The following is a 144,179-nucleotide window of genomic DNA, read 5'->3' as shown; positions in this document are numbered from 1 at the left end:
CTCTATACATCTATAGGAACATAAAGGATAATAATACAGGTGCGCTGATCTATAGGGTCACCATACGTACACCACGATACACGCTGGTAAACTATAGGGAACTTACACAACTAAAGCGGGTTGGTACGTGTCACATGACCCTATAGGGGGCAGCAGCCTCCACACACACACATAAAGGGGCTCACACAGAACTACAAGGTCCCTATACTTTACTGAGGTGACAGAGGTGGATACAGGGGGCTGCCATCCTATATAGGGCACCTCACTCTTGTATAGGGATCCTATAGCTCTGTATGTGGAGGCCGCTGTCCCCTATAGAGTAATGTGCACAGACTACTATAGAGGTGGCTACAGGGGCTGCCATCCTATATAGGAGTCTGCACACTATTGCTCTATAGGGGGCAGTGGCTTCCATATACAGAGCTACAGGATCCCTATACATGACTGAGGTGCCCTATATACGATGACCGCCCACTATAGGAGTCCGCACACACCACTTCTCTATAGGGGACAGTGGCCCCCACATGCACAGAGCTAAAGGGTCCCTATACATGACTGAGGTGACCTTTATAGGATGACAGCCCCCTATAGGAGTCTGCGCACACTACTACTCTATAGGGGACAGTAGCCTCCACACACACAAAGCTTCAGGGTCCTTATACATGACTGAAGTGACCTATATAGGATGGCAACCCTCTGTATCCATCTCTATTGGACTCTGCACACATCACTGCTCTATAGGGGGCAGCGGCCTCCACACAGAGCTACAGGGTCCCTAAACATGACTGAGGTGACCTATATAGGATGGCAGCCCCCTGTATCCACTTCTATAGAAGTTTGCATACACCACGACTATGGGGGACAGTGGCCGCCATATGCACAGAGCTACAGGGTCCCTATACATGACTGAGGCGACTTATAGCGGTGGATACAGGGGGCTGCTATCCTATATAGGAGTCTGCACACACCACTACACTATAGGGGACAGTGGCTCCCACACATGCACAGAGCTACAGGGTCCCTTTACATGACTGAGGTGACCTATATAGGATGACAGCGCCCTATAGGAGTCTGCACACACCACTACTTTATAGGGTCAGCGGCCTCCACACAGAGCTACAGGGCCCCTATACATGACTGAGGTGACCTATATAGGATGGCAACCCCCTGTATCCACTTCCATAGGAGTCAGCACACACCACTACTCTATAGGGGACAGTGGCCCCCATATACACAGAGCTACACGGTCCCTATACATGACTGAGGTGATCTATATAGGATAGCAACCCTCTATAGGAGTCTGCACACACCACTGCTCTATAAGGGGAAGTGGCCTACACAGAGCTACAGGGTCCCTATACATGACTGAGGTGACCTATATAGGATGGCAGCCCCCTGTACCTACTTCTATAGGAGTCCACACACACACACTACTACTCTATAGGGGACAGCAGCCACCATATGCACAGAGCTACAGGGTCCCTATACATGACTGGTGACCTATATACCATGGCAGCCCCCTATAGGAGTCTATATACACCACTACTCTATAGGGGGCAGCAGCCTCCACAGACCTACAGGGTCCCTATACATGACTGAGGTGACCTATATAGAATGGCAGCCCCTTATAGGAGTCTACACACACCCCTACTCTATAGGGGGCAGCAGCCCCCACACAGAGCTACAGGGTCCCTATATAGGATGGCAGCCCCTGTATACACCTCTATAGGGGTCTGCACACACCTCTACTCTAAAGGGGACAGCGGCCTCCACGCACACAGCTACAGGGTCCCTATACATGACCTATATAGAATGGCAGCCCCTTATAGGAATCTACACACACCACTACTCTATAGGGGGCAGCAGCCCCCACACAGCTACAGGGTCCCTATACATGACTGAGGTGACCTATATAGGATGGCAACCCCCTGTATACACCTCTATAGGGGTCTGCACACACCACTACTCTATAGGGGACAGCAGCCCCCGCACAGCTACAGGGTCCCTATACATGACTGAGGTGACCTATATACGATGGCAGCCCCCTGTAGGAGTCTACACACCACTACTCTATAGGGGGCAGCAGCCTCCACAGACCTACAGGGTCACTATACATGACCGAGGTGACCTATATAGGATGGCAGCCCCCCGTATACACCTCTATAGGGGTCTGCACACACCACTACTCTATAGGGGGCAGCAGCCTCCACAGACCTACAGGGTCACTATACATGACCGAGGTGACCTATATAGGATGGCAGCCCCCCGTATACACCTCTATAGGGGTCTGCACACACCACTACTCTATAGGGGACAGCGGCCTCCACACACAGGACTCTATAGGCGTCTGTCCCGACCGCACAGTCCTACAGGGGCCTCTATAGGGCACCATCCTATACATGAACTCCCCTCCCCCTCACATACAGGATGAGCCGGGTCACACAGCGGTTGCCGGAGGCCGGCGGGCGGTTGGCGGAGCACGAGGAGGGCCGTGGGCTCGGGGCCGGGACGTTACCTGTGTCCGGTGTAGCTCGGGCGGTGACGGCGCTCCCTCCTTCCCTCCTCCGGTGTCTCCCGCTTCCTCCTCCACACACCGAGAGCGAAGCCCCGCGACAGGATGACGTCACCCCGCGTCACGAGCTCCGCCCCCTCCAGCCCTGCCTGGCAACCGGCCGTGATGCGCCTGAGGCGGGAAACTCAGCCTTGTGGAAGGCCCAAGCTTTATTGACAAGCTGGTGAACAAACAACACAGAGGCCTGCGTAGGGCGCCGAAGCAGACCGCGGGGACAGGCCATGCTGCGACTTGTAGTGACTACTATTCAGCACCACTGCGAGGGGACACGGGCCTCAGTCCCCATCCTGGACCTCAGCGTCTCCTATGGCGGCGGAGGTCACATTCCAGGCGACCTACATGGTGCCATAGTGTGTGAGGCTGCAGCCTATACCACTGAGCCATAAACCGCCATACAGCGCGCTGTCGCCACGTAAAAAACGGGAGGCGTAAAGAGTAAATTTACTAGACATGAAATCGCAACGAAACGAAGATATGCGGGCGGACAGGCGGGAGGGATGCGGACAGGCGGGGCGCGGGCGGGAGGGATGCGGACAGGTCGGGGCGCGGCGGACAGGCGAGGGATGCGGACAGGTCTCGGCGCGGGCGGACAGGCGGGAGGGATGCGGACAGGTCGGGGCGCGGCGGACAGGCGAGGGATGCGGACAGGTCTCGGCGCGGGCGGACAGACGGGAGGGATGCGGACAGGTCGGGGCGCGGGCGGACAGGCGGGAGGGATGCGGACAGGTCGGGGCGTGGGCGGACAGGCGGGAGGGATGCGGACAGGTCGGGGCGCGGGCGGACAGGCGGGAGGGATGTGGACAGGCAGGAGGGATGCGGACAGGCGGGAGAGATGCGGACAGGCGGGAGGGATGCGGACAGGCGGGAGGGATGCGGACAGGCGGGAGGGATGCGGACAGGCGGGAGGGATGCGGACAGGCGGGAGGGATGCGGACAGGCGGGAGGGATGCGGACAGGCGGGAGGGATGCGGACAGGCGGGAGAGATGCGGACAGGCGGGAGGGATGCGGACAGGTCGGGGCGCGGGCGGACAGGCGGGAGGGATGCGGACAGGTCGGGGCGCGGGCGGACAGGCGGGAGAGATGCGGACAGGTCTCGGCGCAGGCGGACAGGCGGGAGGGATGCGGACGGGGCGCATGCGGACAGGTCGGGGCGCGGGCGGACAGGCAGGAGAGATGCGGATAGGTCGGGGCGCGGGCAGACAGGCGGGAGGGATGCGGACAGGCGGGAGGGATGCAGACAGGTCGGGGCGCGGGCGGACAGGCTGGAGGGATGCGGACAGGTCGCGGCGCGAGCGGACAGGCGGGAGGGATGCGAACAGGGCGCGGGAGGGATGCGGACAGGTCGGGGCACGGGCGGACAGGCGGGAGGGATGAGGACAGGTCTAGGCGCGGGCGGACAGGCGGGAGGGATGCGGACAGGTCTCGGCTGCGCGCGGACAGGCGGGAGGGATGCGGACAGGTCTCGGCACGGGCGGACAGGCGGGAGGGATGCGGACAGGCGGGAGGGATGCGGACAGGTCTCGGCGCGGGCGGACAGGCGGGAGGGATGCGGACAGGTCTCGGCACGGGCGGACAGGCGGGAGGGATGCGGACGGGTCAGGGCGCTCACCGCAGCGGTTTGAAATAGACTGGATGGCGAAAAAGAATGTGAACGCAGACAGATCCGTTAATTAACGGTTTCTATTACGCCGGGCTCACACCGGCGGATCTGTATTGCTGATTCTGTGACTGCCGTCCGCGCAGGCGATCTGCCGTAAAACGCGGGCATTGAAAGGCATGCGTTTGTTTTCCATTCACACTCACGGATATGAATTGCGTATTCCGCGAGTGGAAGAAAAATCGCAGTATGCTCCTTTTTGCCATGGAATCCGCGCGGACGGCCTCCATTGATGTCAACAGAGGCCGTCCGACCGCAGCCAATACACAATTAACATGTATGTGCGGCAGGTACCCCAACATCGCTAAGCGACGGTGCGAGGAATACAAATAAACAAAACGTACTGCGCATGACCGACGGCGAGCCTCTGCACTGCAGTCCTAGGAGGTCCGCAGGGTCAGCGGCCGGGCTCACAGCCGGAATCCACTGCGGGCGTCCCGCATGCAGAAGCCGCCCCGTTCGTGTGCGCCCGGCCTTAGTTAACTTCCGTTATTTTCTTGGTCTTTCTTACCTTCGCGGTCATTTAAAAATATGTTAAACAGACATAGAAAAACGGAACCAACAGAAACCCATCCTCCAGAAAAAAATGGATCCGTTCGATTTCGTTTTTTTTTTTAAACATAAATGGCGCTATTGTTTCTGTGGGAAAAAAAATGAAGCTCCGAAAATCCCACAGAAATCAGCGAGACTTAAAACGGAAACGTCTTTTTTCCGTTAATGGAAACGCAAATATAAATGGCGATGTGAACGAGCGCTTCAGCCAGAGCTGCTCGCCAAGTTTGGCTGTGAGGAATCAAGTCTCAGAAAAGTTGCGCAACCCAAAATCTCGCACGTCTTACGGTCGCGGCTGTTTTAGAGCTGCAATCTGGTTGCAAAAACCAGCAGAATTGCAGATAAGTTTTATACTAAACTACAGCGTGGCGTCTGATCCGCGGGCGCGCTGGCACAGGAAGCTATAACAATCAGAGCCCCTAAGGACAATACTGAGGATCCCTTTAAACCTGCTGCAGTTGAACCATCATGCCTTTGCAGCAGGCACCTTCCTAAGTAGTTTCATTGACCACCCACCAGGTGGCGCTGTTCACAACACAAGTTGCATCTACAGTATGTTGATACAATGTGTAGCAGCAGTTGCCATCCATTCCGGCTGTGAGCCTGACCCGTGAGCCCGGCCGGTGACCCTGCGCACCTGATTAAACAGTTTTGCGAATGACCATGGCAGCTCGCAGGCGGGCTTGTACATAAAATTATTTTCTTTCTTCGTATTTTCCACGCCATCACTTAGCGATGATGCGGGTACCCGCAGCTCATACGGAATGTTAATTGCATATGGGCCGCGGGTAAGCCGTCTCCATTGACATCAGTGGAGGCCGTCTGCGGCAAAATAGAGCGCACAGCGATTTTTTTTTCTTTTGTAGAATATGCAATTTATATCTGCGAGTGTAAAGGGGGGGGGGGGGGGGGGGGAGAGATTGAAGAATCGAAACTACAGGCCTTTCAATACCCGTGTCGTCGCGGAAAGTCCGCACCGAGCACGATAGCGAATTCCACAATGAGAATATGTTTGTAGTTGCAGGAACCCACCGTGAAGACCCCCATACTCACATTAATGTTGGACAAACCTGACAGCAGGAGCGGCCCGCCATCCAATGTGTGTGGTGGACTCCCCACTCTCCCCCAACAAGAGGGTCGGGCAGCGCCTCATCTGGTCGATGTGGCAGGAGGTAAGTGACCACCAGAGGGCGCATTATACTGGCAGAGAATCGGATGGGTATAACGGGCGCCGATCAGCACTGGACATTGCTATTCACAGCAGGCTGGTATGGGGAGGGGTGATCGCTCATCCCCATATTCACCAGCATATCTTCCTGTGTACCGGTGCTGACGGCCGTGTATTTACTCATTTATCGGCTGACCGCAGGCATATTTAGACAGGCTTACGGTGAGATGTTCGTGTCCCATCATTGGCCGGCGTGAAACGCCCTTGACTCTCCTCATTCAGCAGATGAAGGTGTACAGGCGCCTAGTGCCACACAGCAAACTTGGCATGGCACAGCCAAAGATGGCAGCATTGCTGAGCGACGTAGCCTAATGTAAGAAGTGCACGTGCTTCGCAAGTTGCTGCAACGTGACGATCACACCCAGCAAGTGTGGAGTGCTTACCATTGTTGGGGCGCAGCCACCTACATTAGTACGCAGGGTCACACAGCAGCGCTGCCATCTTTGTCGTGTAAACTGGCGTACAATTTTATTTTTCTTACATGGACCAGTGTAAGTGTTTTGTTTTTTAAGTTCATGCCCTATTTTTTTTTCTAGGAGTAAGGCCCAAAATCACCCATCACAGACAATTAGTTTGTATTTAAAAAAACACAAATTAGCATCCGTATTCACTGCAGGGTTTTCTGGACAGCCCGCTTTCTGGGAGACCAAAAAACAAAAAAAGAAAAAAAAAAATCACTTGGGCCTTTTTGTAGAATTTTTTTCATGAAAAACACACTGACCGCAGATGGAAGACGGATGTTAAAATTAAAAAAAAAAAAAATTGACAAAGTTGCACACAAATTGAGAATGGTGAATTTTTCACAGTCCAAAATTGCATCAGCCCCTGTGAAGGAGCTCTTAAGGGGAGGGGGTTGGCCAAGGTTTTTTCTAATATGACTCCCCTCTCCCGGTCTTCCCAGTGATGTCATGTTTACAGGCTGCCGCAGCCAGTGAGCGCTTACCGAGCTCTGTGATTGGCTGCAACAGCCTGTAACCCGGCCCGACTGCAGCCTGTAAACAAACAGGAGATCAGAGCGAGCAGCAGCGTGGGGTACAGCGGGGAGAGGACGACCGTCTGTTATGGCAGTGGACAGACGATGAAAGTGGACAAGTTGAATAATGCCATTGTGTCTGTAAGCAGCTGGTAGTCGACTATTTTACGGCACGCGGCCGATACATGATGTCATCAAGCTTGTTCTTTTAGACCTCGTGTCACCGGTATGTCGGCCATCACTCACCGGGTGGAACCGGACAGCTAACGACCAATGTGGAGAGCTGTGAAGGCGAATGATTGCCAACCGCTGTCCACTCTGTAAGATCACTTCTATGCCCCCAATCACAGCCAATGGGGGTCCAAACCAGATATCCCCCCACCCCCACCCCCCCGACAGATGTCACATGATAGAAGCATTGGGCTGGTGGAATGTCAATGTCTGATCTTTTGTAGTATCTGGAGTTAAAGGGTTGTACCAAGTTATTTCCTATCCATGTGAGGAAATAACTAGGATTGGTGGGGTCTGACCAGAGAGTGGGGATCCTGTCTATCCGTGCATGGATGGAGCGGAGGTTGTATAGGCGCGCCACCGCTCCGTTCACTTCAAGCTTTTCAGCAATCTTCGGCAGGGCTGTCATTGCAGTAAATGGGGCGGCAAGCCTGCGTGACCTCCGGCTCCATTCACTTGGGGATCCCCATTCTGGTGATCTGTGGGGAGGGGGGGAGAAATCAGCTTCCTCACTGCAGTAGGTGCAGTAATCCTGTAGTTTGGGGACACAGGACCCCCATTCTTAGAATCGGTGGCGTCAGCAGGGACACCCCCACTGATAAGTTGTGATTCTGGTACAACCCCTTGAAAATAGGGATCACAAGACATAAGGTAGCAGTTGCTTTGTGGGCAGCCCAAGGACTCCGTGGTTGGCACTCTTGCCTTGCAAGCCTGGAGTACAACCCCCCGGCCACCCCTCCACCCCCCAGGGTGACCCCACCCTGCAGTTTGCAGAAGCGTGTAAAATCGAGAAGTTAGATTGTGAGCTTATGTGGCAAGGATGACGGGCGTGCCGCTTCCCTCCATAACCCAACAGGACCCCGTCCTCACCCCCGGACCCCCTAAGAAGGCCAGGCGGACAGTGCGGGTGGTTCATCTACCTTGTTTATTGAGGCTTCACCAGAAGTGACAAATGACACGTGACTCAGAGCTGAGAACATAGACACCAGCACACACACTAAAGCCAGTCCGCTGCACTCACCATTCACACTACACCTCCACACAACCGCCAGCAGAGCGGCGACACTCCACCGCTCAACTCTTACTCCAGCAAGGGGGAAGGTTAACCGTGCAACACTCTGCGGGCAGGAACAGCAGGTCATGGCTTATCTCACTGCAGAGGTGGGGGGCTCACACTACAATATACAGAAGCGGCCTCCAGTGACACCGACACAGAACGGGGGACAGGACATTTAGTAGGCGTGGTTGGAAACGAAGAGGGACTCTCCGGCTGCGGCTCCCGCTTGTCCGCTCGACACGTACTTGCCTTGGCAAGCCAGGCTGTTGGCCTAAGGAGAAGAAAAATTAGCATCCATAAAGGAGTCCATTCAGTAAAAAGCAGAATTACTGCAGCTTTGGAGGTGACTGGAGCAGAAGGCGGGATGTCTAAGCCTGACCCCTAGTGGTCGTGTGCAGTACTGCAGGTTACATACCAGTGCACGCTTGGTGTACTCCTCTTGGGCGTTCTTGACGTTTTCCTTCTTGCCACCCCAGGCTTTGAGGGCGGAGGCCTGCAGGGCACGGCCGTAGGAGAAGGTCAGGGGCCATGGCTTGTGCAGGGGGCACTTGTTGATGGCGTTCAGGTGAACTGTGGCTTCCTCCTCACTCTGACCCCCAGACAGGAAAGTGATACCTGCACAGGGGCGACACCATAAGCAACCTCATCGTTTTATACCACCCCCTCGGCTAACTTCCCCCCTCTTACCGGAGACGGCAGGAGGCACGGTGCGTCTCAGGGCGGTAACGGTTGCCATGGCGACCTCTTCGGGGCTGTACTTCTTGGTGCAGGCATGGCCAGGTGTCACCATGTTGGGTTTCAGCAGAGTTCCCTCCAGATAGACATGGTGGTCACTGAGGGCTTTGTACACGGCAGCCAAGACCTAAAACAACACAGACCATGTAAGACCGCTGCCGGTAAACGCATCACTTGTGAGTCCGCCAACCGCTCCGATCAGACGCCTACCTTCTCAGTGACGTACTGGCACCTCTTCAAATCGTGCTCACCATCAGGGAGGACCTCAGGCTCCACAATGGGCACAATACCGTTCTAGAAAAGCAGGAGGAACGGAGTTATACGTGGTCTGGTAAAAGGGGCGGAGCTGTGACTACCACAGGGAATTCTGGGTGGAGTTACCCTTTAAATTTACAGTAAAAATCTGCGTGGCATTACCTGCTGGCAAATGCTGGCATAGCGGGCCAGTACGTTGGCATTCTCAATGATGGCGAGCCGAGAAGGTGTGTGGTCAGAGATCTTCAACACACTACGCCACTTGGCGAAGTCGGCACCATCCTTCTTGTACTGAGCGCAGCGCTCAGAGAGCCCGTCGAGACCTGCAGATAAGAGAGCGCACATGGTGTCACACACAAGGCAGCAGAGCGCAACACACTGGTGCAATCTCCATAGACACAGTCCTAGGAACAGTCTTTAAAAGGCCGGCGCACTAGATTAGGAGTTAACCCATTATTTTCAGCGGGTGCGTTTACACGTGCGATTTTTCTATCGCACGGCAGCCAATAGAAACGGCTTTCTGCTTGTCAGGAAGGAGTGGCCTCTGCAGTAAATGGCGGCAGAGCCGAGAAGACTCCTTCCAAGGAATGACTTGTAAGCAAGAAAGTACTATGCATCTTCACTGCTCCAGACTTTATGATAGAATCATCTATCTACTGGGAATTATTAATGGCTGCCAGAGGGGGAAGGAGATAAGCTAGGAATTCGATTTACAGCTGCTAGAGAGGGAAGACGTCTGACTGGGAATTTTCTGGGGACTTTATCCCAGCACAAAGCAGACTAACAGCTGGCGATTATATTTACAGCTGCCAAAGGGGGAAGGAGATAGACTAGGAATTTACTGTATTTATGGCTGCCTGAGGGAGGATCCTAAATGGGAACTATATTTACAGCTGCAAGAGAGGAAAGTAGTTTGACAGTCTGGCAACTTACTGAGGACTATTTTGAGCTATCAGAGCTTGTTGGGGATTATATTAACAGCTGCCAGAGGTGGAAGGAGATCAAGTAGAAATTTACTGAATTTATAGCCATCAGAGCAGGAAGGAGACCAACTGCTGATGGTATATAGCAGAGGAGTGAAGGACATATACAAGGGAGTGGTAGGCAAAAAAAAAAACTAAGAATTGGGTCATGTGACAGCCCACCCATAACAATACACAATGACAACGGTGCTGAGGGAGATGGGAAAGGGTGGGGAAAAAAAAGAAAAAGATGGAGAATGCATATTTTGAACGGGCACAAGCTGGTTTTCGGTCATCGGTAAATGGAAAAGACAAGCAGAGAACTTAAAACTCAGCGAGAAGCAAAAAAAAGCCCTGACTAATCATGTGCCTTTATATAGTGCACCATTAGTCGCCGTGGTAGTGAAGCTGAGCACACCCGTATAGATCACCGAGCATACAGCCAGCAGCGTGGGATGCCAGTGCATATACACCCCCTATACAGACCGCACTCCTCACCCTGGGTTGTGGTCTCTCCGTTGGTTCCGGCAAGAGGGACGACACCTTTGTCCACCTGAAGACAGGAAGCAAGGGATAATCATGAATGATCCGGAGGAAGACAGATCAACCACTAGACGCCAATGTCACATGGGCACCGCTTACCTTAATGCCTACGATGCCACCTTTGTCCTTGATGACCTTGATGAATGGATCAGCATTATCAGCCTTGTGGTAAAGAGTCTCGTGGAACAGGATGACTCCACCGATGCAGGGGTTGACTCTATCGTCAGCGGTGAAGAGCAGCTGGCGGTAGAAGCGGCGGTTCTCCTCGCTGTTCTCCACTCCGATGGAGCTCAGGCGTTTGGCAATGCTACCTGCGAGGGGCAGAGAGAGCGGCATTAGACGGCACAGTTCTACATGAGTGCCAACCGACCTCCAGAGTGCTCAGGCAGTCAAGTAGTACTTAAGGGGTCCGGCATGATTTTGGGGTATAGTTCCCCTTTAAGGAGGTTGGTCAATGATGTGAATAGGCTGAACTGCAATATTAAACACACCCTGGGGAAAACTGGAATTCCAATATGGCCGACTTTTGTTGGTGGTTGCCATGACAATCAAATTAGCATAAACCTTCCATTAAAGGGGTTGCATTAGAAAGACATTGTGAAATAGCGCCACTATCGCCCGTGTGTTATCTCCGGTATTGCAACTCCGCTACAGTCATTTGTGGCGCCATTTCTGGAAGCAGCCATGTTTTTTTTTATATATCTCATACACCCCCGAAGACAGCGAATGATGGAGCAGCACCATAGACACGCAAGTGGAGCCACACGCGTGACACGCTTACCTGTGGACTCATCCGCAGCCAGGATGCCCTTCCCGGTAGCCACAATGCGCTGTGCGATGCCATGGAGCTCCTTCTTCTGCTCCGCAGTTAAGGCTGGGTATTCGGTAGGCATGGTGCTGCGTTCTGTGGCGACACATTACAGGGGGGGGGGGGGTTATCAGGTGATCATCTTAAAGGGACAGTGCGCCAAATTGTTTATTCACAAACAGCAAGCCCATTATGCGAGCACTGGCGCGTTTCTAGTCCTTTCATAAAGCAAGGGCAGGGCAGAATACACAGCGGGACACACCTACATAGCAGTACCAAGGCAAAACACCCAAGGTTAACCCTACCAGTGCCAGCTTACTGCACTGCGACCCCTGCGCTCACCCAGACCACTTCCATAGGAGTCACGTGAATGGCGTTATCTATACGTCCCTCCAGCGCACCAATACGGACGTCTAAAGATAACGCAAAACTAAAAGTGCGTCAGCAGGAGATGCCCTGACAGTGATGAAGGAGACTTAGAGGGCACCAGCGCCTCTGCAGCCCACGAGGGGTTACTCGGCGGCCGCACTGCGATGTGTCATCCTCCGCTTCCTTCTTCATCCCACGGAAATGATGACACAAAATGAAAAAGGTTGCAGAATCCTCCTTGAGGCCTGCAGCGGAAGCCCTGCTCGACCCTACTCCGCAAGACTGGTACTGCAGTGCATGCTTAACCCCTGCACTGCCAGGCCCTGCCTGCACCACATCCCTTACAGCTACATCATTACACGCCCTACAGCAGCACTGATAGTGTGAAATACCCACCGGGCACCACATATGGACCACTGTGCCCACTGCATCCCAAAGCTGCCAAAACCCCTGATTAAATTAACTCCTTGTCTCCTGCACAGGATACAATGTATCATTATTACATAACCTGATGTCCTGCTGTGACCACCTCCAGGACCTCCATCATGCCCTTGCCTTTACCCATCCTACTCATTGCCCTCCTCCCCGATGCCCCCTGCCTCACATCTATCTCCATCTGCTCAGCCACCTCCACGCCCCCCTGCCCAGCTCCTGCTGCCCCTCTCACCTCCTGCCTGTCCTCCAGTAGACTGACACTCAGGCTTCTAGCTCAGAACGTCATGTAGCGAGCGGAGGGGCGGGGCTAACATTTAAAGGGCAACACACCCCACAGAGTCCCATCTATCCAGAGCCTGAAGGTCAGCATCTGCTGACGTGAGGGGTGGGGTCATTCACTAATTCATCAGGGCTGGCTTAGACTTGTAGTCCCACACACGAGGGCAGACACATCATTTCTGTAGATCACACATGTAGCGGGGAAGACATGGATGACACATACATGTAGATGATGACATCAGGGAGACGTGACACCAGTCATGGCCGAAGCTCTGATGCAACCAGCAGTCATCTCTGCCCATCCTGTCGGGAACAGTCATCACTCTGCAGAGCATCTCGTGGAAACTCTTATTGCCCAGCATGTCACCAGCAGTGTCACACAGAGACTGTATTACTGCAGAGCATCTCACAGAGGCTGTATTACTGCAGAGCATCTAATAGAGACTGTATTACTGCAGAGCATCTCACAGAGACTGTATTACTGCAGAGCATCTCACAGAGGCTGTATTACTGCAGAGCATCTAATAGAGACTGTATTACTGCAGAGCATCTCACAGAGACTGTATTACTGCAGAGCATCCCATACAGACTGCATTACTGCAGAGCATCTCACATAGACTGTATTACTGCAGAGCATCCCATACAGACTGCATTACTGCAGAGCATCTCACAGAGGCTGTATTACTGCAGAGCATCTAATAGAGACTGTATTACTGCAGAGCATCTAATAGAGACTATTACTGCAGAGCATCTCACAGAGGCTGTATTACTGCAGAGCATCTAATAGAGACTGTATTACTGCAGAGCATCTAATAGAGACTGTATTACTGCAGAGCGTCTAATAGAGACTATTACTGCAGAGCATCTAATAGAGACTGTATTACTGCAGAGCATCTAATAGAGACTATTACTGCAGAGCATCTCACAGAGACTGTATTACTGCAGAGCATCTAATAGAGACTGTATTACTGCAGAGCATCTAATAGAGACTATTACTGCAGAGCATCTCACAGAGACTGTATTACTGCAGTTTCTCACAGAGACTATATTACTGCAGAGCATCTCATAGAGACTGTATTACTGCAGAGCATCCCATACAGACTGCATTACTGCAGAGCATCTCATAGAGACTGTATTACTGCAGAGCATCTCACGGAGACTATTACTGCAAAGCGTCGAATAGAGACTGTATTACTGCAGAGCATCTCATAGAGACTATTACTGCAGAGCATCTCATAGAGACTTTATTACTGCAGAGCATCTCACAGAGACTGTATTACTGCAGAGCATCTAATAAAGACTGTATAACTGCAGAGCATCTCACAGAGACTGTATTACTGCAGAGCGTCTAATAGAGACTATTATTGCAGAGCATCTAATAGAAACTGTATAACTGCAGAGCATCTCACAGAGACTGTATTACTGCAGAGCGTCTAATAGAGACTGTATGACTGCAGAGCATCTCACAGAGACTGTATTACTGCAGAGCATCTAATAGAGACTGTATTATTGCAGAGCATCTTACAGAGACTTTATTACTGCAGAGCATCTCACAGAGACTATATTACTGAAGAGCATCTAATAGAGACTGTATTACTGCAGAGCATCTGATAGAGACTGTATTACTGCAGAGCATCTCATACAGACTATTACTGCAGAGCATCTCATAGAGACTGTATTACTGCAGAGCATCACATAGAGACTGTATTAGTGCAGAGCATCTAGTAAAGACTGTATTACTGCAGAGCATCTAATAAAGACTGTATTACTGCAGAGCATCACACAGAGACTGTATTATTGCAGTGAATCTCATAGTGACTGTATTACTGCAGAGCATCTCACAGAGACTGTATTACTGCAGAGCATCTCACAGAGACTATTTCTGTGAAGCATCTAATAGAGACTGTATTACTGCAGAGCATCTCACAGAGACTGTATTGCTGCAGAGCATCTAATAGAGACTGTATTTCTGCAGAGCATCTCACAGAGACTGTATTACTGCAGAGCATCTCACAGAGACTGTATTACTGCAGAGTATCTAATAGAGACTATTACTGCAGAGCATCTAATAGAGACTGTATAACTGCAGAGCATCTCACAGAGGCTGTATTACTGCAGAGCATCTAAAATAGACTTTATTACTGCAGAGCATCTAATTGAGACTGTATTACTGCAGAGCATCTCACAGAGACTATATGACTGAAGAGCATCTAATAGAGTGTATTACTGCAGAGCATCTCATAGAGACTGTATTACTGCAGAGCATCTAATAAAGACTGTATTACTGCAGAGCATCACACATAGACTGTATTATTGCAGAGAATCCCATAGAGGCTGTATTACTGCAGAACATCTTAAAGAGGCTGTATTACTGCAGAGCATCTCATGCACATTGTATTATTGCAGACCGTCACATGGAAACTCTTATTGCCCAGCATGTCACCAGGAATGTCGCATCAAGACTGTATTACTGCAGAGCATCTCATAGAGGCTGTATCAATGCAGAATATCTCATAGAGGCTGTATTACTGCAGAGTATCTCATAGAGGCTGTATCACTGCAGAACATGTCATAGAGGTTGTATTACTGCAGAGCATCTCATCGAAACTGTTTTACTGTAGAGTATCTCATAGAGGCTATTGCTGCAGAGCATTTCATTGAGGCTGTATTACTGCAGAACATCTCACAGAGACTATTTCAGCAGAGCATCTCAGAGACTTTAGTGCAAAGCACCTTAGAGATTGTATTGCATCAGAGCATCTCAGATAGACTGTATTACTGCAGAACATCTCATGGAAACTGTATTACTGCAGAGCATCTCAGAAGGGATGTATTCCTGTAGAACATCTTATATTTCTGCAGAGCATCGCGTGTTGTCTATTAGCTCATCATGTTGTATATCAGGACGGCCGCTCTGATCTGTCGCTCACGGCTTCGGCATATAAAATATGTCATTTCCAAAATGTAAAAAGCATCTGCGTTGGCCGGGAATCGAACCCGGGTCAACTGCTTGGAAGGCAGCTATGCTCACCACTATACCACCAACTCTTGTGTGACTGCCTCAATTTTGTATGTTTCCTGTTTTTCCACCTTTCCTGGGAACTGTGTGCATTCTAAGGATCAGGACAGAAGACACTGCTGAAGAAAGCCGAGGACCCCCACCTCACAGACCACCAGCTGTCCGGAAACCCCACAACCACAGCCCTGAGCAAAATGTGTCATCATCAGGCTGGTTGTCACCTTCCCTTCCCCCACACAGCGGTCACATAAATGAGGGTACGTTCATATGGGGTAGAAAGGCTGCGCAATTCCTGCAGTAAAAACAGAGTCAAAATCAGCACCGTTGGTATAGATTGTAACTCACAATCAGCTGCGTATGTGGCGCTCACCTCCCAATTTATCACGCCATCAGTGCAGCCTTTCAATTAGCACCCAGCGGCAAGTGGGGAGCACAGCTCCATATTGGAACGTGGGCACCTCATCTGCCCCATGTGGACTTACCCTAAAGGGGTATTCTGGGCTTTTGCTATTGATGACCTATCCTCAGTGGAGTGCAGCTGTCTATTATACTTCCAACACTGACCACTGTTGACAACATCCAGCCCCGCCGACCACTGATGGGGACGTCCAGCCCCGCCGACCACTGATGGGGACGTCCAGCTCCACCGACCACTGATGACGACGTCCAGCCCCACCGGCCACTGATGACGACGTCTAGCTCCACCGACCACTGATGAAGATGTCCAGCCCCGCCGACCACTGATGAAGATGTCCAGCCCCGCCGACCACTGATGGGGACGTCCAGCCCCACCGGCCACTGATGACGACGTCTAGCTCCACCGACCACTGATGAAGATGTCCAGCCCCGCCGACCACTGATGGGGACGTCCAGCCCCACTGACCACTGATGACGACGTCTAGCTCTGCCGACCACTGATGAAGATGTCCAGCCCGCTGACCACTGATGATGACGTCTAGCGCCGCCGACCACTGATGATGATGTCCAGCCCTGCCGACCCCTGATGATGAGGGCTAGCCCCACTGCCCCCTGATGACAACTCCAGCCCCGCTGACCCCTGATGACGACGTCCAGCCCCGTTGACCACTGATGATGACATCCAGCCTCACCGACCACTGATGACGACGTCCAGCCCTGCCGACCCCTGATGATGGCGTCCAGCCCTGACGATCACTGATGATGGTGTCCAGCCCTGACGATCGCTGATTGCCATAGTCCAGCCCCACTAACCCCTGATGACGACGTTCAGCCCCGCTGACCACTGATCAGCTACTGATGATCTATTCCGAGGAGAGATCATCAATGATAAAAGCCCAGAATACCCCTTTAATGAGTAAATATAAAGGCAAACTCAATCTTGTTCCCAGAGATTCCCTTTAACCCCGTCCTGGAGGCGTCACGTCTGAGCATTCGTAGTGACAGCGTTAAGTAAGGGAGCGACATACCTCCCCCCATGTCCCAGGTATACGATGATAACCGGGGGTCAGTATTTGAGCAGCTGTTGGGTGATAGAAACTGAGCTTCTATCTCCAGGGCCCAGAAATAACCGTGACCTTTCCAAAGCGCGGCAGCTGACAGCCGGGGTCATCTGCTATACGAATGTGACACGACCCTGCCAGGTTATGTCTGGCGACTGAGTGGGCAAGACATGGCGGCCAGAGAAGACTGGGGGGCAAATATATCAAGGCACTGAAGTGAAACACACTTAATAAATTAGGCAGACAAATTTACGCCAGCTGGTATAAATGATCATAAGGTGGGCTGCAGGATGCCCCGCCTCCTTCCACTAAGCCCCACCTATATTTAAAAAATAGCCGAGGTGTTGGAGAAGTTTAAAGAATTCCGGTTTTGGCATGAAAAGCCACTTGCGCCAAAATTGTGACTTTCTCACCACAACTCTGGCGCAAGTGGGATAATAAATACCCCCCTTAGTCTGCCTTAAAGGGGCACTAACATTAATGTCCCTGTATATTACATCAGTAGGGGTATATGAGCCCAGACTCTTATAGAAGTTGTGTCCGTAATCATTCCGAACCTCCTCTTATGCCGACTGGTCATCACCGTCACAGCATCGGGATTTAAGGGGTTCACAGAGCACCCCCGACCCCTTGTAAGGGCTGTACCAGAATCTTAAGGTTAAGATTAGGATTAAGATCTTGAAGATCGGTGGGGGTCTCACCACTGAGACCTCTGTCTATCCTGAGATCTGGGCTGCCGTGTCCCCTGTTACTTCCCCCCCGCCGTGACGTCAGTGTTCAGGAAGGGCGCGCTGAGCATATGCGCGCCGCGCTCCGCTCATCTCAATGGGGCTGATGAATTTTCTTTTAGACAGCTTACATAAGAGTTTGGTGTCGAGTTTTCCGTGACCCCCCGTATGACACCCACCCTGTAATTGGTCATTTACATGAATGGCCATCTATATAATACCAGGTTGTCTCAAATCCTCTAAAAACAGAAGCATTCCCGTAGTGGAGGGTCCCGAGTGAGGAACCCCCCTCCATGACATAGTTATGCCCTAATAGGTCATATGGACAGGGGTGGTCTTCATGAGACGTTCCCCGCCATCTGACATGTCAGATGGTAGAACCCCCCTTTAAGCTCCAGTCCAGCCCCCCCATCTCCATCTCTCATGCACGACTGGGTGGAGACGAGCCCAAGGCCCTCGGGGGATTTGGAAGGAGACAATTGGAGAGGTCTGGACACGTCCCGCAGTTTAGTGCTGTGGGATTAAAAGCAGAATCAGGAATTTGCCAGTCAGCGGGATCATGGGGGGAAGTGGGAGGCGATGCATAGAAGTGGGGGGACCCTAAAGACCCCCAATTGTCCTACACTCAGTGGATGATTTCCTTGCTGCATATCACACATCCTCCTGCTGCACTTGGGGGTCTGCGGGGGAATTACGGTAGAGCTGAGTAATTACGGTAACCAGGCGTCTATGTGACAACTCTCACGTACCACACTCACGCGGGCCGGCAGCTCAGGAACTGGCACATGGGGGGCAGACAACACCCACAAGCATTCATCCAGCATCACGCACTGGGTAAACCAGGGTGCAGCCACCCCAAACTGGCAGCAGGACCTCTTATCTAACCCGGGCACTCATTCAACCAGATATAATCTGGCAGAGTAAACACATGGCATTGAAATGGGCAATTCTGCTAGCATATTGCCAGGCAGCATCTGACGCAGCACTTTCAGTGGTATCATTAACCCTTTAGCACCGGCTCTTTCTACAAACACTGAGCGCCGAAGGAATTATTAGGGGTTAGATGATTACACGGCTCATGTAACACAAAGCAGCCGCCACCTGTGCCAGCCAGTCACCCGCGGGCACTCTGTAGGCTGCTGGGTGTAATACCAACGGGCTGGACATAATGGATCAGAGCACTAACAAGACTAAGGCTGCTTGCACATCTGCGCTCAGGTTTACGTTTTTCTGCTGCAGAACGAAACCGAACAGCGCCAAACGGACCACATTGACTATAATGGAGTCCGTTCGGTTTCTGCGCTGCTGCCCGGTGGACGAAAAAGCGCTGCAGGCACTCCAGTATTCTTTCAGAACTTGGAAAGATAGGAGTTGCGATGGCGACTATATTAGTAGTAACCCAGCTTTCCCATGGACAGCTAAGGCTTCTTTCACATCTGCGACAAAGGCTCCTGCGCACATCTCGCCCAAAAAGCAGACAGCATGATCGACACCTGGTAGACCCCATTATAGTCAATGGGCTCAGCCTGGTGCCATGCCAATAGGTGGTAGTGGGGGGACACTGGGACAAGATATACACCAAGGGGCATAGCGCATTGTTTCATATGCCAGTTATGCCCTGGCATTCCTGCAACAAATGTCCTACCAGGCGCCAGCTCTGAGTTGGCGTAGGTTTCTGATATAGTGTATGCTACTTTCTGGCTCACATCTTAGTAAATATGATGGGCCCCTAACACTAGGCGCCTTCCAGTTTCTGCAGAAATGGTGGCCCTCGGCATGGACTTCATACACCGGTGTACAAAAACTGATCCGGTATGTCCCCAAGTGTATACAGACGGGAGGTGCTGTATACAGTCAATGCTCAGCATCCAGCCCCACGGGAAGAATGGCTTCCCATCGGCCGGGACCAGACGTCTCACCATCCACCAACACTTTGTAAGGCCCCTTTCACACGTGGAGCTACACGCACAGAAATCACGCATGTAAAAAACACGCAGGTATTAGAGATAATGGTTTTCTATGCAAACGTTCAGATGAAGGAATCAGGACGCCCCACAGGAAACCAGTAGTTCTAAAAGCCGCTGGTTTTTAAGGCCGTGATTTTTGCTCGTGTAGCTCCCCGTGTAAATGAGCCCTAAGGGTGATTGTGGCACCCAAGGGCACAGGTCTGCCTGGTAGTGAATTGGCATCTACACTGACAATAATGCCATTCAGCAGAGCTGCAGGGATTATATATTATTATAGGAAACTGCTAACTGCTGTGACAATGCAGAAATACTGGGAATTATGTAATGAGGAAGGAGGCATGGAGAAACATGAAGAAATGCCAGCAGAGAGATACGGGGGAGAGAGATAGACAGATAGGAGATATGATATAGATAGATAGATATGAGATAGATAGATAGAATATAGATAGATAGATGATAGAGAGATAGATAGATAGATAGATATGAGATAGATAGATATGAGATAGATAGATAGATAGATATGAGATAGATAGAATATAGATAGATATGAGATAGATAGATAGATAAGATAGAGATATGATATAGATAGATAGATAGATATGAGATAGATAGATAGATAGGAGATAGATAGATATGAGATAGATAGATGATTGATAGATAGGAGATAGATAGATAGATAGATAGATAGATAGATAGATAGATAGATAGATAGATAGATAGATAGATAGGAGATAGATAGATATGAGATAGATGATAGATAGATAGGAGATAGATAGATATGAGATAGATAGATGATTGATAGATAGATAGAAGATAGATATGATAAATAGATAGATAGATAAATAGATATGAGATAGATAGGAGAGAAAGAGAGAGAGATAGGAGATGGATAGATAGTAGATAGATAGATGTAAGATAGATAGATAGATAGATAGATAGATATGAGTTAGATAGATAGATATGATATAGATAGAGATATGATATAGATAGATAGATAAATAGATAGGAGATATGGAGATAGATAGATAGGAGATAGATAGATGTGAGATAGATAGATAGATAGATAGATAGATAGATAGATAGATAGATAGATAGATAGATAGATATGAGATAGATATGATAAATAGATAGATAGATAAATAGATGTGAGATAAATAGATAGATAGATAGATAGATAGATAGATAGATAGGGGATAGATAGATAGATATGAGTTAGATAGATAGATAGATAGATAGATAGATAGATAGATAGATATGATATAGATAGATATGATAGATAGAGATATGATATAGATAGGAGATAGATAGATATGGAGATAGATAGGAGATAGATAGATAGATAGATAGATAGATAGATAGATAGATAGATAGGTAGATGTGAGATAGATAGATATTAGATAGATAGATAGATATGAGATAGATAGATATGAGATAGATAGATGATTGATAGATAGATATGAGATGGATAGATAGATAGATAGATAGATAGATAGATAGATAGATAGATAGATAGATAGATAGATAGATAGATAGATAGATAGATAGATAGGAGAGAAAGAGATATGAGATAGATAGATGGATAGATAGGAGAGAAAGAGATAGGAGATATAAAGATAGAATATAGATAGATAGATGTAAGATAGATAGAGAGATGTGAAATAGATGGATATCAGATAGATAGATAGATATGACATAGATGGATAGATAGATATAATATAGATAGATAGATATGATAGGAGATAGGTGGATAGATATCAGATAGATAGATAGATAGATAGATAGATAGATAGATAGATAGATAGATAGATAGATAGATAGATATGAGAGATAGATAGATAGGACATAGGTGGATAGATATGAGATAGATAGATGGGAGATAGATAGATAGAGGATAGATAGATAGATGGGAGATAGATAGATAGATATAAGACTCGATTTGCAATTTATGAGCTGAAAATCTGATTGCACTGACTGCAGATCTTTTCATATTGTAGTGACCGAATCCCCTAATCCCTCGTGGCCCCGGGACCCTCACTTCTTACCTGGTGCTCTGGAGAAGCAGGTGGGTTAGTCAGTGACTCAGCTCTGAGTGCCCGGCCTCCGGGCAGTGGGTGGTTTATAAAGCCTGCTGCCTTGGCACGAAGAGCTTGTCGCTGACCTTCAGGGAGAACCCCTGACCTTTTCCCACCCGTGTAAATATAGCCTGCGTGTCCTCGGCATGTGTAACCGGAGAGACAGTGACATTCACAGGACGTGGTGACAAACTCCTCAAGGTGAAGAAGCTCTTCAGGGGACCATCTTATGTCTGCCCGGGCACCAGAGCATTGCGTCTATAACCTTTTTGTTGCTAAATGATATGTGACCTATCACCAGTGCTACGAGGGGCTGCAGATAAGCCTTTGGCTTTGTGTTCTTTTTTTGTTTCTATGGTAACGAATGTTACATCACATGAAAGCCTTATGTGTCTAATATATGCTTGTAGCTTATGGCAGCAGTGATCTCGGCACGCGGGAAAGCAAAATGGCGGAGTCTAAGGCGATATTCACCGCAAATGAGAGCAGAGGAGTGATAAAAGTCCGTGAAGGATATTCATGGTGATATGTGGCAGACATTAGGGGATCAATGCCCTTCATAGTCTACAGTTAAGAACTGGGTGGCCAAATTTATAATGGGCCACTTCAGCACCAATGATGAGGAACGTCCTGGACGACCGAGAGAGGTTGTTGCTCCGGAGATCGTTGATGCTGCGCAGAACCTCATACTGGAGAATCGGCCAATTTCAGCTGCAGGACTAGCAGACATCATGGAGATTTCTGGGGAACATGTTTGTGTCATTATCCATGAAGAAGCCATCTGCACAGTGGGTCCCCAAATGTCTGACAACAGATCAGAGAAGCTGCGAGTAAAAACTTCCCGGTCCATTTGTCAGCGTTTCCGGACTAATAAGAACTTCCTGGATGGACCGGTCACCATGGATGAGACCTGGATTTATTTGTATGACCCTGAAACCAAGGAGCAATCAGAGTGGAGGCACAGGGGTTCTCAGCCACTAAGGTGATGGCGTCTGTGTTCTGAGATAAGGAGGGCATGCTGCTAGTGGACGACCTTCACACCACCACCATCAATGCAAGGTATTACATTGAACTTTTGGACCAACTGAAGGCAGCTCTGAAGGCCAAAAGGTGCAGCAAGCTGTCCAAAGGAATCTTGTTCCTGCAAGACAACGCCTCCGCTCACACTGCACAAGCGACCACGGCAAAACTGGTGGGGCTAGGCTTCCAGCTGGTTGACCACCCACCTTACTCACCAGATCTAGCTCCCTCCGACTATCATCTGTTTCCAAACATTTCACACCATTTCTGATGCCATGGCTGCTACGGATGGCTGGTTTGAGGCACAACCGAAATCCTTCTTTTTGCCAGGCTTACAGAACTTGGAATACCGATGTAAGAAGTGTGTTGGCATCAGTGGAGAGGATGGGGAATAAATGTAAAGTTTCATCTTCCTATCTCGTTTCTTTCTGGGTAAAGCCAAAGACTTATCAGCACCCCCTCGTATAACCAGCAGATGTGAAGGAGACCTGCAGAGAATTGCTGCATTCTTCTACATCTGTGGAGCACTCAGAACAGTCTGGGCCCCTCACTAATAGAGTTATTGGGGCCCTTACCGGCCATGAGGATTGTACCAAGATCCACAACCCGCTTGAGAATCTGAGCGCCCCTAGTCGCGGTCTGTACTGTGTTGCATCTACTTTAAGGGTAACTCTAGCTTGGATACAAAGTGTGACAGAGGCGAGCATGGAAGCTCTAGTACCCTGTTGTATCGCCTCTAGCTTGGATACAAGATGTGACAGAGATGGGCAGGCAGACTGTAGTACCCTGTTGTACCACATCTAGCTTGGATACAAGATGTGATACGGGTGGGCATGGAGGCTCTAGGACCCTGTTGTACTGCCTCCAGCTTGGATATAAAATGTCATATGGATGAGCATGGAGGCTCTAGGACCCTGTTGTACTGCCTCCAGCTTGGATACAAAATGTCATATGGATGAGCATGGAGGCTCTAGTAACTTGTTGTACCGCCTAAACCTGGATTCATCGCTGCCAGTTCCCCTCTGAAGCGTCCAGTTTCATTGTTCAAGACACCACTGGAAATGGGGGCAATGGTGGGGGTCAGAAGCCAGACATGTAATGGGGGCAACGGTGGGGGTCAGAAGCCGGACATGTAATGGGGTCGACGGTGGGGGTCAGAGGCCGGACATGTAATGGGGGCGGCGGTGGGGGTCAGAGGCCGGACATGTAATGGGGGCAACGGGGGGGGGGGGGGGGGGGGGGGCAGAGGCCGGAGACTTAATGGGGGTGACGGTGAGGGTCAGAGGCTGGACATGTAATGGGGTGACGGTGTTGCTCAGAGGCCGGAGATGTAATGGGGGCGACGGTGGGGGTCAGAGGCGGGACATGTAATGGGGACAACGGTGGGGGTCACAGGCCATACATGAAATGCGGGTGTCGGTGAGGGTCAGAGGCCAGACATGTAATGGGGGCAACGGTGGGGGTCACAGGCCATACATGTAATGCGGGCGACGGTGGGGGTCAGAGGCCAGACATGTAATGGGGGCAACGGTGGGGGTAACAGGCCATACATGTAATGCGGGCGACGGTGGGGGTCAGAGGCCATACATGTAATGCGGGCGACGGTGGGGGTCAGAGGCCGGACATGTAATGGGGGTGACGGTGAGGCTCAGAGGCCGGACATGTAATGGGGGTGACGGTGGGGGTCAGAGGCTGGACATTTAATGGGGGCGACAGTGAGGGTCAGAGGCCGGACATGTAATGGGGGCGACGGTGGGGGTCAGAGGCCGGAGATGTAATGGGGGTGACGGTGGAGGTCAGAGGCGGGACATGTAATGGGGGCAACAGTGGGGGTCACAGGCCATACATGAAATGCGGGCGACGGTGGGGTCAGAGGCCGGAGATGTAATGGGGGTGACGGTGAGGGTCAGAAGCCAGACATGTAATGGGGGCAACGGTGGGGGTCACAGGCCATACATGTAATGCAGGCGACGGTGGGCGTTAGAGGCTGGACATGTAATGGGGGTAACAGTAAGGCTCAGAGGCCGTACATGTAATGGGGGCAACGGTGGGGGTCACAGGCCATACATGAAATGCGGGCGACGGTGGGGGTCAGAGGCCGGAGATGTAATGGGGGTGACGGTGAGGGTCAGAGGCCAGACATGTAATGGGGGCAACGGTGGGGGTCACAGGCCATACATGTAATGCAGGCGACGGTGGGCGTTAGAGGCTGGACATGTAATGGGGGTAACAGTAAGGCTCAGAGGCCGGACATGTAATGGGGGCAACGGTGGGGGTCAGAGGCTGGAGATGTAATAGGGGTGACGGTGGGGGTCAGAGGCTGGACATGTAATGGGGGCGACAGTGAGGGTCAGAGGCCAGACATGTAATGGGGGCAACAGTGGGGGTCACAGGCCATACATGAAATGCGGGCGACGGTGAGGGTCAGAGGCCAGACATGTAATGGGGGCAACGGTGGGGGTCACAGGCCATACATGTAATGCAGGCGACGGTGGGGGTCAGAGGCCGGACATGTAATGGGGTAGACGGTGAGGCTCAGAGGCCGGACATGTAATGGGGGTTACTGTGGGGGTCAGAGGCCATACAAGTAATGGAGTGACGGCGGTTGTCAGAGGCCGGACATGTAATGGGGCGACGGTGGGGGTCAGACGCCGGACATGTAATGGGGGTGACGGTGGGGGTCAGAGGCCGAACATGTAATGGGGGCGATGGTGTGGATCAGAGGCCGGACATGTAATGGGGGTGACGGTGGGGATCAGAGGCCGGACATGTAATGGGGGCGACGGTGGGGGTCAGAGGCCGGACATGTAATGGGGGCGACGGTGGGGGTCAGAGGCCGGACATGTAATGGGGGTTACTGTGGGGGTCAGAGGCCATACATGTAATGGAGTGACAGCGGTTATCAGAGGCCCGACATGTAATGGGGCGACGGTGGGGGTCAGACGCCGGACATGTAATGGGGGTGACGGTGGGGGTCAGAGGCCGAACATGTAATGGGGGTGACGGTGGGGATCAGAGGTCGGACATGTAATGGGGGTGACGGTGGGGATCAGAGGTCGGACATGTAATGGGGCGACGGTGGGGGTCAGAGGCCGGACATGTAATAGGGGCGATAGTGGGAGTCACTGGCTGGACGTGTATAAAACCTTCCTCTTATCGGTGATGTGTGGATTGTGGACCTCTCTTTTGTAGTTTGTATTTAAATCCCCCAATCTGCCCCTTCTTTTAGACTACCTGTATATATGGGAGGCAGTATGGCGGTTGGTTTAGATACAGCGGCTCAGGGTTCCCTCTAAGAACGCAGTCACCATATAATAGTCCGAACGCCGTCTACACGGCGATAGTCGCCCCCGCAGTAATGGCTTCTCACCCCACAGTGAATGGGGATGGAGCGTGGGGATCATTCTGCCGCCATTCACAGTAAACAGGCGGACTCACTACATTATCACGCAGGAAGGCCGGTGAAATCCATTGGTCCTTCTTGCGTTTTTTTTGCTCGCGAGAAAAATGCTGTTAATATGTGCGCAAAAGGAGAAAAAACACAGTAAATGTGAGCAGCTTCAGCCCATGAATATGCTGCATATCTCTGCATACGCCCGTGCGAGAGAAGGTTTACACACGATGGACCAATTCACATGGTGACAACAGTTGTAGTGCAGCCGAATACAAACTACTGTTCTCTGGTATCTGCAAAGTCCGGCTTGGACAAACAGGGCATTACAGGAAAGTTCCCAAATAGTCATCATCGTCTTCCTGCGTCTCACACTGATGTAACGACTTTGCACACAATGGTGATCCTTAGGGCTCATGCCCACGGCCATCGCGGGATATGCCCGCGGTAAACAAACCGCGACCGCTGCTGATCGCGGAATATCACGCGTTTTTCCGCAGTCTCTCTATATTGATGGAGACCTCCTGCGGCATTAATCCGCGGGAAATAGAACATGCCGCGTTTTTGTACCGCTCACGTAAATCCGCAGTACAATAACGCATGTTGGCATTGGCTGGCAGAAAAGCTATGAGGTTCAATAGAACCTATTAGCTACGTTATTCCGCTGCGGATTTACGCCGCAGGAACCTTGGTACAAATCCGTTTGAGGGCTGACTAATCACATTATTAGAGCCCCACACCCTCATGGCTCTCTTCCAACGAGGCCGGGTTATCGGTGGTAGACTAGCCGGGACAGGATGTCACCGCCAACCGTGGGGGTTGTCTTGTGTAACAGTGTGGTGAATGTACGAGAATGGCGCGATCAAGGAAATATATCCCATGAAAAGAGATGCTCTGGACGGAAACAACTCATCACTGAAAGGGGTCAGAGGAGGATGTCAGGAATCGTTCTGACCAACAGGCTGCACGGTCAGGAGCGGCCGAATACAACGCTGGAGCTCCAACTAACATGTCTGAGCGCACAGCTCGCCGTATGTATCACACGCTATGCCATATCTCCTTCTTGTGCTGTGTGACGCGTTTCAGGAATCGGACAAGATCAAATCAGTTTAAAAAATCAGCGTTATGGGATCAGTCAGGCTGTTTTAGGGGTGGTGGGTTAAACCAAAACCAGGGGTAGAGCCAAGAAGATGGACAAGTAGGACGGATGGATCCTTCTTCTCTCCACGTGGTGTGATTCCAGCCGCAGCTGTCATGGCGGCTGAGAGCGGCAGCTCTGGGGATACATTAACCACAGCCGTTTCCTGCTAACTACATTAATGCACTGATTGCTGGTCCCGCGGGCTCTCCTCCTCTCCTGGCACACGGGCATTACCCGGGCACCAGGGAGCCGCTTCCTGCACATCACTAATTGATTATCTATTTATAACTGCAAGACTGCGCGGCCCGATCAATACATTCATGTGAGGCAGCGGACACCGAATATGTCAACCGTGTCCCCGCTGTCCTCCAGACTACTTAGGGCCGCGCTCTTAACCTAGCGTTGTCCTACATGACTGTAGACATCAGGGCGATGACGATGGCAGAGATGTGGGGTGATACAATGTATACATCTTGGGGTGATACATTGTATCTCACGCTTTAGGGCAGTGTCCCTTTAAAAACTGGAAAGGGCAAATATGGGGTCTGATATGCAGACTGTGAGGTCAGATTAAGAGTCATCGTAGGGTCACATATATATGAGCTGCAAGAATCAAGGCCGCCTCCAATAATCGCGACCGCTGTGCAATACAGGAGCCGCAGTCGTGCGCTATAAAAATCTACGGAACGTGGTATATCTGGGGCGAAGGTCCTCGGTGCCAGAGGGGGCGCCAACAAGTCATTCTGCCTTGGCCAGGATATCTACAAAGAGACGCCTTAGTCCGGGCGGAGATGTGGCGACCGCTACAAAGCGTGAAGGGTGCAAAGATGGGGACCATGGAAGCCCCCAGTGATGTGATGTACGGGGGGGCCGCCGTCATCATCCTATAACCTTCTATCAGATCTACAGTATAATATAGTGTTACTTTGGGATGCCGGATCGGTACTCCCCCGCCCAGCTGCCGCCGCAGGCACATGGCGGGGAGCACATTCCTGCAGACACAGAGCATCAAGGTGAGATCGCCACCTGCAGGCCTTCTGCACTCATCACATTAATGTGCATAGTGAATATAGACTCATCTCTTCAGCGCCCCCTGCAGCCAGCTGCGCTCATCACATCCTCTCACAGGCGCCATCATCTCTTAGCAGACGCAGACGTTAGCAGCAGATCGTAACGCGTCCGCCGGGCCGAGAGACGCAGAAGGGGTAAAACGTCACAAAGACGAGAATCTGCGCCATTCAAGGGAAGAAAAAAAAAAAAACTGTGGAGCCGCCCGAACAGGGACTTGAACCCTGGACCCTCAGATTAAAAGTCTGATGCTCTACCGACTGAGCTATCCGGGCTCCATAGGAATCACTCACCATGAGTCCCTTGCAAACATGAAGCGGCGGAGGTCTGGGGTGAGGAGCTACAGATCTTGGTGCACGCCAGGGGGGCATTAATGAGACCGGCCTTAAGGTCCTTCACACGGGCGGACTTACACACGGAAGATCCACACATGCAATACGGTTTCAATGGGTTCCCTCACATTTACGGATTTTGCGCACGCATTTCGGTTACACGTAAACAAAGCGTCCTGCTCTACTTTTCTGCGCCCCAAGGCTCCGGATAGAAGTCAATGGGGCGCACAAATACGTGTGCCACACGCAAGATGATGCACGGAAAATACCGCCTGGAGCTAGTTAGCGATCTCAGGCGGTGCGCCTTGTTTGGCGCGCTCAAATTAACATACGCTGCGGGCAGAAAATGTACAGTAGAATACGCCGATACGCACGGGAAAATGCATAGTGCGTTCCGCAAAAACGCAGTGCTGAGAAACATGCAAGAGCGCGTCCGCTTGTGTGAAGGGCCTTTAGTCGGATCCCCCCTGGCGCAGGAAGCACCCGATACGTGAACAGGCGCGCCCGTCTTCGTGCCCCCGTGGCCGACTCTATAACGGACGCCAGGTCTGACCACATATACAGCCCTGGTGGGATTTAAACCACTTACTGGCGTTTTATATATATGTGGCAGTCCGAGGAAGCCACGCCCCTCCCAACAAGTCCCACCCACTTTCTACAAAAAAAGCCAAAAAGTTGCACATTTTTGCACAGATCTTCACGTTACGCAGAAACTGACATAAAGCCTTTAGAAACGTCCCACCGTATTCACATAACGTTTGTGCTTTTGTGTCATTTCCGCAGTTGGGGGCGACCAGAAGGGGCTGCACCCACCCGTGGCCCGACCAGTTTTCCATCAGTTACACCAGCAGCAGGCGCAAATTATAGCACAGATCTGTTGTTACAGTGGATGGACGGGCGAGAGGCCGGCGCCCCTTAATGACTTTGGCGCATCTTCAGCACGCTGCTGGTAAAATGCACGGACACGTCATAAGGGATAATCTGCAGGTCTGCGGTCAGGATGGGCTGTCATTAGTCCATGGATGACGTCACTACATGGATGACGTCATAATGGATGTCATTAGTCCATGGATGACGTCATCACTGTCACGTCAGAGCCCCGCCCACTACGTGTTCCCACATACACTGAATGGCCTCTTTATTAGAGACCCCCATATAGCAGCGTTGGACCTCATTTCACTCAGACTCACAGCCGTTCTCCGTGACGTTGATTCCACTTGGTGATGAAATCGTTCTGCAGGATATCGGCCCCTGCGGACAGGAAGCTTCTTGTAGCTGTCACCCATTAGATGGCGGTGCTGACACGTTCTGACCAGCTGCTTGTGCCAAATTCTGACCTCCCATCAGCAATAGAAATCTGGATTCATCTGCCCAGGAGATGTTTTTTTTTGCACTCTTTTGCCCCTCGGAGTTTCGCCTTTCTCCCGGAGACAATGGCGCCGTAAATGGTCATCCGCTGTTATGCCCATCCGTGCACAGGAGCGGCGAGTTGTGCCCTTGGACACGGTGGTGTGAGCACAAGTATTGCCTTCGGCTGCTCTTGGCCGTGTTGGTCAGAGTGATTCCTGACATCCTCCTCCGACCCCTTTCAGTGATGAGTTGTTTCCGTCCACAGGATCCCCTTTTGCTGAATGTTTTCCTCGCTCGCGCCATTCTCGGTATACTCTCCACCCCAATAAACGAGAAAAGCCCCGCGGTCGGCAGCATAGAACCCTAAACTGTGAGGGTAAGGGGGCCTTTAGACGGCGCGATTATCGGTCAAACGAGCGAAAGTGAAGCATAGTCATTCGCTCTAAACGCGAGCCCGCGACTGAACACCAACTACAATTGCTCGCTTTTTGCTCGCCGTTCCCTTTCTGCGGGCATAAAAACCATCGTGGGCTCGATCACTTATCGTTCGGGGTAAACCGCGCTCGTTCGGTCACTCATCAGCGAACAGGAACGATTCTCAGCGATCTCTCCTTTGAACGAGCCAATGGCGTATCTGGCTGCACGAGCGAATGAGAGAACGCTGATATCATTCGCTCGCTCGTCTAGAAGGACCCATTCACAGCAGGCCGCGTCACATGACATGTAGGGATCACTACCCCCCATATACACGGGCGCCCCACCTCTACCGGCGCTCATGAAGAGATTCCCGTAGCCGCGGCACACAGGTGATCGCATGTAGAACAATGGAGGGCGACCGAACATAATCTGCAATCAAGAGTCCGACCCACAAACAGTTAAAATTAACTCTTTAGTGTACAAAACGTATAAAATATACACAAAATGTATAAAACTGTCTGGATTGGCGGCCCGGGCCGAAGAGCTGAGCTCTATACTGCCCTCTACAGGGAGCTGGGTGCACAGCAACAGGAGCCATGACGGGAGATGAGGGAAGGCACAGGGGGGCGATGCTGCTCCCGCGACACTTTGGGGGGACCGCAGTCCCGTCATCACCGCATCTTGATCTCGCAGCAGATGCAGTTTATGATGCTGCAGTCGGGAGGCTGGTAGACGCAGGCGAAGCCGCACGGACAACCGGAGACGTCGCGGCATCCATTACAGCTCTGCAAAAGACACCGATTATAAAGGGTTAATAAAGGAGGTTCACTTACTTTACTGAGAGCTGTGCAGTGATAAACACGCCCCTAAAAGCTGAGATCCCATAATGCAATGCAACCACGTCTCCGACAAGAGCGCAAGGCGTAATGTGCGTATATGGTAGATTGCAGATGCAGCTCTGGATGTGACTGGAGTACAAAGTGTGATGTGATGGGTGTGCTCACATGTAGAGGATTTGGAAATTCCACAATGGACTTCCCTTCTTCAATTAAAAGGGTGAAATCTGTGGACCGGTGTCAAAATCCGCCATGTGTGAAAACACCTAAAAGGAGAATTGTGGATGCAGATTTGAGTGTGACTGGAGCATAATCTATGATGTAGCAGAAGGATTGTGGATGCAGCTCAGGACATAATTGGAGCATAAGACAGGATGTTCAAGTAGAATTGTGGATGCAGCTCTGTATGCAACAGGAGCATAAAATAGGGTATAAAAAAATGTTGCTGCAGCTCTAGATGCAACTGGAGTGCAAGATATGGATACTGTGAATGCAGCTGTGGGTGTGACAGAAACATGAGCTATGATCTAAAATGTTATATTATTTTAGGTTTTTCCACTATTGCGCAATAAAAAAAAACATTTTTTCACTGGAACTGCTCCCCACGCAGGGCGTATATTTACACCCCTGAGTGGGAAGGAGATAAAGAAAAATTGTCGATGCAGCTCTGGCTGTGGCTGGAGCATAATGCACTAATGGAATTGTGGATGCAGCTCTGGAAGTGGCTGGAGCATAATGCACTAATGGAATTGTGGATGCAGCTCTGGAAGTGGCTGGAGCATAATGCAGTAATAGAATTGTGGATGCCGCTCTGGATGTGGCTGGAGCTTAATGCAGTAATAGAATTGTGGATGCCGCTCTGGATGTGGCTGGAGCTTAATGCAATAATAGAATTGTGGATGCAGCTCTGGCTGTGGCTGGAGCATAATGCAATAATAGAATCGTAGATGCAGCTCTGGATGTGGCTGGAGCATAATGCAGTAATAGAATTGTGGATGCAGCTCTGGCTGTGGCTGGAGCATAATGCACTAGTAGAATCATGGATGTAGCTCTGGATGTGGCTGGAGAATAATGCAGTAATAGAATTGTGGATGCAGCTCTGGATGTGGCTGGAGCATAATGCAAAAATAGAATCGTGGATGCAACTCTGGATGTGGATGCAGCATAATGCAATAATAGAATTGTGGATGCAGCTCTGGATGTGGCTGCAGCATAACATGATGTAGTAGCAGAATTGTGGATGCAGCTCTGGATGTGGCTGCAGCATAACATGATGTAGTAGCAGAATTGTGGATGCAGCTCTGGAGGATGACTAAAACAGACATGACTGAGGACGCAGCTCTGGATGTGAGTGGAGCAGAAGACATGGTGAAAGAGGACAGCTATTTCCCTAGATCTGGTGTTGGTGTAATGTGACTGCTGTCTCCTCACTGACTGTGGTAAATCAGCGTCACACAATCACGGAGGCACAGGCAGCCGGTGACGGGGATGTTTCGGGAAGCGGACACTTACCGGCTTAGAAGGACAGCAGCCATCCATGCAGTTGGTGACAGTGGGAACCTTGCAGTCACATGACTGCGCACAACTTGCACACATATCGCAGAAGCCGAAGTCGCCCACCTTTTGCCAACCCGTACAGGACGGGCAGCAGTCTCGGCCCTGAAAAACAAGGAGGCGTTACAGCAGAACAGTTGGACGGAGAACGTCACAGCGGGCGAACAACATGTCCCAGAATGCCATGAAGTCAGAGAACAACAATCCCCAGTAGTCCGTGTGCGGTGCGTTCACGAGGGCGCCAATTGTGCATTATGAGACGCTGAAAACATCAACGAAGATAGAGCCCATTATTAGCAGTCAGTCTGTGACACGGGCGATGCTGAGAGGCGGAAGATCGCAGGGGCTCGAGTTTTTGGGCAATATCTCGTCGGGAAGCGGAGGGACTATGGGTCATCGCGGGAAGCGGAAGGGCGGCCGGTCACCGGGGGAACGGACGGTCGCAAGGGGAAGGGGAGGGACGGCCGGTCGCGGGGGGAAGCGGAGGGATGGACGGTCGCAAGGGGAAGGGGAGGGACGGACGGTCGTAAGGGGAAGCGGAGGGACGGCCGGTCGTAAGGGGAAGCAGAGGGACGGCCGGTCGCGGAGGGGAAGCATAGGGACGGCCGGTCGCTGCGGGAGGCGGAGGGACAACTGATCGCTGCCGACGGGAACGGCGCAGTCACACACGTGGGTCACCCACCTGCAGACACTGGTGAACGAGCAGCAGAAGCAGCAGCACAACGAGGTACAGCGAGACGGCCAGGAAGATAATGGCGGGCAGAGGGAGGCGGAGCTCCGAGGCGGCCGCTGTAGAAGATGAGACTGCAGGGAACGTCAGAGCCTAGAAGAGACAGCAGCGGGTAATAGTGAGAGCCAGCACAGCATGGAGAGAGTGACACCATCATAGTATATAGCGCCGTCGTGGTATATAACGTGTAGATAGCGCCGTCATGGTATATAATGTGTAGATAGCGCCGTCACGGTACATAGCATGTAGAAAGCGCCGTCACGGTACATAGCATGTAGATAGCGCCGTCACGGTACATAGCGTGTAGATAGTGCCGTCACAGTACATAGCGTGTAGATAGCGCCGTCACAGTATGTGGCGCGTAGATAGCGCCGTCACAGTACATGGCGTGTAGATAGCGCCGTCACAGTACATAGCGTGTAGATAGCGCCGTCACGGTATATGGCGTGAAGATAGCGCCGTCACGGTATATGGCGTGTAGATAGTGCCGTCACAGTACATAGCGTGTAGATAGCGCCGTCACAGTATGTGGCGCGTAGATAGCGCCGTCACAGTACATGGCGTGTAGATAGCGCCGTCACAGTACATAGCGTGTAGATAGCGCCGTCACGGTATATGGCGTGAAGATAGCGCCGTCACGGTATATGGCGTGTAGATAGCGCCGTCACAGTATATAAGGTGTAGATAGCGCCGTCACAGTATATGGCGTGTAGATAGCGCCGTCACGGTATATAGCGTGTAGATAGCGCCATCACGGTATATAACGTGTAGATAGCGCCGTCACGGTATATGGCGTGTAGATAGCGCCATCACGGTATATGGCGTGAAGATAGCGCCGTCACTGTATATAACGTGAAGATAGCGCCGTCACGGTATATAACGTGTAGATAGCGCCGTCACAGTATATGGCGTGTAGATAGCGCCGTCACAGTATATAACGTGTAGATAGCGCCGTCACAGTATATAACGTGAAGATAGCGCCGTCACGGTATATGGCGTGTAGATAGCGCCGTCACGGTATATGGCGTGTAGATAGCGCCGTCACAGTATATAACGTGTAGATAGCGCCGTCACGGTATATAACGTGAAGATAGCGCCGTCACGGTATATGGCGTGTAGATAGCACCGTCACGGTATATGGCGTGTAGATAGCGCCATCACGGTATATAACGTGTAGATAGCGCCGTCACGGTATATGGCGTGTAGATAGCACCGTCACGGTATATGGCATGTAGATAGCGCCGTCACGGTATATAACGTGTAGATAGCGCCGTCACGGTATATAGCGTGTAGATAGCGCCGTCACGGTATATAACGTGTGGATAGCGCCGTTATGGTATATAGCGTGTAGATAGCGCCGTCACGGTACATAGCGTGTAGATAGCGCCGTCACGGTACATGGCGTGTAGATAGCGCCGTCACAGTACATAGCGTGTAGATAGCGCCGTCACGGTATATGGCGTGTAGATAGCACCGTCACGATATATAACGTGAAGATAGCGCCGTCACGGTATATAACGTGTAGATAGCGCCGTCACGGTATATGGCGTGTAGATAGCGCCGTCACGGTATATGGCGTGTAGATAGCGCCGTCACAGTATATAACGTGTAGATAGCGCCGTCACGGTATATAACGTGAAGATAGCGCCGTCACGGTATATAACGTGTAGATAGCGCCGTCATGGTATATAATGTGTAGATAGCGACGTCACGGTACATAGCATGTAGATAGCGCCGTCACGGTACATAGCGTGTAGATAGCGCTGTCACAGTATATGGCGCGTAGATAGCGCCGTCACAGTACATGGCGTGTAGATAGCGCCGTCACAGTACATAGCGTGTAGATAGCGCCGTCACGGTATATGGCGTGTAGATAGCGCCGTCACGATATATAACGTAAATATAGCGCCGTCACGGTATATAACGTGAAGATAGCGCCGTCACGGTATATAACGTGTAGATAGCGCCGTCACGGTATATGGCGTGTAGATAGCGCCGTCACGGTATATGGCGTGTAGATAGCGCCGTCACAGTATATAACGTGTAGATAGCGCCGTCACGGTATATAACGTGAAGATAGCGCCGTCACGGTATATAACGTGTAGATAGCGCCGTCACGGTATATAGCGTGTAGATAGCGCCGTCACGGTATATAGCGTGTAGATAGCGCCGTCACGGTATATAACGTGTAGATAGCGCCGTCACGGTATATAACGTGTAGATAGCGCCGTCACAGTATATGGCGCGTAGATAGCGCTGTCACAGTACATGGCGTGTAGATAGCGCCGTCACAGTACATAGCGTGTAGATAGCGCCGTCACGGTATACGGCGTGTAGATAGCGCCGTCACGGTATACGGCGTGTAGATAGCGCCGTCACGGTATACGGCGTGTAGATAGCGCCGTCACGGTATACGGCGTGTAGATAGCGCCGTCACGGTATATAACGTGAAGATAGCGCCGTCACTGTATATAACGTGAAGATAGCGCCATCACTGTATATAACGTGTAGATAGCGCCGTCACGGTATATGGCGTGTAGATAGCGCCGTCACAGTATATAACGTGTAGATAGCGCCATCACGGTATATGGCGTGTAGATAGCGCCTTCACGGTATATAACGTGTAGATTGCGCCGTCACGGTATATGGCGTGTAGATAGCACCGTCACGGTATATAACGTGTAGATTGCGCCGTCACGGTATATGGCGTGTAGATTGCGCCGTCACGGTATATGGCGTGTAGATAGCGCCGTCACGGTATATAACGTGTAGATAGCGCCGTCATGGTATATAGCGTGTAGATAGCGCCGTCACGGTATATAACGTGTAGATAGCGCCGTCACGGTATATAACGTGTAGATAGCGCCGTCACGGTATATAGCGTGTATATAGCGCCGTCACGGTATATAACGTGTAGATAGCGCCGTCACGATATATAACGTGTAGATAGCGCCGTCACGGTATATTGCGTGTAGATAGCGACGTCACGGTATATAACGTGTAGATAGCGCCGTCACGGTATATAACATGTAGATAGCGCCGTCATGGTATATAGCGTGTAGATAGCGCCGTCACAGTATATGGCGTGTAGATAGCGCCGTCATGGTATATAGCGTGTAGATAGCGCCGTCACGGTATATAGCGTGTAGATAGCGCCGTCACAGTATATAGCGTGTAGATAGCGCCGTCACGGTATATAGCGTGTAGAGGGGGTCGTCACGGTATATGTCGTGTAGATAGCGCCGTCGTGGTATATAACGTGTAGAGGGGGTCGTCACGGTATATAGCGTGTAGATAGCGCCATCACAGTATATAGCGTGTAGATAGCGCCGTCACGGTATATAACGTGTAGATAGCGCCGTCACGGTATATAGCGTGTAGATAGCGCCGTCATGGTATATAACGTGTAGAGGGGGTCGTCACGGTATATGGCGTGTAGATAGCGCCGTCGTGGTATATAACGTGTAGAGGGGGTCGTCACGGTATATAGCGTGTAGATAGCGCCGTCACAGTATATAGCGTGTAGATAGCGCCGTCCTGGTATATAGTGTATATATAACGCCGTCCTGGTATATAGTGTATATATAACGCCGTCGTGGTGTATAGCGTGACAGCGGTGGAGCAGAAGCACACGAGATACTCACCGCCATCAGCTCCGGCCACCAAACCCTGGGAGAAAACAGAAACAACCGTCAGCACTGCACAGGAGATGCCAACGGGGCGGATGGCACAGGGGGCACCAACACTACCGCCAGGAAAAATGGCGCCACCTCAGGTACAAACATTAACTGCACGCTGTTTCCTGCATTCACAGAAGCTGCTCTCGGTCCTACGCCAGATGTTACAATACATAAGCGGTCATTATAATGGGGTGCAATATTACTACATATCACACCACGTGGCCACGCCCCTTTGTTTACAAATCGCGGAGTACTGGTCCACAAGCACTGGGCTGTACAACGGATTCCCGACCCCTGGAATCACTGCAATGTCCCCCTAGTACCATAACAGCGCCCCCCGACGCCTCTCACCCTCCTCCCGGGCTGCAGCCACTGGACACCCTCACATATCGCGAGACTTCACTGCGCGTCCCTGTTTCCATGGAGACGAAGCTGCGGCCTGGAGAGCTGCAGAGCTCGACGGCGGCCCCGAGCGGACAAACTTCCTCAGGCGAAGTCAGTGCGCTTCAGTGCAGGTACAAGCAGTCATACAAGTCAGGTCATTCATCACTAGGGGGATTAGGGGCATTTAGGGGCAAAGTCCTGCCAGGGTCAGAAGGGGGCACTGCCGGTATATTATTGATACTGGCGCTCTGATTACGCCGGACGGATGCGACGCAGATTTGTGGATTAAAAATCTGCAGCGTACAAAACTGGAATAACGCTGCCTAAAATACGGGGAAATCCGCCGTAAAATCCACACGCCATCGTATTGCGCAAATATCTGCAAAATGTATGAAATCCGCTGCGTCTCCATAACCGATGGCGCACACTGGCGATTGGAAAATCTGCAGCAGGACTTCAGCGGATTTTTTCCACCGCGAGGGAACGGCGTTCGTTAGAGTCCCGCTCGCTAACATTGTACGGTAATTAGTCGCAGGATGTCGCGGCACATCCCACAACGTGTGAACGCGGCCGTAGCGGTATGTGCAGGCGGCTCGCGATCCGCTGTGGATTTACGCCGGCGCAAAATCTACACTAGGAAAATATTCCTAGTGCAGCGAGTGAAATCCGCAGTGGATTCTGCAGCAATAAACAGATTTTGATGCAGATTTTGCACTGCGGATATTCCAAACCCAATTCCGCCCCTCAGGGCGCCCGCACACTCGCATTTTTGTATCGCTGCGTTTTTTTAACGTGAATGTCCGCACGGAAATCCTGCCTGTAATCCTAAACCCGAGACGAGCCAGCAAAGTGGACGAGATCTCGTCCGCACGCTGCGGGCTGTCCGTTGCGGCCAAACCGCGCTGAAACTGACACACTGCGCGGAATTCAAAGCCGCAACATTGTATTGCCCGTTTCAGCTGTGGGGAAAACATGGCCGCAGCGGAATAAGCTGCTTTCAAAACCCGCGCCAAATTTCTCTCGGGACTTCAGCTGCGGATTTCCACCTTATTTGTATAGCGCCAATTTATTCCGCAGCGCAGATCTGCGTCTGCTGCGGATCCTCCACCACATGTGGATGAGATTACTGTTCTGTAAGACGCTGCGGACTTTCCCCGCCAGTTCCGCCCGGAGTGTAAATTTGCGCGGGTCGTATTGGCCGCAGGTTGTTACGTTCAGACCTTGCCATCAATTTCACACTGTGGATTGTAAGCAGAGAAATCTGCGGTAAGGATTGGATTTGCGCACATAAAATCTGCGTGCACAATACGCGGAGAATGGAACCGTACGTTTCATTGCGCTCATTCACAAGCGCGTGTTTTCATGCGCATTTTGCAAAAAAAGTAAAAGGACCGTACTCCATATTTCTGCGCATTTGCGTCAATGGGGATGCGCAAATGTATGCAAAGTACACATGAAACGCTGCGCAGGGAAAAGAACGCATCTGAAGCTCATTAGGCTAATTGGCCGTTTCAGTCGTGCGTATTTTTTTGCCGTGTGCGTATACGCGCAGAGAAAATACAGCTAAATACGCCGATCGTTCCGCAAAAACGCTGTGATCACGCACGCGCAATTATGCACACGCTCATATGAGTCTGGCCTAAGAATCAGCAGAAAGACTTCACGTGTTGGGCGTCTCTAAAACCGCGCTGCACGGCAATGTATGCGAGGAAAGTGTCCGCGGCGCGTAGAGCGGACTGAATTCTCGCTGGCGTGTCTGCTTCGCTATTACGCTGCGGATTTTTTTTCGTCAGTAGATCTGTGCACCCGCCATGCCGATGACTGATCGGATCCTCGGACGTCTGCATGATTGTGGAGCATCTGTTCTACGAACTCTGCCGCTCCTCTGTTGTTCCTCCTGGAAGTATATGAACAAACTGACAACCTTCAGGGCCCTTTTACACGGACCAATCAGAATTGTTCAGATTCTCACCGGATCGCAGGAATCTGGATGATAATTATCGCTCGGATGTGGTTGCACGCATTTGCGCCAAACATCGCCTTTCCTTTCCCCTTGACATATGGATGTGCTCCAGTACTTTCTCACAAGGTCCAATAGCAGTCGGTGACCCCCAGCTGCAGCTGCAGAGGCCGGCTGCTATAATACGAGGTGACACTAGAGGGCGCTCACATCCCACTGAAGATTTCCCGATAACCGCAGTGTCGTGTTTTTTTTTTTCCTTTCTCCATCATGAAGTTAGTCCGACCTACACCCCTGTATCTGCGCTCCGAGACCGAACCGACAGCGCCAGGCCCACCATATTACATCTGCATCATCGCCCGCCCGGGCCGCAGACCGCTGTAGGCGCAAAACTTAGATTTTTTTACGTTTTTGAGTCAGATTCCGCCCCTCCTTCTTTCTCATTGATAGGATGCAAATTTGTGAAGTCTTATTTGGTAAAGGGTTCACATACTTTTTCATTGCGCTGGCAGACATAAAATCCCGTAGCGATGACCTCCGACCGCTTCGTCCTCGTTTTCACTTTGCAAATCAAAACTTCGCTATGCAAAAGACATTTTGCATGGAACCTCGGCGCCGACACGTTAACCCCTTCCTGTCCCATTCCAGGGTGGCATCACCCGCTGGCCGAGTCTTGTGTTTGCTTCTGACGTTAAGCCTTGTCCGAACCCAAAAAGTGCTGCAACACCACAACAGTAATTGATGATGGTCGCCATGATTGCGCTGGTGTCATCGCGTTAGGTGACCTTGTGTGGTTTAATATACTTGCTTTTGCAGATTTAAAGGGGAACTCCACTTTTGATCATCTCTTCCTTGCTGCTGGGACCCCCAGTGATCAGACATAATCAGTGGAGCAGCCAGAGAGAAAGTGTTCAGTATTCCTGCAGCACCTCCGCAGGTGAAATGAAGTATTACAGGGTCTTAATCTAATCACTGGACTGTTTGTGTAATAGATGGATGTGTTGGGTCCTCCAGAAGGAGATGCTTTCGCATTAGTTTTCTGCTTTGGCTAATTTATTGGGGTACCCAATGGAACCCCCCCTTTTAGTAACCCAGACTTCCCTGAATGAAGGTTTACGGAGCTGGGACTGTTGCATCGATTCTGCAATGTACCACAGATGCTGGTCACTGCCGGCAGGAGATAGATACGTGCGATGAGTCTAGAAGGTATCGCGGTATTACGTAAAGGGGCTTATTCTGAAAATCGCCGCTACAGCAGTAAGTACATGATCCCATCACCCAGCAGCTGGGCTGCGCACACAGACGAGCTGCATTGGTTTTGCTGCACGTGATAATGGTGGAGTAAGCAGAATCCGGGGAAGTGCGCGGTTGGCGGGGGGCATTGGCCGGAGATACTCCGCCTGTATCAGCAGAAGTTACGGGATCAATGTCTGCGCTTCTTAATTATGGCCTCGTACATATAGGAAAATCAATTGACTGCTCAAGTTGACTAGTGGGGGATGGGGGTGGACGCTGCACCAGAGTCAGGGGTCTGCTGAGGATACCTGGGGGGGGCCTAGGGGCATATACAGGTACAGGACCCCAAGCAACTCATTAAAGCCATCCCATCCTGCTGTGCACCCCAATGTATCTAGTCAATTATATGCCCCTATCCAGTATACTTGTCACCTGCAGCCACCAGGGGGCGCTCAAGGGGTCAATCACACTCAAATTGCCTACAGAGGGGCCTCACTTCTATATAGACATCAGGAATGACTTGTTCATTAGTCGTTATGTTACTAGTTGTTACTGGAAACAATCAGCAAGCTTGTTGACAGACACTGGGAGGGGGGACACTATTCTGTACATTAGTGCCTGGCATCATAGGAAGCATGCAACTCAGTGCAGCCTATGGGCAGATACCGACGGCTGTTGGTGTATTTCTGCCCTGAAACTGCAGAACAGTGAGTGCAGCTCTGGAGTATAATACATGATTTAATTCAGGATCAGTACAAGATAAGTAATGTATGCACACAGTGACTCTACCAGCAGAATAGTGAGTGCAGCTCTGGAGTATAACAGGATCTAACTCAGGATCAGTACAGGATAAGTAATGTATGTACACAGTGACTCCACCAGCAGAATAGTGAGTGCAGCTCTGGAGTATAACAGGATCTAACTCAGGATCAGTACAGGATAAGTAATGTATGTACACAGTGACTCCACCAGCAGAATAGTGAGTGCAGCTCTGGAGTATAATACAGGCTGTAACTCAGGGTCAGTACAGGATAAGTAATGTATGTACACAGTGACTCCACCAGCAGAATAGTGAGTGCAGCTCTGGAGTATAATAAAGGATGTAACCAGGAGCAGTACAGGATAAGTAATGTATGTACACAGTGACTCCACCAGCAGAATAGTGAGTGCAGCTCTGGAGTATAATACTGGATGTAACTCAGGATCAGTACAGGATAAGTAATGTAGGTACACAGTGACTCCACCAGCAGAATAGTGAGTGCAGCTCTGGAGTATAATACAGGATGTAACTCAGGATCAGTACAGGATAAGTAATATATGTACACAGTGACTCCACCAGCAGAATAGTGAGTGCAGCTCTGGAGTATAATACAGTATAACTCAGGCCATTAGATCTCCCACAGAGGTTGTCACCCAGCTTTGCTGGAGACCTGAATGGCAGATCTTTCCAGTTATGCAATGATTTATCTCCTTCCTTTTCTTTCATTGATATCAGGTCCATTCACAGAATGTACAGCTCTCCCCACAGATACGCGGCTGCAGCATTCCAGGATGCGGATGCTGATGAGTGTAAGCTCTGCAGACAAGCGCTCGCCGGTGACACATTGTGGATTACTCTGACTGATCCGCTGTATGATGACGCTGTGTGATTTGGGGAGATGAGGGAGGTGTGCTTATAATAAGGATTACTCCATAGACATGTGAACCCGGATTATAACAGCCCGGAGCAGCGTGCTACAAACACCAAATCCATGCTGTGCCTTTAAATCCCTCCTCCTGGCGGTGCCATGCCTCCCCTGTCCCCGTGTCGCTGACAGCCTCTGTGACTGTCTATGTGCTGGCTGGAGAGCGAGCAGCATCCATCCCTCATCCCTGACCAGCAGGGTACCACACATCACCATCTCCCCCTCCCCTGCCACTCCATGCCCCCCTCCCCGCCTCTCCCCCGCTCCCCATTGTCTCTTTGTCTTTTCCTAGGACTCTGCCCCCTTTTGTCTGTCTGTCTGTGTGCCCCCCTCGCCCGCGTGTGTGTGTGTGAAGAGTGTCCCCCCCGTGCTGTGTCTCTCTGTCTCCCCCTCCCCCACCCCCACCCCCCCATCCCTGTCTCTCGTCTCCATCCTCTCAACTGCCGCAATGGTACATGTCCTGGCCGCTGGCAGCCTCTTCTTCCCGGGTCTCTTCCTCCTCTCCAAGGCCGGACTGCGGAGGTTGAGTCTTTTCCGTGGAGAGGAATCCAACACCGTCATAGTGTCAGCCAGGTACCCGAGCGAGGGGGGCGCCGCGGGCACTGATGCAGCACCAGCCTGGGTACCGCCGGCTGCGGCAGGGGCTGCTGTATGTGTGTGTGTGTGTGTATATATATATATATATATAGTCAGAGAGAGAGTGTAAACAAACATGGCAGAGCCTCGGCACGGGGTATACGGGGCACACACCTACATAGTAGCAGCGCGCTGCCCTGGCAATGCCCCCAGCGTGGCACGGAGGACAGCTGCATACACTCTGCTGCAGGGAGACACCGGGATGGCTTGTCTCACCTCATTCAGAGGGCTATACTGATGTAGCAGAGCTGAGATTATCACTAGACTCATGCCGATGTCCACAGTGTGGGGGGTTACATAGGACTGCAGGTGACAGCTACTACAATATATATGTACTCAGAGTGTTATCACTGTGTTATCTGGGGTGTTACGTGGGACTGCAGGTGACAGCTACTACATTATATGTACTCAGAGTGTTATCACTGTGTTATCTGGTGTTACGTGGGACTGCAGGTGACAGCTACTACATTATATGTACTCAGAGTGTTATCACTGTGTTATCTGGGGTGTAACATAGGACTGCAGTGAATATTTACTGTGTTATCTGGGGTGTTACATAGGACTGCAGGTGAGATCAACTACATTATCTGTACTCAGAGAGTTATCACTGTGTTATCTGGGGTGTTACATAGGACAGCAGTGAATATCTACTGATGCTGTTTTACATAGGACTGTAGGTGGCACCTACTATATTATCTGTCCTCATAGTTATCACTGTGTTCTCTGGGGTGTTACATTGGACAGCAGGTCACATCTACTACATTATCATTATACTCAGAGGTATAACTGTGTTGTCTGGGGTGTTACATAGGACTGCAGGTCACATCCACTACATTATCTGTCCTCAAAAAGTTATCACTATGTTATCTATGGTGTTACATAGGACTGCGGTGAATATCTACTATGTTATCTGCTGTGTGACATAGGACCGCAGTGAACATCTGCTATGTTATTTGTAGTGTTACATAGGACTTTAGGTCACACCTACTACATTATCTGTTCTCAGAGAGTTATCACTGTGTTGCCTGTGGTGTTACATAGGACTGCAGTAAATATCTACTATGTTATCTGCTGTGTTACATCTGCATTGTATGTCAGAGAGTTATCACTGAGTTACATAGGACTGCAGGTCATATCTACTACAATATCTGTACCCAGAGAGTTATCACTGTGCTATTTGTGGTGGTACATAGGACTGCAGGTAACATCTACTACATCATCTATACTCAGAGAGTTACCCCATGTGTGATCTATAGGGTTACATAGGAATGCAAGTGACAACTACTATATTATCTATACCCAGAGTTACCCCTGTGTGTTGTCTATAGTGTTACGTAGGACTGCAGGTTACATCTACCACATTATCTGTACTCAGAGAGTCTCCCCCTATTGTGTTATCTGTGGTGTTACATAGGACTGCAGGTGATATCTACTGCATGATCTATACTCAGAGAGTTTCCCCCTATGTGTTATCTATAGGGTTACATAGGACTGCAAGTGACACCTGATACATTATCTGTACTCACAGAGTTACCCCTGTGTGTTCTCTGTAGTGTTACATGGGACTACAGGTGACATCTACTGCATTATCTGTCCTCAGAGTTGTTATTAACCCCTTAATGCCACAGAGCATACATTTACGTCCTGGCAGGGTGGTAGTTAACACAACGGGACATAATCTTAGGTCCTGTGGATGGCACAGACTCAGATGTTAGCCAGCTCAATCTTGCAGCCGGCCTCTTGCTGCAACTGCAGGGATTGCTGAGAACACCTAGCTGCTCTGTTAACCCCTTACCTGCTGTGACCAGTATAGATCGTGGCATGTAAAGGGTTCACAGAGAGAGCGTCCTCCCTCCGTGACATCATCGGATCTCCGCTACTGGTGTCCGGGCCTGCCATGGCCCGTGATTGCTGTGGTGAGCCATAATGCATTGCAGTACAGAAGTACTGCAATGTATTATCACAGTGATCAGAGCTGGTTCAAGTCCCCTACAGGGTCATAAAAATTGTAAAAAAAGAAAGAAATATAGTGAAAAACTAAAAAAACTTTTTTTGCATACTTTACCCTCTTTATTTAAAAGGGACTCCCATATTTGGTATTATTGTATCCGTAACAACCTGTACAATAACTTGAAAACACTATTTATCCCGCACAGCAAAAAATGTTTAAAAAATCTGAGGGATAATGCTTATTTTGTTCATTTTGCCTCCCCCAAAAAACTAAATTAAAGTGATAAATAATTCTGTATGGATCCCAAAATGATACCCCTAAAGACTACAGTTCATTGCGCAAAAAACAAGCCCCACAGAGCGCCGTCCATAGAAGAAGAAAGACAGTTATGGGACTTTGAATGCAAAAATGCAAAGACAAAAAAAGGGAAAAAACCTAAAAAAACCAATGTTGGTATTGTTGTAATCATACTAGTAAAATGATCCTGTCATTTATGCTGCGTGATGACCCCCCCCCCTCCAAAAAAAATTGTAAAAGTTCCACCCTGGAATTAGAGTGGATATTTGGGGGGATCTGATTACGCACCATGCCAGCACTCTAAGGCTGGGGTCACACGGGGCGGAATTGTCGCGGTATTTACGTGTAGATTTCTGCACAGAAATTCCGCCGGCAATTTTTATCCCAGGATAAAGCAGCAAATTGGACGAGATTAGCGAAAATCTCATCCGCACGCTGCGCAGAAGCCGTTGCGGTCAAGCTGCGATCAAACCGCGCGGAATTCACTGCTGTGGCATGTCAATTTTATAGCCGTCTCCGCTGCGGCCATCTCTATAGGGAGAGATGGCTGTAGCGGAATGCAGGCGGCAGGCCGCTTCAAAACCCGTGCCCAACGGCGCAAGTTTTGAAGCTGCATTTCTGCCATGGAAATCTCGCGGTATTTCCGTGTGGCCCCGCGGCGGTCATTCCGCTGGATTTACGCCCCGCGTGACCGCAGCATTAGGGCTTTTACCCACTAGCATTTTTTTTAACGCTGCGATATCGCTTTTAATGTTAAAATCGCATGGCACAAAACTTACGATTTTTGTGCGATTTTAACATTAGAAAGTCCCATTGAAAAAAAAACGTAGCGATATTGCAGCGTTAAAAAAAAAAAACGCTAGTGGGTAGAAGCCCTTAACGTTCAATAGTTAAAACAAAAAATGGAGAACTTTAATAATGTGCCAAAGTATCCGCCCCCTGTCAGTGAGTACTTAGTGCAGCCGCCTCTCCTCGTAGGCTGGGGTCACACGGGACGGAATTTCAGCGGAATTCTCATCGAATGGCCGCACCGAAAAACCGTGAGAATTCCACTGGAAAAGCGCAGCTTCAAACCTCGCAACCCTTAGCCGTGGGTTTTGTAGTGGTTTAGCGGTCGGCATTCCGCTGCGCCTTTCACTCCCCATAGAGAGGAGAAAGGCCGCCGCGGAAACGAGAAAATAATTGACATGCTGCGGAAGTGAATTCGGTGCCACATGTCCATTTCCGCTCCACGTGGCCGCGACGGATTGGCCACAACGTGTGGACGACATTTTTGAAAATCGTATCCACTTTGCTGGCTGATCCCCGGATTAGGAGCTGCGGGTGGAATTGCCGTATAGACATTCCGCACGAAAATTCCGCGGCAATTCCGTCCCATGTGAACCCCCCCTTAGGGTCTCTGCTAGCGCAGCACATCCACTCACGGAGATTTGGACATATTCTTACAGGCAAAGCCGGTCAGGCGGTTGCGTCGGCGTCCGATGGTCGTCACGTCAGACCACGGTCTGGCCTGGGGTCATTTCAAGACATTTCCTTCACACGTGGCGCAGTTGGTACGGATTTTCTGTAGCGCAAAATTAGCGTCAAAGACCGTGTCAGAGCCCACGCCATTGGTGCGAATTATTGCACGTTTTTTACGGCGGATCTGTAGCACATTTCACCTTTTCAATAAAAACCGTAAAGCCTGCTGTGGATCCGCGGCAAATTCTGTGCAGAAACGGCGCTAATAGTGTGGGCTTCGCTGCAGAATCTGCTTCAGGTTGCTGCGACATTCTGCACCAATTTCACCACGTGTGACTGAACGCTCTGAGGCGGCCATTTTGATGTGGATTTCACCAGCAAATATTTCACAGCGCTGTGTGGAATATTCCGGTTCGTGTGAAAGCGCCCCTCCCCCCCTCCGGTGTAATTGAGCCTGATGTTTCGGCTCCTCCGTCGGGTCTCACAGCTTCCCTCTACTGAACGCCGCCATCTTTCCTTCACCGGACCAGGCTCCCATCCCCCAATACCTCACTGCCGGATGGCGTTCTTGGGGTGACGCGGAGTGTTGGGCTTGTGCCGCACATAATGGGCCTCCATACTGTTTACTGGAAAACCTCCATGTTCCCCAAGTAACCAATCAGAGCGCAGCTTTTATGTAGCCACAGCAGTTTCAGAAGTGAAAGCTGAGCTCTGATTGGTTGCTAGCGGCAACAGGGGCGACTTACTGTGAGACAGTCTTCATAAAAGAGCCTCCTAATGTTTCCCTTCATGTCCGGTCAGTCTCATCTGAGGGGAGACCCGTCCTCCATGTATCGGGGGGTCGGCCGCAGCTGCTGGGCGAAACCCAAATGGGATTTCTTATAGATTTCTATAAAAATGTATTTCTTCTGGCAGCTTTTCTATAAATCTCCTCTGTATAGTGTATACCTTATAGCGTCCTATATACAGATCCCTCCATCTCCTCTGTATAGTGTATACCTTATAGTGTCCTATATACATATCCCTCCATCTCCTCTGTATAGTGTATACCTTATAGCGTCCTATATACAGATCCCTCCATCTCCTCTGTATAGTGTATACCTTATAGTCTCCTATATACAGATCCCTCCATCTCCTCTGTATAGTGTATACCTTATAGTATCCTATATACAGATCCCTCCATCTCCTCTGTATAGTGTATACCTTATAGCGTCCTATATACAGATCCCTCCATCTCCTCTGTATAGTGTATACCTTATAGCGTCCTATATACAGATCCCTCCATCTCCTCTGTATAGTGTATACCTTATAGTCTCCTATATACAGATCCCTCCATCTCCTCTGTATAGTGTATACCTTATAGTATCCTATATACAGATCCTTCCATCTCCTCTGTAGAGTGTATACCTTATAGTGTCCTATATACAGATCCCTCCATCTCCTCTGTATAGTGTATACCTTATAGTGTCCTATATACAGATCCTTCCATCTCCTCTGTATAGTGTATACCTTATAGCGTCCTATATACAGATCCCTCCATCTCCTCTGTATAGTGTATACCTTATAGTGTCCTATATACAGATCCCTCCATCTCCTCTGTATAGTGTATGGCTTATAGTGTCCTATATACAGATCCCTCCATCTCCTCTGTATAGTGTATACCTTATAGTATCCTATATACAGATCCTTCCATCCTCTCTGTATAGTGTATACCTTATAGTGTCCTATATACAGATCCTTCCATCTCCTCTGTATAGTGTATACCTTATAGTGTCCGATATACAGATCCTTCCATCTCCTCTGTATAGTGTACGGCTTATAGTATCCTATATACAGATCCTTCCATCTCCTCTGTATAGTGTACGGCTTATAGCGTCCTATATACAGATCCCTCCATCTCCTCTGTATAGTGTATACCTTATAGTGTCCTATATACAGATCCCTCCATCTCCTCTGTATAGTGTATACCTTATAGTGTGCTATATACAGATCCCTCCATCTCCTCTGTAGAGTGTATACCTTATAGTGTCCTATATACAGATCCCTCCATCTCCCCTGTATAGTGTATACCTTATAGTGTCCTATATACAGATCCCTCCATCTCCTCTGTATAGTGTATAGCTTATAGTGTCCTATATACAGATCCCTCCATCTCCTCTGTATAGTGTATGGCTTATAGTGTCCTATATACAGATCCTTCCATCTCCTCTGTATAGTGTATACCTTATAGTGTCCTATATACAGATCCCTCCATCTCCTCTGTATAGTGTACGGCTTATAGTGTCCTATATACAGATCCCTCCATCTCCTCTGTATAGTGTACAGCTTATAGTGTCCTATATACAGATCCCTCCATCTCCCCTGTATAGTGTATACCTTATAGTGTCCTATATAGAGATCCTTCCATCTCCTCTGTATAGTGTATACCTTATAGTGTCCTATATACAGATCCCTCCATCTCCTCTGTATAGTGTATAGCTTATAGTGTCCTATATACAGATCCTTCCATCTCCTCTGTATAGTGTATACCTTATAGTGTCCTATATACAGATCCCTCCATCTCCTCTGTATAGTGTATGGCTTATAGTGTCCTATATACAGATCCCTCCATCACCTCTGTATAGTGTATACCTTATAGTGTCCTATATACAGATCCCTCCATCTCCTCTGTATAGTGTACAGCTTATAGTGTCCTATATACAGATCCCTCCATCTCCTCTGTATAGTGTACGGCTTATAGTATCCTATATACAGATCCTTCCCTCTCCTCTGTATAGTGTATACCTTATAGTGTCCTATATACAGATCCCTCCATCTCCTCTGTATAGTGTAGGGCTTATAGTGTCCTATATACAGATCCCTCCATCTCCTCTGTATAGTGTACGGCTTATAGTGTCCTATATACAGATCCCTCCATCTCCTCTGTATAGTGTATACCTTATAGTGTCCTATATACAGATCCCTCCATCTCCTCTGTATAGTATACGGCTTATAGTGTCCTATATACAGATCTCTCCGTCTCCTCTGTATACTGTATACCTTATAGTGTCCTATATACAGATCCTTCCATCTCCTCTGTATAGTGTATACCTTATAGTGTCCTATATACAGATCCTTCCATCTCCTCTGTATAGTATACGGCTTATAGTGTCCTATATACAGATCTCTCCGTCTCCTCTGTATAGTGTATACCTTATAGTGTTCTATATACAGATCCTTCCATCTCCTCTGTATAGTGTATACCTTATAGTGTCCTATATACAGATCCCTCCATCTCCTCTGTATAGTGTATACCTTATAGTGTCCTATATACAGATCCCTCCATCTCCTCTGTATAGTGTATACCTTATAGTATCCTATATACAGATCCTTCCATCTCCTCTGTATAGTGTATACCTTATAGTGTCCTATATACAGATCCCTCCATCTCCTCTGTATAGTGTATACCTTATAGTGTCCTATATACAGATCCTTCCATCTCCTCTGTATAGTGTATACCTTATAGTGTCCTATATACAGATCCTTCCATCCTCTCTGTATAGTGTATACCTTATAGTGTCCTATATACAGATCCCTCCATCTCCTCTGTATAGTGTATACCTTATATCATCCTATATACAGATCCCTCCATCTCCTCTGTATAGTGTATACCTTATAGTGTCCTATATACAGATCCTTCCATCTCCTCTGTATAGTGTATACCTTATAGTGTCCTATATACAGATCCCTCCATCTCCTCTGTATAGTGTAGGGCTTATAGTATCCTATATACAGATCCCTCCATCTCCCCTGTATAGTGTACGGCTTATAGTGTCCTATATACAGATCCCTCCATCTCCTCTGTATAGTGTACAGTTTATAGTGTCCTATATACAGATCCCTCCATCTCCTCTGTATAGTGTATACCTTATAGTGTCCTATATACAGATCCCTCCATCTCCTCTGTATAGTGTATACCTTATAGTGTCCTATATACAGATCCCTCCATCTCCTCTGTATAGTGTATACCTTATAGTGTCCTATATACAGATCCCTCCATCTCCTCTGTATAGTGTATACCTTATAGTGTCCTATATACAGATCCTTCCATCCTCTCTGTATAGTGTATACCTTATAGTGTCCTATATACAGATCCCTCCATCTCCTCTGTATAGTGTATACCTTATATCATCCTATATACAGATCCCTCCATCTCCTCTGTATAGTGTATACCTTATAGTGTCCTATATACAGATCCTTCCATCTCCTCTGTATAGTGTATACCTTATAGTGTCCTATATACAGATCCCTCCATCTCCTCTGTATAGTGTACGGCTTATAGTGTCCTATATGCAGATCCCTCCATCTCCTCTGTATAGTGTATACCTCATAGTGTCCTATATACAGATCCTTCCATCTCCTCTGTATAGTGTATACCTTATAGTATCCTATATACAGATCCCTCCATCTCCTCTGTATAGTGTATACCTTATAGTGTCCTATATACAGATCCCTCCATCTCCTCTGTATAGTGTACGGCTTATAGCGTCCTATATACAGATCCCTCCATCTCCTCTGTATAGTGTACGGCTTATAGTGTCCTATATACAGATCCCTCCATCTCCTCTGTATAGTGTACGGCTTATAGTGTCCTATATACAGATCCTTCCATCTCCTCTGTATAGTGTATACCTTATAGTGTCCTATATACAGATCCCTCCATCTCCTCTGTATAGTGTATACCTTATAGTGTCCTATATACAGATCCCTCCATCTCCTCTGTATAGTGTATACCTTATAGTGTCCTATATACAGGTCCCTCCATCTCCTCTGTATAGTGTATACCTTATAGTGTCCTATATACAGATCCCTCCATCTCCTCTGTATAGTGTACGGCTTATAGTGTCCTATATACAGATCCTTCCATCCCCTCTGTATAGTGTATACCTTATAGTGTCCTATATACAGATCCTTCCATCCCCTCTGTATAGTGTATACCTTATAGTGTCCTATATACAGATCCTTCCATCCCCTCTGTATAGTGTATACCTTATAGTGTCCTATATACAGATCCTTCCATCTCCTCTGTATAGTGTATGGCTTATAGTTTCCTATATACAGATCCCTCCATCTCCTCTGTATAGTGTATACCTTATAGTGTCCTATATACAGATCCCTCCATCTCCTCTGTATAGTGTATACCTTATAGTGTCCTATATACAGATCCCTCCATCTCCTCTGCATAGTGTATGGCTTATAGTGTCCTATATACAGATCCTTCCATCTCCCCTGTATAGTGTATACCTTATAGTGTCCTATATACAGATCCCTACATCTCCTCTGTATAGTGTATACCTTATAGTGTCCTATATACAGATCCCTCTATCTCCTCTGTATACTGTATACCTTATAGTGTCCTATATACAGATCCCTCCATCTCCTCTGTATAGTGTATACCTTATAGTGTCCTATATACAGATCCTTCTATCTCCTCTGTATAGTGTATACCTTATAGTGTCCTATATACAGATCCCTACATCTCCTCTGTATAGTGTATGGCTTATAGTATCCTATATACAGATCCTTCCATCTCCTCTGTATAGTGTATACCTTATAGTGTCCTATATACAGATCCTTCCATCTCCTCTGTATAGTGTATACCTTATAGTGTCCTATATACAGATCCCTCCATCTCCTCTGTATAGTGTATACCTTATAGTGTCCTATATACAGATCCTTCCATCTCCTCTGTATAGTGTATACCTTATAGTGTCCTATATACAGATCCCTCCATCTCCTCTGTATAGTGTATACCTTATAGTGTCCTATATACAGATCCTTCCATCTCCTCTGTATAGTGTATACCTTATAGTGTCCTATATACAGATCCTTCCATCTCCTCTGTATAGTGTATACCTTATAGTGTCCTATATACAGATCCCTCCATCTCCTCTGTATAGTGTATACCTTATAGTGTCCTATATACAGATCCTTCCATCTCCTCTGTATAGTGTACGGCTTATAGTGTCCTATATACAGATCCCTCCATCTCCTCTGTATAGTGTATACCTTATAGCGTCCTATATACAGATCCTTCCATCTCCTCTGTATAGTGTATACCTTATAGTGTCCTATATACAGATCCCTCCATCTCCTCTGTATAGTGTATGGCTTATAGTGTCCTATATACAGATCCCTCCATCTCCTCTGTATAGTATATGGCTTATAGTATCCTATATACAGATCCTTCCATCTCCTCTGTATAGTGTATACCTTATAGTGTCCTATATACAGATCCCTCCATCTCCTCTGTATAGTGTATACCTTATAGTGTCCTATATACAGATCCTTCCATCTCCTCTGTATAGTGTATACCTTATAGTGTCCTATATACAGATCCCTCCATCTCCTCTGTATAGTGTATACCTTATAGTGTCCTATATACAGATCCCTCCATCTCCTCTGTATAGTGTATACCTTATAGTGTCCTATATACAGATCCCTCCATCTCCTCTGTATAGTGTACGGCTTATAGTGTCCTATATACAGATCCTTCCATCTCCTCTGTATAGTGTATACCTTATAGCGTCCTGTATACAGATCCCTCCATCTCCTCTGTATAGTGTATACCTTATAGTGTCCTATATACAGATCCCTCCATCTCCTCTGTATAGTGTATACCTTATAGTGTCCTATATACAGATCCTTCCATCTCCTCTGTATAGTGTATACCTTATAGTGTCCTATATACAGATCCTTCCATCTCCTCTGTATAGTGTATACCTTATAGTGTCCTATATACAGATCCCTCCATCTCCCTCTGTATAGTGTATACCTTATAGTGTCCTATATACAGATCCTTCCATCTCCTCTGTATAGTGTATACCTTATAGTGTCCTATATACAGATCCTTCCATCTCCTCTGTATAGTGTATACCTTATAGTGTCCTATATACAGATCCCTCCATCTCCTCTGTATAGTGTACGGCTTATAGTGTCCTATATACAGATCCCTCCATCTCCTCTCTATAGTGTATACCTTATAGTGTCCTATATACAGATCCCTCCATCTCCTCTGTATAGTGTACGGCTTATAGTGTCCTATATACAGATCCCTCCATCTCCTCTGTATAGTGTATACCTTATAGTGTCCTATATACAGATCCCTCCATCTCCTCTGTATAGTATATACCTTATAGTGTCCTATATACAGATCCCTCCATCTCCTCCGTATAGTGTATACCTTATAGTGTCCTATATACAGACCCTTCCATCTCCTCGGTATAGTGTATACCTTTTAGTGTCCTGTATACAGATCCCTCCATCTCCTCTGTATAGTTTATACCTTATAGTGTCCTATATACAGATCCCTCCATCTCCTCTGTATAGTGTATACCTTATAGTGTCCTATATACAGATCCCTCCATCTCCTCCGTATAGTGTACGGCTTATAGTGTCCTATATACAGATCCCTCCATCTCCTCTGTATAGTGTATACCTTATAGTGTCCTATATACAGATCTCTCCATCTCCTCTGTATAGTGTATACCTTATAGTGTCCTATATACAGATCCCTCCATCTCCTCTGTACAGTGTATACCTTATAGTGTCCTATATACAGATCCTTCCATCTCCTCTGTATAGTGTACGGCTTATAGTGTCCTATATACAGATCCCTCCATCTCCTCTGTATAGTGTATACCTTATAGTGTCCTATATACAGATCCTTCCATCTCCTCTGTATAGTGTATACCTTATAGTGTCCTATATACAGACCCCTCCATCTCCTCTGTATAGTGTACGGCTTATAGTGTCCTATATACAGATCCCTCCATCTCCTCTGTATACTGTATACCTTATAGTGTCCTATATAGAGATCTTTCCATCTCCTCTGTATAGTATATACCTTATAGTGTCCTATATACAGATCCTTCCATCTCCTCTGTATAGTGTACGGCTTATAGTGTCCTATATACAGATCCTTCCATCTCCTCTGTATAGTGTATACCTTATAGTGTCCTATATACAGATCCCTCCATCTCCTCTGTATAGTGTATACCTTATAGTGTCCTATATACAGATCCTTCCATCTCCTCTGTATAGTGTACGGCTTATAGTGTCCTATATACAGATCCCTCCATCTCCTCTGTATAGTGTATACCTTATAGTGTCCTATATACAGATCCCTCCATCTCCTCTGTATAGTGTATATATGTACAGCTGGTATAAGTTATACATCTCCTGTATATAGTGATATGGAGCATGCTGGTATAACCTGGGTATCTCCTGTATATAATTAGATATGTACAGCTGGTAGAAGTTATACATCCCCTGTATATAGTGATATGAAGCATGCTGGTATAACCTGGGTATCTCCTGTATATAATTAGATATGTACAGCTGGTATAAGTTATACATCCCCTGTATATAGTGATATGAATCATGCTGGTATAACCTGGGTATCTCCTGTATATAACTATATATGTACAGCTGGTATAAGTTATACATCTCCTGTATATAGTGATATGGAGCATGCTGGTATAACCTGGGTATCTCCTGTATATAACTATATATGTACAGCTGGTATAAGTTATACATCTCCTGTATATAGTGATATGGAGCATGCTGGTATAACCTGGGTATCTCCTGTATATAATTATATATCAACAGCTGGTATAAGTTATACATTCCCTGTATATAGTGATATGGAGCACGCTGGTATAACCTGGGTATCTCCTGTATATAATTAGATATGTACAGCTGGTATAAGTTATACATCCCCTGTATATAGTGATATGGAGCATGCTAGTGTAACCTGGGTATCTCCTGTATATAATTATATATCAACAGCTGGTATAAGTTATACATCCCCTGTATATAGTGATATGGAGCATGCTGGTATAACCTGGGTATCTCCTGTATATAATTATATATGTACAGCTGGTATAAGTTATACATCCTGTATATAGTGATATGGAGCATGCTGGTATAACCTGGGTATCTCCTGTATTTAATTATATATTTACATCTTGTATAAGTAACACATGTCCTGTATATGCTGATACGGACCATGCTGATATACCCTGGCTATCTCCTGTATACAATTATGTATGTACAGCTGGTATAAGTTATACATCCCCTGTATATAGTGATATGGAGCATGCTGGTATAACCTGGGTATCTAGTATATATAATTATATATGTACAGATGGTATTAGTTATACTTCTCCTGTATATAGTCATATGGACCATGTTGGTATAACCTGGGTATCTCCTGTATATAATTATATATGTACAGCTGGTATAAGTTATACATCTCCTGTATATAGTCATATGGACCATGCTGGTATAACCTGGGTATCTCGTGTATATAATTAGATATGTACAGCTGGTATATGTTATACATCCTTTATATAGTGATATGGAGCATGCTGGTATAACCTGGGTATCTCCTGTATGTAACTATATGTGTACAGCTGGTATAAGTTATACATTCCCTGTATATAGTGATATGGAGCATGCTGGTATAACCTGGGTATGTCCTGTATATAATTACATATGTACAGCTGGTATAAGTTATACATCCCCTGTATATAGTGATATGGAGCATGCTGGTATAACCTTGGTATCTCCTGTATATAATTATATATGTACAGCTGGTATAAGTTATACATCTCCTGTATATAGTGATATGGAGCATGCTGATATAACCTGGGTATTTCCTGTATATGATTGCACATTTTACACACTATTAAGAGGTGATTCCAAAAGCTGCATTGGGTCTTAAAGAGCCCGCAGGTATGGTGTAAGTCCCCATGTGGTTTTGTGTGGTTCTTTATTAAATGGTTCTTTATTTGCTTTTATTGTGGATCAAAAATTCAACGAAAAACATAGAGACAGCCGAGGGGGCAAAAACTAATTCCAGGTAGTCCAGGAAGTGCGTCATGTTCGGAAAGCTTGTACCAAGAGACGAGATCATGTATGTGTCACGGTTTGGGTACAGGTAGAGGTGGTGCGGCCCGAGCTGGACTATTGGCCCCGGGCCCCTGAGCATCACACACATCTGTGCATATTTTACAGTATTTTTTCTAGTAACGGGGTTTTGAATTACCCCGCCTCTGGCAGGCGAGTGCTGTGATTAGATCGAGCACCAGCCAGTCAGAGCCAGCGCTCGATCCAACCAACCACAGCCATTCAGTGATGTCATTCACTGTATGGCTGTGGCTGATTGAGCATCGGCTCTGATTGGCTGGCTTTTGAGCCAATAACAGCACTTGCTTGCCGGAGGCGGGGTAATTCAAAACCCTGTTACCTGAAAGAAGAGAATCCTTGGTCAGGCTGACATGGCAACCTGCCGCAGTGTCGGAGACCAGTGCGAGGACCCGGACGCTGGTGCCTAGGTGATTTTTTTTTTTATTTCAAGTACTGCAGCTAGAGCTTATTTTCAGGGTAGGTCTTATTTTCGGGGAAAGACGGTATATTACAGTCACACTGTCCTACAGACAACTCCAGAATTTATGATCATTTATGTTTTGTGGGAAGTGATTGTTCTGTTTTGCCTACTTGTATTCCGCTGGTTATTACGTGTTAGTCGTAAAGAGGCGCCAACATCCCGTCACCGTGTTAATACTACAGATACAAAGAAAAGTAAGTGCACCCTGAAGAACTCCCTGGATATCTCCATTAATCACTAATACAATGTGGCCGGAGTGTATCTAAGGGCTTATGTATTATGTGTGCGATACGCAGTGAAGAGAATGCCGGGGTTTCAGCGGGTTGGGTCACATTTGCGTTCTTTAAGCACGCATTTCGGTCATGTAAAAAAAAACAAAAAAAACTATCACCTATTTTGGTGCATAATATACTCCAATTAGCCCATATTGCACTTAATTGGCCATTGAAATCTAAGGGAGCACGCTTGCGCATTTTTTTGCACGCACAAAAATACAATGAGATATGCAAGCGAAAACGCAACTCTCACCTCGCAGATATGCAGGGTAAATATGCTTACGCCCATGTAAGACCGGCCTAATGACTCCTTCACACTTGCGAGGAAATCATGCGTTTTTGAGCAATGTGAAAGTAAGTGAAAATGCCGAATTATCAAACCAATGATTTTTAATAGGTTCCTTCACATTTGCGATGTTTTCACTCATTAGATGTGGGGTGAAAAATAAAAATCTCGGTATGTTCTTTCTTTCAGCATTTTTTCAGCTTTTTTTATCTCCCATGTTGCCCTATGGAGCCTCCTTTTTATCGAACTTGCGATTTTCGTGTGATGCATTTTTAACATTAGAACGTCCTACTGACATTCCACTAAAAAAACAAAACACTGCAAAATCGCACAAAAAAACATGCGAAAAAAAGTCTCAAGAGGCAGCTATCTTTTTGTGTGAAAAAGCAGCGCTGGCGCTCAAAAATTGCCGGAAAAAGGTTGCGATTTGGTCGCGATTTTCTGCACTCGCCATTGTGAAGGGGCCCTAAGTCATAATTATAGACAAACACACCAATAACACATAGTGAGTTGCACAACATTGAGGAGGAAATTTGGACCATTCTGCCCTACAAATTTACTTCAAGTTATTAGTATTTCTGGGGTGCCTTGTATGCACAGTCATTTTCAGATCACAACTTTTCTGTAGCGTTAAGGTCAGGACTCTGACTTGGCCATTCCAGGACACAAATCTTTTCCACCAAACTTTACTTAATTACTTCTGTGCTTTGGTTCATTGTCTAGGTACATCTCCCAGCATCTCTTCAGCTTGAGGTCATGGACGGCCACCCCTACATCATCCTGTAAGATGTTCTGATGTACTTCAGAATTCATTGTTCCTTCTACAATCACAAGGCTTCCCAGACCTGAGGATCAAACTAGCCCCAAACCAGGATGCCCCCTTCACCACAGCCACAAACCATGATGTCCCTCCATCACAGCCACAAGCTATGATGTCCCTTTCACCATACCTCCAAACCATGATGTTCCTCCACCACAGCAACAAACCATGATGTCCCTCCACCACAGTCACAGACCATGATGTTCCTTCCACCATAGCCCCAAACCATGACGTCCCTCCACCATAGCCCCAAACTATGATGTCCCTCCACCGTAGCCCCAAATTATGATGTCCCTCCACCACAGCCACAAACCATGATGTCCCTCCACCACAGCCACAAACCATGATGTCCCTCCACCACAGCCACAAACTATGGTGTCCCTCCACCACAGCCACAAACCATGATGTCTCTCCACCACAGCCACAAACCATGATGTCCTCTTCACCATAGCCCCAAACCATGATGTCCCTCCACGATAGCCCCAAACCATGACGTCCCTTCACCATAGCCCCAAACCATGATGTCCCTCCACCATAGCCACAAACCATGATGTCCCTCCACCATAGTCACAAACCATGATGTCCCTCCACCATAGCCCCAAACCATGATGTCCCTCCACCGTAGCCACAAACCATGATGTCCCTCCAGCATAGCCACAAACCATGACGTCCCTTCACCATAGCCCCAAACCATGATGTCTCTCCACCATAGCCACAAACCATGATGTCCCTCCACCATAGCTCCAAACCATGATGTCCCTCCACCACAGCCACAAAGCCTGGTAGTCCATCCAATGGGCTTCACAGTTAGGATCCGGTTTTCATATAGGTGTGCAGTGGTCTTACACCTCCATGTTGTGCACTTGTGCTAAAAAAAACACTTTTGTCTCACCCATCCACAGAACATTTCCCAGAAGCATTGTGAAACATCCAGGTGGTCTTGGAATGCTTGAGAGGGACTGCAATATAATTTTTTGGACCATAGCTGATTCTTTTTTGGTGTTCTTTCATGATCACCGTTCTTGGTCTGTGCTGCTCGAAGGAACTTGGTGTAATTGTTCTCAGTAAGAGAAACCAAGTAATCTTGCAGATCTGATACCTTTTAATGGCTAACAAAAATACATGATGTTATAGCAAGCTTTCGGGTCTTCTATAGACCATTCCTCAGACTTTTCACACAAGCCGAATATTTCCGCTTTCTGCACCAGAAGTCGCATGCTCCATGCAGATAGTAATGCGGAATTGAGATGGTTTAAATCAGTCTGCAATTTCATATCCAAATTTACAGTTAGTCCTGCAGATTGTAATGCAGAATTCCACAGTAGTAAGTTCTGCTGCGTCCCGGAGGATATAGTCCACCCCGGTGAAAGGTTCCTAATAGTGGACACATGAACAGAGGTGTCTGCAGTCTGTAGATCTTCTGCTGTTCCACTTGGGTTCTTTCTCACCTTTCAGGACTCCCGTTGTGCTCTTGGAGTGATACAACAGGATGCTCCTACATCGACCCACGGCTCACACTAACCAGTCTTTCTGGGGAAGAACTGACTTGTCAGTAACCAGGCTTTGGGCTCTTTTATTGTTTCAGTCCTCACTGGATTGTGGGATAATCGTTCAGTGTAAATGCCCGCACGATCTCAATGACAAACGAAAATTTGTTTGTATCGCGCAGGCATAAAAATTAGATGATGATCGGCCTGTGTAATCAGGCAGTCGTTCATCCATGAAGGACTGCCTGTTCACTGAATGGAGGTGGGTGCTGGAAGGATCCCCCACTCGCTCCCCCTCCATTCACTGAGCGATAATTACTGCTTTGTGCAAGCACAGGAACAATTATAGCTGAGAGGGCTGTCGGTCACGTCTGCACCTGACGGTCGTCCTGTGGACAAAGGCTCTTTGTGTGTCTTTATTTAATGGGCAAAGCACCTGTGTACCGCAAACAGCCAATCTTATCTCCTTAATGCAAATGTCTTTTGCCACTCATCTCTTGGAGACATCAAAAAACAGGGGTTCACTTACTTTTCCTCCCTGCACTGTGGATGATGAATGATACACTGGTCTATATATTATTAGTTATATTGTGGCAGATTTACTATTAAAACTTTGCCAGTTTTTTGGTGCAAATTACATGCCGAGAACCACATTTATGATGTGTTTTAGACACTTTCGGCTTCATAGAAGGGGGTTGAGGCCTGAGTGCATCACAAATTGCACCAAAATCTGCCATAAACTAACCAGCTAGTAGTGCATATAAACGTAGACTAGAAAATCTAAAAATGCACCAGATTTAACATCCAGCATGAGTCAGTGGCCTAAGGGTTAGGCCGAATGCAGGCGACCGGGTCGGATTGCGAATGCGATCCTGTGCCCCTGCAGTGACCTCCGGCTTAACTGTCCGGCGTCTTCACTCTCCGCTGTGGATCTGCCGGCTGGCGCACAGCCACGCATGCGCAGGGCATGACGTGGCCGTGCGAGACTGTGATAGGCATGCTCTAAAATAGGACATGCCACGATTTCCAACCCGCTAGCGTAATATCGCAGTTGATTTCTGCTCGTGGGCATGGAAATGCATTTTTCAATGCATGTCCTATGGGCTGTTTGGCTGCAGGATCCGGAGCTCCGGCCCCACAGGGCACATATACCCGTGTGCATTAGGCCTTACTTTATATGGGGAATGGGAGTCATTCGCTCAAAATCGCTTGTTAAGCAATTTTTCGGCCTACAGTTGTGCCATATAAAGCCACCCTACGTTTGTGGTGTCAATTAGATGGAATTATTGAATCTGCCCCCATGTGCTTGTCTAGAACTGTGACTTTCATACAATCAGAGCTCATCTTATTAGTAATCAATATAGAAATCCACGTGATTGGAAACTGTTCACTTACTTTTTCCTGAAACTGTATTTCGTATATTGATAACCACTCTTCATTAACAGTTGACGGACCTTAAGGCCTCCTTCACACGAGCGGTTTTTCTTCACGCAATGCGTATTGCGTGAAAATAACGTGGCGACGAAGCATTGCCGCAGTCTAACTCCTTTCGGAATTAGCGTTTTGTCGTCCATCACGTGAATGGACTCTGCAGCAGCGGTCGGCAGGATGGCTTGTATTTCGCTTTAGTCTTCTGCAATGGACGCCGCAGCCCCTCCCTTTTTTATCAGCTCCCATAGCAATCTATGCCAGCTCCCTGCGATTGTCGTCAAAAGATAGGGCACGGCCAATATTGTGACATTGCAAAGAAAAATAATCGCAGCTGTAAATCGCCAGCGACTTTTAGGCCTCATGTCCACGGGGAAAAGAAGAATTAAAATCCGCAGCGGATTTTAACTCTTCTCCCACCCGCGGATCCACACCCCATAGGGATGCATTGACCACCCGCGGGTAGATAAATACCCACGGATGGTCAATAAAAGTGAATTTAAAAAAAATGGAGCATGAAAAAAAACGTGACATGCTCCATTTTCGTGCGGGTCTCCCGCAGGCTTCTATTGAAGCCTATGGAGGGCGTCCGGATCCGCGGGAGACCTAAAATAAAAATAACTTACCCGCAACGGACCAGGCAGCTCTTCTCTTCTTCCCGGCCGGATCTTCTTCCTTCGGCCCGGTGGATGTGCCAGGCGCATGCGCACGGCACGCCGCTGACGTGCCGAGCAGATCCGCCGGCCGAAGAAAGAAGATCCAGCCGTGAAGAAGAGAAGACCTGCCCGGTCCGCTGCGGGTAAGTTTATTCTTATTTTCAGCGCTCATGTCCGTGGGGCAGGCGGGACCCGCTACGGATTCTCCATGGAGAATCCGTAGCGGGCCTGATTTTCCCCGTGGACATGAGGCCTTAGCCGTAAGAAATAACCGCCGATGTAAATGAATGCATTGGAATCCAATGTTTATGGGGTGATTTTCGGGCGATGTTTTCCGAATAAGGCCATCCGATGAGTGAAGTGAATGGATCAGGTCTGTAGAGCTGTATCACACATGATGGGATCAGATACAGCAGATCTTGGTATTAGAAAACATGACAAAGGAAAATAACTAAAAAACAGGAAATTGCCCAAAAGAGCATAATTTACCAACTCAAAAATAATCAACATACAATAATCAAAGGCGAAAAGGAGGATCTACAAAATATTACAGAATAACCTAGAGGAAAGAAAGCTAGTCTGGCCTCATAACTATTCACACATATCCCATGTATGGCCGCCTGCAGACGGCTGGGTCGAATCCGGCAGCGAGAATTCTCGCCGCAGGTCCCAACCAGAGGGCCTGCAGAGAGCAGCGCATACTCACCCGCGCCCCCGGCTCCTTCATGCGCAGACCAGAGCCGGCACAGAAATAGAACGTGCTGCGGTTTGTTTGCCGCGCGAGATTTCGCACGGACAAACCGCAGCCGTCTGCCTAGGATTGCGTTTGCTAACACAATCCTATGGCAGCTTCCAAGGGTGGAAATTCCGCGGGAAATCCCGCCGCGGAATTTCCGCCCGTCTGCAGGCGGCTATACCACATAAATTATACAGAATATGCCTGGAAAATATAGATTTCAAAAACAAAATAAAGTAAATCATATCCAATAATTCCGTGCCCGCCACTCCACTGACTTACATGGGCCCCCTGCACACAGGCGGAAATTCCACGGCAGGATTTCTGCCCTTGCCCGCTGCCATAGCATTGCATGCATGCACGCAATCCAATGTACACAGCCGCGATTTATCCACATAAAAACACACGTGGAAAACAAATCGCGGCATGTTCTATTTCTGTGCGGGTCTCGCAGAGGCCCCCACAGAAATATCAGTAGAGACCCGCTGGCTCCACTTTGCGCATGCGCCGGCTGGCACATCAAAGAGAAGAGGAGACACCGAGAGCGGGTGAGCCGCAGGTCTCTGCAGGGGCACGGGTCCGCATCCCGCTGTGAGAATCCTCGCAGCGGGATCCGACCCCTCCGTCTGCAGGCACCCTTACCCGCATACTGCAAGTTACTGGGAAAAGAAGCAAAAATCCCACATTAGTAACACAACACCCTACACCCATCCCGGGTCCACTGCCCACACCTACCAGACCGATTTACAAAATACACAAATATAGTGAAATACAAAGTGCTTTTTTATTCTTTCCTTGCTTACCCCCAACCACCACCCCGTAACACATAATAAGATAATACCATCTACAAGAACCCATAATATACATAGTGTATACAAGACATAATACATGACCTCCATAACACCAATACCCCACAGCCTAAATACAAAAACACAGCCCATAACTATGTGGGCCTTCGGCTCTCCAGCCATGGTTTGGGTTCTATAAGCCTTTTATTCAACTTTTAACCTAAAAACAAAGCAAAAACCTAGGGTGAAGGATGCCAGCCCCCCAGCAGGAAAGAGTTCTCCAAATTGAGGAATCCCAAAGCAAAGACCCCTCCAAAGAAAGGCCGCTCAAAGCCTATCCAACCTCTCAGACTCCAGAGAACGCACCTTCACAGGTCACCGAGAATGTTCCTACTTACCACATCCTCTAAGAGGATTTTATGTTGCGTCGATACTAAACACCGTCCGTTCCACGTGTAATACCAAACCACTAGACTTACTAAAAATACAGTGCAGCCGTCCCGACCACCCGGATCTCTGAATTGCCATAACACCACTTGGCATAGGTAAGGTCAACCAACTGATGGAAGCCCCAACCCTCTTGTACACCCCTATATTAAAGGGACAATGAAGCGGGAAGTGGTCCCGGCTCTCCAGAGTGTTGGCACATTAAAGGGAGCAGCTAGGTTTTGATCAAGCAGACCCTTCCTATTAGCATACCAACCACGACCCTTTCTATTGATCTACTTTTTAGTGGTATTCCTCAATCTGTCTTCCCAGTTTTTCTCAGGATAATTCCCTTAGACAAAGTCAATGCCCAAAATCTTTGTGGAATCCTGGGGTTCTGGAAGATGAAAATCAGGATCCCCCCCTCCCATGCAGAGACTCTGACCCTTTTTCCGATTGATCTTTGACCCGGAGATCTCTGAGTAGCAGTCAGTTTTCGACATCACCCACCTCCCCTCCTCTCGGGAGAATAAAAAGATAGTAACATTATCAGCCTATGTCACTCTAGGTCTAGGTCCATCCTCTAGGTCCATCCGTAACCCCATCAATGTTCACCTATCCACCCTTCTGAGGAAGGGATCAACAGTGAACACCTAAAGCAAGGGGCTCAGAAGGCATCTCTGGTGGACATAAGACCCGACCCCAATAGCATGGCCAACCCAACCGTTCACAGGTTGGAAACTCTCAGCCCCTAAATACAAAGTTTCTAACCAATTTAAACCCCCACCGGCAGACTGTATCTTTAAAGGACAGACCAAGCATGCTCATGATATACTCCATCAAACACTTTCACCTGATTAAGGGAAAGTAAAAGCCCCTTCCAAAGACCTGCACTGCCCTGCTCCACTGCCTCTAGGACACTAAGCACAGCACTAGACATGCTTCGGCTGGGAACAGAGCAGTGCTGAGCCCCACATACGAGCTGGGGTGCAAATTTCATCCATCTACTGAATATTGAGGAGCGTTATGGGACGCCAATTCTCAATACAGATCGGATCTTTACGCTTTAACAGAATAATTAGGACCTCAGTCATGAGGGGAACCAAAACCTCCTCAAAAGCCTTTATAAAACTCGGATGTTCAGCCATCTGGACCTGGCGACTTTTTGGACCTCGGCCCATCAATCGCCAGTCTAACTTCCTCTTCTGTTTTTTCTTCCATCAAAATGTCAAGAGTTCAGGAAACCTGAGATTCTGTCCCAAGTAAGTTCCCACTTACCCAAAAGATGTGGGTAGAAGGATCTGCTGACCTCCAGGATCCCTGATCTGGACCTTTACAGGGACCTGTCTAAGCAGGACATATTCACGACTCCCTGTACAGTTCTTGTAGGGGTCGGGCGAGCGTTACGTCCCCAAAAAACAAATATGTGTGTCTATCATACGGACCTCTCTTGAGCAAGGACTTCACACTGGAGACCTCCTCATGGCTACCTGCAGTCAAGACCAAATGCTTTGCATATGGCCGACAAATCCGTCAGCCTCGTCTCTTGCAAAAATAAAATGTCAGCTTCAACTCAAATCAAAGAATGAAAACCAAGGCGCATCTGACGTAAGAGGTTAATGTTGCCAGCATTAAGACCACCCATACGTCTTCTAATGGCGGCCATCAAGGGGCTTTATTGTAATGTACCGTCTTTTGATGGTGGCTGTATCAGAAACCTGACTCGGGTCTGGCGGATGACAGCCTGGCATGTGCTCTAGCAGCGGGGACCGAGGAAACCACAGATCCCTACTGTTTAACCCAAACGTGTCAAATAGAAGGCCTGCAGCCGAATTCGGCCAACCGCCACATTTTATGTGGCCCACCGGCCATGCAACAACCAAATAGGCAGTCCACTCACACAGCGTGCAGTTTTGGTACAGCGGCGGTGCAGAGTCTGTGATCGCTGTCGTCTACCCTGATGTGTCTGTGTGTTCCGTCCTGTATGCCACGCGGATGCCAAGGGAAGAGGCCAGCAGTTTCAGGCTCAGCAGCGGATGGGTGAGTGGAATGTCTGTAGGAATGCTGCTCAGCCAGGGGCCAATTACTATTGAGGCTGATGTGTGGTGACTAATACTACTAGGGCCACTATGGGGTCACTGTTACTACTGGGGCCACAATTACTACTGGTACTACTGTGGCAGTCACTGTTACTAGAGGGGCCACTATGAGGGTCACTGTTACTACTGGAGTTACTAAGGAGGTCACTATTACTACTAGGGTCACTATGGGTGACACTTTTATTATTGGAGCCACTCTGATTACTGGAGTTGCTTACTACTGGGGCTACTATGGGGCCCACTATTATTACTGGGGTCACTATGGGGGCCACTATAGAAACCACTCTAATTACTGTGGTCACTTACTATTGGGGTCACTATAGAGGCCACTGTTATTACTGGGATCACTATGGGGGTCACTTATCAATGGGGCCACTATGGGGGTCACTATCACTACTGGGTCCACTATGGAGGTCATTGTTATTACTGGGGTCACTCTTATTACTAGAGTCACTACTGGGGCCACTATTATGACTGGGGTCACTATGAGTGTTACTACTGTGGCCGCTATGGGGTTACTATCACTACTGGGGGCACTATGGGGGTCCCTATCACTACTGGGGGCACTATGGGGGTCCCTATCACTACTGGGGGCACTATGGGGGGTCCCTATCACTACTGGGGGCACTATGGGGGTCCCTATCACTACTGGGGGCACTATGGGGGTCCCTATCACTACTGGGGGCACTATGGGGGGTCCCTATCACTACTGGGGTCACTATGGGGGTCATTTACTACTGGGGCCACTATGGGGACCCTATTACTACGGGGGTCACTATTACTATACTGTCTCACAATTACAATCTGCCCTTTGAAGGCACCCATAAGCCTGATGTGGCCCTCGGTGAAAATGAGTTTGCCACCCCTGGTGTAAAAAAAATGGCATATGTGGTATCGCTGCGTTCGTAATGACCCAGAGAAAAAAAGTTAGTACATTATTTATCCCGCACAGCGCTTTTCGTGAAAAATAACAAAAACCAGCAAAAATAGCTACTTTTGCCTCTCGATTGGGTTGGTCAGGCTTTCCACTGAGACTCCTCCTCTTTGTCCACCCCAGCCCCGCCTCCAGCTGGATGGGGCATATTTATTATTTCATCCTGCGGGCGAAGAGTTTCAGTTTTGACACAAGTGCCAAAATTGTGACTTTTCTGGCAATTACCCCGCGCCCCATCACTTTTCATAAAGTCCGGCTTTATGGCGCACAGTTGCACCGTGATCCGTCACTTTTACTGTAATCCATGCGAGGAACTGCCATAGATTGTACAGGATGGGCCACGGAAAACTAGCCCGGCACCGCACTCATAGGACCGCTGTCTACGGCCGCCCTCACACAGGCGTTGCGGTAAGCACTGCGATATAAATCTACTGAGCGCCGCAGCCGGCGGTTGGGTCATGCTGTCACCTCCGCAATCACCTGACTGGTAGCAGCGACGCTCAGTAGCGGTTGCCGGGTGAAGGCTGCTCCGTGCGCTGCAGATGGCGAGGTGAGAGGAGCGACGGGCCAAAACCAACTGCAGCCAATTTAGGATGCGGTCAAACGGGGAGCAAATCTCGCAGAATGATCGCTGCGGGACCGCACGGAAATACGCATTCACATAAGACAGACATGTATGACACATATGGAGGGGACCAGGATGGTGTTGTGGTACACTGCAGCCCGTATCAGCCAGGATAGGATTAGATACCCAGCAGCCAGTATCACCCATGATTGGATTAGATACCCAGCAGCCAGTATCACCCATGATTGGATTAGATACCCAGCAGCGTATCTCCGGGGAAGAGGTGTCTCCTGTCTTCCAGCAGATGCTGCCTTCTAGCTGCTCCGCGATGATCTGCAGTAATATACAGTCTCAGGGGTTCTCGTACCTCAAACCTCGTGAAAATTAGCTCCCCGCAAAACCTGCCTGCGCTGGCGGCTGACGACGGCTGACACTGGCAGCACCTGGATCCCGAGCTTCATATTTAGCTTAGTCAGAGGAGATATTGTGGGAAGCTAGAACTTGGAAATTCATCACTAATGACCTTTGTGGCAAACGCTAGAGCAGCAGACATGTCACTTCCCAGTAACTACAACCCCCATCATGGAGAGTACCTCCCACCCAAAATGTCCCGTCTGTATGCACAGAATCACTGGGAAGTCACGGGGCAGTGCTGGGAGCTGGGGGGGTGTTACTGGTTACATCGGACCGCAATGTCTATTCACTCTGTAAATAATTTCAGAACTCTGTACAATACTGGAAATAAGTACTACAACCCCCACAATGCAACACAGCGGACTACACTATGTGCAGACACTGAACCAGCAGAGATGTGTAGTGACAGGTGAAGACATCAACTTTAGAGATTATACCAGCAGTACATATATAATTATATACAGGAGATACCCAGGTTATACCAGCATGCTCCATATCACTATATACAGGGAGATATATAACTTATACCAGCTGTACATATCTAATTATATACAGGAGATACCCTGGTTATACCAGCATGCTCCATACCACTATATACAGGAGATGTATAACTTATACCAGCTGTACATATCTAATTATATACAGGAGATACCCAGGTTATACCAGCATGCTCCATATCACTATCTACAGGGGATGTATAACTTATACCAGATGTAGATATATAATTATATACAGGAGATACCCAGGTTATACCAGCATGGGACATACCACTATATACAGGGGATGTATAACTTATACCAGATGTAGATATATAATTATATACAGGAGATACCCAGGTTATACCAGCATGCTCCATATCACTATATACAGGAGATATATAACTTATACCAGCTGTACATATATAATTATAGACAGGAGATACCCAGGTTATACCAGCATGCTCCATATCACTATATACAGGAGATGTATAACTTATACCAGCTGTACATATATAATTACATACAGTAGATACCCAGGTTGTACCAGCATGCTCCATATCACTATATACAGGGAGATGTATAACTTATACCAGCTGTACATATATAATTATATAAGGAGATACCCAGGTTATACCAGCATGCTCCATATCACTATATACAGGAGATGTATAACTTATACCAGCTGTACATATATAAATATATACAGGAGATACCCAGGGTATACCAGCATGCTCTATATGACTATATACAGGAGATGTATAACTTATACCAGCTGTACATATATAATTATATACAGGAGATGTATAACTTATGCTAGAGGCACATATATAATTATATACAGGAGATACCCAGGTTATACCAGCATGGTCCATATCAATATATACAGGAGCTGTATAACCTATACCAGCTGCTCATATATAATTACATACAGTAGATACCCAGGTTATACCAGCATGACCCATATCACTATATACAGGAGATGTATAACTTATACCAGCTGTACATATATAATTATATACAGGAGATACCCAGGTTATACCAGCATGCTCCATATCACTATATACATTAGATGTATAACTTATACCAGCTGTACATATATAATTATATACAGGAGATACCCAGGATATACCACCATGGTCCATATCAATATATACAGGAGCTGTATAACCTATACCAGCTGCTCATATATAATTACATACAGTAGATACCCAGGTTATACCAGCATGACCCATATCACTATATACAGGAGATGTATAACTTATACCAGCTGTACATATATAATTATATACAGGAGATACCCAGGATATACCACCATGGTCCATATCAATATATACAGGAGCTGTATAACCTATACCAGCTGCTCATATATAATTGCATACAGTAGATACCCAGGTTATACCAGCATGACCCATATCACTATATACAGGAGATGTATAACTTATACCAGCTGTACATATATAATTATATACAGGAGATACCCAGGTTATACCAGCATGCTCCATATCACTATATACAGGAGATATATAACTTATACAAGCTGTACATATATAATTATATATAGGAGATACCCAGGTTATACCAGCAAGCTCCATATCACTATATACAGGAGATATATAACTTATATCAGCTGTACATATAAAATTATATACAGTATATACGCAGGTTATACCAGCATGTTCTATATTACTATATACAGGAGATGCATAACTTATACCAGCTGTGCATATATAATTATATACAGGAGATACCCAGGTTATACCAGCATGCTCCATATCAATATATACAAAATGTATAACATACCAGCTGTACATATATAATTATTTACAGATATGCCCAGGTTATAGCATCATGCTTCATACACAGGATGAATAACCTATACTAGCTCTACATATATAATTATATAGAAGTGATACCCAGGTCATACCAGCATGTTCTATATCACTTTATGCAGGATCTATAACCTATACCAGCTGTACATATATAATTATATAGAAGAGATGCCCAGGTTATACCAGCATGCTCCATATCACTATATACAGGAGATGTATAACTTATACCAGCTGTACATATATAGTTATATACAGGAGATACCCAGGTTAAATAAGCATGGTCCATATCACTATATACAAGATGTATAACATACCAGCTGTACATATATAATTATATAGAGGAGATGCCCAGGCTATACCAGCATGTTCTATATCACTGTATACAGGAGATGTATAACTTATATCAGCTGTACATATATAATTATATACAGGAGATACCCAGGTTATACCAGCATGCTCCATATCACTATATACAGGAGATGTATAACTTATACCAGCTGTATATATATAATTATATACAGGAGATACCCAGGTTATACCAGCATGGTCCATATCACTTTATACAGGAGATGTATAACTTATACCAGCTGTACATATATAACTATATACAGGAGATACCCAGGTTATACCAGCATGTTCTATATCACTATATACAGGGAGATGTATAACTTATACCAGCTGTACATATATAATTATATACAGACATGCCCAGGTCATACCCGCATACTCCATATCACTATATTTTGTGTGGTCCACAGAGCAGTGCATGCTGGGTAATGTAAGAGGTTCTGTGATGACTTCAGCCCACACCATCAATCAGGTTTATTGCGGTGTTAATGTGTGGAGCTTTTACCCTTTCATCTTTTCCACTTTAACTGGAAGATAAATGGCGCAGTGAATCAGCGCACTCAGACCTGTAGATTGTAGCGCTGTGCCCGTGCCCATGCCAGCCCCTCACCCCATCAGTTCCAGGGACCCCTGCTACTATAGGAGTACATTTGTGGATGCAGGAAGTCGGGTCATTATCAAAATATCTAAATCTCTTCCTTTGCTGGCACTTCCTCTGAGCTGCCCTCGGGGGGTCTTTAGACCCCTATGATGTTATGTGAAGGGATACACACTGCGGAGGGCAGTTACCAAGTTGGACAAACAGTCCCTTCTAGTTGCCTCTGGAGGCAATCCTTAAATTTATGTCTGCTATACATGACAGAATTGTATTTGCTTTTGTAGCAGCTGCTTGACACTGAGTGCACCATTATTATTCAATGCAGACAAGCTGATTTTCACTCCCAGCTTCTCCAGAGTTTGGCTTCCCATATCTTGCTGCCAGCCATCATCTTCCTCTTTTCTCTTCATCACTTGCCACCATTACCGTTTTTTTCCCCATAAGCTAGATCATTTTATAATAGGGTCGAGAATAAGTTGGCACTTCTGTCTGGTCAGGTTTGTCACATGATTTGGTCAAGAAGCAGGAAGAGGTCTATGGAACCGAAATAACAACCAGAGAAATGCTGACCCTAACACTAGCACTTGCTATGTCTCTTCCTAATCTCTTCATGACACTGACTCTCCACACAAGGCACCACTGTCCCTAAACAGCCTGAAATTATCCCTAGGGATGAGCCTGTCCAAAGCACTATCCCTGAGAACAGAAGGGCACAAGGATGCAGACAAGAAGCTAAAGACGCAAATGATGGAATAAAGATAGCTAAACAGCCAAGGGAAGATTAGACAAACTGCAGACTGGGCTAGAAAACCAAGGAGCAAACACACTGGATCAGATTGATTATGCCCTGTACAGCAGTTTTCTGATGTACAAAAGTCTTAATTTTGATGCATGTATCAGAATTGTGACTTTTTGAGCATTTACGATGGGCCCTGCAACTTTTTCCAAAAGGGGCTGGGACTATCATTGGGGGGCGTGGCTACGTGTGGCCCATCACTTTTAGCATAATGTATTCCAGAGACTGGGGTACTTTATGGCAGAAGCCCACTCCACCTCCACATGGTAGGTAGAGAAAGTTTCCTTTATTGACCCAAGAAACTTTCTCTATCTACCATCTGGTCGGAATATTGCCACAATACAACCGTATCTACATGAAGTATCTACAAAGGAGGGTTCTGTGGTACTCCCCTGCTTCACAGTAAGTGTCGGCTATTTCTTGGAGATAGCTATTATACATTCTGTAATACCAGCATGTAGCTGTCCTATTAGCGCAGGATCTTTTATAACTATCTGCCATTTCTCATTTATGTATCGGGGGTCATCCTCTTTGAGAGGTCCCCCGTAATCCCTGCAGCTCCCCTCTGATACAGTGGATGGCTCCTACATAGGAACCAGCAGACTGTGACCCATCCATAGGACCACAGGTGAGGCACCTGGAGACCCCATTGGGTCCAGGTGTCCCCACCAGGTGAGCCTGAACTTCCTACACGCTGAGGCGCTATCCCACACTTCATTAGGTGTGACATGCCACTTTTAAAAAGTCACAAACTTTGTCAGAATCTCACTCCTTTATGTGGGTGGTGCACAAAGTGCCTTTACATCCCTAGACATAATCAAAGATGAGACAAATGTATCAACATTGTGCTGCATTGGATAAATGTGTCGCATTTTAAACCTGAGAAGGGAACATAACTATGGCAAAAAAAGGGACATCCTGATGATTAATGCCTCCTAGAGGTAATAGAGGAGGAATACTGAATAGAATCTGTTTGTCACAGCCATCAGCAGCACCACACTGCAGAAACCAAAACTATCTATAGAGAAGCGAACCAACCAGACACTCCTCTCTATAATGAGAGAAAGCAGGAGATGATGCAGCAGGAAAGAACTATTTCCCCTGCTGATTGTAGCAAGTATATCTTTAAAGGGGTCAGAGCTGTATTTTTCTGATACAGCCCTCCAAGCCCCTTGCATAGTCAAAAGTCACATGCTAAAATTCTATGCGCCTGCAGTCACCACAAGGGGGAGCTTACTGCATACTTATATTAACATTTAACTCAATACTAATGCAGTGAACTCCCCGTAGTGGTGAATTTATATATCTGTATAGAGAGAGCGCCTCCTAGTGACGGCTTTTTAATCTGCATCCTGTCAGCTTCCTCTAGTGGTGGCAGTATATATCCATATAGAGGAAGCTAACTCTAGCACTGACTGCATAAATCTGTTTGTAGTGAGCCCCTCCTACTGGTGACTGTATAAATCTATATGCAGTGAGCTCCCCCCAGTGGTGGCTGTATATATCGGTATATGGTGAGCTTCCCCTAGTGATGGATGTATAAATCTGTGTATAGGGATTACCTCCTAGTGGTGGCTGTATATATCTGTATACAGGGAGCTCCCCCCAGATGTGGCTGTATTTATCTGCATGTAGTGAACTCTCTTATGGTGTCTGTATATATCTGTATATAGTGAGCTCCCTCTAGTGGTGGATGCTGCTAGCTGAATGTTATCAGGTATCTATTCTTCTGCGTGGATGATTATTTTTAGTAGATTGTTTTATTATGTGGGGATGATAACACTTTTGTTGATGACCGGAGTTACCCTTCCTGTTTTTAAGCAAGATCAATATAAACTGCATAGTATAGGGGGCGCTCTTGCCATCACAATTTTTACACCTTGTGTGACTATACTTTACACTGAATTTTGTGACTACCTCTACATGTGTGCGCTGTCAGTAGCGGAAATTCCCCTCTGTGATCTGTTGTATCTATATCACATTGCAGCTGTATACTGTTTGTATACTGGGGTGGACTGATGGGGGTCTGGTCCATGGCTAGGGTTAGTGATGTCATCACACAGTCCTCTAGTACTGGACTAGAATTAGTGATGTCATAACACAGTACTCTAGTACAGGGCTAGTATTAGTGATGTCATCACACAGTCCTCTGATCCTTGGCTAGTATTAGTGATGTCATCACACAGTGCTCTAGTACCGGGCTAGGATTAATGATGTCAGCACACAGTCCTCTGGTCCTGGGCTAGAATTAGTGATGTCATCACACAGTCCTCTGATCCTTGGCTAGGATTAGTGATGTCATCACACAGTGCTCTGGTCCTGGGCTAGGATTAGTGATGTCATCACACAGTGCTCTAGTACCGGGCTAGAATTAGTGATGTCATCACACAGTCCTTAGGCTGAGCTCTATTGCTTGCTGTCAGTCTTGTGCGCTGCTGTGCCCAGAGTCTGCTAGTTCAGAGCCCCATTTTTGGTTTTACCAAAGTTGGCTTGCGTAATCTTCTGGCCAAGGCTAATCATGTGAGCAGTTCTTGCCTATCAGAGAGCAGCATGAAGAGCCTCAGACTACCACTGTGCAGTTTGCTTTATGCAGTTAGAAGACTGCAGTGGCCATCGCAGAAGATCAAAAACGGGTACAAAACGGGGCCCAAGTGTGACTGCCACCTCTGCCCCCCTCTGGCTGCTGGCGGGTATGGCGGTGTGTCGGCGCTATATGTTGAGCTCTGCTTTCTCTCCACTGCAGGCTGGTCTCCTCCATACAAGCTGTCCTGGCCTCCACCGCCGGATATATTGTGGCCTCCTCTTGTAAAGATGTCATCGAGGACCGGTAAGTGTCACCAGCAGGGAACACGTGGGGGGTGCAGGTTGGCAGAGAGCAGCGGCGTTCATAGGCTGCCCTGGAGGCAGGGAACATAAGGAGTCATTAAATATGTATATAATCTGATGTACCCTGCGGAGGAGAGGCGTGCGCTCAGAAAGTCACAGCTCTGTGTCTGGGGAGCGATCGGTCTCATTGTGTGACACTGGCGCCTGATCCGCAATATCACAATATCACAGTTATACCGGAGCTGAGTCACTCACACCATGGGAGGGGGCGCCGGCACACAGGAGGCTTCGTCCTCCATAGACACCCACAGAGAGGACGGCTATGTCACAGAGGCTGCACCCCAAACCCGGCGGACACCCCTGACTATATGCACCTACAGGGACCGAGCAGCGCCAGGAAGGGGCAGCGAGTATCCCACTACACCTAAAGAGGGCAATACACTATAATCAATAATATTACACCTCTACTATGTCTTAAAGGGACATCAACCCCAAAGTCTATCTTCTTTTCATTTGCTGTGTACTTGAATACAATCTATTGCTCCCTGTAATCAGCCTCCTCACATTGACTGTAGTGTTCTTCAGCATGATGAGAGGCAGGAAATATAGAAACCTCTCGGACACCACTTTTAACTACTTTATATCACATGTCTCCAGCTGCGACCATTCTATATGTGACTGATATCAGCTGTTCCTCTTATAACGCTCCAGTGCTGATTTAACGTCCAAAGACATTTACATCATATGTGTGATATCAGCTGCTCCTCTTATTACCCTCCAGTACTGATATAACCTCCAGACATTTACATCATATATATGAATTATATCAGCTGCTCCTCTTACAATGCTCCAGTGCTGATATAACCTCCAAAGACATTTACATCATATGTGCGATATGTCTCTCTTATAACGCTCCAGCATGGATATAACCTCCAGAGACATTTACACCATATATAACTGATATCAGCTGCTCCTCTTATTACACTCCAGTACTGATATAACCTCCAGAGACTTTTACATCATATATATGAATGATATCAGCTGCTCCTCTTATAACGCTCCAGTACTGATATAACCTCCAGAGACATTTGCATCATATGTGTGATATATCGCTCCTCTTATAACGCTCCAGTACTAATATAACCTCCAGAGACATTTACATCATATGTGTGATATATTGCTCTTCTTATAACGCTCCAGTACTGATATAACCTCCAGAGACATTTGCATCATATGTGTGATATATCGCTCCTCTTATAACGCTCCAGTACTGATATAACCTCCAGAGACATTTACATCATATGTGTGATATGTCGCTCCTCATATAACGCTCCAGTACTGATATGATGTAAATGTCTCTGGAGGTCATATGTGACTGTTATCAGCGGCTCCTCATATAATGCTCCAGCACTATTATATGGGTGAGGGTCTCTTTAAGGTTCTCCTCCTTACACCTTCTCATGGATTCCCCACACACGGCTCTTACGGTGCAGCAATAATCTCAGTTGAGGTAATTCCTCTGCGCGGTTCTGATCTGTACAAACATACAATTATCTAATGAAGTAAATCGCTGTGAGTCACGTCGTGGGAATAAATATATTTTTTGTAGACCCGTCCATTGACGGCTCAGGTGGCGATACTACATGGTGCTTATGATGTCATAGCGAATGGCAGTCGTGAGCCTGTGACATCCCGGACTAATGTCTGCCCCCCACTGCAACAGTACAAACAACAGCTGCTCCGTTATAGAGGATGTGGCGCCACCTGGCTGCCGCTGTGCCGCACTATAAAAAAAGGGGCGAATTTCAACTATTCGCCACAAATTGTATTAGTAAAATACACGAACGGATCGTCAGAATTAGATTTTGGCGCAAGAAGTGAGAAAATGATTGTTTTCAGCAATTCACATTAAGAACGATCGGCCCCAACGGTCAACCATCCGACCGGACAAGACTGCAGTACTAGCATCCATACCGCCACGTAACGGTTAACCACAGGTCACGCGGCTCAAGGTTAACCCCTCCCATCCTGTAATCTGTGTTATTTGTAAGAATTAATAAGTTTAAAAGAGATTACCGACCTCCACACCCCCAATCCTGGCAGATGGAGATTAAATCAGACTATAGGAGGAGGATTAACCCGTCCTGACAGCTGTCTAATTGGCACAGTTATTTGGGTGTCACCTCATGTACTCACCATGCACTCCATAGAGGTGGAGGGAGGGACATCACCGGGCCAAGACCGAAGGTAGAGGAGAATGCTGCTAAGACTATTACAGGCAGGGGAGGACTGGAATTGTGTCATAGTGTGCCGCTAAAACTCCATTATCACCTCTTTAATTCGCAGACATTGGTTGGCTGCCACCTACACACGCTTTGCTGTTCCATACTTTATATATGACATCTATGCCATGTACCTCTGCTACTGGCACAAGCATAAGTTGAAGGGCCATCCCGGAGGCTGGCAACTCACTAGGGCCTACCTCTATAAGGAATTTCTCATGGTCCTACACCACGTATTCATGGTGGCTGTCTGCTTCCCTGTGTCAGTGGTGAGTATTAGATAAATGAAATGAAGAAATGTACAAGAATATAACTACTATAACACTGCCCCCTATGTACAAGAATACAACTACTATAATACTGCCCCCTATGTACAAGAATATAACTACTATAATACTGCCCCCTATGTACAAGAATATAACTACTATATTACTGCCCCCTATGTACAAGAATATAACTACTATAATACTGCCCCCTATGTACAAGAATATAACTACTATAATACTGCCCCCTATGTACAAGAATATAACTACTATAATACTGCCCCCTATGTACAAGAATATAACTACTATAATACTGCCCCCTATGTACAAGAATATAACTACTATAATACTGCCCCCTATGTACAAGAATATAACTACTATAATACTGCCCCCTATGTACAAGAATATAACTTCTATAATACTGCCCCCTATGTGCAAGAATATAGCTACTATAATACTGCTCCTATCTACAAGAATATAGCTACTATAATACTGCCCCACTATGTATAACAATATAACTACTATAATACTGCCTCCTATGTACAAGAATAAAACTACTATAATACTGCCCCCTATGTACAAGAATATAACTACTATAATACTGCCCCCTATGTACAAGAATATAACTGCTATAATACTGCTCCCTATGTACAAGAATATAACTACTATAATACTGCTCCTATGTACAGGAATATAACTACTATAATACTGCCCCCTATGTACAGGAATATAACTACTATAATACTGCCTCCTATGTACAAGAATATAACTACTATAATACTGCCTCCTATGTACAAGAATATAACTACTATAATACTGCTCCTATGTACAGGAATATAACTACTATAATACTGCCCCACTATGTATAACAATATAACTACTATAATACTGCCTCCTATGTACAAGAATAAAACTACTATAATACTGCCCCCTATGTACAAGAATATAACTACTATAATACTGCTCCCTATGTACAAGAATATAACTACTATAATACTGCTCCTATGTACAAGAATATAACTACTATAATATTGCCCCCTATGTACAGGAATATAACTACTATAATACTGCCTCCTATGTACAAGAATATAACTACTATAATACTGCCTCCTATGTACAAGAATATAACTACTATAATACTGCCCCCTATGTACAAGAATATAACTACTATAATACTGCCCCCTATGTACAAGAATATAACTACTATAATACTGCCCCCTATGTACAAGAATACAACTACTATAATACTGCCCCCTATGTACAAGAATACAACTACTATAATACTGCCCCCTATGTACAAGAATATAACTACTATAATACTGCCCCCTATGTACAAGAATATAACTACTATACTACTGCCCCCTATGTACAAGAATATAACTACTATAATACTGCTCCTATGTACAAGAATATAACTACTATAATACTGCTCCTATGTACAAGAATATAACTACTATAATACTGCCCCCTATGTACAAGAATATAACTACTATAATACTGCCCCCTATGTACAAGAATATAACTACTATAATACTGCCCCCTATGTACAAGAATATAACTACTATACTACTGCCCCCTATGTACAAGAATATAACTACTATAATACTGCTCCTATGTACAAGAATATAACTACTATAATACTGCTCCTATGTACAAGAATATAACTACTATAATACTGCCCCCTATGTACAAGAATATAACTACTATAATACTGCCCCCTATGTACAGGAATATAACTACTATAATACTGCTCCTATGTACAAGAATATAACTACTATAATACTGCCCCCTATGTACAAGAATATAACTACTATAATACTGCCCCCTATGTACAGGAATATAACTACTATAATACTGCTCCTATGTACAAGAATATAACTACTATAATACTGCCCCCTATGTACAAGAATATAACTGCTATAATACTGCCCCCTATGTACAAGAATATAACTGCTATAATACTGCCCCCTATGTACAAGAATATAACTACTATAATACTGCCCCCTATGCACAAGAATATAACTACTATAATACTGCCCCTATGCACAAGAATACAACTACTATAATACTGCCCCCTATGTACAAGAATACAACTACTATAATACTGCCCCCTATGTACAAGAATACAACTACTATAATACTGCCCCCTATGTACAAGAATACAACTACTATAATACTGCCCCCTATGTACAAGAATATAACTACTATAATACTGCCCCCTATGTACAAGAATATAACTACTATAATACTGCCCCTATGTACAAGAATACAACTACTATAATACTGCCCCCTATGTACAAGAATATAATTACTATAATACTGCCCCTAATGTACAAGAATATAACTACTATAATACTGCCCCCTATGTACAGGAATATAACTACTATAATACTGCTCCTATGTACAAGAATATAACTACTATAATACTGCCCCTTATGTACAAGAATACAACTACTATAATACTGCCCCCTATGTACAAGAATACAACTACTATAATACTGCCCCCTATGTACAAGAATACAACTACTATAATACTGCCCCCTATGTACAAGAATACAACTACTGAAATACTGCCCCCTATGTACAAGAATATAACTGCTATAATACTGCCCCCTATGTACAAGAATATAACTGCTATAATACTGCCCCCTATGTACAAGAATATAACTACTATAATACTGCCCCCTATGTACAAGAATATAACTACTATAATACTGCCCCCTATGTACAAGAATATAACTACTATAATACTGCCCCTATGTACAAGAATATAACTACTATAATACTGCCCCCTATGTACAAGAATATAACTACTATAATACTGCTCCCTATGTACAAGAATATAACTACTATAATACTGCTCCTATGTACAAGAATATAACTACTATAATACTGCCCCCTATGTACAAGAATATAACTACTATAATACTGCCCCCTATGTACAGGAATATAACTACTATAATACTGCCTCCTATGTACAAGAATATAACTACTATAATACTGCCTCCTATGTACAAGAATATAACTACTATAATACTGCCCCCTATGTACAAGAATATAACTACTATAATACTGCCCCCTATGTACAAGAATATAACTACTATAATACTGCCCCCTATGTACAAGAATACAACTACTATAATACTGCCCCCTATGTACAAGAATATAACTACTATAATACTGCTCCTATGTACAAGAATATAACTACTATAATACTGCCCCCTATGTACAAGAATATAACTACTATAATACTGCCCCCTATGTACAAGAATATAACTACTATAATACTGCCCCCTATGTACAAGAATATAACTACTATAATACTGCCCCCTATGTACAGGAATATAACTACTATAATACTGCTCCTATGTACAAGAATATAACTACTATAATACTGCCCCCTATGTACAGGAATATAACTACTATAATACTGCCTCCTATGTACAAGAATATAACTACTATAATACTGCCTCCTATGTACAAGAATATAACTACTATAATACTGCCCCCTATGTACAAGAATATAACTGCTATAATACTGCCCCCTATGTACAAGAATATAACTACTATAATACTGCCCCCTATGTACAAGAATATAACTACTATAATACTGCCCCCTATGCACAAGAATATAACTACTATAATACTGCCCCTATGCACAAGAATATAACTACTATAATACTGCCCCCTATGTACAAGAATACAACTACTATAATACTGCCCCCTATGTACAAGAATACAACTACTATAATACTGCCCCCTATGTACAAGAATACAACTACTATAATACTGCCCCCTATGTACAAGGATATAACTACTATAATACTGCCCCCTATGTACAAGAATATAACTACTATAATACTGCCCCTATGTACAAGAATATAACTACTATAATACTGCCCCTATGTACAAGAATACAACTACTATAATACTGCCCCCTATGTACAAGAATATAATTACTATAATACTGCCCCTAATGTACAAGAATATAACTACTATAATACTGCCCCCTATGTACAGGAATATAACTACTATAATACTGCTCCTATGTACAAGAATATAACTACTATAATACTGCCCCTTATGTACAAGAATACAACTACTATAATACTGCCCCCTATGTACAAGAATACAACTACTATAATACTGCCCCCTATGTACAAGAATACAACTACTATAATACTGCCCCCTATGTACAAGAATACAACTACTGAAATACTGCCCCCTATGTACAAGAATATAACTGCTATAATACTGCCCCCTATGTACAAGAATATAACTGCTATAATACTGCCCCCTATGTACAAGAATATAACTACTATAATACTGCCCCCTATGTACAAGAATATAACTACTATAATACTGCCCCCTATGTACAAGAATATAACTACTATAATACTGCCCCTATGTACAAGAATACAACTACTATAATACTGCCCCCTATGTACAAGAATACAATTACTATAATACTCCCCTAATGTACAAGAATATAACTACTATAATACTGCCCCTTATGTACAAGAATATAACTACTATAATACTGCCCCCTATGTACAAGAATACAACTACTATAATACTGCCCCCTATGTACAAGAATACAACTACTATAATACTGCCCCCTATGTACAAGAATATAATTACTATAATACTGCTCCCTATGTACAAGAATATAACTACTATAATACTGCCCCCTATGTACAAGAATATAACTACTATAATACTGCCCCCTATGTACAAGAATATAACTACTATAATACTGCCCCCTATGTACAAGAATATAACTACTATAATACTGCTTCTATGTACAAGAATATAACTACTATAACACTGCCCCTATGTACAAGAATATAACTACTATAACACTGCCCCTATGTACAAGAATATAACTACTATAATACTGCCCCCTATGTACAAGAATACAACTACTATAATACTGCCCCCTATGTACAAGAATATAACTACTATAATACTGCTCCCTATGTACAAGAATATAACTACTATAATACTGCTCCCTATGTACAAGAATATAACTACTATAATACTGCTCGCTATGTACAAGAATATTACTACTATAATACTGCCCCCTATGTACAAGAATATAACTACTATAATACTGCCCCCTATGTACAAGAATATAACTACTATAATACTGCCCCCTATGTACAAGAATATAACTACTATAATACTGCTCCCTATGTACAAGAATATAACTACTATAATACTGCCCCCTATGTACAAGATGATAACTACTATAATACTGCCCCCTATGTACAAGAATATAACTACTATAATACTGCCTCCTATGTACAAGAATATAACTACTATAATACTGCTCCCTATGTACAAGAATATAACTACTATAATACTGCTCCCTATGTACAAGAATATAACTACTATAATACTGCCCCCTATGTACAAGAATATAACTACTATAATACTGCCCCCTATGTACAAGAATATAACTACTATAATGCTGCCTCCTATGTACAAGAATATAACTACTATAATACTGCCCCCTATGTACAAGAGGATAACTACTATAATACTGCCTCCTATGTACAAGAATATAATTATTATAATACTGCTCCCTATGTACAAGAATATAACTACTATAATACTGCCTCCTATGTACAAGAATATAACTACTATAATACTGCCCTCTATGTACAAGAATATAACTACTGTAATACTGCCTCCTATGTACAAGAATATAACTATTATAATACTGCCCTCTATGTACAAGAATATAACTACTATAATACTGCCCCCTATGTACAAGAATATAACTACTATAATACTGCCTCCTATGTACAAGAATATAACTATTATAATACTGCTCCCTATGTACAAGAATATAACTACTATAATACTGCTCCCTATGTACAAGAATATAACTACTATAATACTGCCCCCTATGTACAAGAATATAACTACTATAATACTGCTCCCTATGTACAAGAATATAACTACTATAATACTGCTCCTATGTACAAGAATATAACTACTATAATACTGCCTCCTATGTACAAGAATATAACTACTATAATACTGCACCCTATGTACAAGAATATAACTACTATAATACTGCCCCCTATGTACAAGAATATAACTACTATAATCCCGCTGCTATGTACAAGAATATAACTACTATAATACTGCCCCCTATGTACAAGAATATAACTACTATAATACTGCTCCCTATGTACAAGAATATAACTACTATAATACTGCTCCTATGTACAAGAATATAACTACTATAATACTGCCCCCTATGTACAAGAATATAACTACTATAATGCTGCCTCCTATGTACAAGAATATAACTACTATAATACTGCCCCCTATGTACAAGAGGATAACTACTATAATACTGCCTCCTATGTACAAGAATATAACTATTATAATACTGCCCCCTATGTACAAGAATATAACTACTATAATACTGCCCCCTATGTACAAGAATATAACTACTATAATACTGCCCCTATGTACAAGAATATAACTACTATAATACTGCCTCCTATGTACAAGAATATAACTACTATAATACTGCCCCCTATGTAACGAATATAACTACTATAATACTGCCCCCTACATACAAGAATATAACTACTATAATACTGCCCCCTATGTACAAGAATATAACTACTATAATACTGCCCCCTATGTACAAGAATATAACTACTATAATACTGCCCCCTATGTACAAGAATATAACTACTATAATACTGCCCCCTATGTACAAGAATATAACTACTATAATACTGCTCCTATGTACAAGAATATAACTACTATAATACTGCCCCCTATGTACAAGAATATAACTACTATAATACTGCCCCCTATGTACAAGAATATAACTACTATAATACTGCCCCCTATGTATAAGAATATAACTACTATAATACTGCCCCCTATGTACAAGAATATAACTACTATAATACTGCCCCCTATGTACAAGAATATAACTACTATAATACTGCCCCCTATGTACAAGAATATAACTACTATAATACTGCCCCCTATGTACAGGAATATAACTACTATAATACTGCTCCCTATGTACAGGAATATAACTACTATAATACTGCCCCCTATGTACAAGAATATAACTACTATAATACTGCCTCCTATGTACAAGAATATAACTACTATAATACTGCTCCTATGTACAAGAATATAACTACTATAATACTGCCCCCTATGTACAAGAATATAACTACTATAATACTGCCCCCTATGTATAAGAATATAACTACTATAATACTGCCCCCTATGTACAAGAATATAACTACTATAATACTGCTCCCTATGTACAAGAATATAACTACTATAATACTGCCTCCTATGTACAAGAATATAACTACTATAATACTGCCCTCTATGTACAAGAATATAACTACTATAGTACTGCCCCCTATGTACAAGAATATAACTACTATAATACTGCCCCCTATGTACATGTTGTATATAGTTTCTGTAAAGTAATTGAAGTGTTTCCTTTATTGCAGCTGTGGAGAGAAGGGAAGGGGGACTTCTTCTTGGGGTGCATGCTGATGGCGGAGCTGAGTACTCCCTTTGTTTGCCTGGGTAAAGTCCTCATCCAGGTGAGTGTAGTGATGAGTTAGTCATCGCACCCCGCTATACATACATTGGACAGTTAGTTGTTCCCTCTGGTTAGGTCTTCATAGTTAGAATTAGGAGGAATGTCTATATTGCCCACTCACCGTGACCTTCTCGCCCCCCTCCCCCTTCTCTTGCAGTATAAGAAGCAGGACACCCTTCTGCACCGGGTCAATGGCGTCATCATGCTAGTGACTTTTTTCTGCTGTCGCCTGCTGCTGTTCCCCTACATGTACTGGGTGTACGGGCAGCGGGTGGGACTGCCGCTCTACAAAGTCCCCTTCAACCTCTCCCCGGAATACAACATTGGTGCCGCCATCCTCATGGCTCCGCAGGTCTACTGGTTCTACCTAATCTGCCGAAGAGCTTACAGTTTGTTCCAGCAGTCTAGGATGAGCCAGCGACCCAGGAATGGACATCCAGTCACCGACAGCCCCTCAGCCAAAGACCAGGACTGTTCACAGTGACCCCCATAGACGCTCTCACCCAACTGGTTCCAGAAAGCTCACCCCCAATTCTGAGACTCAGTGTGACCCACTGCGGCATAATAGACTGTGCCTTGCTGGATGCATATACGGCATGGTGTCATGTACTGCTATAGGGGTCGCAGGAGGTAAAGGGAATGGTAGGAAGACACCATGACTTCCCTCTGAAAGATCTCATCCACAGTGTGACAGTATTAATGGATTCTAGTCCAGATTTATCCTCTGCAGTGCGCTTAGTGACCACTGGGCGTCACTGTCACTCATTCCTCTTACAACCGTGCAATATACTCTGTGTCCACCAGGGGTCAGTGTTATTGTGCAGTATAATGCACCTGGTGATACGCCACACTGGATATAGGCCCCACCTTCAAATCAAGGACGGCAGCCAATGCCTCCTGTAGTTCTCACAATGACCACTTGGGGGGGAGGGATGCGGTTGGGGTACAGCTCTGTGTTAAGAAACCCCCATGATGGGGGTTATGCTCCAGTAACGCACAACGAACTGGCTGAACTATATAGTAATGTCCACCTTCCTCCCGCTCTCTACCTCCCCTGTAGATGTGTGGGTGAGGGGTCAATGCTTTCTGCATCCCTCTCTGTAGATATGGGAGAGTACTGGGCAGCAGCATGTTAGGGGTTAAGTCTAACTGCCCGCACAATTAGGGAATGGCTGCAATGAAATAAGCAAAAAAAAAAAAATTTAAAAAAAAAATGCTCCAAGCTGCACATTTAAGGGTTAAGCATGGCGAGATATTAGCCGATCAGCCAGCTGCGTTTGCCTTGATCAGAACCTGTAGATCTCTGAGCGCTCCACGCCTCGGACCGCTGCGCTTTTTAACCCCTTTCATTTACGTCACCGCTATTAATTCTCCATATTTTATTTTTACAATAGCGATCTGTCACCGAGTTACAAGATGGCGGCCATATTATATAAAAGCATCCTCAAGAAAAGAAGGAAAGTAAATAAAGGGATCCAGACCCCCCTGTGACAATGGTTTAGCCCACAATGGTTTAGACCGTGTCATTAAAACGTAAAAATGGCTGCCATGTGTGGCGGAGTGAAATATTCCCCTTTAAATGACTTCAGAGTAGTAAAGCAGGGGAGGGACTTTATGATAAAAGAGGAGGAGCTAGGGATTCAGGTGAGTTGTGATGTGTCTCTTGTACACTAGGGGGCGACGACTAGTAAAGAAATTCTATATATTTTTCTAAGTTGCTGCTATTCCAGGGTTTGGTGAGAGGTTCTGATAACGTGCTCAGCGTATACACACATAGGTGTCTCAGTTGTCCCCGCCCCCGCGGACCCCTGTTCTCCGTCCTCCTTATTTATTTTAATTTATTGTTAATTTATTCCACTTATTATTTTTTAATGAATGTAAATATATTTCAGCCGAGCGAAATGTTAGTAAATGTAACGCAATTTATAAAAACGTGTACAAAGGTATTAACGAGATTAAATGCAAATCCAAAGACTGACTGTGGGGAGTGCGTCATTGCTTGGGGAGACTGGTGCATGATGGGAGGCTGCACTGAGGGGTCTCTGAGCTGTAAGGACCCGCAGGGGCCATGCATATAAACTGGTGTGAAAATGCCCCAAGGTTTCTGGGTAACACAGTACAGACTATGATGGTGAAGATCGAGCCAAGCATCTACACCACTAGGGGGCACTCTCTGTAGACAGATCCATGCAGGCCGCCCTGTATTAATGAGCTGAAGGGAAGGGATTTGCTTTTTATTGCTCATAATATTAATATATAACGTAGAAAAGCGGCGCCTCGGGACCGGCACAGTCTGTGTCCCTGCTTCGAGTGGAGCTCAGTGTGGTCGCCGACCGGCTCAGTGTTCAAGATCCAAATGCACAAATCCTGTGGACATAAAAATGATGTAAGAATGAGAAGGGAAGAAGACAAAGAATGGGTTAATACACAGCAGCTCCGCCTCCTTCTTTAAACCTGCCCATGAGCATTTATCTAGTGCTCCAATCCCATCCAAAGCTGCATTTACAGTTCTACTGTTGGTGGACAGCTTTTGTCCAATGTGTGTGGCCAGCTTTACATTACCTGCTATACTCCTGTCACATCTAGAGCTGCACTCACAATTCTGCAGGTACATGACATCTTATACTCCAGTCACATCCAAAGCTGCACTCATAGTTTGCCTAGTTTCAAAATGACATCCATTAACATAGGGCTGACAGACTCATTCCTAACAGCCCTGCTGCTGCACTGCATTGTGGGAGATGCATTTTTTTCTCCTTCATCTTACTATACAATCAATGGCGACTTATAGTAAGGTCGGCCACTCCGGGCCCGAGGCTCCTGGGGGGCCAACGGGCGCCCAAATTACCCCAATGGATAATCCATCGCTACTAGTCATTAAATCCACCAGAAAAATCCTCGGTTGGCGGTCGGTCTGTGGTGGAGAGGGGGGGAGGCTTTGGTGAAATTTATTCTCACACGGCATCATGTGAAGAGTTACTGACCGCTGCGTTATCTGCCGGTCCAAAAGACGACTGCGGTGAAGTGCAACAAACACACTCATTGGCTGAACCCATCCCTCCCATTGGAAGTTGTCGGATGGAATGAAACTTTCTCTGTTGTTGTACCGCCTCTACCCCGTTTCCCCAAAAATAAGACGTGTCTTATATTAATTTTTGCTCCCAAATATGCGCTATGTCTTATTTTCAGGGGGTGTCTTATTTTTCAATGAAGAAGAATTCACATTTATTGTTTAACAAAAAAAATGAACATTTATTACCGTATATACTGCACAGTACCGTAGTTGTCACCACAAACCAATATAGCTAGACAAACTGTGAAAACAAAGCAAGAATTACTCAATGACAGTCCTGTCATCATCTTCTGGCACATCATCATAAACATCTGAACCCGGAATCTCCTGCTGAATTTCTTGACACTCCTGGCTCCCAAACACTGTCTGGAGACTGTAATGCTCACCCCCTAAGGCTGGAAATACGCTCTGTGAGAACCCAGCCTTAAGAATCACACATATGGTTGCCTGACTCACACACAGAGCCATAAAAAAATAAGGGCTGTAAAGTAACGTACCTGTCTGCAGACAGAAGTTCCTGTACCACTTGTAAGCAGAGATGGTATTGCAGCTTCCGGCCGCCAGGGGGAGCTCATCACAGCAGACATGTACAGCAGGAACAGAACATACAGTATGTACTTTTCCAGCCAGCAAGGGGAGCTCACAACAGCACACTCGTACAGTCGTACAGCACAGCAGGGACAGGATAACAGCAGACTCTACCTATACATCTGGAGGTAGGAGACAACGGGAATGGCAGCAGGGGACAGGCCTCTTGACTTGCCTGCGCACTTTAGTATGCCTTACTATCGGGGTGTGCCTTATATTTGCGACTTCTGCAAATTTCTTAATGTGTCTTACTTTTAGGGGTGCCTTATTTTCAGGGAAACACGGTAGCTTGGATACAAGATGTGATACAGGCGGGCATGGAGGCTCTAGTACCCTGTTGTACCACCTCTAGCTTAGATACAAAATGTTATATGGGTGAGCATGGAGGCTCTAGTACCCTGTTGTACAACCTCTTGCTTGGATACAAAATGTTATATGGGTGGGCATGGAGGCTCAAGTACCCTGTGTGTCCTCACACATCCACTGGTCCTAACATCCCCAAACAGTATGGTCAGACCCTCCTCTCTACTGGTGGTCTGTAGGGGGTGTTCTGAGCCCAGTCACCTTGTGTACCCTCACACATCCACTGGTCCCAACACCTCCTAACAGTCTGGTCAGACCCTCCTCTCTACTGGTGGTCTGTACGGGGCGCCCTAAGCCCGGTCACCTTCTGTGCCCTCACACATCCACTGGTCCCAACACCCCCTAACAGTTTAGTCAGACCCTCCTCTCTACTGGTTCTCTGTAGGGGGCGTCCTGAGCCCGGTCACCTTGTGTGCCCTCATCCACTGGTCCCAACACCTCCTAACAGTCTGGTCAGACGCTCCTCTCTACTGGTAGTCTGTAGGGGGCACCCTGAGCCCGATACAAGATGTGATACGGACGGGCATGGAGGCTCTAGTACCCTGTGTGTCCTCACACATCCACTGGTCCTAACATCCCCAAACAGTCTGGTCAGGCGCTCCACTCTACTGGTGGTCTGTAGGGGGCGTCCTGAGCCCGGTCACCTTGTGTGTCCTCACACATCCACTGGTCCCAACACCCCCTAACAGTCTGGTCAGATACTCCTCTCTACTGGTGGTCTGTAGGGGGTGCCCTACGCCCGGTCACCTTGTGTGCCCTCACACATCCACTGGTCAGACCCTCCGCTCTATTGGTCGTCTGTAGGGGGCGTTCTGAGCCCGGTCGCCTTGTGTACCCCCACATATCCACTGGTCCCAACACCTCCTAACAGTCCAGTCAGACGCTCCTCTCTACTGATGGTCTGTAGGGGGCGTCCTGAGCCCGGTCACCATGTGTGCCCCCATCCACTGGTCCCAACACCTCCTAACAGTCTGGTCAGACCCTCCTCTCTACTGGTGGTCTGTAGGGGGCGTCCTGAGCCTGGTCACCTTGTGTGTCCTCATACATCCACTGGTCCCAATACCTCCTAACAGTCTGGTCAGATGCTCCTATTTACTGGTTCTCTGTAGGGGCGTCCTGGGCCCGGTCACCTTGTGTGCCCTCATCCACTGGTCCCAACACCTCCTAACAGTCTGATCAGACGCTCCTCTCTACTGTTGGTCTGTAGGGGGGTATCCTGAGCCCAGTCATTTTGTGTGCCATCATACATCCACTGGTCCCAACACCTCCCAACACTCTGGTCAGACGCTCCTCTCTACTGGTGGTCTGTAGGGGGCGTCCTGAGCCCAGTCACCTTGTGTGCCCTCACACATCCACTGGTCCCAACACCCCCTAACAGTCTGGTCAGACGCTCCTCTCTACTGGTGGTCTGTAGGGGGCGTCCTGAGCCCGGTCACCCTGTGCACCCTCACACATCCACTGGTCCCAACACCCTCAAACAGTATGGTAAGGCACTCCTCTCTACTGGTGGTCTGTAGGGGGCATCCTGAGCCCGGTCACCTGGTGTGCCCTCACACATCCACTGGTCCCAACACCTCCTAACAGTCTGGTCAGACGCTCCTCTCTACTGGTAGTCTGTAGGGGGCGCCCTGAGCCCGATACAAGATGTGATACGGATGGGCATGGAGGCTCTAGTACCCTGTTTTACCACCTCTAGCTTGGATACAAAATGTTATATGGGTGGGCATGGAGGCTCTAGTACCCTGTGTGTCCTCACACATCCACTGGTCCCAACACCCCCTAACAGTCTGGTCAGATACTCCTCTCTACTGGTGGTCTGTAGGGGGCGCCCTACGCCCGGTCACCTTGTGTGCCCTCACACATCCACTGGTCCCAACACCTCCTAACAGCCTGGTCAGACCATCCACTCTATTGGTGGTCTGTAGGGGGCGTCCTGAGCCCGGTCACCATGTGTGCCCTCATCCACTGGTCCCAACACCTCCTAACAGTCTGGTCAGACCCTCCTCTCTACTGGTGGTCTCTAGGGAGCGTCCTGAGCCCAGTCACCTTGTGTGCCCTCACACATCCACTGGTCCCAACACCCCCTAACAGTCTGGTCAGACGCTCCTCTCTACTGGTGGTCTGTAGGGGGCGTCCTGAGCCCGGTCACCCTGTGCACCCTCACACATCCACTGGTCCCAACACGCCCAAACAGTATGGTCAGGCACTCCTCTCTACTTGTGGTCTGTAGGGGGCATTCTGAGCCCGGTCACCTTGTTTGCCCTCACACATCCACTGACCCCAACACCACCTAACAGTCTGGTCAGACGCTCCTCTCTACTGGTGGTCTGTAGGGGGCGTCCTGAGCCTGGTCATCTTGTGTGCCCTCACACATCCACTGGCGCCAACACCTCCTAACAGTCTGGTCAGATGCTCCTCTCTACTGGTTCTCTGTAGGGGCGTCCTGAGCCCGGTCACCTTGTGTGTCCTCATCCACTGGTCCCAACACCTCCTAACAGTCTGGTCAGACGCTCCTCTCTACTGGTGGTCTGTAGGGGGCGTCCTGAGCCCGGTCACCCTGTGCACCCTCACACATCCACTGGTCCCAACACGCGTAAAAACAGTATGGTCATGCACTCCTCTCTACTGGTGGTCTGTAGGGGGCGTCCTGAGCCCGGTCACCTTGTGTGCCCTCACACATCCACTGGTCCCAACACCCCCTAACAGTCTGGTCAGACGCTCCTCTCTACTGGTAGTCTGTAGGGGGCGTCCTGAGCCTGGTCACCTTGTTTGCCCTCACACATCCACTGGCCCCAACACCACCTAACAGTCTGGTCAGACGCTCCTCTCTACTGGTGGTCTGTAGGGGGCGTCCTGAGCCCGGTCATCTTGTGTGCCCTCACACATCCACTGGCGCCAACACCTCCTAACATTCTGGTCAGACGCTCCTCTCTACTGGTGGTCTGTAGCGGGCGTCCTGAGCCCGGTCACCTTGTGTGCCCTCACACATCCACTGGTCCCAACACCACCTAACAGTCTGGTCAGATGCTCCTCTCTACTGGTGGTCTGTAGGGGGCGTCCTGAGCCCGGTCACCTTGTCTGCCCTCATTCACTGGTCCCAACACCCCCTAACAGTCTGGCCAGACGCTCCTCTCTACTGGTAGTCTTTAGGGGGCGCTCTGAGCCTGGTCACCTTGTGTGCCCTCACACATCCACTGGTCCCAACACCTCCTAACTGTCTGGTCAGACGCTCTTCTCTACTGGTGGTCTGTAGGGGGCGTCCTGGGCCCGATCACCCTGTGCACCCTCACATCCACTGGTCCCTTCCTAGCGCTAAGCCCCTCCAACTTTGTGGGTCAGCGGGAAATTAGAAAAAAGTCACATTTTTGGCGCACAAGATGTTTTGTGCGAAAACATGTGACTTAAATGTCAACCGCCTGCCGTAAACCGTTTAATAAATGTGCCCCTATATCTGCGTCAACATACTCTATTCAGACACTAAACCAGCAGGTGGTGCTAGTGAGACCCCTCATCCTGAGTGCTAGCAGTAAGCAGCAGGATTGTGAATACAGCTTTGGATGTGATTGGAGTATACTTCAGTCCAGGTGTACCCACGTATTATGCACTTATGTTTCACCCATGTAATATGCAGCGCTGAAAGCCCATTGATTCTATTCGGCTTCTTACACTTGTGCTTTTTTTTAATTTTTGCGCATAAAAAAACCCGCAGCCGGTCCTACTTTAGTATATATGCAGCAATACAGGCTATGGGGAGTAAACATGCAGCAGATACACGTGGACGGCGTATTTCAGGCACGTGAAAAATATGGTTATAATACGCGGGACATTTCCGCCCTCACAGGTGGATTGGAGGACGGATGGGATCCCGGAACTGGAGGTGGAGGCTGCGGGGACTGACAGGAAACTAAGATGGCGCGATACTCACAATCTGTGGAAGATCTGATAGGCAATGCAGAGGAGCAGCGCGAGCGCCGCGCAGAGCAGGATGATCCCCACGCCCTTCACCATCGGCACTGGAAGACAGAGGACACATAAACCTCCCCATACACACTGCCAGTCAATATGGCCGCCATCACACCAAGCAGGTGTCACTTCGCTTTTCCAGAGCCCTGAATGGTAATGCTGGGAGCAGAAAACGGATGTAGGGAGACCGACTGTACAGGGATCTGGGAAAGCTGGGTGGAACGGCGACCATTCCGGTGGTCTGTAGGAGAATTGCGCTGTACTACGGTAGCATGTCACCCTGTTCATAACCCGCTGAGTGGTGGGCATCCAACTGCTGGGACCATCACCCATCCCAAAAACGGAGCCTCCATGCGTCCTGAAGTGACGGCAGCAGCGTTCGCACGTGCGGCCCACCACTGCATGCATTTTAGTGGGACCACCAGAGACAGCCGAGTTCCAGCGCTGGGCGCTCTTCAGTAGTCCCATGGAGGTGAATGGAGGAGCCGCAGCGCCCATGCGTCGCTGCCCGTACATCAGGGCACACCAGGACTGCGGCCTTGGAAATGGTGGGGGTCTCAGCAGTCGCCCCATTCAGTAAGTCTGTGCCCCTCTTAGAAATGCCTCATTCATATGGATGTGCGCACTTTTGCGCCATTTTCACTCTGTGTATCTGTGCCCTTTTGGTGCAGTTTTTTTTATGTCCTTGTTGCATCCGTATTCACTGCGGTTTTCACGCTCCATATTACCATCTGCCAGCTACGTGCGTTAAGAGCGCAGTGACGACACGCGTGGCATCCGGTTTCAATCCTCTTTTTTTTTTACACTCCCATAGGCTTTCATGGGTGATTTTGGTTCGTGATACGGAAGAGAATAGAATAGCACACAACGCTATTTTTTTCCCGCACGTCTGAATACACAAATTCAATTTAGCGGGTCCGTATATGATCAGCGGAAAATATGTCTGTGAACAGCCTTTAGCCCTTCATAGAGGTGGCTGCGTTATGTGGGTTTTACCTCCGGAGCGGATGACTGGGCGTTCTCCAATGAACTTCGCTATTTCATTGCTCTTGATTTTGTCATCATCGGCGTAGTCAAAAAACATGGCGTCATTGGGGTTGGAGTCATGGGGCGCAGTCACAAGAGCGTCCCGACGTGGATGCCTGGGGCCTGTGAGGAAAAGGAGCAGCAGCATTCATGGAGACCCACAGGAGGCACAGAAAATGCCCCCCCAAATACGCTCGTGTGAATGACTCCTAAATCTTTCTTATCCTGGGCGGGGCTTAGCTGTCACATGACTGTGGGGGGGATGAGAAGTAACAGGAGGGTGGCGTCTGACACCGCTCTTGGGCTCTTGGTGTGGGAACTAGTTGTCAGGGGGGCAATGGCAAAGTTGAGTTTGTCCGGAAGCATAGAACCTCCGCAGTGGGCGGGGCCATCGCTCGTACAGAGACTACGTAGGGGTCATCAGGGACTGGACATTTCCTTAAATACGTATCTCATTAACCCTTCATTTCCACAAGCAGCCACTTGCCTGCAATCACGACTCCCAATCCCAAGAAGAGCAACCAGCAGGGGGCAGCAGCTTCCATCTTCCTTCTAGTTCAGATTCTGCCCCGCCCATCGGAGTGACATCACAGTTTACTTGTGATATCATTAAAGCTCAGTTCTCTCATTCTAAGTTCTGTGACTTCCTAACAGACTTTCTTGGCGTTTTCAAGAGCTCTGCTTGATATCTGTGAATGGAAACATCCTTAGCAGGGGCACGAGCCGCACCCAATCCTTCTCACACACCTGATAGTTTGTTACAATGTATCAGTGCAGACAAAATATATTAGTCCGGAGTCCCCAGAGGATTGTGCTGACTGGATACATTGTAGCAACCCCTCAGCTGTGGGAAGGATCAGGTTTCCAGTCTATATATAAACTGTAATAGCATCAGATTGCAGACTGACCTGACTAGTATATAGATGGCGCCCTCTGCTGGTGTGATTACATACATAACATATCCCCCACACACAAGACGCTGCACACAGGCGATTTTCCGTTTCTGGATTTATTGGTGTTTTCCGCCCCACAAGAGGCTCAAGGCACTGGAAGTCCTAAGAAGATCCATAGAGGAAGAGAGGGAGGGGTGAGAGGGCACTGCTGGAGAGCAACCAACAGAGCTACAGGATAGTAGATGGCACTGCAGGAGAGCAACCGCCAACAGAGCTACAGGATAGTAGATGGCACTGCAGGAGAGCAACCGCCAACAGAGCTCCAGGATAGTAGATGGCACTGCTGGAGAGCAACCGCCAACAGAGCTACAGGATAGTGGTTGGCACTGCTGGAGAGCAACCGCCAACAGAGCTCCAGGATAGTGGATGGCACTGCTGGAGAGCAACCGCCAACAGAGCTACAGGATAGTGGATGGCACTGCTGGAGAGCAACCGCCAACAGAGCTACAGGATAGTGGAGGGCACTGCTGGAGAGCAACCGCCAACAGAGCTACAGGATAGTGGATGGCGCTGCTATAGAGTGCAATTTGCTAAGAAACCTGCAGGATAGTATGCAGCACTGCTGAAGAGCAACCGCCAGCAGAACTGCAGCATAGTACATGGCACTGCTGGAGAGCAATGACCAATGCGGCTACAGGATAGACCGTGGCACTGCTGAGGACCCCAGACTAGCACACACAATAGCATGTACTGGGACTGGACTTTAGGGAGGGGGCGGAGGCCAGGGGTGATCACATGGCAGAGCTGGACTTGGGGTCCCTTCACTTCTCTCCTTCCTTTGGTGGGGGCACAGTGCTGGGAAGGCCCAGGAGTCCGGTTGCGGTGCTGAAGAGGTTGATGGGAGTGGAACCGTCCGTGATCAGAGTAGACTGGATTCCCAGACCCTGCAGCAGCTTCACCTGAGAAAACAAAGAGTTAAATCGTAAACCCCCACAGACTGAATAAGGCGCAGTGCGGAGCATGGACGGCGTCACATACCTGCAGCTCCGGCCCAGCCAGCGCTATGTCCCTCAAGGTGCCCGCACCAATAGCCTCAGTCATCCCCCGGAATTTCTTGACTGCGATTTCGGCCAGCTCCTGATCCTTCTGGATCTCCAGCTTGTTCTTCTCCTGCAGGTACTTGAGCTCCTCGCTACGGGCCTGGCGCAGCCGCTGCAGCTCCGCCTCCTGTGTATGGGGCAAGAAAATGGTCAGGAGACAGCTGCGCCCATCATGGACCCGCCTGGCACTGCCCACGTGCTGCTCACCGTTTCAATGGCCAGGGCCTCTGCCCGCAGTTTGGCTTGCAGCACGGCTCCCTCGCCTTCGATCTTCGCGGCCTCCGCTTTGGACTGCGCCTCGGCTTTGGCGGCTCCAGTGCTCTCTACAACAGTGCTGGTAATGGGGAATAGAAGGTTAAGGTGGTCCTCTGACCAGACATGTGAATACTGGAGGGGGTCCTGAGCGCGGCTAGAACTCTGACTATAATGGAGAGCAACTTGCATGCTGGACCGCCAACCTCCAGACAGGTGAGACCCCCTATCAGACACCTGTGACATATCCTGCGGTCGGAATACCCCTTCAAAGTGCAGCATCAATTTCTCGAACCTACAATTCTATACAAGGCAACTGCATAAAGAGCAATTCCCTACTACAGCGACTCCCTCATGCCCTTGCCGCATGGTGTTGTATGACAGCGGTCACAGTATTAGGGGTGGGCCTTATGCGGTTGTCCTCCTCTCATACCTCAGTGCTTCCAGCTCCAGCAGCTCCTTGCGCGCCTTCTCCGCCTCCGCCTGGTCCGTGATGCGCTGCCTCTCCAGTCGGCCCTTCGCCTCTTGTTCCAGTCTTTCAGCTTCATGTCTGCAGCAGAACAGAAGGCAAAAATCAATGATCAAAACCAAAAAAAAACTATCTGGTGCAGTACCCAATATCACCACAGGGTGGCACTGCAGGTTCAGAAATGCAACAGCACATAGAAAACATCAGGAAACTTCTTTTAACCCTTGTGTGACGCTTCAGAAGGTTTAGATCAGCGTCCCAAAACTTTTTTTAAAAAATGTTCCTATTCCGTCAGGGAGGTGGGGGCAATAATTAGCGATGCATCCAGTCATAGTAACATAGTATGTAAGGCCGAATGAAGACAATGTCCATCTAGTCCAGCCTGTCTATCCTACTGTGTTGTTGATCCAGAGGAAGGCAAAAACGCCAAGAGGCAGGAGCCAATTAGCCCATTTTGGGGGAAAATTCCTTCCCGGCTCCCTAATGGCAATCAGACTGTTCCCTGGATCAACCCCTAATAGTACCTACCTGCCTATATACCCGGATTAATAATTAACCTAATATTTATATCCTGTAATATCCTTCTTCTCCAGAAAGACATCAAGTCCCCTTTTAAACTCCTCTATGGATTTTGCCATCACCACTTCCTCTGGCAGAGAGTTCCACAGTCTCACTGCTCTTACAGTAAAGAATCCCCTTCTATGTTGGTGATGAAACCTACTTTCCTCTAATCGTAGCGGATGTCCTCTTGTTACCGTCATGGTCCTGGGTGTAAAAAGATCGCGGGAGAGATCCATGTGTTGTCCCCTCATGTACTTATACATGGTTATTTGGTCACCCCTTTTCATTCAAAAAAAAATAATTCAATCAATCGTTGGATTGGTAGAATTTGAACGATCATTTAGTGGAAGAGCGGCCAACAATAATTTGTTCACTTATCGCTCATTTCATGCAGACATGAAACTCATCGTTGACCCACTCGCTAATCGTTAGGTTTTAACACTAAATGTTCAGTCGCTCTCGCTCACCGCTGCTGAGAATGTGACGACTGAAGGATCTGCCAGCGATCTATCTGCCCGATCTGATTCTCAGGGTCACCCATGCTATATTCACAGGGAACTACAGGCACCAAATATGAAGCACAGAACACGGCACCAAGGAACATTCCAGAAGAAGAAATATAACAGTCCGTGGAGGGGGGTCATCCACTGCTCTTCTCATTACCTTAGGGTTACATGATACCTGCTCCCACCACCAGTGAGCGGGGCGCTCCCCGTAGACGGCCGCCGCCGCCACCACCACCACCACCAGGGAGCGGGGCGCTCCCCGTAGACGGCCGCCGCCGCCACCACCACCACCAGGGAGCGGGGCGCTCCCCGTAGACAGCCGCCGCCACCACCACCACCACCAGGGAGCGGGGCGCTCCCCGTAGACAGCCGCCGCCACCACCACCACCACCAGGGAGCGGGGCGCTCCCCGTAGACAGCCGCCGCCACCACCACCACCACCAGGGAGCGGGGCGCTCCCCGTAGACAGCCGCCGCCACCACCACCACCACCAGGGAGCGGGGCGCTCCCCGTAGACAGCCGCCGCCACCACCACCACCAGGGAGCGGGGCGCTCCCCGTAGACAGCCGCCGCCACCACCACCACCACCACCAGGGAGCGGGGCGCTCCCCGTAGACAGCCGCCGCCACCACCACCAGGGAGCGGGGCGCTCCCCGTAGACGGCCGCCGCCACCACCACCACCACCACCACCAGGGAGCGGGGCGCTCCCCGTAGACGGCCGCCGCCACCACCACCACCACCAGGGAGCGGGGCGCTCCCCGTAGACGGCCGCCGCCACCACCACCACCACCAGGGAGCGGGGCGCTCCCCGTAGACAGCCGCCGCCACCACCACCACCACCACCAGGGAGCGGGGCGCTCCCCGTAGACAGCCGCCGCCACCACCACCACCACCAGGGAGCGGGGCGCTCCCCGTAGACAGCCGCCGCCACCACCACCACCACCAGGGAGCGGGGCGCTCCCCGTAGACAGCCGCCGCCACCACCACCACCACCAGGGAGCGGGGCGCTCCCCGTAGACAGCCGCCGCCACCACCACCACCACCAGGGAGCGGGGCGCTCCCCGTAGACAGCCGCCGCCACCACCACCACCACCAGGGAGCGGGGCGCTCCCCGTAGACAGCCGCCGCCACCACCACCACCAGGGAGCGGGGCGCTCCCCGTAGACAGCCGCCGCCACCACCACCAGGGAGCGGGGCGCTCCCCGTAGACGGCCGCCGCCACCACCACCACCACCACCACCAGGGAGCGGGGCGCTCCCCGTAGACGGCCGCCGCCACCACCACCACCACCAGGGAGCGGGGCGCTCCCCGTAGACGGCCGCCGCCACCACCACCACCACCAGGGAGCGGGGCGCTCCCCGTAGACGGCCGCCGCCACCACCACCACCACCAGGGAGCGGGGCGCTCCCCGTAGACAGCCGCCGCCACCACCACCACCACCAGGGAGCGGGGCGCTCCCCGTAGACAGCCGCCGCCACCACCACCACCACCAGGGAGCGGGGCGCTCCCCGTAGACAGCCGCCGCCACCACCACCACCACCAGGGAGCGGGGCGCTCCCCGTAGACAGCCGCCGCCACCACCACCACCACCAGGGAGCGGGGCGCTCCCCGTAGACAGCCGCCGCCACCACCACCACCACCAGGGAGCGGGGCGCTCCCCGTAGACAGCCGCCGCCACCACCACCACCACCAGGGAGCGGGGCGCTCCCCGTAGACAGCCGCCGCCACCACCACCACCACCAGGGAGCGGGGCGCTCCCCGTAGACAGCCGCCGCCACCACCACCACCACCAGGGAGCGGGGCGCTCCCCGTAGACAGCCGCCGCCACCACCACCACCACCAGGGAGCGGGGCGCTCCCCGTAGACAGCCGCCGCCACCACCACCACCACCAGGGAGCGGGGCGCTCCCCGTAGACAGCCGCCGCCACCACCACCACCACCAGGGAGCGGGGCGCTCCCCGTAGACAGCCGCCGCCACCACCACCACCAGGGAGCGGGGCGCTCCCCGTAGACAGCCGCCGCCACCACCACCACCACCACCAGGGAGCGGGGCGCTCCCCGTAGACAGCCGCCGCCACCACCACCACCAGGGAGCGGGGCGCTCCCCGTAGACGGCCGCCGCCACCACCACCACCAGGGAGCGGGGCGCTCCCCGTAGACGGCCGCCACCACCACCACCACCAGGGAGCGGGGCGCTGCCCGTAGACGGCCGCCGCCACCACCACCACCACCACCACCAGGGAGCGGGGCGCTCCCCGTAGACGGCCGCCGCCACCACCACCACCAGGGAGCGGGGCGCTCCCCGTAGACGGCCGCCGCCACCACCACCACCAGGGAGCGGGGCGCTCCCCGTAGACGGCCGCCGCCACCACCACCACCAGGGAGCGGGGCGCTCCCCGTAGACGGCCGCCGCCACCACCACCACCAGGGAGCGGGGCGCTCCCCGTAGACGGCCGCCACCACCACCACCACCAGGGAGCGGGGCGCTCCCCGTAGACGGCCGCCGCCACCACCACCACCACCAGGGAGCGGGGCGCTCCCCGTAGACGGCCGCCGCCACCACCACCACCAGGGAGCGGGGCGCTCCCCGTAGACGGCCGCCGCCACCACCACCACCAGGGAGCGGGGCGCTCCCCGTAGACGGCCGCCGCCACCACCACCACCAGGGAGCGGGGCGCTCCCCGTAGACGGCCGCCGCCGCCGCCACCACCACCACCACCAGGGAGCGGGGCGCTCCCCGTAGACGGCCGCCGCCGCCACCACCACCACCACCAGGGAGCGGGGCGCTCCCCGTAGACGGCCGCCGCCACCACCACCACCATCACCACCACCAGGGAGCGGGGCGCTCCCCGTAGACGGCCGCCGCCACCACCACCACCACCAGGGAGCGGGGCGCTCCCCGTAGACGGCCGCCGCCACCATCACCACCACCAGGGAGCGGGGCGCTCCCCGTAGACGGCCGCCGCCGCCACCACCACCACCACCACCAGGGAGCGGGGCGCTCCCCGTAGACGGCCGCCGCCGCCACCACCACCACCACCACCACCAGGGAGCGGGGCGCTCCCCGTAGACGGCCGCCGCCGCCACCACCACCACCACCACCACCAGGGAGCGGGGCGCTCCCCGTAGACGGCCGCCGCCGCCACCACCACCACCACCACCACCAGGGAGCGGGGCGCTCCCCGTAGACGGCCGCCGCCGCCACCACCACCACCACCACCACCAGGGAGCGGGGCGCTCCCCGTAGACGGCCGCCGCCGCCACCACCACCACCACCACCACCACCACCACCACCACCAGGGAGCGGGGCGCTCCCCGTAGACGGCCGCCGCCGCCACCACCACCACCAGGGAGCGGGGCGCTCCCCGTAGACGGCCGCCGCCGCCACCACCACCACCACCACCAGGGAGCGGGGCGCTCCCCGTAGACGGCCGCCGCCGCCACCACCACCACCACCACCAGGGAGCGGGGCGCTCCCCGTAGACGGCCGCCGCCACCACCACCACCACCACCAGGGAGCGGGGCGCTCCCCGTAGACGGCCGCCGCCACCACCACCACCACCACCACCACCAGGGAGGGGGGCGCGTCCTGTAGACAGCCGCCACCACCACCACCAGGGAGGGGGGCGCATCCTGTAGACAGCCGCCACCACCAGGGAGGGGGGCGCGTCCTGTAGACAGCCGCCACCACCACCACCAGGGAGGGGGGCGCGTCCTGTAGACAGCCGCCGCCACCACCACCACCACCACCAGGGAGGGGGGCGCGTCCTGTAGACAGCCGCCACCACCACCACCACCACCAGGGAGGGGGGCGCGTCCTGTAGACAGCCGCCACCACCACCACCACCACCAGGGAGGGGGGCGCGTCCTGTAGACAGCCGCCACCACCACCACCACCAGGGAGGGGGGCGCGTCCTGTAGACAGCCACCACCATTAGGGAGGGGGGCGCGTCCTGTAGACAGCCACCACCATTAGGGAGGGGGGCGCGTCCTGTAGACAGCCACCACCATTAGGGAGGCGGGCGCGTCCTGTAGACAGCCACCACCATTAGGGAGGGGGGCGCGTCCTGTAGACAGCCACCACCATTAGGGAGGGGGGCGCGTCCTGTAGACAGCCACCACCATTAGGGAGGGGGGCGCGTCCTGTAGACAGCCACCACCATTAGGGAGGGGGGCGCGTCCTGTAGACAGCCACCACCATTAGGGAGGGGGGCGCGTCCTGTAGACAGCCACCACCATTAGGGAGGGGGGCGCGTCCTGTAGACAGCCACCACCATTAGGGAGGGGGGCGCGTCCTGTAGACAGCCACCACCATTAGGGAGGGGGGCGCGTCCTGTAGACAGCCACCACCATTAGGGAGGGGGGCGCGTCCTGTAGACAGCCACCACCATTAGGGAGGGGGGCGCGTCCTGTAGACAGCCACCACCATTAGGGAGGGGGGCGCGTCCTGTAGACAGCCACCACCATTAGGGAGGGGGGCGCGTCCTGTAGACAGCCACCCCCACTAGGGAGGAGGGGGTGCTCCCTGTAGACAGCGGCCACCACTAGGGAACGGGCGCTTCCTCTATACAGCTACTACTAGGAGGGAGCTATTAAACAAAAAACAAAATCCTTGTGGTCACCTGGCTGTTGCCTCCTGGGAGTTGGTGGTGATCTCGATGGCGAGCTGCACACTCTTCTGTAGGGCATCCCGAGTGCGCTGGTCCACAGGCTCCACGGACTGGATGTCCACACTGGTGATGACCAGGTTATTCTGCGGGAACTTGAAGGAGCTTCGGATCTTCACTGAATCATCAAAACCAAACACGGCCGAGCAGATAATGCGGCTGGAGTTCTGGGCACGAGAAGAGAACTGGTCAGTCGGGGCGGGATGGGCAAAGAAGACCAAGAAACCGTTACAGGGCCAAAATGGGGGTAAGAGGCCTCCTCTATATCCAGATGGCATTTCCGTCCATCATTAGGAAATCTTTAGGCCCCTAGTGTCATCTTCGGGGCCCCAGTCATTTAAAAGCACCCATCCGCCACCCTCTCACCTTATGGAAGTCATCAAACTGCACTGAGGCCACGGCGCCTCTGATCCGCGAGGCAACGGCTTTACAGGCGTCACCCACAAAATCCAGGACACTGAAAACCTTCGAAGCTTCCAGTTCATCGCCCTTATCCTTGATCTCAAAGTGCCTGCAAAGGACGGAAAACAGGATCAGTAGCCCGACGAGATGTCACCAGCATGGGGCGAGCCGCCATCACTACTGGCTGGGGAAAGGGCAGTTTACAACCAGTCATAACGACATCTTGCACCTAATTAGCCCCGATGGGACCTGCAACCTTTCCCTGGGGCAAAACACCCATAAATCTGTAAAAGGTGGGTAAAACCTCACCCTCAAAATGGCCGTTGAAACAAGCTCCGCCTCCCTGACTATTTAGAAACAGGACTGCGGGGAGTGTGTCAGGTGACTCCTCTCGGATGTGCCGATTGGCTGTGAGAGTGCAGGGGCACGGGTGAGTATATACAATCTCTGATGGCTTCTACAAGAGGTTGCAGGTTTGATGCAGTTGTGTCCTCTGATTATGAGTTATTCGAGTGGGGCAGGGGGGGGGGGGGTCTTTAGAACATTGCTTCATCTTAAGAGTCCTTCTGTAGCATTCTGGCAACCAAAAAGAGAGGGGGGGGGGGGGGGGTGAATCTACAAATTTCTCACCGATGAGTAAATCCAGAGACGGGAAATAGTCAGAGTACAAAAATGTCTCATCACCCAAGAAAGTGAAGGAGGAACTAAACCTCCAGCAATACAGAAGGAAATCCTATAAATATCAACCCTCTTCGTGACCTCCGTACAATGGCGACACATTGACCTGTTTTGCGTCTCACCAGTTGTAGGACAGCTGGATCTGGAGCCGGGCGTGATCCGCTGTCTCAATATTGATGAGGTCGGTGCAGAAGTCCGGACCCAGGAGGAGACAAATGGCCTTGATGACATTGGAGCGTTTGGGAGTTCCTCCTGAGAGACTGAGAACCGTGAACTGCTCATCGGGCCCCAGGATCACCAACTCAGGGCCAAACACCACCCTGTGAGAAAGCAAGACGGTTAAATATTAACCCCAACTGGTACATGATATCATACCCAACATCCCCAGACCTAACCACATTACCTAGAGTAGATGACCTCTAATCTAGATAACTCTGATATAAGTCTGCAGGTCATAACTCTAGTATCTCTACATGTCCCATGATGCCTTGCTCAGACCATATCTATCGGAAGCTGTAGTTATATACAGTAGATCATGTGAAGTTGTGTCCACAATGTAGACACACAGATGCAGGTGGGAGGCCCAGGAGAGGCCAGAGGCTGCGCCCCGTGAAGCAGTGCACCGCGTGTCGCAGGAAATATGCTAGCTTCACCCCACTGCTGAGGGGGGGCAGCAAGATCTTGGATTGTCGTTATGCCGCACCGCATTCTGCCTGATATTTATTAACCAGAAACCTTCAGGTGACATTCGGACTACAGGGCAGAACTCAGAGGATAGACTGTGGTTTCCCTTTACATTCCAAGCTGGTTGACTGCACCACTCGGCCCAGTGAGGAGACGGGCAAGTTGGTGATGGCTCACCTGGCTTTCTTCTCCCTGTAGTCATACACCTGGATGGCAGCGTTGTGGGGAACTCTGTAGGTGACCACCTTGGTCTTGTCTCGCGGTTGACCCTCCTGTGCTTTGGCCCCACGAGTGGATCTGTCTGCTACAGGGTCTTTCCCAGAGGCCAGAAGAGCCTCAACGTTGGAAGGAAGCTCCTTTTCCCACAGCTCCTCGTCGTGTGTCAACATATAGGTGTGTCCGACAACCGCTCGCACCTGGTGGAGACACCTTTAGTGCACATCTTACATCTACACAGGCTTTATTACATAGAACCTCAAGATATTCTCAGGGAGTCCCTGGATGCTCCTATGAAGTAAAATCTTCCTGGGACGGGGTCATTCTGACTAATGAGGTCTAAAACGTTGTACACGAGAGGAAAGGGTTAAACGTACTAATTGCTGTAATGATAATTGACCATGTCAGCTGTTGGGAATAGGGGTGCAGCTGGTCTAGGATTTCACCTAGCGCGGCCCATATTCTATTTCTGGACACAATGTTGAGTGATCGAAAATACAACTGGGGCACGGCCGCCCACGTGAGGCCAAACAGTGGAAACAAATATGGCCGACCATAAGATGGCTACCTGCATGATGATGGCGGTACTGATAGTTCTACTAACCTTTCCCGTCTTGATGTCTCGCACATAGATGCCTTCATTTTCATCCAGGGGGATGGACTGTCTCTTCACCACAACTTCCACCTCTACCGGGGGAACATACTCTACGGGACCTCGGATCATCCAGCGGTCTCCAGGTTTTCGCTCCACTTCATTCCCATCCTGGGAGAAGATGCAAGAAAGAGAATGATGGAAGTGAAGAGGAAAAAGGAGCCCATGATCACCTCCATACTGGATACCCACTTCGTCCTTCTCCTCCAGGAGCTGCAGGGCTCTTAGGACCAGACCCTCCTCCTCGGACAGGATGTAGACATCTTGGATTCCAAGCTCCAGACACTCTCCAGGCTGCAGGAAGAAGGACCTCTCTCCCTGGAAAAGAAGATGATTAAGGTTAACGAGATACTAATCTCAAAGCAAGAGATCAATGGGCGAAGTTGTCTAGTAGAAGAAATATTTGGTAGCGCACAGGCAGAGCTTCATACACGTGCGTTGGGTACTTGGTTGACGCCTCGTTACGAGGGGAATTAGAGTCTCCACGTTACCTTCACAACTTTCTTCTGTCCAAGCTGTAGTTTTCCATCTGCACCCACAGGATCCAGGATAACACAATACTGCCGACTGTTGAGCGTTGTGATGTCCACCACTCCCACCACCTCTTCGTACACGTTGGGGATGTAGGCCTCCGTGTCATCCATGGTGACCAACCACTCCTCTCCAGTTCGCCGCAGCTTGGACTTTTCATCACGGAACGTCTTAGTGGCTCGGATGTGAAGAGCTTTCTATAAGACATTGCCAAGAAAGGTTCAATTGACATCAACTATTCTCACCCTCCACCCACCTTTATGATATAATGACCATGACAGTAAGTGCACAATGTCAAGTGGATTGTTGAAAGTGATTAGAGGTACAAGGAGACGAGCGTCTGCAACTGGCACTAACAGGATTTCTTTTATTGCCCATTTTAGGACATGGATTACTTATAGTAGACATGGTCATATTCCTATTGTGGAGGAAGGAAAGGCGAGGCCTGGCATCCCGGACCAGAGCACATGACCAGCAATGCTAAAAAGGGGTTTTCCAGGTTATTTCTAGTGATAATTTATCGTTAGGATAGGCCATCAATAGTAGATTGGCAGGGGTCCGCCACGCAGGATCTTCACCAGCTGATCCTTGCCCCACTGTCTGTGCAGTCAAGCCAGATGTCCTCTTTGGGGTCGGGACTGGAAGTGTATTGGAAGGCATCACTCCCAGTCAAATCTATGGGAGTGATGCCTTCATTTACACTTCTGGTCAGAGACAGACTGACACAAACAGAGAGAAGAAACTTAGTGGCCTGGTTTATTGGAATCTGAAATATACCTCCTTGCCAATCAGAGGTCCTCCTCTGTGTCCCTCCCTCATGATTTACACTGCAGCTCCGCTTGTATAGATTGCACCCAGTAGCACAATATCGCACAGGCAATGAAGAGCAATGTCATACTTTACCTTGTCTGTTAGGACAAAAGCGTCCACAATATCCACGACCTCTTCATATACGCCTGGAAGGTACGCTCCAACCTTCTTGACCAGCCATTCCTCCCCTACAAGACGAAGATAAGTAGTCAGCAAGATCTGCAGCGCAGGAGCCAAAAAGAACAAGCCCCCCTCCCCCATACACAGCTGACCACCGCACACTCACCAGTGACCCTGGATTGGTCCTCTCGGTCCTGGCACTCTTTGCGGGCCCGCAGGCGGATGGCCTGGTTGTGTCGGATCACTGTTGCTTGGATTGTCTGTACCACATCCACCTCCTTCCGTGGGATGTAGGTGCCTATAGGGGGGCATTAGGTCACAGCTCAGAGCCCCCACTTATAAAAGCGCACCTTCAACAATTATCCAATTTGCATAAGATCATACCTGGACCTTCGAATAGCCACTCATCACCGGCCACAAACTTCTCGTTGTCATCCTCAAAGTCCAGCAGAGCCTTCAGATGGAGGGCGGTGTTGGGGAGGACCACGGTCAGCGGGCTGACACCCTGTGCCCAGGAGGAAAGAGTTAAACCTACCCCAAGTACAGTATAGGCATGGTATATACTTGGGATGAGCCGTCACTTTCAGATTGTGGGGTCCTGCCAGTCGGCCCCCACCAGTCATCAAGAATCCTGAGGATATGCCATATAACATGCCTGGCACCACCAGTGGGTACAATGGCTTCCATTAAATGGCCCCCTAAAATGTTCATTAAGGGACTGAAATATAAAGGTCGCATATGCCACTCCCCTCCGTGAGCCCTCAGCCACTCAGCAGAGCTGAGAGCAGTCACATGACCTCCCTGCAGCCTGACTCCTGACAAACAGGAAGAGTCCGGTTTCTGCAGAGTCAGGGGGCGGGCTCACTTCTGATTGGCTTCAAGGGGCCATTTAGAGGATATAATCATGTCCAGTAGTTCGACAATCAGCAGTAGATTCATATACATATATACCTGCTTCAGCTCCTCCCCCGGGTACAGGGGGAACGGATCCTGGGTCAGTCGGATCTCTTGGTCTCCATGTCGCAGCTTGGCCTGTCCTATGTCATCGAACTGAATATTGAGCCCGTTGTCACGAAGTATCGGGTTCTGAATCACGCAGTAATGGCGCGGAGGCACCATGACCATGCGGACCGGGCGAAAGAGAACCCTGCAAAATATGGCTACAGTGAATCCGTCGTAATACACACAACTCAGCAGGGGGTGACAGAGAGCAAAGCGGGAAGCTCCTCCCACAGGTGAACATGATTCACTCCACCAATTAGAACATTACTTCACCATGCGACTCCAGAGGGTCCCAGCACCAGAGAGGATGAGATCGGATGCGAATGGGGCTGCCCTTTAAATATACATACCCCCAGCGTCCCGCCTCACCTCTCATTGTCCTGTCGGATGTAGGTTTTGGGTCCGATCTCCACGCGGGAGATGTTGCTGTTCTGGTCCAACACATGGATGTAGAAATAGGGGGGGATACGGATGATGGACTCTTCAGTCATTCTTAGGCCGGACAGGACTGGAGGGAGACAGAAGACAAGGCGGACAGTTATACTGTGCGGCCGTGGACAGTAATACCGTGCATCAGCGGCGGACGACAGAAGACACGGCGGACAGTTATACCGTGCGGCAGTAGACGACAGAAGACATGGCGGACAGTAATACCGTGCGGCGGCGGACGACAGAAAGAAGACACGGCGGACAGTAATACCATGCGGCGGCGGACGACAGAAGACACGGGGGACAGTTATACCGTGCGGCGGCGGACAGTAATGCCGTGCGGCGGCGGACGACGACAGAAGACACGGCGGACAGTTATACCGTGCGGACAGTAATACCGTGCGGCGGCGGACGACAGAAAGAAGACACGGCGGACAGTAATACCATGCGGCGGCGGACGACAGAAGACACGGGGGACAGTTATACCGTGCGGCGGCGGACAGTAATGCCGTGCGGCGGCGGATGACGACAGAAGACACGGCGGACAGTTATACTGTGCGGACAGTAATACCGTGCGGCGGCGGACGACAGAAAGAAGACACGGCGGACAGTAATACCGTGCGGCGGACGACGACAGAAGACACGGCGGACAGTAATACCGTGCGGCGGCGGACGACAGAAGACACGGCGGACAGTAATACCGTGCGGCGGCGGACGACCGAAGATACGGCGGACAGTAATACCATGCGGCGGCGGACGACAGAAGACACGGCGGACAGTAATACCGTGCGGCGGCGGACGACAGAAGACACGGCAGACAGTAATACCGTGCAACGGCCAGAAGGCACGGCGTACAGTTACTCTGCACTGTGGCCAGAAGGCACGGTGTACAGTCATACAGCGCGGCGTCCAGAGAGCATGGCGTACAGTTACTCTGCGCTGCGTCCAGAAGGCACGGCGTACAGTCATACAGTGCGGCGTGCAGAAGACACGGCGGACAGTTACTCTGCGCTGCGGCCAGAAGGTACGGCGTACAATTATACCACTTGATCAGAGCATCCTTATAAACCAATCCCCCAGCACGGCCCGGATAGGATCGCGGTTTCGCCCCTAATAGTGGGTTCTAACCTGACCAGGACTACAGAAGACCCTCTGTTATCATCCTCTACACCCTACATAAATGGCGCACTGGTTACTAGGCGACAGATTTCACCATTGTGTAAACTTCCATCATTCCCTATCAGTTACCTGGAGGGCGGCTCGTATATTCTCCTACCTGATGGGACTTCGGGCGCGGAGGGACACGCTGGCCGGTGACAAGGCGGTTACCTGAACCTGTACACGACAGCCGTAGGGCGTTGTATGGTTACCGCAGCAACCGCCCCACCCCGAGGGCACTTAGGTCCCTACACACCTGAGGTCAGGTCGGGCGGAAGCTACACCTAGAGAAGCGCTATACGGTCCCCTCACAACATAACAGGGGAAGCCCCAACAGTTGTACTTAGGGGGGCGTACCGTGTAACACGACATCAGTCAGAACACGTACAAACTGCGCCACATAACGGCCGGACGCCTCTGCCTTCCTACATGGCCAGGAAAACACGTAAACTGAGATAATCCCCCCCGTCCCGTCCGGCTGGAGGATTGGAGTATCCCCCCCCAAAACACTGCCGGCCGGCCGAGAGCTGCTCTGAAGAAGCCCCCCTGGGTACAACCCCATATTGTTTACATTCCCATGAAGTTGGGCACCCGTCACCCACCTGTCATACAGGGAGACCCCCAACAAGTCCCAGTTACCTTCCCAGCGCTCCCAGCACAGCAGATGAGGAAGTAGAAGGAGGGCGGACGACGGCGGCCACTCCTTGCCTTATTAACTCCTTATGGGAGGTGGCCGAACAAATACTGCAGTGCACCAAGGGTTAAACGCTCTGCGATATCTTCCTGGCAGTGATGCAGCGCCGCTCATGCCGTGACTTCGCTCTAATTGCCGGGAGGTTCTGCCCGGCAAACTGCGAATGTTACGCTGCGTTCGCACTCGGAGCTTTTGCTGCATTTTTGAACTACAGCAAAAAAAATGGTTGCGTTTTTTTGTTTCCTTTTAAAACACGAGAAAAATGTGGGCGTTTTTAAATCTTTAGTTCAAAAAGGAAAAAAAAACACTGCATGTGAACGCAGCCTTGGGGGCGGCTGCCGGCCCTTGTGGACTGGCGCCTGATTGAGTGTAACTATTGAGCTGCAGGGGGCGCAGTGGGGGATTTACAAACGCTATGCACTGGTTTTCAGGGGTCAAAAAGTCGCCAGTTTTTGCACCGTTATGTTTTGCGTCAAAATTGGCGACTTTTTGCATTTCGCACTTTTTAAAAGTGAGGAAAATCGAGAGAAAATTGCGGCAATATCACTATTTTGCTCCTGAGATGTCTGAGCGTCAGCGATGCTTTTTCTCGCAAAAACATTGCGCTTTTTTTATTGCGAGAAAGACAATAGGACTTTCTAATGTTAAAAACGCATCACATCGCACGAAAATCACAAGTCCGTGCGCTGCGATAAAACGGAGGCTCCATAGGGAAACATGGGACATTAAAAAACGCATAGAGCAAAGATAAAGCGCGCCGCGATTATTTTTTTCGTGCAACTGTGCATGAGTGAAAACATTGCAAATGTGACGGAAACCACTAAAAAAACGCGTGTTTCATAATTCTGCGTTTTCACGCACTTTCGCATCATACGAGAATGGTGTGATTCTATTGCCTGTGTGGCCCCGCCTTCGGCTGCCTTCACACTGGCGTGAAAATCGTGCGGAATTTGTTTGTTGTGATGTGAGGCTGCTTTCACATGGTGGGCAGCCCGATATCGGGCCATGATCGCCCTCGCCAGTGTGAAGGAGCCCTTGTCACGCGGCCGGCATCAGTCCGCACGGACATTTCTGCGTCCGTCCTATCCCATGGAGCCTGACTTCCTCACCTGTTACAATCCGCACGTCTTACCTCAAAGCTGCAAGAAGAAATTCCACATGTTAAAGCTTCCCTCCGCGGTATGACGGCCGGATTGACACGAGCGTATGAGTCTTTGCGCCGTGTTTTTGCTCATCGGGCGTCGCGTATTTGCAGCATTTTTAACGTGCGTTTTGCACACAGGTCTGCACAATTGTATGCGCAAAAAAACTCATTGAAATGGCCAGTTAGTTTACTGAGTTCAGGATGTGTTCTTTCCCTGCGCAAAAGTGTAGGATAACGGAGCGCGCCGCACTTTGGGTTTTTTGGCACGACTGAATTGCGCAGGACAAATATGTGACCGAACCCACTGCAATCAATGGGTCTATGTTCTGCGCGCATCGACCTCCCACGGACCCATAGTAAATGGAGCGGCAGTTTGGGGATTGCTGGGGTCCCCCCTGTCGGACCTGCAGCTATACTGGATAGGGGATCAATGTCATATGGGGAAGCTCCTCTAACGGAGGGGCTCTGACTGCATGGTGCCCCCAGCAGAACTGGACATGGGACGCAGCAGCCTCGCGAAGGGTGGTAGACCGCGACCTGGTGAGCGTTCATGGACATCTTAAAGGGGTTTTCCACGACTTTACTACTGATGACTTGTCCACATGAAGGGTTGATTGGGGGGAATCCGCCACTCGGGCCCCCCAGCGATCAGCTGATATTAGCAAGCTGAAGCTTAGTACTTGTTGCAGCGGCCGGCTTGGTATTGTATTCAATGGGGGCTGAGCCTGCAATACCAACCTTGGCCACTGTAACCAGTACAGCACTGTCCGCATCCACTCTGTCCACACTGAGAGAGCAGGCCTGATATCAGCTGATCACTGGGGATCCCAAGCGGTAGACCCCGCAGATCAACTATTGACGTATCCTGAGGACAGATCATCAGTGGTTAAGTCCTACAGAACCCATATATACAAGCTCATCGGGGATTTTTGATGAGTAGCAGCAACTGTACTTGCGCATGGCCAAGAGCCACCATCTTGCTCCTGTACCGAAGTGGCCCTACAGGCCTGCGGGCCCCCTGGTAACCGCTACAGTTCTAGTTCCAGCCACGCTCAAAGACTGATACATTGTAACGGACCCTCAGCTGTGACCGACCCATCTATAATTAGGAATGGATTTGCGCTACTCTATGGTTCAATCACCACAAAGGTGTGCAAGCACAGAAGGTGCCTGCTGGGAGTTGTAGTCCCACACTGGCTGGGACGTCGTGTCACCGCATTGTGCGCGATGTGTGTTCAGTGCGGGAGGGTCGGGGTGCGGCAGGGCGCTCCGTTATTCTGGGGATTACGCAGTTGACTTTTCTCGGTGGAGGGTGGCGCGGAGCCGGTTCTGCTGCATTTCAGGTCTAGGTGGGGAGCGAAAAGACAACGGCCGCTCCTCGCTCTGAGATAACGAGGGGACCGGCCATCGGGGGCGGAGCATTATATATACGTGTGTGCGCACGCCGTTACAAGGAAAGCGGTGAAAGGATGTCGTCGCGGTCAGACCAGACCAGCTGGTTAATTACGGGAGGAGAAATTCGCGTTTGCAAATTCTGACATTTTCTTGTATTTCTTGTCATTGAAAATGTCAAAAAAGCGTAACCGCGTTCACTGACAGCAAGCAGAGATCCTGCTGATGACAAGGAGTGGAAGCAGAGTGTCTCATTATCCGGTGATTCAGCTATCAGGCGCTGATGAGGTGGCACAGCGCCCGCCGTACCCATGTGAGCACATCCCCCCTGATGAGCCCCGGGGTGTCCGGCCCATCCCCCCCCCCCCCCCCCCCCCCCCTCCGGTACTCATCAATTATTTGCATATATCGTCTGTAAGCATTTAACCCTCTGATGTCAGCGACAGGTGCGCCAGGTGGGCGAGAACTGGGTGCGGCCGAGGATGCCCGTCACTAGAATATATAGTGATCCATGGGATGGGGTACAACCGCCAGGACCTGCACCCAGCAGAAGAATGGGGGACCTGGAAGAACGGAGCCGCCTGCACGCTCCGAGTACGGGCCTCATCACAATGTAACTGACGGAACGCGGACCATGAGAGTCAGCGGCGCCGCACTGGTCCAAGCCGTCCGTTCACATCAATGAGCGCAAAAAAACGTAAAATCGAGCGAACACGGATGGACTCCGAGCAATCCATCATTAGCGGCCAGGGAATTATGGGAAAAAATGGCTGACAGATCAACGTAAAAACCGCGGCGGTGCATCCAGATGTGACCCGCACACAGAGGTCCATCTCTCGCGGACCAAAGTGGCGCACACTTGTGTGAATAAGCCCTTCGGCCGGAGGCATACGAGTTCGTGTGGATGTGTGCTGCGGATTTCTGCATCGCCTGTTGCGCTTTCATGTGCGCAGCGGTGTCTTTACTGTACTTTTCACCCACGCAAATCATGCGCATGTGCAAAAAAAAACGCGGCCGCGGTCCCGTACGCTGAAAAGGCCAATTACTTCCGTATGTTCTGCTCCGTGGTGTAAATGTGCGGGAAAATAGAGAATGCTGCATGTTTTTGGCACAGCAGAATTGCGCACGCAAAATAGATACTTGTGAAATCAGCGGGTTCTGTTCACGGCGTTTTGCGCACGCAAATGCAGTCGAGTGAATCCGGCTGCGGGCGTACGCTCACGAACATATTCGCGCTGCACGGTGAGTCCATCCGCATATAGTAATCGCGCATCGATGTCAGCGGAGCCGCTGGGGTTTATTAGCGCGCGCAGATACATGCGAGCACGAAGAACAGTGAAATGCGCACACAAAAGCGCAACACCCGTCGTAGCGATCCTCCGGCGCAGCCGAATCAACGAGCGTTTCCCATTGTTTGCGAAACCTTGCATCTCACGCCGTGTCAGGTTTTTCCAGCCCCATTGAAAACAGCGGGCGAGGCGTTCTGAGGGACGGCGCAATTTTTTTTTGCACCGCGATACGGGAAAAGAATTGCTGATGTATATGACCCCTTCACACGCACGCGGGTTCACATTCCTGCGTCTCGCAACACACATCCCACACGATTTTTGGAATGTGTCAAAAGGCTGCGTCCCACGTATGAGAAATGGCCTGCAGATGAGACTCCACCCACTGCGGCGGCCGGCAGCCACACAATCTTATCGACCTTATTGGTAACATCATGTGACCGCTGGCCGCCGCTGCGCAATTTCGTGTGCTAGCGGTTCTTAGTAAGGGGCAACACAGCCTAAAAGAGAAGCACAGCAGATATGATCTACCTGTATTTACCTGGACAGGTGAGAGCCGACAGGTGAAGAACAGGTGCAAAATCCCCACCATTTCTTCAGGACTGCTGAGCCGTGTATCTAATCCTACTATGTGTGATACTGTCTGCTGAGCCGTGTATCTAATCCTACATGTGTGATACTGTCTGCTGAGCCGTGTATCTAATCCTACATGTGTGATACTGCCTGCTGAGCCGTGTATCTAATCCTACATGTGTGATACTGTCTGCTGAGCCGTGTATCTAATCCCATCATGTGTAATACTGTCTGCGGAGCCGTGTATCTAATCCTATCATGTGTAATACTGTCTGCTGAGCCGTGTATCTAATCCTATCATGTGTAATACTGTCTGCGGAGCCGTGTATCTAATCCTACATGTGTGATACTGACTGCTGAGCCGTGTATCTAATCCTACATGTGTGATACTGATTGCTGAGCCGTGTATCTAATCCTACATGTGTGATACTGACTGCTGAGCCGTGTATCTAATCCTACATGTGTGATACTGACTGCTGAGCCGTGTATCTAATCCCATCATGTGTGATACTGCCTGCTGAGCCGTGTATCTAATCTTACATTTGTGATAGTGGCTGCTGAGCAGTGTATCTAATCCTACACGTGTGATACTGCCTGCTGAGCCGTGTAACTAATCCTATCATGTGTGATACTGTCTGCTGCGCCGTGTATCTAATCCTACATGTGGGATACTGTCTGCTGAGCCGTGTATCTAATCCTATCCTGTGTGATACTGTCTGCTGAGCCGTGTATCTAATCCTATCCTGTGTGATACTGTCTGCTGAGCCGTGTATCTAATCCTATCCTGTGTGATACTATCTGCTGAGCTGTGTATCTAATCCTATCCTGTGTGATACTATCTGCTGAGCTGTGTATCTAATCCTATCATGTGTGATACTATCTGCTGAGCCGTGTATCTAATCCTATCCTGTGTGATACTATCTGCTGAGCCGTGTATCTAATCCTATCCTGTGTGATACTGTCTGCTGAGCCGTGTATCTAATCCTGTCCTGTGTGATACTGTCTGCTGAGCCGTGTATCTAATCCTATCCTGTGTGATACTACCTGCTGAGCCGTGTATCTAATCCTATCTTGTGTGATACTGTCTGCTGAGCCGTGTATCTAATCCTACATGTGTGATACTGTCTGCTGAGCCGTGTATCTAATCCTACATGTGTGATACTACCTGCTGAGCCGTGTATCTAATCCTACATGTGTGATACTACCTGCTGAGCCGTGTATCTAATCCTACATGTGTGATACTACCTGCTGAGCCGTGTATCTAATCATATCGGGTAATACTGTCTGCTGAGCCATGTATCTAATCCTATCATGTGTGATACTGTCTGCTGAGCCGTGTATCTAATCCTGTCCTGTGTGATACGGTCTGCTGAGCCGTGTATCTAATCCTGTCCTGTGTGATACTGTCTGCTGAGCTGCTGTATCTAATCCTGTCGTGTCTCTGAGCACTTTGCCCCCATCATGTAATAAGTACTGTGTATATACATATTGGGTACCCCGTATCTGAGCAGTGACCCAGTATTGGGCGGCTGCACTCACCCTCTTCGCCCCCAGTTACCGGATTTCCTCTTCACCTTCTTGTACAGAGGGGGATTTTATGGTGACTCATTTACTATCGGATGTCAGCTAATCGCAGGCGGCTCTCTGCTGCCACCCTGTGGCATCCTGCAGTACTGCGCCTATAATCTAATCACTTGTCTGCTTTAGGGCTCATTCACATGTCCAGATCCACAACCGGCTGCGGCGGTCCGGCCCCTTTATTTTTCTTTAGGGCTCTTACACACTTGTGTTTTTTTTCACGCTGAGATATCTTAACACGGTCGTCAACGGGACTTTCTAATGTTAGAACGCATCGCAAGTTTGTGCTTTTACGGTTTTTGCGCGATGCATATTAAATGTTAGAAAGTCCCATTGACAACCGCATTAAAAAAGCCACAAGTGGGTAAGAGGCCTTACGGAGAGGGCGGCTAACCTGAGGCCGAAACACAGCTTCTCCCAGACGACCCCCTGCAGCCCCCCAATACAGCCCACCGCGGTCTACAGAGAGCCACAGTGATCCAGCAATCAGCAGAGCGAAGGAAACGGGGGCCAAACCAGTGAACCCCAAAAAGTGCTGTTACATGGAGCAGCGAGGATGCTGGGTAATACCGCAGGGTGCGGTCACACGGCGCTCTGCAGCACATTTCACCCTCACAAAACGAAGCCAAATGAAAGTGAGATCTGCTGCAGAGCAGCACCGCAATCCGCAGCCAATCAGCGAGGTGTGACCCCCCCCCCCAGGCCACATTCACGGGGGGCCAGTGCGATATCAGACACACTTCAGTCTGATGTCACGCTTGTGAACACGCAATTATCATTGCATGGCAACGTGCTTTTGCTTAAAATACGCATCGCCACGTGTGACAAGAAGGCAGCCGCGTGCCGCAGTCTGCAGTGGGGACACATCGCACGTACAGCGCACGGCCTGCGACTTCATCCAAGGATCCACTGAAAACAATGTGAGGCGCTGCGACGGAACGCGCAAATATAAGACGCCGCAAAGGAAAAAATGCTCATTCACAATAATATTTCATGTTTGTGAGTTCAGTGCGCATCACGTGGCAAAACCCATGCGCCATAGTCTCGTGAATGAGCCCCTGACACACCCTACGAAAGCCCGGCAGCCATCACACCAACATATCTGTGCGCAGATTTACGAATGCGATACACAGATTATAGGACCCACTGATATCAGTAGACTCGGCCCAGATTATAGGACCCGCTGATATCGGTAGACTCGGCCCAGATTATAGGACCCGCTGATATCGGTAGACTCGGCCCAGATTATAGGACCCGCTGATATCGGTAGACTCGGCCCAGATTATAGGACCCGCTGATATCGGTAGACTCGGCCCAGATTATAGGACCCGCTGATATCGGTAGACTCGGCCCAGATTATAGGACCCGCTGATATCGGTAGACTCGGCCCAGATTATAGGACCCGCTGATATCGGTAGACTCGGCCCAGATTATAGGACCCGCTGATATCGGTAGACTCGGCCCAGATTATAGGACCCGCTGATATCGGTAGACTCGGCACAGATTATAGGACCCGCTGATATCAGTAGACTCGGCAGATTTCACTGCAGCGATTCCGCCCCGCGAGACGACGGCCTCAGTGACACTGCGGGCAACGTACTGAGCGACAGGCGCCAAATTAAAAACACCGCGTTTACACGGCGCACTCGTACAAAAACTTTTTCACCTTTTTGCAGCCCACTCAACTTTTTGTAGAAGTGGGTGTGGCCTGGCAGGCCCCATCCCAGTTAGGCTGCGTGTCCACGGGTGGGACGGAATAACGGGAGCGATATCCCACCGCGGGGGGAGCACTAGTGTCACCATGATGAACCTATCTTAAGGACAGGTTCATCGCAGCATGTCGCGGTTTGTAGACGCGAGGGATTTTCCGCTCGTGTATATTGGGCTGCGCTTTCCATGGTTATCTTACGGAAAGCGTGTCATGCGTGCGATTTATCGCCGCGGACCGTGCTATGGCAAATCGTCCGTGGACCGCCAGCCTTACTGTAACGGAATCCAGCTGGCAGGATGGAAACCTGCACCTCTTAAGGAACAAGAGCGGTAAATATACGCCGCTTGGTCCTGGATTAAAGCGTCTGCTGCGGCAATCTAGCTGGAGCAGGGCTGGCCGAGGACCCGGAGGAGAAGGGAGAAGCGTTTAACGGCTTCTACATTTTCCTTTCCCGGGTACATAGCGACCAATGAGCGCTGGGTACTAGAAAGCGTTTCTTCCACTGTGAGCCGGCGGTCACATGACCACTGGTGCCCCCGTTACAGCAGACCCTGGTCAGCTCTGCCAGTGACTACTGTCACTACAGGGGATGTTTTCCCTGTAACTGGAGCTCTTATGGATGCCCCAGCTACAGTAGAAATAGCCCATGTGAATGACCCCCAAAGCCGACGCTGCGTGCGCCCCGTAACCAGAACCCCACGTATTATACATAAAACAGACAGGGCAGTAAAACCGCCAGATGGGTAAAATCCCTAAAAAGTGTCTGGTCCTTTAGGAGAAAATCAACCCAGTCCATGAGGGGTTAATAAATTTGGCGCACTTTATTTACACCGCTGCAAGAAAAAAACCTGCCATTTTCCCTGTGGCCCCCCGATGTGAAGCAGTTAGTGGGGCTGTAAGACTAGCATTACATACGCCGCTCTTAGTGATGAGCCCACCGGAGGGCGCCACGTGTATTACGGGGGCCGCGCCTCATATATGTATTGACATTCCGTGCGCCAAAACATCACATCTACGGTGGCTACAAGTTGCGGTAGATTTGCGCTATAATTCCCACCGGCTTCCGGTGTAAGTTACAGTAAATCCGGCGGCCCGCAGGAGGCTCCGCCCACTTCTTGGACAATTGGAAGTCCGACGTACGGGGCGGGACAGGGGGTGACTGACCGCCGGAGACCACCGCACACAGACGTGGGGAGATAAAAGGTCCTTTATTTACAGCGGAGGGGCGCAGGACACTTCCGGCAGCGCAGGCACTACAAGTCCCAGGTATGCCGCTGTCACCGTCTCACATGGTTGGTGCCATATTGGAAGAAACACGTGTGAACAGCTAATAGCGCCAGCCCTGCGTGCCGCCCCCTGCTGGCTCCTCAGTGTGTGAGCGACCAGTAGATATCTGCAGTACAGGTACATGTCCAGCGTGTGGCGCTGTATACCCAGTCACCACTAGTCAGAGTTCAGCTGCAGGGGGCGCTGGTCATTCCTGATGCAGTTACAATAGGACTGCTGCTGACGTCAGTACTTCCTCTGTCGGGGGAAGATGGCGGACGAGCGTTTCGGGGTGGGCACGGAGTCCGGGTCCATGTCGAACAGGTCGCGTCCGGTCTTCAGGATCTGCTCCTCGATCTTCTTGTGGCGCTTCATGTCGGAGAGGACCTTGTCCAGCCGCGCCTCTCTCTTCTGGCTGCGGCCCGAGCTCCCTGATGAGCGGGACACAAAGAGTTAAACATATGGGTAGAGGTCCCATCAGGCCCCCAATATAGTCCTCCGCTCACTCATGGCCATTTTGGTGTGAAATCCCCCCTCAGAGGCTCTATACATCCGCCTGCTTTACACTGCAGCTCTGATCTATGGCTAGGCAATCAGTTGCTATGGCCAATAGAGAAGGAGGTGGGATGAAACCCGTCACCTACAGGGAAGAGGCACGGCGCTAGGCGAGTGCTGCAGCGATCAGAGGGTCTCATCACCCGGACCCCCACCGATCAATGCCTCTGACATGTGACAAGTTACGCCCCCCGCTGCTGACAACGGGAACGTCACTTGTCACACGGAAATGGTATTCATTTCCCCGCTGGGGCCCCGAGTCCGCGGGCAGACGGGCGTACAGCCGGGGACTTCTGCCGCCGCTGGTGAGGCGGATCCCGTCCGTTAGTAGATCGGGGGATCTGCGGGCAGCCTGTAATCTGCTGATGGATCTGCCCCATGTCACTTACATGGCTCCACCCCCTTGTCACTTACCAGGCGTTCGCCGTCTGTCAATTAAGGAGTTTTTCGGAGTGACAGGTTCATCGTCAAAGTCAAACTCTGTGGGGACCGGAGGCCTGCGGGCGAAACAAACATCAGACATATGAGAGGAGGCCGACACCAGTGGACAACAACGACGGTCAGGATCTCTCCGGAGCAGCGCTCCGCTCCAACGCCACAGCCAAGAAAACCTAACTCTGAGATTGTCATGTAAGAGATTCCGCAGCAGTGTCAGACTAGAGTCACACCGGCTGCGCCGCCACAATATGGTAATTCTGTCGCCATGATGTCATCACAGGGGCGGGCTGTTCGGCTGGTTGCCATAACTAAGCCCGCCCCTTGTGATGATGTCACAGGCAACAGAAGAGCCACGTGTTATGTGGGAAGGGGGCTGGAGAGGAGGTCTGATACCGCGGGGCTGGGTGAGGACTTCCCCTCGGGTCACCCCTTTAACCCCTCAATTACCAGCCCTTCTATTCCCATTTGCCCCGCCCCCCCTTATACCTATAAATCGCCGCCGTCTGCGGATTGCTTTTCTGCGGGACGAGTTGTATTTTTCAGTGGCGCCATATAATGTGCTGCAAAACCTTTAAAAAGTTCTAAGTGGAGGAAAATGGGAATAAAAGCGCAATTTCGCCATCTGTGGGAGAGGCGGTCCTCTCTGTATGGCGTCCGCACTGCGACATAACCGTATTCTGCGGGCGCGATGACTGCGCCACATTTATAGTCTTTTTTTTTTTACTTTACTAAAAAAAACAAAACAAAAAAAAAACCAGAAGATCTTCGGAAGAAAATTGAATTATTTTCTGCCGCCATCGTGGTTTTGTTTTTCCGCCGCCGTAGTTTTGCGCGGCTCGCAGATTGGATTGGTGCCATTTTGGAGTATTTACAGCTTTTTCAACAATTTTTATTAGATTTTTTCCTTAAAGACGGGGGTGAACAAAGAAAGCGCACGTCTGGCGCAGGAGGAGTCCTATTTTTCCGGATGCCGTTCGCCTTGCGGGTAAATAATGCGTTACCCTGATGGATCGGACGGAGATAAATCGCCAATATGTGGTTTTCATGGTTTACATTTTTTAAATTATAAATATAGTAAAGGGTTTTTTTTTTTTACTTTTATTACTAATTATTAGAAAAAATAAAAAGAAAGGTTTTTTCTGTTTTTTTAATCATTTTCCCATTTTTTAGTCCCCATAGAGGGCTTGAACCTGCGAAGGTCTGCTCCCTCATCCAGTACAGTGCAGTACCCTGGTATTACATTACACTGCCAGCTGACAGGCATTCTATCAGGTCACAGGAATGGCTTGGTAGCCGTCTGCAATGGCAGCGCTGGGGGCTTTCAGAAGACCCCCGGTTGTCACGGCAACCGAACAGCACCTAGCAAGGGCGGCTGTTGACGGCGGGTGACAGCTATAAGAGGCAGCGCCGGCTCCTGATGTACTTCCTGCGTAATTAAAAGGCCAATGACCAGGTAGGATTTCTGCTTGCTGTCAGTGAATGAGAACACTGAATGTAGGTGGTGTTCACACGGCTGAGGGTTTGTTACAGCTGCTCTGCGCCGGTTACCTGCAAACCACCAGGACAGGAGTGAGATGTGTGCCGTTATCTCAGAGGATCGCTGTGATGCCCCATTCACTGACAGCAAGCAGAGATCTCGGGAGTAAAAGCATGCAGTGTAAGGCGTTTTCCTCACATCTCTTCCTCCTCCTCCTCTTCCTCCTGCTCCTGGTCGGACTCCTCATCCAGGGGGTCCGGCTCGGGGGTGGGCGGCCGGCGCAGCAGGATGTCCACCTGCAGGGGCAGCAGTCTCTCGGCGGCGATCAGCTCGTACAGGCGCTTTATCTCCTCCGGCGCCGGCATCCAGCCGTCCGTCTCGTCCAGGTCGTCATCGCTACACGGAATGCACCAGTCCTCCTCCTCCTCGTCCTCCTCCTCCGGCCTCCGCCGCTCTCCTTCACCCTCCTCCTCGTCTCCCTTCTCCCCGTCGTCTTCCTTCTGCTCCTCCTCCGTCTCCCGTGCCTCCTCTTCCTCCTCCTCCTCTTCTCCTTCCTTCACGGCCAGCGACTCCATGCCGGACGTCACCTTCTCCTCGCCGTCCTCCGCCGCTTCCTGCATCTACATATGGGAAGGGGATAATATCCGTTAATACCGCGGCCTCCGCCATCCCCGGGCCTCCGCCACTTACAGATTAACCCTCATGCCCCAGCTGCGCTAACATGGCGCAGGCTTGGCAGCCGAGCTCGCTTCATACAAGGTTTCCGTCAGCTGTCTCTAGCCGCTGGCACATACCTGCGACAGCCACCATCGGAGTGCACAGCGGCCGAGGCTGTTAACTCTTTAAATGCTGCTGACAATTGTGTCATTTCAACGTCCCGACTGTCCCTTCAGGGGGTCCTGGATGGCCCCTCTGTAACGAGACTGCAAGGTGTCATGGTGGCCGCGAGTCTTCTGAAGCCCCGCAGTGCAGCCATGTTGTGCAAACACCCTACACTGTAATACCAGTACTGCGGTCTATGGTGCAGGCGATTACATACCAGTACTGCGGTCTATGGTGCAGGCGATTACATACCAGTACTGCGGTCTATGGTGCAGGCGATTACATACCAGTACTGCGGTCTATGGTGCAGGCGATTACATACCAGTACTGCGGTCTATGGTGCAGGCGCTTACATACCAGTACTGCGGTCTATGGTGCAGGCGATTACATACCAGTACTGCGGTCTATGGTGGAAGCGATTACATACCAGTACTGCGGTCTATGGTGCAGGCGATTACATACCAGTACTGCGGTCTATGGTGCAGGCGATTACATACCAGTACTGCGGTCTATGGTGCAGGCGATTACATACCAGTACTGCGATCTATGGTGCAGGCGATTACATACCAGTACTGCGGTCTATGGTGCAGGTGATTACATACCAGTACTGCGGTCTATGGTGCAGGCGATTACATACCAGTACTGCGGTCTATGGTGCAGGCGCTTACATACCAGTACTGCGGTCTATGGTGCAGGCGCTTACATACCAGTACTGCGGTCTATGGTGCAGGCGATTACATACCAGTACTGCGGTCTATGGTGGAAGCGATTACATACCAGTACTGCGGTCTATGGTGCAGGCGATTACATACCAGTACTGCGGTCTATGGTGCAGGCGATTACATACCAGTACTGCGGTCTATGGTGCAGGCGATTACATACCAGTACTGCGATCTATGGTGCAGGCGATTACATACCAGTACTGCGATCTATGGTGCAGGCGATTACATACCAGTACTGCGATCTATGGTGCAGGCGATTACATACCAGTACTGCGGTCTATGGTGGAAGCGCTTACATACCAGTACTGCGGTCTATGGTGCAGGCGATTACATACCAGTACTGCGGTCTATGGTGGAAGCGATTACATACCAGTACTGCGGTCTATGGTGGAAGCGATTACATACCAGTACTGCGGTCTATGGTGGAAGCGATTACATACCAGTACTGCGATCTATGGTGGAAGCGATTACATACCAGTACTGCGGTCTATGGTGGAAGCGATTACATACCAGTACTGCGGTCTATGGTGGAAGCGATTACATACCAGTACTGCGGTCTATGGTGCAGGCGATTACATACCAGTACTGCGATCTATGGTGCAGGCGATTACATACCAGTACTGCGATCTATGGTGCAGGCGATTACATACCAGTACTGCGGTCTATGGTGGAAGCGCTTACATACCAGTACTGCGGTCTATGGTGCAGGCGATTACATACCAGTACTGCGGTCTATGGTGGAAGCGATTACATACCAGTACTGCGGTCTATGGTGCAGGCGCTTACATACCAGTACTGCGGTCTATGGTGGAAGCGATTACATACCAGTACTGCGGTCTATGGTGGAAGCGATTACATACCAGTACTGCGGTCTATGGTGGAAGCGATTACATACCAGTACTGCGGTCTATGGTGCAGGCGCTTACATACCAGTACTGCGGTCTATGGTGGAAGCGATTACATACCAGTACTGCGGTCTATGGTGCAGGTGATTACATACCAGTACTGCGATCTATGGTGCAGGCGATTACATACCAGTACTGCGGTCTATGGTGCAGGCGATTACATACCAGTACTGCGATCTATGGTGCAGGCGATTACATACCAGTACTGCGGTCTATGGTGGAAGCGCTTACATACCAGTACTGCGGTCTATGGTGCAGGCGATTACATACCAGTACTGCGGTCTATGGTGGAAGCGATTACATACCAGTACTGCGGTCTATGGTGGAAGCGATTACATACCAGTACTGCGGTCTATGGTGGAAGCGATTACATACCAGTACTGCGGTCTATGGTGCAGGCGCTTACATACCAGTACTGCGGTCTATGGTGGAAGCGATTACATACCAGTACTGCGGTCTATGGTGCAGGTGATTACATACCAGTACTGCGATCTATGGTGCAGGCGATTACATACCAGTACTGCGGTCTATGGTGCAGGCGATTACATACCAGTACTGCGATCTATGGTGCAGGCGATTACATACCAGTACTGCGGTCTATGGTGCAGGCGATTACATACCAGTACTGCGGTCTATGGTGGAAGCGATTACATACCAGTACTGCGGTCTATGGTGGAAGCGATTACATACCAGTACTGCGGTCTATGGTGCAGGCGATTACATACCAGTACTGCGGTCTATGGTGGAAGCGATTACATACCAGTACTGCGGTCTATGGTGCAGGCGATTACATACCAGTACTGCGGTCTATGGTGGAAGCGATTACATACCAGTACTGCGGTCTATGGTGCAGGCGCTTACATACCAGTACTGCGGTCTATGGTGGAAGCGATTACATACCAGTACTGCGGTCTATGGTGGAAGCGATTACAAACCAGTACTGCGGTCTATGGTGCAGGCGCTTACATACCAGTACTGCGGTCTATGGTGCAGGCGCTTACATACCAGTACTGCGGTCTATGGTGCAGGCGCTTACATACCAGTACTGCGGTCTATGGTGGAAGCGCTTACATACCAGTACTGCGATCTATGGTGCAGGCGATTACATACCAGTACTGCGATCTATGGTGCAGGCGATTACATACCAGTACTGCGATCTATGGTGCAGGCGATTACATACCAGTACTGCGGTCTATGGTGCAGGCGATTACATACCAGTACTGCGGTCTATGGTGCAGGCGATTACATACCAGTACTGCGGTCTATGGTGCAGGCGATTACATACCAGTACTGCGGTCTATGGTGCAGGCGATTACATACCAGTACTGCGATCTATGGTGCAGGCGATTACATACCAGTACTGCGGTCTATGGTGCAGGCGATTACATACCAGTACTGCGGTCTATGGTGGAAGCGCTTACATACCAGTACTGCGGTCTATGGTGCAGGCGATTACATACCAGTACTGCGGTCTATGGTGCAGGCGATTACATACCAGTACTGCGGTCTATGGTGGAAGCGATTACATACCAGTACTGCGGTCTATGGTGCAGGCGCTTACATACCAGTACTGCGATCTATGGTGCAGGCGCTTACATACCAGTACTGCGGTCTATGGTGGAAGCGCTTACATACCAGTACTGCGGTCTATGGTGCAGGCGATTACATACCAGTACTGCGGTCTATGGTGCAGGCGATTACATACCAGTACTGCGGTCTATGGTGGAAGCGATTACATACCAGTACTGCGGTCTATGGTGCAGGCGCTTACATACCAGTACTGCGGTCTATGGTGCAGGCGATTACATACCAGTACTGCGGTCTATGGTGCAGGCGATTACATACCAGTACTGCGGTCTATGGTGCAGGCGATTACATACCAGTACTGCGGTCTATGGTGGAAGCGATTACATACCAGTACTGCGGTCTATGGTGGAAGCGATTACATACCAGTACTGCGGTCTATGGTGCAGGCGATTACATACCAGTACTGCGGTCTATGGTGGAAGCGATTACATACCAGTACTGCGGTCTATGGTGCAGGCGCTTACATACCAGTACTGCGGTCTATGGTGCAGGCGCTTACATACCAGTACTGCAGGCCGCACACCGGTATAATGCTGCCCTGTAGGTTATAACGAGCTGGTAGTGACATACCGATGTGCGGCCGCGGTGACGTCACTACCAGCTCATTATAACCTGCAGGAGAGCATTATAGCGGTGTGCGGCCGCGGTGACAATGCTCTCCTGCAGGTTATAACGAGCTGGTAGTGACGTCACCGCAGCCGCACACCGGTATAATGCTCTCCTGAGGGTTATAACCAGCTGGTAGTGACGTCACCGCGGCCGTACACAGGCTATAATGCTCTCCTGAGGGTTATAACCAGCTGGTAGTGACGTCACCGCGGCCGTACACAGGCTATAATGCTCTCCTGCAGGTTATAACGAGCTGGTAGTGACGTCACGGCGGCCGCACACCGGTATAATGCTCTCCTGCAGGTTATAACGAGCTGGTAGTGACGTCACCGCCGCCATACCAGCGGCTCCTGTGCCCTCCTGAAGGATCCTCTCACCTTCTCTCCCGGCACTGATCCCCACCGCTCACTGGGAGGAGGCCGCCATCTTGTGTCAGCTCTGTTTACCCCGCCAGGACCACGTGACGTCACATCCCGTCTTCCCCCTCCACCTGTCATGTTCCGCTGCCGGCACACGGTGGCGCTGTGCTAGGTTCCAGTCTCTGGCGGCCATCTTTCTTTCGATGGCAGTGGGGGGACATTTCGGATTTCAGTGACTTTCTCCGCGTATTCGGTGGCATTTCAGGAGAGAACTGCTTGTGGGAGAAGGCGTTTACTAGTCAGGACCAGGACACGTAATTCTAGCCCGCCGAAGACTGCCCGCAGTAAATATGGCCGCTGCGCCCCAGTCACGTGACGACGGCGTGCGGCGACGTCTTCGCTTTTTTGAACTGGCCAATGAGGATTGGTTTGCGTTCCAAGCCTCTCGCTGGTCACAGGATTTGAGCCCACGTGACACGCTGCTCGCCTTCTCATTGGCCGTTCATGAAGGAGGCCGCCAAATACGAAGTAAAGAGCGAGTAACTGATGGTTCACCGGGGCAGCTGAGGCCTGAGACCAAGTGCGGAGAGGTAGGTGGCCGCTGGGCAGGGGAGGTCTGTGGGAACCAACTTGTAATGCTTCTCTGCAGGGAGAGAGTAGAAAACCACCCCTCCTGTTAGACTGTGGCCCCCTGACAACCCTGCCTGGCCCTGTGAGAGTGTTAACCCCTTAGTGACGGGCCCAAATTGTGTCACTTTAGCAGATAGCTCCGCTCAGGTTTTGGGGCTCCTGGTGATTCTGACGTCGTTCACCACATATTGTACTACCGTATGGTTCTGCCGCTGCCCCCGGGGGTCTGTAGTGTCTGCAGAAAACACTGCCCGCAGCGCTCTGCAGAGCCCTTTTCCCACCAGCGGAAACTGATTTGCGTTTTTCTGTTTGCGGGGGAAATCGCAGTGTGTCCTATTAGTGCGGGATCCGTGCGGACGGCTTCTGTGGAGTCCGTCCGTCCTGCGGCCCCCCGCAATGAGCTCGGCAGAGGGTCCCGGGATCTGCGTCATCGCCTAGCAACGGTGCGGGAGAACCTGTACTGTGACGGCCGGCTCATCCGCAGCACAGGGGGCCACTGCACACACAGCTGACGGGCATGCCGGGTCAGCGCCGGCACAGGGAGGGGGCCACTGCACACCGGGGTCACCGCCGGCACAGGGAGGAGGCCGCTGCACACCGGGGTCACCGCCGGCACAGGGAGGAGGCCGCTGCACACCGGGGTCACCGCCGGCACAGGGAGGAGGCCGCTGCACACCGGGGTCACCGCCGGCACAGGGAGGAGGCCGCTGCACACCGGGGTCACCGCCGGCACAGGGAGGAGGCCGCTGCACACCGGGGTCACCGCCGGCACAGGGAGGAGGCCGCTGCACACCGGGGTCACCGCCGGCACAGGGAGGAGGCCGCTGCACACCGGGGTCACCGCCGGCACAGGGAGGAGGCCGCTGCACACCGGGGTCACCGCCGGCACAGGGAGGAGGCCGCTGCCAATCTGACCCGCTTGTGTGCAGCCGGCCGGAGGACCTCTGTGAAGGCAGCACCCAGCTTTCAAACAAGTTCCATTTTTATTATTTAGTTCTGGCTGCCCCCAACGAGTTCTAGAGTTCCCCATTAATTTTAAAAATATTTCTAGCGAATTAGGCAAAAAAATCACCAAATGTATCTCTGGGGGCTAACTTCCAAAAATGATATTACTAAATCAGCGAGAACTTTGTACATATGGGGATTAGAGCTTCGAGCATTAAGAGCTTTCTTCAGAACTCTTATAAAGTCGCGGGATTTCCCAAAAAATAATTTACACATAATAACTAATTTTATTATAAAGTGTAATTATGTGTAAATAATTTTTTAGGAAATCCGTCGATTTTTAGTTCTGAAGAAACTCTTCTTGCTCGAAGCTCTAATCCCCATATGTACAAAGTTCTCGCTGATTTAGTAATCTCATTTTTGGACGTTAGCCCCCAGAGATACATTTGGTGATTTTTTTTGCCTAATTCGCTAGAACTATTAATTGGGAACTCTAGAACTCGTTGGGGGCATCCAGAACTAAATAATAAAAATGTAACTTGTCTGAAAGCTGGGTGCTGCCTTCACAGAGGTGCAAATAGACAGGTAGATTTTGTCTATTTACTAAAAGTGCCAAAATTGGGAACATTTTGAAATAAGTCCTATTTCTTTTTCACACTGTCAACTGCAATATGTCAAATATGAGCAAACATACTGATCACACTCATGATGAGATACATATATATTTCCATCTGTTCACTTTATTCTGGAAGCACATTGCAAAAACTTTAGTAAAAAAAAAAAACCCCTAGGAGACGTACAAATTTGTTGTTAGTCGTTCACCACCTTAAAGGCTCCCTCTGTTTTCGGTTTTGCACTGCTTTCAGTTGTGATATCTATGTCAGTATCGGCTCTGACAGTATCAGTCATCGTGCTCTTTGGCCGCTGATCTGTCCAAGCATTGTAGATGTTTCTAGTGCCTCTGCTCGCCTTACATGGCCAAAATTGGTGAGCCCGAGGCGGGCCGTCTTGCCCTCCGGTGAGCCCGAGGCGGGCCGTCTTGCCCTCCGGTGAGCCCGAGGCGGGCCGTCTTGCCCTCCGGTGAGCCCGAGGCGGGCCGTCTTGCCCTCCGGTGAGCCCGAGGCGGGCCGTCTTGCCCTCCGGTGAGCCCGAGGCGGGCCGTCTTGCCCTCCGGTGAGCCCGAGGCGGGCCGTCTTGCCCTCCGGTGAGCCCGAGGCGGGCCGTCTTGCCCTCCGGTGAGCCCGAGGCGGGCCGTCTTGCCCTCCGGTGAGCCCGAGGCGGGCCCAATGGGCTCTATGTCACAGCTTACCTGCGGTAAAATAGAACCTGCTGCGTTCTCTTTTCTGCGAGTGGATTACACAATTCCAACCCGCTAATGTGAGCGGAATTGTGTAATCCAATGCGATTGATCTGCGTATTACCGCGGATCAGATGCATGCGGAATCCGTAATTCCTATCCGGTCATGTGAGACCGGCCTAAGGTAGATCGCTACCTTTATCACGTGACCGGGGACCGCTCAACGAGGCCACCCGTCACTGCTCCAGGCTCTCGGCGACTGTTGGTCGCTGGGAGTAAGGAGCTCTTACATTTCCTGGGCTCCCCGCCTCCTGCGCACGTGTCCAGCATATTGCAGGCGGGCGCATGTGCAGAATCCGGGAAAGGATTGCTTCAGGGTTTACATGCAGCGGCCTCCGGTAAGGGGTTTCATCTCACTGATTCAGTCGTTGGGGGAGATAAAACTTCAACCTTTTTTTTTTACCTTTTACATGTTCGCCACTATCAGGCAGTCCTTGACTTTTGCGCATACGTCCTCTGTTTTGCTGAAGGACGCATGCACAGAAGCTGGATAAAGATCCCATCGGGGCACAAACCCCGGGGACCTTAGTTATGTAACTTCATCTCCCCTCACGGATACGATCTGCAAGGGGAGAGAGAACTAGAATGTTTTTTTTCTTTTTTTTGAACTTGACATGATCAGCATTATCCATTGGCTAACGGTGATCACATGACCAGGAACCGCGTACAGCGCCCCCCGGTGACATCTCCCTGCACTCGGCTATCTTTGACAGCTGGGAGCAGGGAGACTTTAAATTTGCTGGCCTCTCCAGCCATCTGCACATGTGCCTGACATGCATGGGCAGAAGACGGCATCAGGTCCTGGCAGGACCGGGAGATTGCGGAGGATGGAGGTGAGTAGTTTCAGCTCCCTTCGTGGATCCGATTCTTTCATTTACTGTTATGCGATCGCTGTTATCCATCGGGTAACGGTGACCGGGGGGTCGCTCACTGGGCCCCCATGACAGCTCCAGGCTACCTGCTACCTCCGATTGCATGGAGCGGTCATGACCACGGCCTCCATAGCTTTAATTCCCAAGGCGAGCGTGTGTTACGGCCCTGGGGATTGAAGCCCATAAACCCAGGATGTAAAAACGCGTCTGTGCGGTCACTAAGGGTGATAAGTATTTGTACCTCTGCTCACCGCTGGGCTTGGTTATCGTTTAGGTTGAATAAATCCTTACTGTTAACCCTCCCAGAGTGTCTTACTCTCTTTAAGGCGTAATCTGAACTTAAGTCTCGCTCCTTGAAGCAATAGACTGTGCCCCCCTGACAACACTCCCTGGCCCTATGAGCATATAATGTTAAGCTTGTAATGGTGTCATATGTATTTGTTAGAGAGGTGTCCTCCAATCAGCTGAACCACAACTCCCAGCATGCTCCGGTGAGGGCCCATGCTTTCTGCAGTGAACATTTGTGGGTCAGTCTTGTGCCTATGACAGTTCTTCCTGTTTTCCAGGTGACTATTAGATCCGGGCAGCAGTGAGGACCACGTGTGCCCTCCACAGGTGAGCAGATGGGGGTCTGGTACACCTGGGCCTGTACCTACGGGGTGCAAGGATCATCCACTAGCAATGCCATGGTTGGGTTGGGGGTGTTCTGTCCAGCTGTGTACCCGCAGGTCTTTCCCCGGCCCCTTGTGCATAACATATCCTCAGTGGGCTTGTGGCGCCTCCTGCAGGTCTTATCTGACGCTGTGGTTATTTGTCTTCCAGGTTGCAGCTTCCTGACTAATCATGGCGATGCGGGTGAGCATCATGGAGAGCCACGGGGGCAGTAAGAGACCCTCGCCCTCCCGTGTGCGGGTGTCCGTGCGCCTACGGCCGTACATGGAGAAGGATGAGGACAAGACTTGTGTGCGGGGCCTGGACTCCCAGTCACTGGAGATCGTCAACTGGAGGAACCAGCTGGAGACCATGCAGTACCAGTAAGTGGCCACTGGGCGGCGGGGAGCCAGCGCTGCACTTATACACCAGTCTTGGGGCTCATTCACACCAGTGTGAATACGCAACGACTAGAGCCCATCGGTTTCCATGAGTTCATTCACAGCTGCGGAGTTCTTATGTGATTTGCGGTCATGGTAAAAAATAACTTTTTAATCCAATCCTTTGGAAACCAGGAGAGCAAAATAAAACCGCGCAATTCTGGCTTTTTTTTTGTCTTTTTACAGCCTCTGCTATGCTGAATAAATATTGTGATATTTTATTAGTTTGGGCTTTTACATAGAAGGCAACGCCAAATCTGTGGGGGTTTTTTTTTGTTTCTTTCTTTCTTAGGCTGCGTTCACACAGGGCAGATTTGCTGCGGTTTTGCCACGGATTGCCGTTGCATATCCGCACTGCGGTAAAACCGCTGCGTTTGCAGTGCAATGCAGCACAAATGAGATTTGCCAAAGAGCTGTTCTCACAGGGTGGATTTTTTTCCGCACAGCCGCAGTGCGGAAATGCGACTGCGGCGCGACTTTCAAAGATGCAGCATGTCCATTCTTTGGTCTTTTCTGCAGCGCTCTTTTGTCCATAGACCTCTATGGACGCAGCCAAAACCGCACCAAAATACGCTGCAAAATGGAAAAAAGCGCTGCGGGGAAATCTTCAAGCCAAAATTAACCTTTGAAGCGGTTTTGCCGCAGAAGCATTTATTCTGCGGCAAAACCGCAGCAAATCCGCCCCGTGTGAACCCAGCCTGACTGTTAGCTTTTTTGTACATACGCAGCACAGAATTGTTTTTCCTTTTTTTCCCTGCACTGTCGCTAGGCGATGGCATGGAGTCCGCAACCTTCCCACAATGTAAATTGCAGAAGGGCTGCGGCTGGGACAGCTTCCTTGGTATCCGCAAAATTGCAGGTTTTTTTTTGTTTTTTTTTATCGCGAGCGTAATGTTCTAATTGTTTGTCTGAATCCGTACGGAATGCCGCGGATCATCCGTGCGGTTGACTATTCCACAATTCCAACGTAGTCATGTGAGACCAGTCTTAGTCCTCGCAGGGGACTTGAATTTGTGATCATTTGACTGCTTACAGATTTAGGTCCCCTGTGAGGACTCAGACCGGCCTCGCACACGAGAGAGTTGGAATTGTGGAATCTGCGATCATCAACCGCACGGATGATCCGCGTCATTCCGCACAGATTCAAACAAGTGGAACGTTTATGTCCGCGATTGGGATTTACTTCATACGTCAGTTTTGCAGCATATGGTGATTATTGATGTTACCGGAGCAGACCGCACATTTTGGTCCTGTAAAAAAAAACAAAAAAACGGAAATGGTTTTCTATTTTTGATTTCAATGAAGAGAAAAACGCATCCATTTAAATTCAGTTTCTCTGTACCAATAACTGAGCCCAAATGTGAATGGGCCCTAACGGATTGCAGCAGTTACTGGCGGCTGTCAGAAACGGCTGACCTTCACTGAGTATAGAGCGGACGCTGCCACATAAACCCTTCACAAACGCCTGCCGTAAGTTTACGGTCAGCAGTTGTGAAAGGGTTAAGAGTCCTCTACTGGGTGACGGCCATAACGGCTTCTACAGACTGGTTGTCACTACAGATATGTCCGTCTTCTGTTCATCCGTTACTTAAGTGACCCCGTGCGGCTGATTATGTCCCTTTCTCTGCCCCGCAGGTTTGATGCGTTCTACGGGGACAAGGCCACGCAGCGTGAGATCTACACCGGCTCCGTCTATGCCATTCTTCCTCACCTACTAGTCGGGCAGAATGCCAGTGTCTTTGCCTATGGGCCCACAGGAGCAGGTATGTAGCACCCTGTACCTCGGTTTATATATATGTGGTGGACCCTTTATAACAAGTAGTCCTCTCCAGGTAAGACTCACACCATGCTGGGGAACCCAAATCAGCCGGGCATCATACCAAGGGCCGTTAGAGACCTCCTGCAGATGACTCGGGGGACGAATGGGCAACCTGAGGAGGAGAACTGGAGCTATGCCATCACCATGTCCTACGTGGAGATCTATCAGGAGAAGGTAGGTCGCTGCCCTACATGGAGCCGCTGCAGATGATCTGCCTCCTTGCGGTGCGTCTAATACTTGGCTTCTCAGGTGATGGATCTGCTGGAGCCCAAGAACAAGGACCTTCCGATCCGAGAAGACAAAGACCACAATATCCTCATCCCAGGGGTGACACAGAAAACCATCAACACCTTCTCAGACTTCGATGAACATTTCATCCCTGCCAGTCAGAACCGCACCGTCGCCTGCACCAAACTGAACGACCGCTCCAGCCGCAGCCATGCCGTGCTGCTCATTAAGGTGAGGGAGGCGCTGCACATTATTTACTACTTCCAGCTGAATGCAGACGGCCGGGTCGGATTCTGACTGAGATTCTCGCAGTGGCGTCCGCTCTGCTCTGCAGATGTATCGGCTGTCTCGCACTGAAATAGGACATGACGCGACTTTGTTATCCACAATCAAAATCGCGGCTGTCTGAATAGGATTGCATAGACCAATGCAATCCTATGGCAGCGTGCAATGGCGGAATTTTCGCCGGTGTGCATTCAACCTTAGGATTGCAGCATGCCCTATTTCAGCGCGCCAGCTTTGTGCCAGCTGGCACGTGCAGAGAGAGAAGATGCCGGACAGGTAAGTGAGAGGTCAGTGTAAGGGCACAGGGTCGCATTCTGCTGCGAGAATCTCGCAGTCAGAATCCAACCCGGCCGTCTGTATTTGGCCTCCCTGAATGATCAGATGATGGACAGCTTCAGTCTTCTGTGGTAAGGGTCTGACCACGCCGTCTTGTGCACCATCCGTTTAGCATACAGACTTCTGAAGTGTGTCCCAGCCTCACCGCTGGTCTCCAGACCAGAACTTGGAGCATCATATGTACGTATAATGTTCTGAGATCGGGTCCAGAGACCTGCGGTCAGGCCAGGCCAAACTTCAGAAGTCCATATGCTAAACGGATGGTGCACAAGACTGTGTGGTGGACCCCTTAGTCTTGAGTGAATGAATATGGCATTAGAACCAACATGGCTGACTGGGGCTGTAATATGAAGCACTCTGAGAATAGACTGATAAGAAGCCGTCCTCTTCACCTGTATTTGGGATGGTCCCGCGGGGAGCTTCTACACATGAGCAACCAATCTGCTCTGTAAGCCCATCCACAGACTAAACGGCTGTGCCCACCACATCAGTGCGCCATCCGTGGCTGTACATAAGGGGGCAGTTCTATAAACCACTTATGGTAATCGGGGAAGAAAATGTGAGATAAACTAGAATAACTGCACTTATAAATTTTTGACATGTTTTGATCAGTGGGGCTTTCAGGTGCTGAGGGGACTGCAGCGCCCATCCAAGGGCTGTGCCCCTTCAGCTGTCTTCATTGCTTGCCAGCTGCTCTTAGCAGCTAATGATGGCCGTGTAGGGGTCTGCAGGCATCTATAGACTTCTATGCGTTTGTCTTCAGGTGCTGAGAGGAGACAATGGGGTACAGGTCTTGAATGATCGCTGCAGGGGTCTCGGCACCTGCACCCCCACTGATCAAAACCTTTTGACCTTTCAGAAGTTAATAGAAAATGCAGTTCTCCATTTTAAGAGATTTTTAGCAATATTTATGTAGACTTCCTCAGCCGGTCAGATGAGGACACCCCTCTAGGCTGGGCTCATAGAGATCAATGGAGCTCAAACGTGTGGAATCCATGGTAGATTGGAGCATGCTGCGATTCTCCTTTACAGAATTCACTATCCCTACATGCAGGTGTGAGCGAAACTGTAAGTCAATGCATTTGATTGCCTGCTTATTACCGCGGATCATGCACTCTCAAAATCTGCAATTCAAATCCGATCATGTGAGACCGGCCTAGAGGATGCAGCTACATGGGGTGCGATTTCTGCCATGGATTTTGCTACAAAATTTCACATTCGCTACGGTTTTGCTGTGGAATTAGCTCTGTACATTGCTTACCTACATAGATTCTAGGACACAAGTCTTAAAGGGGTTTTCCAGTGATATGACCTCAGGATAGGCCATCAATACTTGATTGGCTGGGGTCTGCTGCTCAGGACCCTTACCGATCAGCTGAGTGGGCGCATGATGTTAGCAGTGCAATAACATAGAGGTCGGGGCTGAAGCAGCAGAAGTCTGTGCGCCGACCTCTGTAGTGGCCGGCACTTGAAACGGCAAGGAGAGCGGTGCCTGCAGTTACAAGTACCGGCCACTATAAGAAGGTCGGCGCAGAGGCTTCTGCTGCTTCCACTCCAACCTCTCTGTATTTGTGGCGCTGACAGCATGCACCCGCTCAGCTGATCGGTCGGGGGTCCTTAGCGACGGACCCCAGCCAATCAACTATTGATGACCTATTTCCCTGGAAAACGCCTTTTAATCACGTCAGTCTTTGTAAACCTGTGCTCTTTCCTATCGCTCCCGGCCCCTGGTGTGGCTCTGAACTGCTGCAGAAAATGATGGCCTTTGGGCAGATGAAGAGATCGCCTACAGCCTCAACAGTCCGGCACAAAAGGCGTTCCACCCGCTCGCCGCTGTGCACAAAGTGTGTTTTCACTGTCCTCTCGCCGGTTGTTGATCTCATAGTTCACATTCTGCTGCAGTGGATGGAATTGCTCTGTAATAAAGGCTCCGCAGTCCGTGCCACCCTGAGGGCGAGCTCCACTCTGTTAATGGGATTATGGCACATTAGTTTTGAAGACTTGCAGGACGTTTCCAGTAATCGCTCCCGGTGGGTAGAAATGGCTTTTATGAGGATGCAGAATTAGTGTGTGATTTATCGCGCGTCGAGGTGACGGCTGCGGTCAGCCGATGCACTTTACACATACTAGCAGCAGGTGGCACCACTGGCATGTGATATAGAGGGGGATTCCTGTCCTGGTAGGTTCCGTACACTCGCAGGGATTACTCTGGGCACAGATATAAAGTTGTGATAGTCCGGTATCCTTGGGATTGCTGAGCTGTCAGATTCGTGACCATCCAGCACCTTGTACGCCTGCAGACACTCGCATTGCTAGGAGGTTGCTCCTGAAGGATGCCGGTAAGTCCTCGACACGGGCACTTCATTGTAACACTCGGGATCTGCTTGGTGGGACTCTTGTTTCTTGCCGGATTACCTGTACAATAGGATCAGGAGATGAAACCTTTTCTTCCTCTTCAGGTGCAGAAAAACCAGCAGGTTTCTCCGTTCCGGCAGCTGACGGGAAAGCTTTATCTAATAGACCTGGCGGGCTCAGAAGACAACCGCCGCACCGGAAATCAGGGCATCCGCCTGAAGGAGAGTGGCGCCATCAACTCCTCCCTGTTTACTCTTAGCAAGGTGGTGGATGCCCTAAATCAGGGGCTCCCCAGAATCCCGTACAGAGACAGCAAGCTGACCCGGCTCCTACAGGTGAGTGCCTGGCCTGTCCAAGCTAAACTGAGGGTCCACGAATGTCGGAGCTGTTTAATGTTGCTTCCGTGTTATGGGGGCCCTGGCAATCCACCTTTTTTAGAGGACCCTGTTAATCTCTCACCTGAGGCTACAAGGTCCACTATGGGGCGTAACATATGCTGGGGGTCCTCAGGGTCACCTCCCACCACAAGCAGAGACACTCAGTTTCTTGGCTCCAGTTTTGGGAGGGTGATGTAGTTATCACACTTCTAATATGTGTTCCTGGTCTCCCCAGGATTCGCTTGGTGGCTCCGCCCATAGCGTTATGATCGCAAATATCGCTCCAGAACAGAAGTATTACTTTGACACGCTCACCGCCCTCAACTTTGCTGCCAAGTCCAAGCAGATCATCAACAAGCCGTTCAGCCAGGAGACCACCCAGGCGCCAGGTGAGAGGGCACCTCTTGGGGCCAGCATACCAAACCTTCTAGGAGAAGCGTCGCCTCATGTCTTGCCCCCTTGTCTCCCCCCACTTAGTTCTGCCCACCTTGAAGAGACATCGTGATGATGTAGAGAGTTCGGCTCCATCACGGCATCTTAAGAAAAACAGGAAGGATTCCACGGAAGAGTCTCCTAACACATCCAAAGACTGCACAGACAGGTACGACTCTCAGTCGGTGGGTGGTATTGGCCACGTGTGTACCCCTTAGGTAGGGCTGGGCTCATACGGGCGAACTCCAATTGCAGAATCCGCGATCAGCACTTGCGCCAAGGTTCTGCAGCAAAATGCAGCCTTTCAAAGGCATGTACTTTCATTTTTTTTTCGCTCACACGCACGGATATAAATTTATTCTGCGAGTGGAAGAAAAATCCCAGCATGCTCTGTTTTGCTGCGGAGTCCGTGCAGAAGGCCTCCATTGAAGTCAATGGAGGATGTCCCACCTGCAGGCCATATGCCATGAAGCATGTATATGGAGCGCAGGCACCCACGTCTTCGCTAAGCGACAGTGCGGGAAATACAAATATAGAAAGAGGGAAAAAAACCTTACTGCGCATGACGGCGAGCCGCCGCAGTCACCCGCAATACAGAGATCACAGGGTCGCCGAGCTCACAGCTGGAATCCACTGCGGATCTCCTGCATGTGGAATCGGGTCCGTCTGCGTAAGCCGGGCCTTAGGGCTCATGTCCACGGGCAAAATAAGAATTAAAATCCGCAGCGGATTTTAACTCTTCTTCTGCCCGCGGATCCGCACCCCATAGGGATGCATTGACCACCCGCGGGGTAGATAAATACCCGCGGATGGTCAATAAAAGGGATTTTAAAAAAAATGGAGCATGAAAAAATCCGGACCATGCTCCATTTTCATGCGGGTCTCCCGCGGGGACGGCTCCCGCGGGCTTCTATTGAAGCCTATGGAAGCCGTCCGGATCCGCGGGAGACAAATATCGGGATTTACTCACCCGCTCCGTTTCTTCTCTTCTCCGCGGCGCCATCTTCTCTCAGTCGCGGCCGGATCATTTTGCTTCGGGCCGGCGATGCGCGGGGCACGTCACCGACGTCATCATGCGCTTCCGCCGAGCCGAAGAAAGAAGATCCGGCCGCGAGGCAGAGAAGATGACGCCGCGGTGAAGAGAAGAAACGGAGCGGATGGGAGGTGAGTTTATTCTGATTTATTGTTATTTTCGGCGCTCATGTCCGCGGGGCAGGAGGGACCCGCTGCAGATTCTCCATGGAGAATCTGCAGCGGATCTGATTTTCCCCGTGGACATGAGGCCTTACTGAGTGCCATCCTGCTTTCTTACAGCAAGAATCTGCAGCTCGCCTCCTTAGACCCGGCGGTGGTGGAGAGGCTGCTCAAACTGGATAAGATCCTGACCGAGAAGGCAAAAATGGAAAATCCGCTACTGAACACACCCAAGCGGGAACGCATGGCCCTGATGAAGAAGTGGGAGGAGAGTCAGATGGAGATCGAGGTAAGGAATCGGCGGAATGAACATGCTCTACGGGGGGCTTCTTATGTAATACTGTATTGGCTGTAGGTATTGTGAGTATCTTAAAGGAAAGGGCTTTTTTCATTGAAGACATATATCACCTAATGTACAGGATTGGGAACGCATGTCTGATTGTAGGGGGTCCGATTATTGGAACCCTCAGCGATCCTGAGAACAGAGCCCCCGAATGCCCCATGTGAATAGTGGCACCACGCATGCTCAACCACCACTGTATTCACATCCACGGGACGGGAAGGTCTTCATGCGCTCATCAATCTTCCTCCGTCCCATGGATAGGGCAGAAGTGTCTTTAGTTGGGTGGGGGAAAAAACTTTAGGGGCGTGCGTGTGTGTGCATATTGGTGAGTCTATTCACTGTTTTTCACATGCACAAAAAAACAACCAAAAAACTCAAGAAGGTCCCATTGAACTGTCTTCATGCCTAACAAAACACAGTAATAGGACTTGCTACAAATTATGTATTTTTTTTACCCCACCTGTGAAAAATGCATGTCTGAACACATCAACACAAACTGAAGGCTACATGTAGCCTTTTGGGAGAATCTGCACCTTCAGATCTGTCATAGTATAAAATTGGGTGAATACAGCCTAACGCCCGTGTGTGGAGTCCCATCTGGAAGCTACCTGTGGCCACAGCATTAGCCTATTGTCCTAGTGACTACCCTGGGAGATGCGGTGAAGCCGCAGCCTGTCCTCGGACACCGTAGATGCTCCCATGGTACATCTGTCACAAGCAGGTCAGTGACTAATGTGTAGGGGCCGTAATGGGACCTAAAACGGATATGTTTAAATATTTCGCACCTTTCTTACCTAAAAGATGGAGCATCACTGTAACTTCTTCCTCCTCAGAGGCTGAAGGAGAAGCAGAAGGAGCTGGAGGAGAAGGCTCTGGCAGCGGAGTCTCGTGTGGAGAAATCAGGCGGCTCACCCTTCGAATTGTCGGATTCCAGCGTGAATGAGAGCGCTTTCCGGGCGCCCCTGCGGAATCGTACCACCTCCACCTCCACTGCCAAGGCCAAGAAAGTTCTCCGTGTCCTGCCGCTGCAGGGTGAGAATCTTGGAGACTTCACAGCTGAGGGCGAGCGCACGGGCCTGGGTAGGGGTCAGTGACTGGGGACTTGTGGGGGCCTTTATATCTTTTGCTCATCATAGACTTCAAGTTTGCTTCCCTCCCGCAGCTGATAGATATAGAGATCTATAGATATATATCTTTATTTATTTATTTATTTTTTTTTTTTTACTTTATTCCCTTTACAGGTCTCAACCAAAACGCCAAAGAAGAAGGAATCCCCGTAGTTGAAAAGAAAACCCGGGTGAGTGAAGAACTTCTAATACACATCACCTGCTTTAGGGGAGCGTCTGAAACTCCTGAAGTCAGACTTGGGGGTTATTACCCAGCGTTCCTAGAAGCTGATGATGTGAAGAAACGGCTCAATAGTATTTTATTTGGGGGGTTGTCTTCATTGTCCTCCGTGTCTCTTCCACAGAAAGCCCACGCCGGCCGTGAAAACGAGCCCAGCTGGGAGATCAACGTGCGGGGAGATCTACTGCAAAAAGGCAGAGAGAAGATCCTGAACCTGCTCAATAACGGCTCAGTGAAAGAGCTGAAGTCCCTGCAGAAGATCGGGGACAAGAAGGCCAAGCTGATCGTGGGCTGGAGGGAGGTCAACGGCCCATACACAAGTGTAAGCAGTAGACCTTCACACACAGTACTAGCGGGGAACTCGCAAGATCATGCTATCATGGTATAGATTCCACTAGGTCAACTCCAGTCCTCGGGGACCGCCAACAGGTCATGTTTTCAGGATTTGTGCTTAAAGGTGAAGGAACAGACAGTCTGAGGAGGTATGTCTTATACTTGGTACTGTGTCCCTGCAAGCAGTGTGACTCTTCAGATGGCTCTGTGTGTGCGCTCCCACATTCATCTCTACAGGAGAGTGCACACAGCCTTCAGAAGAGAGCCACTGTGTATGTGTCAGACTTGCAGGGGCACGGTGCAGGAGACTCCCTGTTCACTTATCTTTTGAGCATAACATAGCTTATGTTTCAAGGTACTGCCAAGAGGCCCTTTAATTGGAGCCACCAGCATTCTGTTTCGTGTCTTTTGACTGTGCAGAACCTGGTGGTTAGAACAATTCCTGACCTCCTCCTCTGACCCCTTTTAGCGACAAGCTGTTTGCATCCGCAGGATCCGTTTTCACTGAGGCCTCATGTCCATGGGGAAAATCAGGCCCGCTATGGATTCTCCATGTAGAATCCGTAGCGGGTCCCTCCTGCCCCGTGGACATGAGGCATAAGAATAAGAATAAACTCACCTCTAGCCCGCTCCAGATCTTCCCTTCGTCGCGGCTTCATCTTCTCTCCGTCGCGGCCGGATCTTCTTTCTTCGGCTCGGCGGATGCGCAGGGCACGTCAGTTACGTGCCCCGCGCATGCGCCGGCTTGAAGAAAAAAGATCCGGCCGCACCGGAGAGAAGATGGCGCCTCGGCAAAGGGAAGATCCGGAGCAGGCGAGTATATTCTTATTTTAGGTCTCCGGACGGCTTCAATAGAAGCCCGCGGGAGACCCGCACGAAAATGGAGCATGGTCCAGCTTTTTTCATGCTCCATTTTGTTTTTTTTAAATCCCTTTTATTGACCATCCGCGGGTATTTATCTACCCACGGGTGGTCAATGCATCCCAATGGGGTGCGGATCCGCGTGCAGGAGAAGAGTTAAAATCCGCTGCGGATTTTAATTCTTTTGCCCGTGGACATGAGGCCTGAGTGTTTTTACATGGATGTTTATAATCTCAACACCGTTACATGTGAGACCCCCCCCACAAGGTTGGTAGTTAAATGCCCTGGCTAGTCTAGCACCGATGACCCAGCCTTGTTGGAAGTCGCTCAGATCCCTGGATCCGTTTCAATGCCAATCCACATCTAATGTGGATTTGCAGTGAAACTGATCCACAAAAAAAGTTGTCACGTGATTTATATGCTGCACTCGGAATAATTTCCATACAGGGACGCTCCATTCGCGTGAGGGCCGCGGCTCTAATAAAGGGGCAGTCAGTGTATATGGTGTAAAATGGTTAGCGGCTCTCTTCACCTTTCACTATTTGTTCTTTTCAGAGGATAAGTTGTGATTCCTCTCTTTCAGGTGGAGGACCTGGCCGCTATGGAGGGGATGACCGCCAAACAAGTTGCCTCCTTTATAAAGGTACGACTCCAGTTTTCCCTGTGTCCACTGCCGTATGTATTCATATGAATGATATGTTGCTCTTTGGTGGCCGTAGTGGGATTCAATGACTGTGGGAGTCGTAATCCTGTTAGATCGACGTTTGGCGGAAAGGTCCGATGATGATGGTTCTCTCTCCACAGGCCAACATCCTGAGTATAGCCGCAAGCTGAAGACGCCGCAGGACCCTTCTCACCGAGAAGCCGTCATCTCATGGATTCTATGAAACCTTTATTCACCCGCCTGATGCTCTTTCCTCTGCTTTCACCAGGTCCTGTGGCGCTGGGTAACTTCTTATGCCCCCACCCACACGCTTCCTTGTGAGGCTGGTGCCTGCAGGAGTGTTGTCTGGTGTCTTATGGTAATCAGGAGCCCCCAGACAATACTCGAGGCATCGTACAGATGTATCTCTAGGGTCCCATATGTTTAGTGAATGCACCAGTTATATAATGAAGCCACTCTTGTATATACCCGCGTCCCATTGAGTGAACGGATCTGCTCTGTACAGGAAGTTTTGGCCGTAGAGCAGGAATTTTTTATTTTCTTTTAAAGCAGGTTGCATTATAATGTAAGTTATTTGCTGGTCTCTACGGATCCTCCGTGTATAACGCGCCCCGTTACCAGATCCTCATGCAGATCGAGCCGCTCGGAGGCTGATGAAGTTCATGTTAGTTTTTACTCTGTGGTCCCGGCAGTGAATTATGTATGTTTTTGCTAACCCCGATCTCTGTATTGTAATAAAACGTCTGCCTTTTTACATTCTCAATCTCTTAATGTCTCCGACTAAGTGTGAGAATCTGAGATCTGACAGCACTGCGTCCTATGCAGCTGCAATCACAGTTATTCAACCCCTCCCCCACTGCAAATTAGGGTTATTTGCCAGGTTTACAAACTTTCAGCTGTTGGTTAGAACAATTTAAATGGCTTACACAATAACTAGCGGTTTCTCCAAATTCATCACAAAATGCCTTATTTCACTACTGCAGTCTACTGCTGAATGCATACTATGGTATTTGGGACAGCGTGCGGCTGTGTACAAGCCCCATTATAAGCCTAGAAGTACATGCTCATTGACAGTTTTAACTGATGGTTTGCGTGAAAAAACTTATTGCATGGCCTATTCCTGTCTGGTTCACAAACGAGAAATAGGATATGTCCATGTAAATTACTGCTCTTACAGTAAAGAACCCCCTTCTATGTCGGTGCAGAAACCTTTCTTCAAGACAAAGAGGGCGCCCCCTTGTTACAGTCCTGGGTATAATAGATGATGGGAGAGATATCTGTACGGACCCCTGATATATCTATATACATAGTGGCTCCAGAGTTGGTGTAGGAAGAAGGGGTTTGGGGTTCCTGGAGAACTGGACAGCGCTCGAATCGAGAATGTCTGATGAAAATTACGATTATGGTGGGAATAACGGAAACATGGCTTGATGATAAGTGTGACTGGGTGGTGAATTTGCAATCTATAATCTCTTCAGAAGAGGCAAGGGTGATAAGTTCTTGAGAACAATTAAAGGTGGCACCCATACAAGGTTGGGTAAGGTAATTAACTAGAGGTGGGCCATTCTGGACTTATTAACTAACAAACCAGACAGAATCATGGGGGTGCAGGTTGAGCGGCACTTGGGATATGCTGACCACAATATAATTTCCAGCTGTCATTCAATAGGAGACCGTATCGGGGAGCGACAAAATAAACAAACTAAACTTCAGCTCCGAATTACTATCAGCAACATTTATTTAAATGTTTTTATTAAATTATTTTTCACTTTACAAAGGGTAAACTGGCAACATATTTGTTTTACAGACATTTTGAATATGATAGATCAGAAAAAGATATCAGATATTTCTGAGAATTATTCAGTATAACTAATCTAATCCGAATTTGATGCAGTCGTTATAGGGAAAGGCAATCACAGACAATGGCCATATACTTACTAAGGAGGGCAGATAACCTTGACGAGTTGCATTTATTATCGATCATTCACATGCAGTGCGGCTTTAAGACTCCAGGGGGAGCCCAGG

General features: G+C 49.4%; 7 protein-coding genes and 1 non-coding gene across 19 annotated transcripts in view; 2 read left to right on the top strand and 6 right to left on the bottom strand.

Moving 5' to 3' along the window:
• Positions 1–2,666, bottom strand: part of PPP4C (protein phosphatase 4 catalytic subunit) — a 14,517-nt gene extending 11,851 nt beyond the window's left edge. Inside the window, exon 1 of one of the 2 annotated variants that reach the window (XM_066576929.1) lies at positions 2,516–2,666. The gene's annotated coding sequence lies outside the window, so the exon portion shown is untranslated. Of the gene's footprint in view, positions 1–2,424 lie in introns of both variants that reach the window. The other variant, XM_066576930.1, reaches the window with a different exon arrangement.
• A 5,454-nt stretch (positions 2,667–8,120) lies between these two features.
• On the bottom strand, positions 8,121–22,031 carry ALDOA (aldolase, fructose-bisphosphate A). 2 transcript variants are annotated; one of them, XM_066576927.1, is made up of 9 exons: positions 21,892–22,031; positions 11,548–11,670; positions 10,866–11,077; positions 10,722–10,776; positions 9,424–9,584; positions 9,217–9,300; positions 8,959–9,133; positions 8,687–8,886; positions 8,121–8,542 (listed from the first exon to the last, which is right to left on the bottom strand). In XM_066576927.1, the coding sequence occupies exons 2-9, from the start codon at positions 11,657–11,659 to the stop codon at positions 8,447–8,449; spliced, it is 1,095 nt and encodes a 364-aa protein (XP_066433024.1). In that variant the 5' UTR covers positions 11,660–11,670; positions 21,892–22,031; the 3' UTR covers positions 8,121–8,446. The 2 variants fall into 2 exon arrangements, with proteins under 2 accessions (XP_066433024.1, XP_066433025.1); XM_066576928.1 differs by lacking the exon at positions 21,892–22,031 and adding an exon at positions 12,611–12,633.
• Positions 22,032–28,743: 6,712 nt separating this feature from the next.
• Positions 28,744–28,816, bottom strand: TRNAK-UUU (transfer RNA lysine (anticodon UUU)). The gene has a single exon. It is a non-coding gene; the product is annotated as a tRNA-Lys (tRNA).
• A 2,282-nt stretch (positions 28,817–31,098) lies between these two features.
• LOC136577661 (uncharacterized) lies at positions 31,099–37,867 on the bottom strand. The gene is made up of 5 exons (XM_066577570.1): positions 37,792–37,867; positions 37,405–37,429; positions 33,713–33,853; positions 32,989–33,135; positions 31,099–31,425 (listed from the first exon to the last, which is right to left on the bottom strand). Exons 1-5 carry the CDS (start codon positions 37,860–37,862, stop codon positions 31,312–31,314), a joined length of 498 nt encoding a protein of 165 aa, XP_066433667.1. The 5' UTR covers positions 37,863–37,867; the 3' UTR covers positions 31,099–31,311.
• A 5,286-nt stretch (positions 37,868–43,153) lies between these two features.
• TLCD3B (TLC domain containing 3B) lies at positions 43,154–87,390 on the top strand. The gene is made up of 5 exons (XM_066577569.1): positions 43,154–43,278; positions 75,190–75,273; positions 77,619–77,823; positions 85,329–85,424; positions 85,581–87,390. The coding sequence occupies exons 1-5, from the start codon at positions 43,154–43,156 to the stop codon at positions 85,905–85,907; spliced, it is 837 nt and encodes a 278-aa protein (XP_066433666.1). The 3' UTR covers positions 85,908–87,390.
• Positions 87,391–95,429: 8,039 nt separating this feature from the next.
• On the bottom strand, positions 95,430–110,360 carry MVP (major vault protein). 5 transcript variants are annotated; one of them, XM_066576926.1, is made up of 17 exons: positions 110,170–110,234; positions 108,350–108,488; positions 107,930–108,125; positions 107,363–107,483; positions 107,145–107,276; positions 106,952–107,046; positions 106,009–106,245; positions 105,710–105,835; positions 105,470–105,628; positions 104,827–105,065; positions 104,088–104,285; positions 103,252–103,396; positions 102,841–103,052; positions 97,115–97,231; positions 96,637–96,763; positions 96,368–96,556; positions 95,430–96,288 (listed from the first exon to the last, which is right to left on the bottom strand). In XM_066576926.1, exons 1-17 carry the CDS (start codon positions 110,174–110,176, stop codon positions 96,151–96,153), a joined length of 2,577 nt encoding a protein of 858 aa, XP_066433023.1. In that variant the 5' UTR covers positions 110,177–110,234; the 3' UTR covers positions 95,430–96,150. The 5 variants fall into 5 exon arrangements, with proteins under 5 accessions (XP_066433023.1, XP_066433020.1, XP_066433019.1 ...); XM_066576923.1 differs by having other exon boundaries at positions 105,470–105,835; positions 110,207–110,360; XM_066576922.1 differs by having other exon boundaries at positions 105,470–105,835; positions 110,170–110,237.
• An 8,391-nt stretch (positions 110,361–118,751) lies between these two features.
• On the bottom strand, positions 118,752–127,012 carry PAGR1 (PAXIP1 associated glutamate rich protein 1). 4 transcript variants are annotated; one of them, XM_066576917.1, is made up of 4 exons: positions 126,668–127,012; positions 121,880–122,301; positions 120,181–120,263; positions 118,752–119,642 (listed from the first exon to the last, which is right to left on the bottom strand). In XM_066576917.1, exons 1-4 carry the CDS (start codon positions 126,821–126,823, stop codon positions 119,458–119,460), a joined length of 846 nt encoding a protein of 281 aa, XP_066433014.1. In that variant the 5' UTR covers positions 126,824–127,012; the 3' UTR covers positions 118,752–119,457. The 4 variants fall into 4 exon arrangements, with proteins under 4 accessions (XP_066433014.1, XP_066433016.1, XP_066433015.1 ...); XM_066576919.1 differs by having other exon boundaries at positions 126,773–127,009; XM_066576918.1 differs by having other exon boundaries at positions 126,704–127,007.
• Positions 127,013–127,142: 130 nt separating this feature from the next.
• KIF22 (kinesin family member 22) lies at positions 127,143–142,917 on the top strand. 3 transcript variants are annotated; one of them, XM_066576916.1, is made up of 15 exons: positions 127,143–127,275; positions 131,056–131,104; positions 131,312–131,523; positions 133,216–133,343; positions 133,413–133,573; positions 133,649–133,858; positions 136,708–136,938; positions 137,216–137,369; positions 137,458–137,581; positions 138,727–138,895; positions 139,783–139,981; positions 140,191–140,246; positions 140,421–140,618; positions 142,074–142,133; positions 142,295–142,917. In XM_066576916.1, the coding sequence occupies exons 3-15, from the start codon at positions 131,333–131,335 to the stop codon at positions 142,322–142,324; spliced, it is 1,911 nt and encodes a 636-aa protein (XP_066433013.1). In that variant the 5' UTR covers positions 127,143–127,275; positions 131,056–131,104; positions 131,312–131,332; the 3' UTR covers positions 142,325–142,917. The 3 variants fall into 3 exon arrangements, with proteins under 3 accessions (XP_066433013.1, XP_066433011.1, XP_066433012.1); XM_066576914.1 differs by having other exon boundaries at positions 139,783–140,029; XM_066576915.1 differs by lacking the exon at positions 131,056–131,104 and having other exon boundaries at positions 127,181–127,275; positions 139,783–140,029.
• Positions 142,918–144,179: the final 1,262 nt, after the last annotated feature.

This window comes from Eleutherodactylus coqui, chromosome 8 (genome assembly GCF_035609145.1).
Source record: "Eleutherodactylus coqui strain aEleCoq1 chromosome 8, aEleCoq1.hap1, whole genome shotgun sequence".
Classification (NCBI taxonomy): domain Eukaryota; kingdom Metazoa; phylum Chordata; class Amphibia; order Anura; family Eleutherodactylidae; genus Eleutherodactylus; species Eleutherodactylus coqui.
Note: the sequence above shows the minus strand (reverse complement) of the source record. Positions and strands in the feature narration are given on the sequence as shown.

Coding starts and splice junctions, on each gene's coding strand:
- ALDOA (XM_066576927.1), bottom strand. CDS start 11,659: ATGCCTACCGAATACCCAGCCTTAACTGCGGAGCAGAAGAAGGAGCTC. Junction 9,134..9,216: donor GCCAGTACGTCACTGAGAAG/GTAGGCGTCTGA, acceptor GTGTTGTTTTAG/GTCTTGGCTGCCGTGTACAA. Junction 8,543..8,686: donor AGTACACCAAGCGTGCACTG/GTATGTAACCTG, acceptor TCTTCTCCTTAG/GCCAACAGCCTGGCTTGCCA.
- LOC136577661 (XM_066577570.1), bottom strand. CDS start 37,862: ATGGAAACAGGGACGCGCAGTGAAGTCTCGCGATATGTGAGGGTGTCC. Junction 37,430..37,791: donor GGCTGCAGCCCGGGAGGAGG/GTGAGAGGCGTC, acceptor GTTTTCTCCCAG/GGTTTGGTGGCCGGAGCTGA. Junction 33,136..33,712: donor TCGTTCACCAGTGTCTGCAG/GTGGGTGACCCA, acceptor CTTGTTTTTCAG/GGCCGAGACTGCTGCCCGTC.
- TLCD3B (XM_066577569.1), top strand. CDS start 43,154: ATGGTACATGTCCTGGCCGCTGGCAGCCTCTTCTTCCCGGGTCTCTTC. Junction 75,274..77,618: donor AAAGATGTCATCGAGGACCG/GTAAGTGTCACC, acceptor TTTAATTCGCAG/ACATTGGTTGGCTGCCACCT. Junction 85,425..85,580: donor TGGGTAAAGTCCTCATCCAG/GTGAGTGTAGTG, acceptor CTTCTCTTGCAG/TATAAGAAGCAGGACACCCT.
- MVP (XM_066576922.1), bottom strand. Junction 96,764..97,114: donor CTGGAGCTGGAAGCACTGAG/GTATGAGAGGAG, acceptor CCCCATTACCAG/CACTGTTGTAGAGAGCACTG. Junction 96,289..96,367: donor TGGCTGGGCCGGAGCTGCAG/GTATGTGACGCC, acceptor TTGTTTTCTCAG/GTGAAGCTGCTGCAGGGTCT.
- PAGR1 (XM_066576917.1), bottom strand. CDS start 126,823: ATGACAGGTGGAGGGGGAAGACGGGATGTGACGTCACGTGGTCCTGGC. Junction 122,302..126,667: donor GGAGGGCACAGGAGCCGCTG/GTATGGCGGCGG, acceptor TCCCATATGTAG/ATGCAGGAAGCGGCGGAGGA. Junction 120,264..121,879: donor GAGGAGGAGGAGGAAGAGAT/GTGAGGAAAACG, acceptor TTTCGCCCGCAG/GCCTCCGGTCCCCACAGAGT.
- KIF22 (XM_066576914.1), top strand. CDS start 131,333: ATGGCGATGCGGGTGAGCATCATGGAGAGCCACGGGGGCAGTAAGAGA. Junction 140,030..140,190: donor GGGCGAGCGCACGGGCCTGG/GTAGGGGTCAGT, acceptor TTCCCTTTACAG/GTCTCAACCAAAACGCCAAA. Junction 140,619..142,073: donor TCAACGGCCCATACACAAGT/GTAAGCAGTAGA, acceptor CCTCTCTTTCAG/GTGGAGGACCTGGCCGCTAT.